Source organism: Chaetodon trifascialis, chromosome 13 (genome assembly GCF_039877785.1).
Source record: "Chaetodon trifascialis isolate fChaTrf1 chromosome 13, fChaTrf1.hap1, whole genome shotgun sequence".
Classification (NCBI taxonomy): Eukaryota; Metazoa; Chordata; class Actinopteri; order Chaetodontiformes; family Chaetodontidae; genus Chaetodon; species Chaetodon trifascialis.
The window spans coordinates 11,497,366-11,637,702 of NC_092068.1; the positions used below are offsets into that span (position 1 = coordinate 11,497,366).

At 42.1% G+C, this 140,337-nt stretch overlaps 11 protein-coding genes across 14 annotated transcripts in view; 4 read left to right on the forward strand and 7 right to left on the reverse strand.

Moving 5' to 3' along the window:
• Positions 1-228: 228 nt before the first annotated feature.
• On the reverse strand, positions 229-5,684 carry tbxtb (T-box transcription factor Tb). The gene is made up of 10 exons (XM_070977887.1): positions 5,387-5,684; positions 5,175-5,289; positions 3,823-5,080; positions 3,361-3,625; positions 3,035-3,169; positions 2,760-2,821; positions 2,598-2,659; positions 2,307-2,483; positions 1,832-1,964; positions 229-1,094 (listed from the first exon to the last, which is right to left on the reverse strand). Exons 3-10 carry the CDS (start codon positions 4,020-4,022, stop codon positions 824-826), a joined length of 1,305 nt encoding a protein of 434 aa, XP_070833988.1. The 5' UTR covers positions 4,023-5,080; positions 5,175-5,289; positions 5,387-5,684; the 3' UTR covers positions 229-823.
• A 59-nt stretch (positions 5,685-5,743) lies between these two features.
• Positions 5,744-17,079, reverse strand: LOC139341515 (uncharacterized). Its single transcript, XM_070978070.1, has 10 exons — positions 16,243-17,079; positions 14,363-14,470; positions 13,952-14,107; positions 11,838-11,918; positions 11,570-11,708; positions 11,373-11,484; positions 8,621-8,717; positions 6,271-6,342; positions 6,063-6,166; positions 5,744-5,870 (listed from the first exon to the last, which is right to left on the reverse strand). Exons 1-10 carry the CDS (start codon positions 16,369-16,371, stop codon positions 5,744-5,746), a joined length of 1,125 nt encoding a protein of 374 aa, XP_070834171.1. The 5' UTR covers positions 16,372-17,079.
• Positions 17,080-17,085: 6 nt separating this feature from the next.
• Positions 17,086-19,220, reverse strand: prr18 (proline rich 18). Its single transcript, XM_070977051.1, has one exon. The coding sequence runs from the start codon at positions 18,896-18,898 to the stop codon at positions 18,131-18,133; it is 768 nt and encodes a 255-aa protein (XP_070833152.1). The 5' UTR covers positions 18,899-19,220; the 3' UTR covers positions 17,086-18,130.
• Positions 19,221-20,020: 800 nt separating this feature from the next.
• On the reverse strand, positions 20,021-32,262 carry sft2d1 (SFT2 domain containing 1). The gene is made up of 8 exons (XM_070978134.1): positions 32,060-32,262; positions 31,271-31,357; positions 30,103-30,185; positions 27,694-27,775; positions 27,305-27,340; positions 27,144-27,202; positions 24,613-24,642; positions 20,021-22,092 (listed from the first exon to the last, which is right to left on the reverse strand). Exons 1-8 carry the CDS (start codon positions 32,123-32,125, stop codon positions 22,053-22,055), a joined length of 483 nt encoding a protein of 160 aa, XP_070834235.1. The 5' UTR covers positions 32,126-32,262; the 3' UTR covers positions 20,021-22,052.
• Positions 32,263-34,874: 2,612 nt separating this feature from the next.
• lhcgr (luteinizing hormone/choriogonadotropin receptor) lies at positions 34,875-40,311 on the forward strand. The gene is made up of 11 exons (XM_070977123.1): positions 34,875-35,047; positions 36,556-36,627; positions 36,978-37,052; positions 37,140-37,214; positions 37,445-37,519; positions 37,595-37,672; positions 37,777-37,845; positions 37,943-38,017; positions 38,327-38,512; positions 38,736-38,804; positions 39,090-40,311. Exons 1-11 carry the CDS (start codon positions 34,875-34,877, stop codon positions 40,309-40,311), a joined length of 2,169 nt encoding a protein of 722 aa, XP_070833224.1.
• Positions 40,312-41,041: 730 nt separating this feature from the next.
• Positions 41,042-56,107, forward strand: mertka (c-mer proto-oncogene tyrosine kinase a). Its single transcript, XM_070978238.1, has 19 exons — positions 41,042-41,267; positions 42,390-42,705; positions 42,787-42,887; positions 42,977-43,147; positions 47,167-47,253; positions 47,369-47,484; positions 47,564-47,753; positions 48,500-48,645; positions 50,917-51,052; positions 51,838-51,988; positions 52,552-52,640; positions 52,743-52,838; positions 53,172-53,252; positions 53,338-53,430; positions 53,539-53,657; positions 53,756-53,865; positions 53,960-54,119; positions 54,621-54,757; positions 55,307-56,107. The coding sequence occupies exons 1-19, from the start codon at positions 41,183-41,185 to the stop codon at positions 55,758-55,760; spliced, it is 2,838 nt and encodes a 945-aa protein (XP_070834339.1). The 5' UTR covers positions 41,042-41,182; the 3' UTR covers positions 55,761-56,107.
• A 1,498-nt stretch (positions 56,108-57,605) lies between these two features.
• Positions 57,606-67,218, forward strand: tmem87b (transmembrane protein 87B). Of its 3 annotated transcripts, none has more exons than XM_070977953.1 (19): positions 57,606-57,792; positions 58,672-58,732; positions 58,823-58,914; positions 59,008-59,142; positions 59,212-59,265; positions 59,364-59,541; positions 60,370-60,431; positions 60,648-60,831; positions 61,281-61,380; positions 61,488-61,581; positions 61,948-62,030; positions 63,116-63,213; positions 63,293-63,351; positions 63,452-63,555; positions 63,642-63,715; positions 63,829-63,899; positions 64,047-64,099; positions 64,203-64,233; positions 64,930-67,218. In XM_070977953.1, the coding sequence occupies exons 1-19, from the start codon at positions 57,637-57,639 to the stop codon at positions 64,969-64,971; spliced, it is 1,731 nt and encodes a 576-aa protein (XP_070834054.1). In that variant the 5' UTR covers positions 57,606-57,636; the 3' UTR covers positions 64,972-67,218. The 3 variants fall into 3 exon arrangements, with proteins under 3 accessions (XP_070834054.1, XP_070834055.1, XP_070834056.1); XM_070977954.1 differs by lacking the exon at positions 61,948-62,030 and adding an exon at positions 62,265-62,336 and having other exon boundaries at positions 63,105-63,213; positions 63,832-63,899; XM_070977955.1 differs by lacking the exon at positions 61,948-62,030 and adding an exon at positions 62,265-62,336 and having other exon boundaries at positions 57,622-57,792; positions 63,105-63,213.
• Positions 67,219-69,345: 2,127 nt separating this feature from the next.
• On the reverse strand, positions 69,346-79,990 carry LOC139341308 (fibulin-7). Its single transcript, XM_070977783.1, has 8 exons — positions 79,687-79,990; positions 78,247-78,409; positions 75,656-75,832; positions 73,558-73,683; positions 73,321-73,458; positions 72,544-72,681; positions 72,004-72,142; positions 69,346-70,556 (listed from the first exon to the last, which is right to left on the reverse strand). The coding sequence occupies exons 1-8, from the start codon at positions 79,762-79,764 to the stop codon at positions 70,184-70,186; spliced, it is 1,332 nt and encodes a 443-aa protein (XP_070833884.1). The 5' UTR covers positions 79,765-79,990; the 3' UTR covers positions 69,346-70,183.
• A 961-nt stretch (positions 79,991-80,951) lies between these two features.
• On the forward strand, positions 80,952-89,521 carry LOC139341600 (zinc finger CCCH domain-containing protein 6). Of its 2 annotated transcripts, none has more exons than XM_070978174.1 (12): positions 80,952-81,443; positions 83,399-83,618; positions 83,734-83,856; positions 83,945-84,185; positions 84,316-84,458; positions 84,635-84,763; positions 84,860-84,974; positions 85,093-85,202; positions 85,315-85,547; positions 85,644-86,059; positions 86,151-86,336; positions 86,582-89,521. In XM_070978174.1, exons 1-12 carry the CDS (start codon positions 81,358-81,360, stop codon positions 88,075-88,077), a joined length of 3,498 nt encoding a protein of 1,165 aa, XP_070834275.1. In that variant the 5' UTR covers positions 80,952-81,357; the 3' UTR covers positions 88,078-89,521. The 2 variants fall into 2 exon arrangements, with proteins under 2 accessions (XP_070834275.1, XP_070834276.1); XM_070978175.1 differs by having other exon boundaries at positions 81,011-81,155; positions 84,316-84,456; positions 84,633-84,763.
• Positions 89,522-90,838: 1,317 nt separating this feature from the next.
• Positions 90,839-93,101, reverse strand: LOC139341643 (uncharacterized). The gene is made up of 5 exons (XM_070978244.1): positions 92,065-93,101; positions 91,801-91,980; positions 91,545-91,717; positions 91,338-91,455; positions 90,839-91,189 (listed from the first exon to the last, which is right to left on the reverse strand). Exons 1-5 carry the CDS (start codon positions 92,935-92,937, stop codon positions 90,980-90,982), a joined length of 1,554 nt encoding a protein of 517 aa, XP_070834345.1. The 5' UTR covers positions 92,938-93,101; the 3' UTR covers positions 90,839-90,979.
• Positions 93,102-98,431: 5,330 nt separating this feature from the next.
• The window catches only part of itga9 (integrin, alpha 9), a 46,323-nt gene continuing 4,417 nt past the window's right edge, over positions 98,432-140,337 (reverse strand). The window contains exons 4-28 of the mRNA XM_070978289.1: positions 139,887-140,010; positions 138,015-138,082; positions 135,748-135,877; positions 135,584-135,669; positions 135,427-135,489; positions 134,838-134,975; positions 134,281-134,386; positions 132,744-132,838; positions 132,340-132,430; positions 131,978-132,023; positions 131,710-131,864; positions 129,739-129,899; positions 114,411-114,563; positions 113,102-113,178; positions 112,522-112,669; positions 108,863-108,949; positions 108,572-108,651; positions 108,350-108,433; positions 107,813-107,921; positions 107,590-107,697; positions 106,180-106,305; positions 105,883-106,002; positions 105,698-105,793; positions 102,614-102,733; positions 98,432-100,738 (exon numbers count right to left, since the gene is read on the reverse strand). Of these exons, the coding sequence (XP_070834390.1) occupies positions 100,640-100,738; positions 102,614-102,733; positions 105,698-105,793; positions 105,883-106,002; positions 106,180-106,305; positions 107,590-107,697; positions 107,813-107,921; positions 108,350-108,433; positions 108,572-108,651; positions 108,863-108,949; positions 112,522-112,669; positions 113,102-113,178; positions 114,411-114,563; positions 129,739-129,899; positions 131,710-131,864; positions 131,978-132,023; positions 132,340-132,430; positions 132,744-132,838; positions 134,281-134,386; positions 134,838-134,975; positions 135,427-135,489; positions 135,584-135,669; positions 135,748-135,877; positions 138,015-138,082; positions 139,887-140,010 (2,670 nt within the window). The 3' untranslated portion in view covers positions 98,432-100,639. The remainder of the gene's footprint in view (positions 100,739-102,613; positions 102,734-105,697; positions 105,794-105,882; positions 106,003-106,179; positions 106,306-107,589; positions 107,698-107,812; positions 107,922-108,349; positions 108,434-108,571; positions 108,652-108,862; positions 108,950-112,521; positions 112,670-113,101; positions 113,179-114,410; positions 114,564-129,738; positions 129,900-131,709; positions 131,865-131,977; positions 132,024-132,339; positions 132,431-132,743; positions 132,839-134,280; positions 134,387-134,837; positions 134,976-135,426; positions 135,490-135,583; positions 135,670-135,747; positions 135,878-138,014; positions 138,083-139,886; positions 140,011-140,337) is intronic.

Genomic DNA, 140,337 nt, shown 5'->3' on the forward strand with positions numbered 1-140,337 from the left:
TGTCCCATTTATCAGTGAATTAAATCATGTGCGGAAGCTTCAACTACATAGAAAATGAAAAGGACACACTGTGGCCAAGCTGGATGAATTTGGACAATTTGAACAACACAAAGAACAGTGTATTGTGCAATGAGCAACAGGAACTGAAGCATATTCAAGTTTTAAAGTCATGTAGACAGCCACAAAAACAGCCATTTGAGAGACATCAGCATGATGGGTTTTTTTTTTAATGGTATAAAGTTATGTATCATCTGCATAGCAGAGTATTGACATGAGATCCCCCTTTTCATTTCATTTTAAAAATAATCTGGAACATAATATTACAAATGATCTTGTACAAAAAGCCTCATTCGTCTATTTACATGGTGAACCTCAATTATTTTCTCATATAAACAATGTTTTAAATTATTCAACATTTTTCAAACATACATTTTTTTTCTTACTGCTGTGAATATCAGTTATGCTTAATATAAGCATGTTAAAATTGATTTTGGTTTAAAAAACATTAAAACACATGTTTTTGCTGCAATGCTGAATAAAAACACCTGATGAACTTAAAGGAAAACTCAACCAACAATAAGAATTTGTTGTTTTTGTAGTTAAAAACAACTAGACTTTTTGGAAATTCATTGAAACCAAAACACATTTTTAAAAGTTAACTCAAAGTCTCCCTTGCTTCTTATTAGCAGTGAATGTAAAGAGAAATATTGGATTGTGAAGATTTCTTTTTAGGGTCAATTCTTCCTTTAAATCATAGCTGATTAAACATCCCCAGAGGAGCATTTCATGGCCATCTCTCCACAATCTTGCAGCGATGCTTCAATCAGAGAGATGGGGGTGTCACAGGGGTCCAGGCTGAAGGTAACCGTCCGTGTGGAGAGGTGTCATACTGAGCTGCATCATGCACCTCTGTGGCTGTGCCGCTGTCATACATGGGAGAGCCAGAAGAGGGCACTGCAACTGAGTGAGACAAGTTGGGGTAGTGGCTGCTGGACCCTCGAAGGTACTGGGAGGACAGGCCGTTGTTCATCCCCCCGTTCTGGGACACGGGAGTCAGTGGCGAGTTACTCACAGACCACAGGCTGGTGTACTGACTGCACAGAAACATGGATACAAAACATCTTTCTCAACTCTTCTTGGGATGTTTTAGAGGTGTTATTCTTGCAGAAGTTCAGGGTGTTGAGTTTGTGAGATATATTAAGAAGATGCAGAGAATGTTGAGTCAATTTTAAGTGAAGTGAAAGACAAGATGGAAAAGTGAATTAAAGTGAGAATGTACAGGTGGAGAATTAAGCAGAAATACACAAACACTCATCACACAATGAGAAAAAAAAGAGAAAAAACTTTTGGGATGATGTGTTTTTTTGCTTAAGTTTTCCTAAATCAGTTTCTACTATTCCTTTAGCTTCAGAGATATAGTACATAGTCAATTTTTTGTTCTCATAGTGAAATTCTTTTCACACAAAGAGTACTGAAAGGTGTGCCAAGTATCCCTAAAACTTAAGCAGAAATAGATTTCTTACTCAACTCTGCTTGGAAAAGTATATGTATGTATGTATGTATGTATGTATGTATGTATGTATGTATGTATGTATGTATGTATGTATGTATGTAAAGCTCTTTTTTCCCCACCAACATCTGATATTTAACCATGCTTTATTTGATCTTTTGGATCATATGTTTGTATGTCTTTTCTTTTCTAACCATATGTACAGTTTGTCTGTTTAATTTATTCATTTTCTCTGTCTGGATCATCTTCTTTGTTTGTGGGTTGTACTGTTAATGTGCTGAGTTGATCCAATGGAAATAAATAAAGAGGAAGTACACAAACCTTGAGTTGGTACCAGAGGTGGAATTGTGGGTCATGGGCATCATGCTGGAGTGTGTTGGCATCTGTAGACTGGACCAGTTATCGTGGCTTGAGAGCATCGACAGACAGGCCGACGAGTTATCGGAGTAACTGACTATGACACAAACAAAGGCGTTGGGGTTTAGTTGGTACAAAGTTTAAAATATTTGTGAAAATCAAATTATGTATCATTACATCAGTTGTCTCTTTATGATTCAGGACTTCCTATTGCTCTGATATCAGTATGACAGTTAAAGGTGTGAATATTCCCCCCATGCATTCCTTGTCTGAAGCCCAACCATTTACAGCTCTGTGGCTCCACTCACACAAAAGCCAGAGGAATGCAAAACATTCAGCTCACAGCGACACTTGTTTGAGTTTCTTGTTAATAGTAGGGGAGGAGGTGGTGTCATTCCTGGATGTATGAAGGTAAAAGGTGGAGGAGGAGGACACTCACTGGGCGAGTTAGTCCGATGGGCGTAGGGACTGGTGTAGGGGGCAGTGCGATGGTTCCTCAGGGTGGAGTAACGCTCACAGCCGTGGGATGGCGAAAGGGAGAGGGGACCCCCAAACTGGCTGTGAGGGCTGGCAGGAGGGCAGAGTGAGCCTGTGGCTGGAATAAACCAACTGCCTACTGGCTCCGTAGAGGAGAGGGGACATGATGAAACCGTATGATTACCATATAGCTAACAAAATGTGAGATGAAACAGGTGAATACATGAAAAAAAGTAATACTTGTAATACTTACATTGAGAGTAAGTTGACTGCTGGTTTTCATTGGCATCATCTCTTATGTCTTTGGTATCACTTCTGAAAAAATTAAATGATTGATGAAATATTTGACTTAATGTTAAACTAACCTTTCACATGCCAATAAAATACTGTAAGTGAAAACAAGGTGTATTCCTACCTCTCCTTTGCATCTAGGAAGGCCTTCGCAAAAGGGTTGTACTTTATTTTAAGAGCAGTTACCTAAAATCCAAATATAGACAACACAAAATCATTAGGAATGTGATTTGCCACCAGTAAAAATCTTAAGAGATAAACAAAGCGCTGTGCGTAAATTCTGTGCATAAATTGCGCACACGTTTTAGACATATCAAAAACATTATTGGAACGTATTGTTATATTCAGTAATATCCGGTTATTACATGATTTTCACTTTAAAAATATGTAATTGCCAACCTCTTCGTTTTGGTATGCTGTCACTGCAATGAATTGCGTCTCTGGGAAAGAGTGGCTGGTGATCATCCTCCTCGGGCCTCCAACCCGCACTATATGGATGCGCGGTTCGTACTTGTGTAAGGAATTTAACATTATCTGAAAAACAGCAAATCAATACGACAATGGTCATTTCACGCCCCTGAGTTATATCAGTCACGTGTTTTTCATTTTGAAATGAAAGCATGAAAATTTGAAAAGAATAAATAAATAAATAATCACGTAAGAGACTGAACTGATTTTATTTAGACAAACCACAGAAAGCACAATATCGAACATCTTCTGCTTACCTGACCTCCTCCGTTGAGCTTATTGGTGAGTTTGACTTTACTAAAGGAGACGGGAGCTTTCATCCAGTGCGCCCCGAAGTTTGGAGAGTCCGGATGGATGTACACGCAGCTGGGAGTTTGAGGCTCAGGTTTGCCTCCGGGAACCCATTCCCCGTTCACATATTTCCACCTGTGGTTGTCCGCAGATACGAAGTCCAGCAGAAAGGAATACATGGCGTTCGGGTCCAAACCTGACACGTTCACTTTCAACACCGGAAACATACGCCTTGATAAAAAGACGGAACAAAAATAATTGCATCAATATTTGAAAGTGCTGTAATCTATCTATCTATCTATCTATCTATCTATCTATCTATCTATCTATCTATCTATCTATCTATCTATCTATCTATCTATCTATCTATCTATCTATCTATCTATCTATCTATCTATCTATCTATCTATCCAAATGCGCAAACTCACCTTCCATTCTTTGTAACTATCATTTCATTTATAAGATCCTTAAATTTTTGCCAAAGCTCGTTTTCATCCAGAGACACTTTCAGTTCTTTCTCCGTGGGGTCGCCCTTCTCGCTGCCGGCCTGCAGCTCACTTTCCACCGCACTGAGGAGGTGGTCCACCCGGTACTGACTGGCCTTCCCGGGACACTCGCCTGTGGCCATCCTGTCCAACAGCTCCAGGGCTGAACAGTAGTAATAACAAGTCTTATTTTAGGGGGGAAAAAATCTGCTCCTGATTCGCTTTCCTGTTCTTGTGTCTGCACAAAGACAGGCAGTTGTCTCAGGATGTCATGAACAGCTCTCAAATATATAGACATGAAGAGAAGCTGCATCTCGGGATGGGTGTTTGGAGCAGAGATGGTTGGCTCATCTCCTCTTTGATCTTTGCGGGCTGGTCACCCATTGGCTGGGAGCGGCCATATCACTGAGGTCCACAGGATGACAGCTTTTTGAATAAAGCAGTTTAACCTAGTTTATTACATCAACCTGTAAATACTGACACCTAGATCAAAGCTACACCTGCAGAAACCAAACCAGGCTGGGCTTGGTTGGTCCTCTGCCTCACATTTTCCTGCAGATTTTTCTCTGGTTTCCTGAACGTTTTATTGGAAATATTACCCAATCTTAAGGATCAAGAACTTTCCAAACATGCTTTAAATGTTGATACTTTTTTTCTTTTTTGGACTGGGACAAATTTGGTAAGTCAGTTGTGTGAGTTTAATAGTTTTTCAAGAAATCTTCAGTCCTGTGTTAGTGGGTTGACTCTGTGCCAACTGAGGGAATTACTTAAATCAATGACAACAAACAAGAAATTACACTGAAATGCAATAACCACATCCCTAATGTTATCAGACTTTAACAGCTATTGAAGAATCAGTTGGAAGAACACACTGCTGGCTGTAATTCTTCTTCATCATCACAAATCAATTCTTATAACAGTTTATTGTTATTATAGCATAACCCTTATTTCAGAAAACCTACACTTGTATAAGGACTTTCTACAACTAAAATAAACAATTGACAATAAAATGGCTGAATAATTACTAAAATATAATATAATGGTGACATGTAGAATGAGTATAAAAATATAAAAGCTGTTAATCAGTGTGACATGGACAAAACGCATGGTCGTAATATAAAGAGATGCTATGGTGGCGACATCTTCAGTGATCTGTGTTTTGTGTGTAGTTTCTCCACAGTTTTAAGCCACGGTCGATTATCTAAAGAGAAAACAGAAAATTATAAGATAAATTATAAAATAAAAAAAGAGTCCAATCTTTACAAAAATCAAACAAATCTGAGAACTAATCTGACCTCTACGTGCTTTTGTTGACACACATCCTCAATGGATAAGGGTTCAGGTGTTTTATGGCAGCACATTGTGTCCCGATCCAGAGTCTCAAAACATGGTCGGCTGCCAAGAAAACAGCTACACGTGCACAATGGCAAGTGACAATCAGACTTTTGCCTCCAACAAACAATAAAAGAAATAAAAAGACGAGTCATGCTTGCGTGCTTTCACTCACCTGGCTGGGGTCATTCTGCTCAGCTGTTGAGGACATGACGGTCGGCCATTCTGGACACTTCTTGGCTGTTTCGGACAGCAGAGTGGTGGCTGGTTGGTTTGGCTGGTTTTCACTTGCTTGGAGTCAATGACTGGAAGCAGCTTTGAAAGAGCAAGAATGGAAAAAAATCTCTGATAAACTGATAATTCAGTTGGTGAAACATGATTGATGTGAAATGATTTCCGTCTAAACATGTCGTGCAGCGGTGTCAGGCTCACAAATAACCACTGCATGCTGGTAATTTCATTTGGTGCGACCTGTTGCCATGGTGGCCTCCAAAGAAAAAAACAAACGTTAAAGGCAGATCATGTGTGACAGCTACGTGTTAGCTTCCATAGAGCTCTGCGGTGTTGTGTTGTGTTGTGGCTGGTTTGTGTTACTAACCAAGTCGTGGTCGCATCGCTCCTCCTGCCAGCACACTGAGTCTGACTCCCTGTCCAGCAGTCTGGACCAGAGTTCACAGCAAGCAGAGAAAAACAAACCTCACTCAGTTTGAAGAGCAGTTGAAAGACTCCATCATTGTGCTTCTGATCTCCTGTCTCCTCATTGGTACTAAAAAGAGAGTCTTAGCTTACAGGAAAAAGGTTAAATTATCCATGTGAGTGAAGCATTTCTCTTTGTTTTCTGATTTACTAACCTTTGGGAGAAAGCCATGTTGGCTAAACAAAGATCACGCATTTGTCTCAGCTGGCTCAAGTAAACCTCTGCTTTCCTGCTCTTCTCGGGAATCTCAGGGATAATCTGGTATGAGGAAAATGCAGCAAACATGAGCATCTCCCTCTGTTGTGCCGTGCTGGACTACCACACGCTGTGACTAAAAGAGCCAACAGTAATGGCTGACCCACCAAATCAGGCATCTTGCTCTGGAAGTTCCTCATAAAGTTGGGCTGCAGGGTTGCAAATGTGGGCACTTTCATCTGTGGGTGACACATATTACATTCATCTTTCATTTCCTTGTTCATCAATCATCTTGTAATTTAAAAAGAGACACCCCCTTGTATGTAAGCTGAGCTAACCATGAAGTAAAAGCCAGAGGTGTCACAGCCAGCGTCATTTCCCACAGTCTCAGTGTCCCATTTGGCGCCTCTCTCTCCTCCTCCAACACCCCACCCAGCGTTAAGTGTCACACTAGCCCACTTCCTGATGCGGGACTGCAGCTCTGTGAATTAATGTTATTGATCTCTGTGGCACTATATACTGAAGATCCCCCAGGCTGTTCTTCTCATCCTCATGCAGGTGCAACTGAAATAAACCTTAGAGAGTCTGTATTCACTTTGTTTTGCTCCTACTTAAACATTAAAGGACCAAGACGTTTTGCATGTTTTAACCCATTTACTACAAATCAGGCCACTGGTGGTTTCCATTTGACCCAACAGAGCATGAAAATTTACTTTAAGAGACACAAACTAGCCAAAGTTATGATGTTATTGTCAACATCTGCCTTAATTGCACTCATAATCCAGCATTATTGCATAATCATGTAATTTATAATATTAGATTGACTTAAAATCTAAACTTCTATTCTATTCAGCTTGGACTTCTTTCTGAAAAAACAGACTTGTGTATATATATTTATATTGCTATATTTTTTTTACTTCTTTAATACCTTATTTTTAATAGATGTGTCATGCACCAACTTCACCGAAACAAATTCCTTGTATGTGTAAAATTGTACTTGGCAAAAAAGTTCTCTCTGATTCTAATTCTGACAAGAAAGTACCTAACAGGTGCATATATGATACAACAAACTCGAAGTCTCTGCTTGTGTTTCTCATAATGAAATTCATGGAAGTCATGTGGAAACAATTTAACTGTCCTTTAAGTCATTCTCATGAGCTTGTCACAGCAATACAGTCGATAAAATAATTGAAAAACATGACAATATAATATTATTTGCACTTATTGGAATACTTATTGGAATGATATCGCAAGCGTTTTGGTCGTCTCCTGACTTCACCACTGTTCCCACCCATTTGTAGGTGCCTCACAAACACTCAAAGCCTGAGCCCTGCACTGACAGCCCAGGATGCCAGCAGGGATGACAGGCCTCTCCAGCGGCGGAGGATCGGAGATGTCAGCACAGAGTCACACTGAGTAATGCTCCTGCGTGCCTGCTGGCTTTGACCAGCCTCGTCTGAGCACTGTTTGCCTTCGCCTGCGCTCCTTCCACAAAGGCTCATTCTCTGTTTGCTCAGGCCCATTTTGACACAGAGGTGAGAGAAAAATGAGTCCTGCGTGCCTGTTCGTATATGCTCACCTCAGCACCTCAGCACAACCTCTACTCCAACATTGTCACTTTACCACTTTCTCTCCTGACCTCTGATATCACTGTAAAGATCTGAAACACTCTCCATGCCTTAATCGCCTCTTAATATTTTCTGCCTTCTTTAAGTCCAAGCTGCAATTATGTTGTGATGTGTTATCTAAACATTCAAAAGTACTGTTCTATGTCCATTAGATTATAATGGTCAGGTGAGAGGATGGACATCATTCTCCTATCTGTCCATTAAATGTGCTACAGCCAGAGGACGGTTAGCTTAGCTTAGCTTAGCTTAGCATAAAGACTGGAAACAAGGGGGCAAAGGTAGCCTTGCTCTTTATGAAGGTAACAACATAGGCCCACCAGCACTTCTAAAACTCTCAAATTAACACACATTATCACATAGTGTTCCAAAGTGTGAAAAGAACAATGTATTACTTTAGAGGAGTTTATGTGCTGCATGATTTCTCAGCTGGAAGGGGTGACTTTCTGTCACTGGAGCTGCTGCACAGCCAGACTCCCCATAACACTGATTTTTGAATGTATTAAATAAACAACTTGTAACGTGTTAATTAGTGAGCTGCAGAGGTGTTGGTACGTGTTACCTTTGGACATTAACAATGATAGGGAACTACTCTCAGCAAGAAAGCAAATAAACACATTTCACAAAATGCCAAACTATTCCTCTATCAGTATAAGTGTTTGATGTTATTCACACATATAAAGTTGAGGAACCGAAAGGAAAGCTAAGCTTGACACAAAGAGGATGAGAAAACATTATTAAACTAATACGTCTTGCTGCTGAGTATATTCTATCAGTGTGGTTTTGTGTGTGTTGGTTTGAGGAGGCAGTTGGGGTATCGCTGCTCCAGGTGTGTTTGCCTCTCACTGCTCTTGTTAAGTGGGATTACTGGCCCTGTGGGTTTGACACTAACCTTGGGAAACATTTGCTCAAATTCATCCTTCTCCTGGCTGCCACCGACAGTCAGCTCCTGCGATCTCTCCACTGAACCAGGCGCTTGCTCTAATAACCTACACACACACACACACACACACACACACACACACACACACACACGCATATAAAAAAGTCAATTTTTCAGCAAGAAGAACATAAGGTCATCACAGGAAATCATACTTTAATGGATAATGATTGAAGAACACATGTAAAAACATCTCTATCGTCTGGTCAGCTTGCTTGCTGCTGTGATGTGTGACCTGCACACAAAATGTCGGGTTGTTAATATATTGCTAATGGTGTGCTACTTCTCAAGAGTAGACATAGTGTGGTGCAGCTCACACCCAATAACACTGCGCACTCGGGTGACAACACACTTTGTCTGCTGGGTGCAAACTGGCTCCAGGGAGGACTCCTGAGCAAGGCAGCGTTTACTCACAGGACAGTGCAGCAGGTAACAGATCTATACAAACCCCCACGAGCTGCACAGAATGCAGGTGGAGGAATGAGGATGTGGACCTGTGCACTCATATACTGTATGTGCAATATTAGTGCTGACATGTTGACAGGTGACACTGTAGAAGCTTGATTGTGAAGAACTGTATCCTAAAAGAATAAGAGGCAACTAGATCAGCCCGGTCTTATGGACATTTTCCACTCACTGAAATCAATTTGAAGTAATAGACATGGTATGTTCCGGTCAATCTAATTTTGCAGACCTGTAATGCATACTTGCGAAATTCTGCACGCTGAAGAGACGATGACCAGATGGCCACAAAGATAGGAAATTACTGCCTCAACTGTCCAATAAATCATAGCAGCTAATAATAAAAATATAAATAGCCACAAACCAGGACAGATTGGATGAATTGGCTCATAACTTAAAAGCATAAGCGAGGACTTTGCCGACTCCGTATTTTGGCTTCAGCTCTAATTGCTTTTATTTAGGGTATTTCTTATGGATGTGGGGAATGTGCCTATGGCACAGCCGGGTTGGGGGTGCAGGAGGGCTGCTGTCTCGCCATGTTTGTCTGTGGAGTGGTGAGATTTCACACTGATACAGGACTTGTCAGCGCAAGCCTTCACCCGCCTTCTGACCAAGCTCCTACAGTCCCGAGCCAATGTGCTGCTTCACGGTGGCAGCCTCGTGCTAACATCATACATGCTCCTTCTAAAGAGAGTTCAGCTCTAATTAACAACAAGGCTGACAGTGGCCAACACTGTTCTGTTATACATTCACAACATGTGAACACAAAGGACACTGAGGGTGACGTGAGCAGGTGCAGGAAAGTGGATCTGAACAACATGCCTTAGAGAATATTGTTTTAGAGTAAAGAAACCATAGTTTAAGGTCATTTTATGAAATTTGCATTTGAAGATCAGATTGAAACCTTAAATTAATCGCCAGTTAGGTTTTATGATATGAAGAGACAATGGCAGAAAACCCTCACAATTAGAGAAAAAGAGAGGCTTTTAAGAGGTTTCTTATGCAGAATATACTTCAGTGTTTTAAGTGCTTTCAAGGCTAGACTTTTTGATCATTACCACTCACAAGATCTTCAACTAGAAAAGGCTAAATTATCTGAAGAGACTTTGCATGTAGTGAAACAGCTGAAGTTGAAAGGCGCTGAAAAAACAGTTAAAATGAATATGCTGAAAGGAGCTGAAGTGTCAGTTTAAGTGTAAGTGCTAAGTGAAGCTGAAGTGCCAGTTGAAGTGGAAGCGCTGAAAGGGGTAGAAATGTCAATAAGTGAAAAACCGAACGGGGAAGTAGAGTCAAGAACAACGTCAGTGGCACTTCAAGTGGAGAAACTGAAAAGCAATGTCAATGTGTCAGCTGAAGTGTAAGCAAATCTTCAATAAAGTTTCTTCAAAATAATGCATATGCAGTCAGGATGAGGATAATACTTGTACACATAGTGATAAGTGGAACCACAATACAACTCAAAGTCTAACAGGCTCTCAGATGAGCTCTGCCACTTTATGGTAAACAGAGTGCTGTTTGCGTGGCAGCCCATAAAGCTTTAAATGAGAAGAAACTCTGCAAACAGTTCAACATCTGCTCGCACTGCTGGCATGAAGTGACACCACCGGCCCAATTGCTATATCTCTTTTGTAGCGGACATAATTATGACATTTGTCCCGGGTGATGTTTGTCAGAGTCAAAGCGGCCGTCCGAGGAGGTGAGTTTCCACAGCAGGCGGGTCAGAGTGTGTTTGGTCATCTCACTTCTACGTGAGTAATCAGCTCTCTCCTCCAGCAGGGTCCATGCTAAACAAGTCTCCAGTGGAGTCAGTGTTTGTTCTTAAAGGCAGTGCAAACAGAGATCCAGAGTGCTCACAGTTTTAGACCAGAGGCCTCTGCAGCTGAGTACCACCTCTCTGCTCCCCCACCACCAACACCAACTGTAGCTTTGACACATAAACTCAGACTGAAAGGTCCTCAGATATACCGAATATACTGTAGTCTTGAATGTATTTGACAAACATTTGGTGCCAGGTGAAGATTTAATGCTGCTCTATGCTTTTGTTACCTTACCTCTTTCCAGTCTTTATGCTAAGCTAACCTGCTTCTGGTTGTGTAGACTTGAAAATATGAGAGTGACATCAATCTCCTCATCTAACTTTCAGCTATAAAGTTGCATGATGCAGGTTTTCTATTGCAAGACAAGACAAAGTGGTTGAGAAAATCTATAGCAAACTCAGACTTGTTAAAGTTTAAGTTTTGACCTGGAATGGGAAATGTGGTCCTTGTGTCCTCTACGTCGAGCAGTGCAGGGATGTTTTTCTGACATCTGGTACTGAGCCATCAAATCAGCTGCAGATCTGCTGCTTTCCAGCACTGTTCACATACATACAAAATCACATCTACAGTTTTCCCCTAATAGATGTAAACAGAAAGGTTTCATATCAAGCTGTAACTCAACTGCTTTTCCTGATGTCCTCCAGACTTTTATGCAGCTGTGATGGGTGACGGCTGTATTTGATGCACCTATGGAAGTCCTCTAAGTCATGGTGGGTTTTCAGATGTCCACACTGAGCTAACTGCTTCTGGAGGTCAAAGATCTCAGAACAGAGATAAAGTGACACTTTGATGAATGTGATCGTGATGGATGAAACATGTCAATGATGGCACAGATTAAAGTCAGGTGTTCTTCGGTGCAATCATACTTTTGGTGCTGAGACAAAACCTACCAGGTAATAGCTGGATTTGGGGAGGGACTTCAGGTATGAGTCATCGTGCTGCAGCTTAGAGAAGGCCAACTTCTTTTGTTTCTGAGAAAAGAAGAAAAGAGGCAGACAGACAGAGAGAGGGACAGAGACAGAGAGCTGTGGGAATAGGGAGTTTAAGTGAGCCCTCCTTGTTTCAGGGGCTGGGAAACAGAGCACACAGAACAAATAAGAAGTAAACACGCAGCCACAGGAAGCCATTAACTGCAGCAAGGACCAATTAGGCCCCAGCAGGTGTTCTTGCCTTTGCCTGCTTTGGTCCTGCCTCACCTCTGTCTCTGTGACAGAGCTTCTCGATCTGAGCTGAGGAAACAACGGGTAGTTTCATTTGCTCAGCAATTTGAAGCAAAGGATTCCTACTGGAGGGCCTCTAAAGTCCTTTATTGTCCTCTCTTTGTCCCCCCCACCAAGTGCAAGTCATTAGAGACGACAATTACATCCTCCTGAAGAAGCTCAGCTTTTACAGGAGGGGGGAGATAAGACAGGATCTCTCTCATGGTACACCCCCTCCATGCCGGCGCTCTCTAAAGCTTATTGGTCTTTTCACACCCGGTCAGAACAGAGACGAGACAGTCAAAATCAAAGTCAATCACAGCAGCTATGATGAAAGGAGGAGGAGAAACAGCAAGAGCAAATAAAAAAAAAAAAAAAGTGAGAGAATATATGGAAGAAAAAAAGGCCATTAAGCTGACCTGATCACTAAACACTGATGATATCTAAATACCACTGAATCCATAGCATTGACTTATTTTACTTTGAAAATCATCTGTCCGAAAATGTATTAATGATATGTTAGTGTTGTGTTCACAGCTTGTTTCTGTTGCACCCAAATGGCCATTAGTTGGTCTTTTCTGGATCTTAAACTCAAAGCAGATTTAACAGTCAGAGTGCTCAAATTGGATTAGAGATATTAAGACACCAAAATTCATGCTAAAAGATTTTAACCTCTGGGTTGCCATGGATAATCAGTTTTAATGCAATTGAAGTCAGTGATATTTAAGTTTCAACTCTGATTATTCAGCAGTGATTCAATTTCACGATTAAGTATGATAACATTTGAATTATTAGAAGGAACCAAAAACCCTTAGATTAACTGCTTCCATTAACGTTGCATATTATTTGTTTCAAGAGCAGTGTGTCAACATTTGAGTAAAGCAAGTTGAGCCACAGTGTTAGTCTGCTGTACACTGTGCAGGATTCAGTTGTTAACTGCAGTTCGTCATTGTTTTGAGGTGTTCACTTGAGGAGTAAAGGACAAAGTGAAGGTGTCACAGTACAAACAAGGAGACTTTGATTTGCAGGGTTGTGTATTTGAGCCCACACAAAATGTAGTGCAGAGAGAGGCAACAAAATACTGTTGAAAGATGAAGTTTTAACATTCATAGTTTACATCAAAACCTTTTCTGTTGTAGGTTTAACTGAAAATCTATATAAATATGATCATGTTACATCTAATACTGCCCCCCTGTGAAGGAAGGCCTGCAACTCACAACAGCATCAGGCTTGGTGTGGATATTAAGTCGAAAAGAATTTGCCTGTATAATAACAAATCTTTTTTTTTTTAATCTTTTTTTTACCAACACAAACAGGTCTAACAGAAGTGTCATGCCAATGTAACAGCAGTAGTTTAATTCAACCATAAATGAAGTAGACCACAGTTTATTCTGAGTGCACAACGTATGATCTCTATAACTTCATGTGTGAGGTTTGCCAATTCCCTATGTGAATTATCGGCAGCTCCTGAAAGTCTGTTAGCCCTCACTCAGGGGCTCAGATTGTTTTGGGTATTTTGTTGATTGTAAATTGATAATAATAAACAACCTAAATTGTAAAGCAGGCTCTCGCTCCTGTAGAGATGTAAATGTGTGACAACATTGTGCAGGCAACTGATAGAGCAAATTACTTGGAAAGAAGTCCAAATATATTGATATCATATAAGTAAAGAATATAACCTGCAATGAATTATATTACCACAATGAAAAAGTTCTTATCTTTCATTTAGAACCATTGGATGTGAATGTGATTATGATATTACATCACATTTATTTGGCTAACGTTGTGAAGATTTCATGATTTACCTGCTTGGTTTCACTCTCTGACCTTGCTCTGGCTGTCTCATTTCTCTGCTGTAGCAGTAACCTCTCTGAGTGGACCTTCGCTCTGAGCAGGACAAGGTAGTGGCGACAGAGAGCATCTCGCAGACGGTGCATGTTCCCATACACCTCTAGATGGCGCTGGAGGATAAACAGAAAATGAGGAACGCCTGCTGAAAGTGAGCTGAGAGGAAGCACCACCAGAGTGGAGGCAGAGAGCAGTGTTACAGTACTGGAGGTGATCAGAGTATTGATCAGTGATCAGAGAACAGTGGATTTTTCTTCCTAAGCTGTTCTCTCATTGCATTATTGTGCTTTCTCTGCTGATGAGTTGGAGCAGAACATGTCTTAGTGACGGTGTAAGTGTCTCATATCATTGGTAGAGTGTGTATCAACCTGCTCCAGCTGAGCCTGACTCCAGGCCTTGGCCTCTTGGTCTGGGTCAGGACTGCTGTCTTGCATTTCCTTCCTCCTGCAAGGCTTTGCTTTGACTTCATCCCCTGCCTATGAACAGCAAAAACCCAATTTAGATGCTGTGGGAGTGAATCAGTCAGCTTGCCCGAAGATTAAAAAAAGAATGCATTTTTGGTAATCCCTCTCGTCTGCCAAGAGCAACCTCCCACACAACAGCCTGACATTGTGTTCTTGCAATGCCCGGCTAAGAAAAAAGATACGCAGGAGGAATATGCCCACCTCCACCCCTACAAAGCCCTCACCTTAATTCCTGATCTGCAGCATGCCTCTAGAAAACAATTCTTTAAGGCTATGAACTACCCTAAGCATATCATTGGGCTGCTGTGTCCTTTTTTAAAATCCTGATGAAGAATGATACACAACAGATGTTGCAGGGGGACGTGTCAGACAGATTTCAACTGTCACATCTTGAGGCGGATGTTGGCTTGTCCCAGCAAATACAGGATGAAGAGGAGTGCAAAATTGTGGGGGATGCCAGCAAGAATAAATAGAAAGTGGGGGGTAACAGTATGCCAAAGCGCATTAAAAACATGGCCTCTATAAGCCTCAAATGAAGACTCAAAGATGCTCCAGTGTTTATGGGAAGCCTGTACTCTCTGATCTAAGTCTTCTCTCTGAGGCCACCCCACGTCAGGGAAATGCCTGGTTCTTAACAGGCTGCCAGTGACTGACCACATTACGAAAAGTTTATGGGCTGAGTCCGTTCAGGAAGTGTCTGCTTTGTCTTTTCTCACAAAAGCTGCTGGAAACACAGGATTTATCAGTTCCGTTGCCACAGTGACCATGTCACAGCGGAGCAGAGGGACCTGCAGCTCTTCCCTCTTGCTGCTGTGTGCAAAGTGTCAGTGATGGAGCGAAAGGCAGCAGTCCATCTGCGCTGCCTGCCACCGTGAATCAGTGGAGGATAATGCAGCCTGTCCTGCTGTACCACGTCACTGATCACGATACTGCGGTGAGGTGGACTGAAGCCTGCAGCCGTTTCATTTTATTTTTATCTGCTGATCCAAACGAGAGGCGAAGACGGGGCTGGCTCATTTGAGACTTTGCAGACAAAAATAGAAAAATAAAGACGTTAGATGCTGCAGGTGTAGACAGAAACAGTTTGTGGCAGAGGATGAAAAGAGAGACCCACTGCCTGGGGTGGAGTTAACAACTCCAAATGAGAAAGACCTTGAAGGGCAGTTTGGAGAAAGTGTTTCCACTTGTAACCAAGCCTACCGCCTCAACTGTTGCCAGCTCCTGCTTCTTTAAATTCTACTTTTTCCCTGTTGAATACAAGTATTTGAGCTGTTTCAGACATAATAATGCAGTCCTTGCCCCCAGGACAGACACAGGCATGAATAGCTCGGCCTCAGGCCTCAATCAGACAGCAATGAATACCAGAGAGAGGCACATAAACAAGGCCACAATTGAAATGACACAATAGAGGAGGATTACACAACTTTGGGTCACAGAGCCAGCAGATAATATCATCACAGGGGCCATGGCGAACTGAACGGGTCTTGGTACACACTGTACAAGTTCAGCCATGATCTCAGTCTGCAACATGCCACAATAACACCACTTTGTGACACTGAAGGGGAACATCTATTCTGGACAAGACGCTTTATTCCAGCAGCTTGTTTGTTCACAAACATGACATAGACAAGAACTCTGCAATGTCATGTGCTGTGGGACAATAACAACATGAACTATAGGTCACATTTGTTCATCCATTCCTAAATGAAATGGAATTCAGCACAATAACAGCAGAATAAAGATATGGAACGCTGCTGTGCTGGTGGGTGGGTTATTTAGAATACCTTTCTGACTGCAACAGGTAATGAGAGTGGATCCGAAATAGAGGGCAGAGCGATGGACTGATGAACGCCTTTGCTCTCAGATCTCATGTCAAATCCACTAGTGAGGAAACCTTGAGAGAAAACAGGCATGGGTCACTGAAAACAACAGTAATGTAGGAATCCACACTGCTGATGTGGACACAATGATATCGCACAATAAAGTTACCTGAGGATATATATAGAAGCCATGTTTCAGAAATATCTTACCAGTTGTTGGTGTGGGAGCTTTTCAAGCACGCTGTGATGTCTTAAATGTTTTACACTTCTCCGTCTAACTTTAGAGCGCCACACTCTGAGTAAAACTCTGGTTACCAAGCTACCGAGAACAATGGAGTTCACCCGGTCAGACTGTACACACAAATACATACATTTTGAAAGTGTCTGTGACCCTGCATGAAGATTTAATTTGTGTCTGAAGCTTGCATTTTCCTTCAAAGTTTCCCATAAATATCACAATGATCAGTACAGTAAGATGTACGCAATTTAAGTGAATGAGCAAAGAAGCCAAAAGAGTTTTTCTGGCTTCATTTCCTTTTCATGCTGTTGTTTGCTTTATTTGTTTTGCTGAAAACAGTCATATCCTGGTTTGTTTAAGTCCCTGACCAGCTCTCTCACCCTAAGCAGTAGTTCATTACCACTTATATAATAAAACCATGGCTCTTTGTAGCTCACCACATGAGTATGGGAATGTCAAGACTAAGCTCCTCTGACTGGGAATACCTTTGCTGCAGATCACATAGTTCTGGCATTTTGCATGGAAATATGTCACAGATTTAGTGCTAACACTGAACGTCTATCTTGTGTTTTTTGCTTGATATAAAATAGTGAAGCAGACTGGATGTAATTTCCTGAGGGGATCATGCACCTGGGCCCTCAGCACACTGGTCAACCCTACTTAACAGGAAATCTAAGAAGCTTAGAACACTAATGCCCAAATAGCCCCAGGTAGCTACAGTGGGAACAAAGAGCCTTTAAAATTCTGCCTGGGAACTGGCCAGAAGTGTAAAAGAAATCTGACAACTGCAAATTAGCATCATGTAACAGAATTACTGAAGACGCACAACACAAATCAGCTTTTAAGAGATTTAAAAAGGTCAGTGACACTTGCATAATTTAGAAAAAGAAACATTTTACTTCAAATGGCATGAAGTCATCAGCTGAGAAAACGTTTGACAGTACAAATATTTAGTAAATATTAAATACTGTACATCACTGATAAATCCCTACAAAGGATATAACCCTCTTATTAGAGGAAACATAAACAGTCCAGTTTGGTTCCAGCAGCAGGCGCATGTAAAGCCCTGTTGTTGACAGCTTATTGTTCTCCAGCACAAAGGAACGGTTTCGCGTCCCTTTACGCAAACCCCTCTGCCAATCCACAGGCGCCCCACTGAAAACAAATACCATGTGCAAAGGACAAGAATATTAAAGTGTTCAGTTCAAACAACAATAAAACATTAGTTAGGCCTAAAACTCGCGACGCATCGTCCCTGTGAACCTTAAGGACTGCTGGATGAGTCACAGGCTACAATAAAGCTTTGAATCTTATTTTTTGTTGAAAGTCAAATTTCTTCTTATTCCAATGCAATCTGCTCATCGATCTTTATTTTCTTGAAAATGTATGTTGTTGTTGTTTTTTTTTTGTTAGACATGTTGTAGTAAATAATCCGAAACGAACTGACATGCTTACACAGACAAGTGGATTTTCTCCCCCATCTGCAAGCGTTTCATTTACAAGACTCGAATTACAATGCCATTGCAGCAGGCCTTCACCGGTGCACACTCTTCATGAGTCACTCATCTCTGTTCTCAGTCTGCTATTAAAGATTAAGAAGTCAAAAGTCAGGTGTCAGCAGCCTTTAAGGTGCGGAAGTGCAGAAAGTTTGTCGACTTTTCCCAAAGCGGCGGCGTTTTCGACCCCTTTGAGCCACTCTTTACATTTCCTCACAACAGTCTCATCCACGTCTCCATCCTCTTCTTCATACTCCACGTCGTCGTACTTGTATTGATCATTCAAAAGAGATATTTTAACGATGGCGGTGATGTCCTGCTCGGCGCTCTCCGCTTTGGCGACAGGAGCGCACCCCTTGGATCCGCCGTGCGCTTTCTTGGATGGAAACACTCGCCTGTGCCGAAAGTCCGCGGAGGCGCAGCACTTTTGTTGCTTCGCCATCATCTGCTTTTCTAGATTCCGTTTTTGGATGACGAGAATGGCTTCAGGGGTGAGACTGAGGGTAAACTGAATCTCCTTCTTCCCTTCCTCCCTGCCATGGAGCTGTCTGGTGGAGTCCATGGAGCTGGAGCGCCTGACTCCTTCGGATGAGTCCTGAGGTTTGGGCACCGACAACCAGGAGCATTTCCCCTGGGTCTCCTGGCCGGCACTCGCCTTCTGAGATGGGCTTTTACTCTTCTCTTGCTGGGCTTTTCGCCCCAAGTTCCTTAAATTCGCCGATGTCCAAGAAATGGACTGCTTCTCTTTATCGGACCCCCCTTTCTCTCGGCCGGATTTGCTGGTGAGCTCAGTCTGAGGAGGCACTCCGTTGGTTTTCTTTTTCCCGAATAGTTCCCTGCCAGGAGAGGAGATCCGCTGGTGGAGGCTGATGGGCGGAAAAGGCATTTTAGCGGATGGAAGTGATCAGGATATAAAAACGTGCAAGTGTCCAAAGTGCAGATGAGGAAGCCCTGCGCAAAGCGACGAGCTGCGCTCTGCGGGCATTATCCAGAGAGGTGCAGAGAGGCTGTAGTGCACCTGTTGTCCACACTGACTGGAGTTCAACTGGTGCACAAGCGCTCACAGCCTGGACGCTTTATGATGGAGCCGGCAGGAAGGCGTGGTCAGGAGAAGCACCAAACAAAGCCACGAAAAAACTGTGGTGATGTCATTTCATCATTTCCAATAACTTCCTCAAGCGCTGAACCACATCCACCTCACATTCCCTTCGTCTTCTATCACAGCGCCTCTGCTGTCGTCCACTTCCTGGACCAAGTCACACACATATTGTCACATTGTTTAATAGATGATCACCCTGAAAATATTAATAATCTCTCGGAAACTGTGGTATAGACTGGATGGACCTATTTTGAAAGTGGCCACACAGGTGTGCTTTTCCTAAATCTGACTCATCTTTGGCCAATTACAAAGAATTCAAATGTAACTTTCAAGGGAAAAATTCATTTGAAATGAAGCACAACAAACTCAGCATCTTAGTCTACACACTTTTTTTTAAAACAAATATGTACTTAAAATTTAAACACATGGTAAAGAAAGCACTTAAACACTTGTCTTTTAATAGGGTGAGTGACTTGATTAAACAGCCTGTAAACATATTTGGACCAGAACAAGCTGAAAAACACACTTAATGTACACCTGAAAGTCACATTAGTCCGAGCACAGTGGATATGGTTATAAAACTATGGTTTGGTCCTTGGTGCTTAAAGATAACCCAGTCTGTCCTTGACCCGATGAAACATGTCACTGTCACAACGCAGTGTGATTTTACCCTTTCAGTCAGTCAATATAGTCTCAAATGTCAATTAACTGATGTACGTACATGGCCCATTGTTGTTCTTTCAGCCATGTAGGCCTATGAAAGACATCTGGGGGGGATACACAAATAGTCTACAGTATTGATTTCTCTTCCTTTCTGCTGTTATCTGCACTTTCAGCCAGACAGTTCCACAATTAATTCAATGTGATTTTGTTTCCTTCGGTGTAGAGTGTAAGAGGAAATCGATACTTGCTTGCAAATCTGTGGTTTATTTGATATTGCCTGTGAAATCAATTCGCCATCGAGTCATTCAACAGATTATTAGTCAGTTGCTCTGGTGATGAATTCTACAAGACATGGAATTTAAGTAAATGACCCTTTTAGAGATAATTTACATCATGGTGTATACATTACTTGCTTTATAACAGGAAATGATGAATGTGTTACATGAGGCCCAAGACATTCTGTGTTTAGATTTCTGTACACTAAAGCTGTTTCTGTAGCTGAATAATTTAATGAAATCCTGTAACAAAAGCAAAAAAAAACAAACAAAAAAACCACACTTGAGGCCAACAGTCCACTTACTCACCCATCCAATCACAAAACAGGCAATTAAATTACCCACGACAACACAGGCCAAGTTATTTACTCATTTTCAGAGGATGAGCTGAATCGTTAAGCTGAGGAGGAGGACGCACAGACTTGTTTAATTTCAGTGCTTGTTGTGGCGTGGGATCCCCTCTCCTCTCTGACATAACAATGGATTAGATGTAATGAAGAGGAAACAGTTGGGAGGACTGACAGATTGCTGGGTTCAGTGCTTCATCCTCAAACTTCTCCGTAATCCAAAAATGGCGGGCAAAGACAACTGATCACAAAAACAGCCACGCTCTCCTCATTCAACAGAATTATTTAGTCCTGAAGATTAATTGCTCAAGGATTTGCTGGGCCTCTGCCAAGTTAGTTGAACAAGTAGTACTGCGGGGAGATTTGGTCCATGCTAATCCACCACCACATTATACAAGCGTCTAATGAAACTATGTGGTGGCTGCAAAACAGGAAGTGCCGTTATTTAGTAGCATCAAGCAGAAAGAAAACCTGGAGGCATACTTGTTAAACGTTCAGCCAATCCTGCAGCTCATACATAGCAAACAGGGTGCACTGGGACTTTCTATACATGTCCATTGATGCCGCATTTAGATATAATAGCTTAAAAACATTATTTCATTTAATACAAAATCTTGGGAGAGATCCATGACTGGCTACCACTCCAAGGTCCTCCACAAAGAGGAAGAGGAAAAAAAACACCTCTTCATCAGGATAATGTGAACATCTGCACCACAGATGGGGGGATGGCTGAGGTTAGGCATCTTACAGAGGAGGTTGTCATGACAACCGCATCCTCAAAGGCTATGCCATCATGCCAGAGCAATATAGGGACCCTGATGCAAGCTATGCTGGGTTATTAGGTCACGTCAAAACTACAATGCTCAGAAAGGCGTAATTAACTGGGTCATTGTTGCATCTGGCAGGAAATCAAATCTAACACAGAGAAGCTATTTTAATGTAATTTGATGAGCTGTGGGGGGGCGGGGGGGGGCAGGTGTGTTCAAATGCACGTTGAGGACTAACAGACTAGACAGGAGATGCTTTTTTTTTAATCTCTTTAGCTGGAAAAACCTCATAAGAGCTGTGGATATCATGTATCCCAGTGCATCATCAGTGAAGCAGTGCCTCAATTTCCTAAGGGGAAATAATCATAAATAAACATGGAAGCATATCTGAGAGCCTCTTTATACATCAGTGCCTCATACACAGACAGAAAGCAGACAGGCGGTGTGTTTTAACAATGCTTGTATGTAAGAAGTCAGAACAACATTTAAAAATCCAGAAGAAAATGGAATCTCACGCAGTTTAAGGTGTAAATATGTAGGTTGGTCAATAATGTAAAGGCACTTGTGTTGTAAATAACAATGTATAGCAAAGTCAAAATCATTTCCCTGCATTTAAATGGTATAAAATCCTCTGAAAATATAAGAATATCTTTAAATATATTATGCATTAGAGGCACTCGTGTCTCTCACATCAAAAGCAAAAGAAAAGTGTTATAGTCTGATTATAGTTAGAGACCTTCAGCTAAACTTAAAAAGCCAGGATTCACAGTATGAAAAAGCCATCGTAAAAATCTGGAGATAAAGTGTACAAACAACACAGATGTATATTTTACATAGCCACTTTGCATTTTAGGACCAGTCTTCAAATGAAATTGTGGAGTAAGGAGTCCTAACTGAGACAGGTTGTGAAGCATTTCATCACAGCATCCCTGTAGAGAAAAAAAAACAAGAAGTGAAAAGGTGTAAGCCCGCACCACCAACAGTGAGATAAAGGAAAGAAAGCATTGATTTAAAATCATCCAGGAAGAAAATAAAGGCAGTCAAGGCAAAACTCTGTCATGTGTACAAAATTAAAAGCGACTTAAAAAAAAGCACTTCCATCCTTTGTTACGATGATTTGGGTGGGGCTCGTCATGAATAAATGAGTGTGTTTTGGCGGGGAAGCACCACACGTTCAGAGTGATGGGGGCTCCCTTTCTCCAGGTGCCCTGTGTTGAGGGATGATGCAATACGAGCGATCACCATGGTTACCACAGATCGCTCCTTTTTCCCCTCACGCCGCTTCCTCTTGCTGTCGGTGTGTTGCTATGCAGACTTCGCCTGCAGCCACAGTCGAATTTTGGTGGAGGAGGTGTGAAAGGCGTCAAGGTTAAAAGGAGAAGGGGGTATAATGAGCAGTCTGAGAGGGGGAGGGGAGGTCGGTGGGCAGACAGGAGACTTGCTCCTACAAACGCTGTGGTCGTCCCTCTGATGCATCAACAGAAAACGCTCCGAATCCTCACACTCTACCTCCCATACAGCCGGGGGCTTGTTTTTAATATTCACTTGAGGCTTGATGCTATTTTTGCTTCTCTAAAGCCCTCATGAAAAAATGATCAGTCTCAGACACTTCCCTCCATTTCTGATTAAATATTAGAGCAACAGTAGCCCCAAAGCACTGTGGGAAGTGCACATGCAGCAGGTTTTAGCACCCTGGTCTGCTGGCGTGAGAGGTTATAATAGGCAACAAGGTAAAATACATTAAAGGATCAAGTCCAGTGGCCATGTGGTGTTGTGGCTGGCCGGGTATCACGGTTTGTTTGACCACAGACAGGAATAGGAAGAGACTGCAGTCTAATGCGTTTTAATGTGTCACTCGGAGGAAGAGAGGTCTGTGATCAAAATATGCTGCCGCTCCGTGACAATAGAGGGCTAAATGATCAAATCGAAATTAAATGAAAAATGGATTAAAGTAAGAGGGGACAATGATGTTTTGACAAAAAATATCAAATGACAAAAGGAGTCACAAGTAAATATGTAATCACCAGGACTTTAAGAGCCCAAAAACTAGCTGTCAGATTTGCATTTCTCTATAGGAATTTGTTTTTTGGAGGGGAGGCACGGGAAAAGGTCTTTGTCTCAGCTTTGCATTGTTGTCAGCATTTGGGTTGGGGGAGGGGAAAGTCAGGGTGGCTACGGGACGTCTCTCAGCTGTCAGGATGGATTATAGGGTCGCCCAAATACACAAGGCACTTACTGCGGGGGCTGTATGGGGGCTCTAGACCTCACCAAATGAGACATAACCCTGTTTACAGCTGGACTGACAAAACAACATCACACTTCATGCTCGGCTTAGGAAAGCATTGAGGTGATGCACCATATGGACCAATTTGAGAAGCGAACATTTGAGTTTTACCGGAGCAGTTTTCCTTCATTTAAAAGTCTGTACTGTGGGGTTGACTGTCGCCAAAAGACTCATTTAGAAGAAAAACACCCTGGAACCCATTTCTTGCCCACCTGGAGGATGAGAAACTCACAGAGCTAACTTATCATGGGCCATGTTTAAGATCCAGTGCATCACATTCTTCAGCACTCAGGGCCACTTGTTGTCATCCAGACAGCGTTTACAGCCCTTTACTATTCATTTATTCTATTTTACTTGCATTTCTTTATTTTTTCAATCTGTTTTCTGGCACGTCTGATTTCACCTGTTGACTCTTTTTGTTGATTTGTCTCATTGTCTTATTAAAAGCTTTAGAATATATATTTAAAATATTCCGTACTATGATTCAAGGCTATTAGGCGCTATATTAATATATGCATTACTGTATTTACAAAGAAGACAAAGCAAGTAACCTGTGAGAAAGACCATTATGTGACTATGAGATTTTTATCTTCGTCTTTTACGGAGCACAGTCTAGATCTCATCATAATTCTACACTGGGCTTGAACGCTAAAGAGCTTAACATAAGCTCATCACAAGCTACATCAGGGGAGAAATATTTTGGTAAATCTGGCTAAAGGAGCATTATTCCACAAGAAATGATTTCATTTAGATATCATGGATAGGCTAACGCAAATAACGTCACGGGGGAAAGCACAGAGGAGTGTGAAACAACAAGCTGCCATTTGTTTGACACTGCACTAGTCGTGGGGGGGATTACAGCCATATGGTGGAGGCAAACAGTAGTTTGGGGTAAATAAAAACATGTTTTCATTGAAGGGTCACTCGTAGTATTCCCTATGGTTTGTTGTTTTGTAGTACAGTATCATTTGTAGACGGGCGCTATTGAGATATAAATAGTAGCTGAAAATGTATTTAATTTCCTTTGACTGCACCTGGTTTCTCAGGTGTGCTCTGACAGATAGACAAAATTTAGTAAGCATGCAAATGAATAGAACAATAATTCAGATGCACAATTTAAGGTCAATGCAGACAAACTGTAAATCGTATAAGCATTGTGTCTTACCTGGCAAATGGAATGTAAGAGATGCTATACCTGAAACAGAAAAACAAACAAAACACTCAGGATGACGAGAGATCTTTACTAAAACTGAAGATACAGTGTGCTTTAATGAGCCCTGTCTGCACATATGGGTTTGTAATGATGTGATGCCAAAGAGATTAAAAAAAATAAAAAACACCACAAGAAACACAGGTCGTGAAACACATTCAGTACTTACTAACAGCATAATAACGGCTTTCTGATGAGCAGCACACCAAAATGTAAAATATGTGTTCAGATGCTCCATCAAGGAGTAATCATTGGACTGAAGAGTGTCTGATGTCGCTCAGAAAGGGGATTAATCAAACATGACTGTGAATCTTTGCACGATTGACTCTGGACAGATTGGTAGCCAAACACCAAGTACAACCAAAACATGATACTTTGTGCTGGTAGTGATTACAGCTGAAGTTTAGCAAATTAAAAAAAAGTCCCTGATCAAACACCTAATATATTTAAAATATGTAAGGAATCTGCTACAGCAGCTGAATGATTAACTCCAGCCTGTGCAGGACCACATCTTAGTTGACCCCCAGTGAGCAGGAAACCCTTGTACTGTCCTCATTTTTCAAGGGAATGTCCTGAATGCCTTAACTAAAGACACACCCTAAGAGAGTAAGTTAAGTAAAAGCTATCAGAGCTGTTTTGCTATTAAACTTCCCACTGGCTGCTATACTCTACAGTGAGTCAGAGTCCATGTGCAGTGCTTCAGTATCATATGGTCACCTCACTGAAGTCAGCCCGAGGACTGGACTTTGCCCACTTTTCTGTGTGTGTGTGGGTCAGTGGCGAAGTCTTGTTACAGAACCACCTTCACACAGACGTCTGAGTGCCTGCGTGGGCATGCACTATGCCCCCCCAGTCTGTCGAGAATGAGCTCGCGATGCGTGACTCGTGGTTGCCACGGAGATGCCTCTGAGAACGCAGGCAGAGCGGAAGTGAATGTACTACATGTGGGTGCAAAAATGTAGTGAGGACACTGACGCAGCCCTGCTCAGCGGTGCACTGATACTGTCCGTTCCCTTCCTCCTGGGTTGATGGGGGTTTGCGTTTCCAAGCACTCTGACAGGCTTTTGTTACTGCTGTGCAAATATGTTCAAATTAATGAACATACAAGTGCTGACATGCCCATACACATCACTCACAGTTTTATTATTCACTGCTGTATTGGACCTCAACCCTGCTGACCTTATTATTATAGGGGCAATTACCACTGTCAGCTAGTCAGTTACCTGAAGGATTCAGAAAGACGTGTTTAAGACCGAATTTAAAATAACTAGGGCTGCGACACAGTCTAATGGTTTTACATTGAATCAATTCATTGTTACTACTAAATATCCATCCATTTCCCAAAGCCAGAAGGTGATGAAGAATCTGAAACCCAAATATATTCCACTTACAATGTTACACAACTGAGAAAAGCAGCACAGCCTCAGATGTTTGAGAAGCAGAAAAATGCAATCAGTGCTTAGAATATTTCTTCACAGTTGACTAAAGCTTTCACACTAAACAGAAAAAGGAAATTATGAGTGGAGACATAAGTCTAGTGAGGCAGCTGAACTGACAAAAAAACCCTTTGGATACAGCAATAAAATCCTGTGAATTAGTCTAATTGATTCCATACCTTATATACACTCAGTGGAAGACATTAAATTTGTTTCGTTCTTTATTTCACATCATTTAAAACAACTTATCAAACTAGCCAAGGAAGCAGGGGTGCCATGTATTCTCACTGGATCATTCACAGGTGACTTTACCTGCAGTCATGACCCATAAGACAGCTGGAAGAGACTCAGTCTTGTGTGTAAACAACACAGGTGGAAATACCTGTCTGTCTCTGTGTCACTAAGTAGTTCCACACTGATCCTGGCACCACCTCATCCTCTACAGGCCAAAAATACACTGAACTATAATGATGTCTGGCAACCTTCCTGCCAGTCTTCTTATAACATGACTGGCTCAACAAGCAGACTGCTCGGGGAAACTAGGGCAAGCCAATCTGATCAAAGTTTACTTACTGCATCATATGTGCATCTTCTGATCATTATGTGACCCTTGTTTGGTATGACATTTACTCTTAATAGTTAACAAGGCTTTAATCATCCTGGTGTGGTTGAATGTGCAGTGTGACAATGGTGGTGCAAGTTTAATTCAATTCAATATTCCTTTATTAGTCCCACGAGGGGAAATTCCAATATACAGCAGCATCAATAAAGTGTATAAAGTATTAGAACAAGTGCATGCATAAACATGCATTAACCATTTCTAGATTCAACTGGGCACGTGCCAACAGCAGTAAATCAGCTTAAAGCATCAGCACTGTGATTAACTCAACCCACGGTCATTTAATGCAAGCCGAAGCAGCTGGAGCAAAGTTCGGGACAGACGGCTCCATCCGAGTGGGTCTGACTGATGAGTAAATGAGTACTACGATACCACAAACCGCATACCATACTACAGTGGAGAGACGGCTCAGACTGTCAGCTCACACTTACCATGTCATTGCCAAAAACTGCAGAATACAGAAGATGATAGCCAGCCCTTTTTTATGCCACTGTAAAATAAAACACAAAGTGGTTATTCTGACAGGCTTAACTAAATAAATACAATAAAATAAAGGCATTTGTGGCCTTAAAATTAGGTATAATCTACTTACCCAAAACACTGCACACAGCGTTAAGATGAGGCAGAGCTGGTGGAAGAAGAAAGGAATGGTTTTCTACTTGTATGCCTTTTTTTAGTTCTTCATAGGAATTATTATATTCTATCCAAAAAAAAAAGGCACTCAATCTTCCAACAGAAAACAGCTGAAATGTGTTAAGATAAGTGACTTTATCTGCAATCCTTTAACATAACAAGGTGAGGAAGACTGGACCTTTAATTGAACATGGCCTTCTAATCCAAAGTCAGAGAGCTACACACCTTATACACCCTTGAGAGTTGATGAACGCCGATACAATGTAAGTGATAAAACATGTATTATATATCCAGTGAAGCATCTGGCTCAATATAAGGTCCAAAATAAGAGTAAAACCCAATATTTACCAGCATCACAATGGTGGCTATCAGTCTTGTTGGTTCAAACATGCGCTTCAGCTGTTTCAGAGGTCCCATGAGGAAGCAGGTGCTTTAAAAGAACCAAAAAGAAACAGATAAGTTACACATCAGTAAAAAGGTACATCGACCTGTTGTTTAAATTGTTAAACCATAAGCATTCATTACTGTGGTGTATTTTCATTGCTCTGTCCAGAAGTGCAGCCAAGGCCATTCAGCTTCTTTTATTTAGCACAGTGGACGCTGTGCTAATGCTAATTACCAATGTTCGACCATGTACTAAAAATAGTTTTTTTTTAGGTTTTTTTTTAGTAACACTTTTGAAAATGATGAGCTGTAAAAATGTCATCTGAGTGGCTATGACACAGTAGTAGTATATGCAATACTTTGGATCTAAAATGAATATTCAAAATCTAAACTTTACAGTCTCAGTGGATTTCAGACGAGTCTTGAAATCTACACACAAACAAATCTCCTCTGAGTGTTGCCACAATTATGTGACCACAATTAACAACACTACATGCTGCAATTAATAGCAGGTAAATATTTCATGCCCAACACTATGATGACACATTCAAAACCTCCTACATGATGCATGCGTGACGTCAGTAAATGTAACAAGACAAAGGCTTTCCCCGCTGACGAGGCACGCAGCTCTGGGCTCGGAGGAGCTGAGTGGGTAGAGGGAGTCTGTGTAGCGTCACATCTGTTAGATGAGACACGAGAGTAGAGTGTGTTGACGCAGGCTTGTTCTACTGGTCTGCTGAGATGGACGGATGCTTTTTATCAGCTGCTCAAAATGACAGACACACTAATGTCTCATGATGTCCACGCACGCACTGCTACCGCTGATTAGCAAGAAGGATGACAGCAGTGTTAATGCTATTACCGATGGGCTACTAACGCTGTATTAATTAATGTCTAGAGAATCTGTCTAGAAATGTTACTTTGATTAAAAAGTGAAAGTCGTCAGCTAAAGTTTGATTTAAAGATAGATTCTCATTCTGGTTACAACACAAAAACGACAAGAAAAGACACCCAAGACAAGCCTGCTGTGATACAAATACATGCCAAAGGAAATTTATCATGATTGTCGATGACTGTAATTTATTTTGACATAACCTTCCACTATAGTGGGTGAAATGAATCAACCAATGGCCTGTGTGTAATCCTCTTGGAGTCAAAGGCATATAAAAAATGAAAACTGGTTTAAGATCCCTAGAATATGACACTCTTGGTTTGGATCGGTAACCTGGGCTATGAAAGCAGAAGATGACCCAGTTTCTTGACGCATCTAAACCTTCTTGATATATGATACCTGAAACAGAGACTGCCCTGTCTGAAGAAAAAAAAGACACCCCTCATCAATGGTTCACTGTCTGTCAAAGAAGTCAAAGGCATCATGAGTATATTAAGACCGGGGATTATCGAGATTAAATAATCCATAATATGTAAAGTCCAGTAGGCTGCTGATGTCCAGTGAAGATAAAAATCTAATCTTACTTAACTGTTACATAAAGATATTCAGAACTATAACATGAATTTGTGTATATTACCAGTGTGAGCGGTACTGTAATGACAGATTGTACATATGGCAACATGTCACTGGGAAGGAATTGATCTCGTATACTTCTATACAGAGGAGGCATATTTACTCAATACTCTCCCACAGAAAACAGGCTGGCAAATAGTGATATGATTAATGTCGAGTCTACTCTGAGCAAGAGACAAACAGCAGATGTTCTCCTTGCACTGACCATTGCCTCTTTATCCTTAACCATATCTTTCCCACGTTTACACAATATTCTATAAAGCAGCAGGGCTGCAGAATCAATTGCAAAATAATCACAATTAAATTAAGATAAATAGGTGCAATATTGACTCTACTGCAATCAGAGTGTTTGCTCTTATGCGTCAAATTGTGTAATCCCTACTCACAGGCAAACCTGCCTAACCAATTTTTTTAATGCATGCAGTGATTAACCATCTCTGCTGCCCAAGGCTTAAACTGCAGGTTTCTTTTCATGAAGCACACTTTGTGTTTAGCTTTACTAAGTACACTGTGATTGTAAAGGCAGTTTCCTGTTCATTCAAACTGCAGAAACAGTAAATACATCTAAATATACTAATGCTAATTTGTTTAAATAATGGAAATTGTCCTTTTCGCTATAATCCAGTAGTCTGGAACAGAACCAGTAGTCACCACTGTTTATTATCAAGCTTAGAGGCAAACCTTAGAGAAATACGTACCTGTGCCAAGGCTGAGTGTGTGGCAACCATCCAGGCAAAGTTATTACAGAGTGTATGAGCCTGACGTTTCATCATTTGTTGTATTCCTGGCACTGTGCCATACTAGATACTCTCTGATCTGCCAAATCGTTACGAACAGAAGAGTCTCACCTGGCGAGAGCAGCGACATTCCCAAGTGTGTAGAAGACGGCAAAAAGCTTGATTCCGTTTGGAAGGAAGAGCAGTGCTGAACCCTGTTAGGACAGCAACACAGTCTCTGTCAGGTACACAGAATAGCGTCACAATGCTTTAATTTAGGTGTAAAAGACAAAATAATCATTTTAGCGAGTAGCTAAATGAATCCTGGATTGTAATAGGATTGAAGGCTGACATGTAATGTTATTTCTTTCATGGGGAAAAAAAACCCCAAGGAAAACAAGGAATTCTGTGGACCGTCCTGTAGTTTCACTGAAACATAATGGGCTCCCCCTGGTGCCTAAACAAGACAGCTTATATAAGAATCACTGTCTCATGCTATTACAATCTATGTATACGTTCACAACGTGGATCACCTTCAGTGAGAAAGACTAGTGACACAGTCTGAGTGTCAACACAGTATGCTCTTCACCATGTTTGTGGGGGGCCGACATGAAGACAACACACTTATGAATGAAGCTGTTGCAGCTTAAAGCAATAAAGATGAGGCAGCAAATAACATTTCATTGATGCACTGTTATTTATTGGGGGCTGTAAGGACAACCAAAATAAGCCGACGGTAAGAGCTGTATCTCATAAAAGGAGCAGACTCTGAACATTACTTATTTCTACGGAAAAGAAGTGTTGGGACCCCTATGCGTTAGAGATGAATGGTAAATGAGTTTTAAAAGTATGAATGCAGGACAAAGATGAAGTGTGTGTTGACAGATGCACAGAGATCTCTGTGAGTGTTAACCACCCAGGCCTGCACTTCTTTGTCAGGGTGAATCATCACTGTGCAGTGGCCTGTGTGCTGCCTGTTACAAGACTTCCTGTTATTAGAACTGTAAACGACACACTACAAACTGAAGCTTTCAGCTCTTTTTCCTGACACAAGTGACTTTATCTGTTAATTAAGTATGTGTCACTTTCTTCTGCAAGTGCAGGAAAAAATGGGGATTTGTTTTTGAGGCATTGCTGCTGACCCATGTCAACAATGTGAGAGTTTTATAAACCAAACAACTCAAGAAAAGCTAACTGCAGCACTATTAACAGTGTTGTGTACACTCTGCCTTCTCTGCATTCCTCAAGTCAGACAGAACATAAAAGCTGCCTGTTCGACACAAAAGGCAGAGAAACTCACGAGAATTGAACACAGGATGCCTCCAGCAAAGCATATGATGAACCATTTCACCCTGGTGCTGTAGCTGAGAGAGGTGGCATCAAGGACCTGGTGAGAACAATGGGAGGATGTCACAAGGCAGTCTTAATGACCTGACAGAGTCACAGGCTGGAGCCATGCAAATAACACCCAGCGACAGTTTTATCTTACAACACAAACACACAGCACAGGTTTAAGTTAAAGACACAGAACTTAGGCATAAGAACCAATACAACCACAATGCAAAGAGGAATCTGCAGTAGAAATGCAGGTATACAACCACGGGAGAGTCTGGTGTGCCAGAGCGAAACTTTAACTTTGCAACAGATTTAAAGGTACAACCACGTAATATAGAAACACAGGGTTTAAGTCAGCATCTTACCTCGTTTCCTCCTCATCGCGAACGCGTGTAAAAAGTGTAAATAAACAAGCAAATACAGTTTATTGAATGCTGGCAAAAGAACACGACTGGCAGCTTTAAACGGGAATAAAACAGAGCGAACAGAAACATGACAGTCTAACTGTTTTGCTAACGTCAATGGCTAACGTTAACTGACATGTTGACCAACAGCTGCTAACCGCCGAAACTGTGAGAAAATAAAAACACATTAATGAGATTAATCACAAGTTTATGAACAGTAACGTCGAGTCACCGCCAGGAAATGAAAGTATCCCAGTTGTACTTCTTAAAGTACATTTTATCCATTTACATGTTAGCATTAGCATTAGCAAGTGTACACTATCATACAGTAACGTTAGCTAGCTAGCTACCTGTGCAGTGAGACCCAACTCTTCATTTTCCTCTTGGCCGCTTAACACACGACGAAGCTTGTCCATCGCAAGAGGCTAGCAGGCAAAAAGTTCAGAAAAAGCTAAAGTCTGAATTTCTATATTTCTAACTATACGTAGGTCCGCTGTTTATGTCTACAAGTTCTGAACGCAGTACTGCCAAGTTTAACTTCCTGAACGATACTATCGGCGAGTGCTGACTCAGAATCGGTTTGTTTACAGCCAGTGTTGGGCTTATTCGCCGGGAGGCGTTTCAATAACGGACCGCAGATCAGCTTGTAAAGGCAACTTCGCCATGCCCACTTCGTCGCACTTTGTTGCCTTTCTGTGCTGTCGGAAATTCCACAATTCAATGCGTGCTAACGAAACAAAAGTGTATCGGCAATGTGTTATGGCATTTTGGGCGTGACTGCCTGTTGTCGAATTGCGTTATATTTAATTCAAAGAAAGAGTTGGTGAAATGATTGGACACAAGTAAATCGCCACACACTGATTAAAAGAATACATAAAAATAAATATATACATATTTTACGAGAACTCCTCAGAAACTTGAACAGGCAAATAAGTATATCTATATTAGTGGTCAGAAAATCGCCAGTCAATGACCAGTGGTCATTGTTTGTTTTGACCTATTCACCCGTTTCACATACTTCTACATTACTCTTAACTATTTTCAAATATGCGATATAAATTCTGATCACTGTATCATGCGCTCTGCTGTTGATTTTATGCTACTTTGTCGCCACCTAGTGGAGACTTAGCGACAGGGCAGGAAATGGTAGCAGGATGTCCTTCTTGAAATGACTGCTTGGAAGTTTGCTTGCTTATCTTGTGCAGAGGGCGTTTTGACTAATTCCGTGCATAACTTAAGTAGTGGTCAACCCATACAAATGGCAGTGGATGTGAAACACAATTGTTGTAATGTATTTTTAAGGTTAAAAAAAGTTGAACATCTGACAAAATGTTCAGTAAATGAATTCATGTATTTAAAGTTTTTGCAAACATGGATTGAACAATTCCTCAAACACTTTGTATATTAACTGTATGGCATGTGATGTGTTTCCTGTTGGAAATGACACATGTTAAATGTTTTGTTTTTACCTGAGGTTTTCACCATCCTGGTGGCTCAAGTGCCACATTTTCAATTTCACAATAGAATATAGTCTTTCAGCATTACATGCAATAAAACATTTTGTGTACCAAGGCTACACAAAGTTGCCTGGCTGTTATCAAGAACATAACTGGCACCAAACGAGATACAGTTATGGGAGTGTTTAAACTTTGGGTCACACTGTCCTCCTGAGGGACATAGTCATTGACTTGGCTTTTTATGTGTAAGCCAGCAGAAATTGTAATCATCCTTAAGGATGATTAAGGATGATTACAATTTTCATCCTTAAGGATGATTACAATTTCTGCTGGCTTACACATAAAAAGCCACATAATTTACAGGCAGAAGACTTAGCAAACATAATGAAAGGAATGGGTGGCACTGAAGACACAAAGACTCATTCTGACAGTCCTCCAGTTTGCTGAGTATTTGCAGACATACAGAAGAGTAGATCAAAACTATTAAGCATCATATTACATCTGCTGCAGTTTACAGTAAATGTGAAACATTACCTGTAAATATAAGCAAAATGGAAAACTTCCATTCTCAGACACAGCAGAGAGATAATCCGTCTCACTCTTCTAATGGATATAGTGTAAACATCCTAGAGACTGGAGTCACCTTATCTGTCACCTCTGGAGCTGTACACTATGGTAAGGTTTCTTATAAACATTGTACATGAGATAGAATAGTAACCAGTGCTCATGAGAAGAGGAAGCTGAAATCTAAATATTGAAGTAAGTCAAGGAACACATTAAGGCCTTCGTATTTCAAGAGATAACAGCAATACTGTGAAACACCAGCATGCATGGCACATGCAAATATTATGGCTTTGGTTAATGTATTTAGTCTTAATATAACATTTAAATCTCAAGCTGCCAATTGGGGATGATTTTCTAGATCTCTAATATGCACAGGCTGTCAGGACCACAGCTCAATCCTTCTGCATACTGATTGGCATATGAGAGGATCCCTTGTGTGAATGAAGGGTCCTTAAAAACCACGAAAAACCGGTTTGTTTATCAGAAAATTGAAGTTCCTCCTTTGTACCTGTTGAAGAGCCCTTGGGCAAGACACTGCCATCCTATGACCATGTTGTATTGGTGGTCAGACCAGCACCTTACATGTTAGCTCGCTGCTGTAGGAGTGAATGGATGAATGAGAAACACATTATGAAGCGCCTTGGATGAAAGAACTTTATAAATGCAGTAATTTACATTTACTAGCTCATTGGTCCCTCATTTTATTTAAAAAAAAAACAAACAAACAAACGAACAAAAAAAAAAACATGAATCATGCATGTAAAGGCGAATTGTCCCTTTAAGGTACCAATGGACTAACTGTAACTCTGTGATTTAAGACTGATTTAATAGGACTTTCCTTACTGTAAATGAGCAAGTCATAAAAAAAACAAACTACTGATTACTGCGACTGACTTCAGGTGTAACTGGCTGCTTTTCACTTTGTTGTGAAGAAAACACAGAGCTCAGCCGACTCTTTGCGACACACGAGCCACTTGATGAGCCATTGAGTATCAGGTGGCTGGGATCTCTCTCCGCATCGGTCAGGGCAACTCAAATCTGCTGAAGTCGTTGCAAAGGAGACTTTAGGGGAAGGGCAAATTATCTAAATGCGCAGCACTCAGCAGACATCTCGGCTTCTGTGCGTTTTCCAGACAGCATAACAATGTGGACGTCGCTACCAGAGTTCTGGTTCCTGTCCGTTTTAGTCTTGTACGGATGCAAGTGCGCTTCGGGTTTCGCCTGTCCGAGGATCTGCCGCTGTTCGTCCAACACAATCAGATGCAACAATGTGACACAGGGGTCAGCGCTCATGATGGACCACAGAGATAAAAGACTGTAAGTTCATACTGCTGAGATCGATTTATGAATCTGATAAAGACTGCAGGTGAGCGTGCATGATGTGATACATTTACGATGAAAGTACTTGGACTGATAGCTGATTGTCCTCTTCTGTTTGTTAATTTATTTGGCACTATAATTATCACAGATGCAATTAATTTTTATCTGTTTTTTTATGCCACCAACTTCTTACCAAGACAGTTCCGTGCGTATTTACGCACGGAGCGGGGATCCGCCTGAAACGCACTCGCTTGGTCACATGTTATGTTTTTGAATTTAAGAGATTGCAGGGCTGCAGGGTTGCAGTGATTTGAGTCAAAGCACACTGCCATACATTGGTCTCCTTTAACACGCACTAACTGTACTCGGTTAATTTGTTGGAACCTTCTCCAAGCATTTCCAAGTTTAAAGAAAGATGTCTGGCACCGTGTTGGCGCATTAATACTTCACTATAATATGTCAGTTATATGTCACTTTTAATGAAAATTGTTTGGCCAATGTACTGCTAGCCTTAATATAATCCTTTATTGATCCCCCAGAGGGGAAATTGTACTTACTTTTCAGTTTCATACCCAAACACCTCATTGTAAGTTTGTATTAATTTGTGTGAAGGACATCAGCTTGTGCTTAATGTTTATATAGACTGTGTCATGCTTTACCTCATTCATCAAAAGTACAGCACAGTGCATCCCACTCTATTGCTGGAAAACAGAGGGCCCTGCATGTGTGCAACTTAATTGCCTGTGAAGAAAATGTCAAGTTGATCTCACGCGGTCAAGCACACGGTGCATGCTCTCAATCTTTGGCGTTTCTGGGCGTTGGAGCTCAGTTTTAGAGGTCAACACACCAACACAAGCCTTGAAGGTGGAGAATCTTGACCTCGCCTCTGGTAAATCACAGAACCTTGGGTCTTTCCTGATAAGTGTCCACGAAGGTCAACACCTTCATGCATGTACCAAATGACAACAACACTGCCATGCACACACACACACACACACACACACACACACACACACACACACACACACACACACACACACACACACACACACACACACACACACACACACAGAATACACACCCGGACTTTGTGTTTTGTCAAATGATGGAATTAACAGTATTTTTAGGTATTTCTATTTGTTTATCATAACTAAATGTGTAACAGTTGGAGTCAGGAGCTGATGATTGTTTGGAGGAAAAATGTCTTGTATGCTTCACAGCCGTTGTGAATCACAGTGTGAAACCACATCTTACTGTGTGTATCCATGACAAGACATATTATCAGTGTGACTGCATAGGTTGGAAGTCATAAAGTTTATTTCAAAGTGAATATAGGGAGATTTGCTGACAAAGACGATGTTTCTGTATTGACACATACAGTGACTGTGGTTTCTGTATTTAAACCCTGTGGGATACTTACCTTTTTGGCACGGCGTGTTAGAATCTGTCTTTGATTATCAGATATTCTGAAATGATATATGCCTCTCCACATTCTTTTTTTCCAGGTTTCTCTATCACCTGCCTTTGCACACTATTTCAAGCCATTCTTTTGAGGGTTTGAAAGGAGTCCAGAGGATGTAGGTATCATCTCACCTCCACTGACTAACTGACTTCAATAACCTGACATTTTGTCATATAATGGAAACCAAAGCTTGTTGTCTCAAATGTTTTACAGTTTTCAGTTTGTGCTTGTCTTCCTGTAGGAGTCCCAAATCAACTAACCCTAGATTATCATGTTTTATCCATAACTTTGTATTGTTTATTTGTGATTAAACCTCATTCATAAATCTAAAAGCTTAGCAAAGCTTAGGTTCCAGGGCATGACTCCTTCACAGAAAAAGTCATGAACTTAACAGTGTTACATCTTACATCAAAAGCCCATCTTATTTGGATGAATTCAGTTGTTTTGTTTCTGCTCTGTGCTCAGTGAGATTGCTCAGAGTGTGGCCCTGGAAACCATTGAGACATTGGCATTTAATAACCTGCGTCACCTCTCTGAAATGTAAGTCGTTTCTATCATTATTTGAATCCATAAAAAGGTTATTGTAACGCAGTAGAGTTTCAGCTGATGTTTCATATTGCTTTGTAGCTCAATCCAGAACACAAGGAGTCTGATGCACATTGGCAGAAGGACATTTAACAACCTTCCCAAACTACATTATCTGTGAGAGACCTCAAAATATACAATCTGATATTTAATATTTGTGCACATGTATATTTGTATTAATTGTTAAGATTTAAAGGTGCATATTAGACAGAACTCTGTTTATTTTCTAATCCCATATTCTTTTTCACCGCCTTAAACACTGCTAAGGTGCAATTAAGTTTACGTTTGGTTTACATTAAAAGTCACACAACACATCACAGATGACATGTTTTCCTTTGCATTAACAGGAGCATCTCAAATACCGGGATAACGTTTTTTCCTGACATTACATCCATCAGTTCTCTCGAATCAGAGTTTATCTTGTAAGTACAAAATTAATGACCAATAAAAACAAAAAGCACATCACCATAAACACATGACTTGTCGTGCTATTGCAGGGATATCTGTGACAACCTCTATCTACTGGAAATACCTCCAAATGCTTTCATCGGAATGACCAAAGAATATGTTATAATGTAAGTGATGAATTGCCTTTCAGCTGTCAATTATATGGAAATAAATGTCAGTCAGATAGATACTAATGTCTCTCCTTTAATCAGAACAATCATGCTGATTACAGGAACTTGTACAACAACGGCATCAGAGAAATACACGACCATGCCTTCAACGGGACAAAGATCGATAAGCTGTACTTTCCCACATTTCCTTTTTCTGACTGTAAGTTGAGTTTCTTCTTCTCACAGCTGTGAGCTTTTGCTTCATTTCTTTACTACATCCGTTTTCAGGGTATTGAAGAATAATCGAAACCTCAGAGTGATCCACAGAGATGCTTTCAAAGGAGCCACAGGCCCTGGAGTTTTGTAAGTGGTGTTTTTAAACTTCCACTTAAACTTTATTTGCTTAGATTTATTGGGGAGAGGAGGATGGAGGGGGATGTTCCTCAAACTGACTGTCGAAGCTGGAGCTTTTTAAATCAGCTTGAATTCTGATGCTTTATACATTTAGTAGCTTTTCTTTCCATCACTGAGAGAAGCTGCCTCTCATATACTTCTAAGACGTGTGATATTCTAATATGGTTGTATTTTACGGCCGCAAAAGTATGCAGCTCGGCTGAGTGACTGACTGAAGGCTAGCTGGAGTGTTTTTTTGCTGTCTGTGTTATTTCACAGGGATGTCTCCGCGACAGCTCTCGCAAAGTTGCCGCCCCACGGACTGGGGTCAGTTCTGGTGTTGTTAGCTCAGTCAGCATACGCCTTGAAGAGTCTGCCTCCTCTGCAGGGACTGCAGAGCCTACGAGAGGCACATCTCACCTACAACAGTCACTGCTGTGCTCTGCTGAGCTGGAACACCCACAGGTGACTAACAGTGTGCATTTTACACGTTAAACAAGGAGAGATTTGGTCATGGATTGTCTCAGTAAGCTCTGCTCCAATGACGTTCCAGTTATCACTCTCTACTCCCCTGGTGAAGCACACCCAAAGCAGAATCTTATGCAGAGAACTTTCTAACTTGCTTATCACAGTATAAATAAGCAATGATGGTGATGCATTTACATGATTTCCGTTTTTTTTTTTCCAGGGACTCTCCCATTAATCCTGCATGGAATAATAACTCTACGTATTGTGATGATGGTGGTCTGTCAACAAGGTCAAACATTTTTATGTTTTCCTGCTTTTGTAAGGCTTAAATCAAACTCTGTGCAGCTTTGGTAGTTACTGAAATGTTTTATTGGCAGCACCAAAATTGCCATCTTTCGATTTTAAATGACACCAATCTGTTAGTCATGTTGTTTAAGCCTTGAGTGCTTACAAAAAAGCAAGATTAGGTTTGACTTAAGTTTACTTTGCAGAGGTCTGTTTAACTGCTCTTACTAATTCTTATTCTGAGTTTAAGGTGAACTAACCAGAACAATTTCCTCCCTTTTGAAAACAGGGTTCAGCATGTGATCGGAGGATCAGCAGATACGGCTCTAGTCATGAATATGCCATTTTTTTCAGACAGCAATCTGTTAGTGGAGGATGAAGGCTTTGGAGACGTGCATTTCCACTATCCAGAACTGGACTTCTGTCAGACTCCACCAACTTTGGTTTGCACACCTGAAGCAGATGCATTCAATCCCTGTGAGGACATTGCAGGTTTCAGTTTTCTCAGAGTGGCCATTTGGTTTATCAGCATACTGGCCATCACAGGTAACCTGACGGTGCTCGTGGTCTCCTTCACTAGCCGCAACAAGCTGACGGTGCCTCGCTTCCTCATGTGCCACCTGGCTTTTGCAGACCTCTGCATTGGGATCTACCTCCTGATGATAGCCACAGTAGACTTGCGCACGCACGGTCACTACAGTCAGCACGCTATTGAATGGCAGACAGGGCCTGGCTGTAGTGCTGCAGGCTTCCTGTCTGTGTTTGGTGGGGAGCTGTCAATATACACGCTTTCCACCATCACCCTGGAACGCTGGCACACCATAACCAATGCTCTGCAGATAGAGCGCCAACTGGTGCTCACACAGGCAGCGAGCATAATGGCGGCTGGGTGGCTCATCTGTCTGGGGATAGGGATTCTGCCCCTGGTTGGTGTGAGCAGTTACGCCAAAGTCAGCATGTGCTTACCTATGGACATAGAGACCGGGCTGGCTCAGGCATTCATCATCATGATCCTGCTCTTCAATGTGGGCGCCTTCGCTGTTGTGTGTATTTGTTATGTGCTGATCTATCTGGCTGTAAGGAACCCCAAGGTTCCCAGAAGAAGCGCTGACACCAAGATTGCAAAGCGCATGGCAGTGCTCATCTTCACAGATTTCCTCTGCATGGCTCCCATCTCCTTCTTTGCCATCTCTGCTGCATTCAAGGTTCCCCTCATCACAGTTACCAACTCCAAGATTCTGCTGGTCCTCTTCTTCCCCATCAATTCTTGTGCCAATCCCTTCCTTTACGCCATCTTCACCAAGGTGTTCAGAAAGGACGCACATCAGCTCATGAGTGCCATGGGCTGCTGTAAAAGCAAGGCCAGTGTTTATCGCATGAAAGCCTACTGCTGCGAAAATTCAATCAAGAGCAACTTGGTAGCCAGTAATAAAGGATCAGGCACAGGTGTGAGGCTGGCTGCAATGTCAGGACAGAGTTGTCACCTGAAAGAGGAAGAGGAAATCACCTGAATGATGCAAAACTCTTCTAGGCTGTTAATAGGACAACAAAAAGAAAACAAGGAGAAAAACTCATACTGGATTTGGAAGAAATCATAAAAAACAGCTACTAAATGGACCTCATGGTTAGATTGAGTGATCGCTTTCATCATAATTCATCTCCAAATGGTTGTTTCATTAGCAGTTGCAATGTAAACCGAGCCATACTCTGCCTCTGTCCATTCATATCAACTCAGCAATTAATGTATGTCAAATAAATTGTTTTATTCTGAGGTTGGCTGTGAGTGAGCTTGTCTGAGTTACCTATAGGCATGATTCATATAGTTGACCACGTGGTGGAGTAGTTGGGAGGACAATTTAACTTCACCAGCAGGAGTTCTGTGTTTTTTCTCAGGCTTTTTGAGCTTGTGTAACTGAAAATAAATCACCTGCTGGTCTATATGTTGTTAGACTAATTGCACAGTATGTTTGTAATAATATAATAAGGATATGTTAGTAAAATAATAATAAGAAGAATAAGAATAATCTGTCTAAAAAAAGGAAAAAATAAACTAGGATTCTATCAAAAATCCCATCAGTTCGTTGAGGGTCTGCAGCTGCATTCCTCTGTGGTTTCTGTCCTGCTGTGCGGTTGTCGGTATGTCAGTGCGTCCCTGGCCCGCCTTCATGGGATCCCTCCTGTGACGTCGGGACAAACTTTTTTTTTTTTTCCCTCAATCTGATCTCGGGTCAACAACTCTTCACACAAACCGAGCTGGAGCCATTCTAGCGGATGATGTCGGTCCCTGCCTGGAGCTTAAGTGTCCGCTTAGAGTAGAAACGTGGACGTTTCCAGACCGTTTTTGCGCGACAAAAAGACGCAGTGAAGCGCTCGGACTCGGTCATGGCAAAGAGGTCAGATCCAGGCTGGTTTGGAGTCTTTCTTTCCACGACGACTATAGCCATTATTGTGGGGAGCCCGATCAGCGGTGAGTTGTCTGTTTAGGTGAAGGTTTACTAACTTCATGACTCCCAAAGTGGGATCTCAAGCTGAACTCGATCCACAGCAGTAGCAGCTCTCTACTCTGCATGACAGACTGCAGCTGGGATAGATTTAAATACTCGTTTAAATAGCTGTATATGCGCTGGAAAGATGAAAGGAGTTCTTCATAGATTCACAGAAAGTCACCCATCCTAAAAACAAACAAACAAACAAACAAACAAACAAACAAACAAACAAACAAACAAACAAACCAAAAAGAAATGCTGAATGAGTCTCATTGCACTAAACGTGGAGCCTTTCTCTTGCTTCTTTTTATAGTCATAAAATGTGCCTTACTCGGTTGTGGGCTGGAGTGGTGACAGTAAAGAATATTTCAAAAACCCATCTGGTAAAGAGCCATAGCAGATGACAACATGCAGTGGATGAACTGTTTTTGTTTTGTCGCCTTATTTCACTATTCCTGTCTTTTTACAAAAATGTTCAGATTCAGAAAGTTGAATCAAAGCTGATTTATACCTAAATGATCAGCTGATTAATCATCAGTCAGTCAGTCAGTCAGTCAGTCAATTAACTGCCAACTGTTTTAATAATGTATTCAGCATTTGAATCATGTCTTTTTTAGCACAAAATTAAAATATTCATTAGTTCCAGTCTCTCAAATGGCCAGACTTGTTGCTTTTCTCGGTTTTATATCATTTAAATCAGAATATTATTGAGGTTTGAGCTGCAGAAGTGAAGTGAAGCAGTTTGAAGACATCAGCCTGGGCTCTGAATGACTGTCATTTTTCACTATTTTCTATAAGGATTGTAATGATAATGATGATTATAAGGTCTCTAAAAAATAAATAGATGCATTGGTTGTGAAAGTAACTGTGACACACTGATGGTCTTTGAATGCTGCATCATGGATGTAAACACATCCCTGGTTCTGTCACTTTCCCCTGGATATCAGATCTCTGATGTTCATCATCTCAGACCTCAGCTGCCAAGAAAGAACGCTCTTGAAAGCTCAACATGATTAAACACATTCCTCCAGAACTCATAGTGTTTGCTGCTGGTGTTACATCAGTCAGTGTAAGATAAATCAAACATCTCCCTCTGCAAACAGCTCAGCATTCAAGGAGCCGGTTCCACCGTCCCACCAGGGCCTCTGAGCCTCTGGTGATACCGGGCCGCGTTTCAAGGGTTTATCTCAGCCCGGATCAGCTCAGGCGGCTGCACTTCAAGCCCACCATAGGTGCCATCCAGCTGTCAGAGGGCCATGAGGCGAAATTCAACTGCTCCATCGACATCCCTGACGCCAGGCTGGAGCCCACCATCATGTGGGTCAAGAACGGCCAGGACCTGGCTGGAAACATACAGGTGGTGATCAACGAGCTCCAGACCACCACCGATGGGGTCACCACTCTCCTCTCCACTGTCAGGTATGTAACACATGAAGGTGAAAAAGAATTTGACGGGCTGATTACAGAGATTGACAAATGTCCTCATGTCCTGTATCACAGCATTAATCAAGTGCAGCGATCAGATGCTGGGGAGTATCGCTGCAGGCTGACCGTCAGCACCAGAATGGTCGAGTCTCAGCCAGTCATCATCGAGGTGGAAGGTGAGTGTCAGCGTGGTGCTTGCATTGGCAGCTTCTTTGGCCGTCCATGTTTTTCGTGACACTATCTCATAACTTTGATTGTTCTGTAGGTCTACCAACGTTTATCCATCAACCAGAGGACAGTAACGTAACAAGAAACACACCTTTTATGCTTACATGTGAGGCCGTCGGGCCTCCAGACCCTGTTCAGATCCGCTGGCTTCGTGATGGATTACCTGACAGTGACTATCACGACTCTCCCAGCATCTTCTCTGTTTCAGGTGAGACACTGAGCACACTGCCTGGTTTTCTTTATCTATCTTTCTCTCACATACGGAGAACACGCGTGTTCACAGTCATCTACTTAGTAACTGCGATACTCCTTCCCTCTATTTGTTGCCCTTTCCTCTTGAGGTGGTGAAATAATCTAAAGAGAAGTGTAATTTCTCACCACTCTCCAATGAATGACCGGAATATGACTCACCATAAGCCTGAATGACACCTTGAATCAGACAGAAAGAAGCTGAAGATGTGCTTTGAGGTTTATCACACTGACGTGAGATTCATACTTTGTTCCTTTGTCAGTCTGTGATGTGTTCGAGGAGCTGCAGAAGCCATTTTCTTTGGTAGAAAGTCTATCTTTGTTTAATTAAAAAGCACTCTTGAAAAGTTGCTTTTGATGAAGCTCTATTTGTGGTTTTATTTTTTCTGAATGAGCAAAGTAAATAGAACTAAAAGAACTTTTGGCTTGTATAAAAAGTTGTAGAAGTCATTTACTGGAAGCCCCATACAAGCTATGGCTTATTAAACCAGTTCATTTATCGGTGAACTTCCTCTTGTGGTTGAACATGGAAACATTCATCAGCAAAGATAAAAGGACAGATAATGGTGACAGAATGTGCAGTGGGTCTCACTCGGCTTGCATCACTTTCTAGGTGGTTTCTATTCTGCCTCGTCTCTGCTGCCTCAGCGTCTGTACTCTGCTTACTGAGATTTATCGCCCCGGTCAGTGTCACTGGGGCCCCCTGCTGTACCACTAAATGGTTAACAGCGGTCATTTACGCACGGTCAGTGCTTTTTGTAACACTGCTCTGCTAGCTGTGTACTGAAGACAATGTGATGTGAAAAAAACTGAACAATGGAGATGCAACACTTGCTGTAAGCCTGAATAAAGCAATAGTTGACATTTTCACTAATGTACTTCACCTTCTTGCCAGGAGTCAGATTAGCAGATTGATACCGCTCTCATGCCTCTATGTCAAATATGTGTGTATGAGCCAGCAGCTGGTTAGCTTAGCTTAGCATGAAGCCTGCGGAAAAGCTAGCCTGGCTCTGTTCAAATGTAACAAAACTGGGACTAGGATGACACCAGGAAGTTACGAGTCAGAGCCAAGAAATAGTTTGGCATGTAACCATCCGTGAAATGCAGATTTTTGTTTTTGCTCTTGTTGTTTTTGTTAAACAAATAACATGCTAATTAGTGACCTTTAAAGATGCTGCTGAATGGATTTTCTTTACCTTTGAACACAGTTAGGCAAACCTGTCACCCCCCCCCCCCCCCCCCCCCGAGTGGTTACAATTGTCTCATCTAACTTTCTATGAAGCAAGCAAGCACATCGCCCCTTTAAAATAGAGTTCTAAATAATGATTATTTTCATTGTTTGTTCCATAAAACATAAAACATCAGAAAATAAATCATTAACATCAAAGTAAAGTTGATTATTTTTCACAAATATACTATAGTAGTATAGTATAAAGGTCAAGACTAGCTGCAAGAATATCAGTTCAGTTTCTTCAAACGTGGACTCTCCCTTTATGGCCTGAGCCACCCTCCTCTTGAAAGCAAACATTTGTTATTAGAAGCATCAACTTTCTGCTCTGTGTGCTCTAACCCTTCATTTTCAGCTCGCCACAGGCTAAGCACTCCCGCTGTAGCCAGCGAGTGGTGATCCTGCCCGAAGCTGAGGGGTTAAAGGTTCAGAGCTGTGCTTTGGTCCAGCATGTGCAAGGGCCTGGGCTCTAAGGGGATGGGGGGCAGCACAGGGAGCCTGTTCGGGGGTTGGCTCCACGGACAAAGACCTCATTCACAGGACGGCCCACTACCCAGCAGGGAGGGGCTGGACACAGTGGCTGGCAGGCTACCAGAGCTCTGCGCAGGACCAAATATTGGCACAACAAAACAGTGTAAACCCACTCTTCTGCACCTCATGCATACTATGAGTCTGTGGCCTTTTTTTCCACTAAAGCTTAGAGCTTATGATATTGTCACAGCTCTTGTTATGTGGAGTGGTGAAAGGTCATCTTTTGCATGCGCGTTTCATTCATGTTGCTTGAACTCATGGTAATATATCTTGTTATGGAGGTGGAAAAGTTGACATGGATTTCATGTCTTATCCACATGTCATTATTGAATCTGTCTCAGGACAGCAGCATGAGGCCAGCTTTATTATTGGAAGGTGGACACAGATTTGGCACTTCAGCTTTGAAAACAAACACACAAAAACTGATAATCCAAACGTGATACACAGTAAAAAAGAGTGAAAAGTCTTTGGCTTAGTTGTGACATGAGAGAGAAGTTCAGCTATATTTACCGCCTGAATATAAAAATGGAGAAATAACATAGACATCTCAGGCAGCTCGGTAAGCTGGAATGCTTCCCTCTATAATTTCATATGTGTCCATCTGAGTGGCTAACCCGCCTATTTTTTCTACAGTGTTGTTGCTTTTTGTTTTCATTTACTTGCCAAGTATGGTGAAAGCAGAAATGTAACTGACTGAACTTTGTTCATTTCCTTTTTCCAAAAAAGTGTACACTTAAAAATACTGTGTGTTTAATGAGCTTGAGAATTCAGGATCAAGTAGTTGTGTCTTTGACCTTAAACTGATCCAATGTAAGTTTTGAAGCAAAGGATCAATTTATGAAACGACCCCTGCAGCATAACCCCCTTCTCTGTTCTCATATATGACGGTATATACAGATTTTGGAAACACTCATTGTTTATCTAAATGCTGCCAAGGTCATCCACACAGATGCTCCCACACTGCTCTGACACCCCTCTTGAAGCTCTGTCAGAAGTGAACTTTTTTAAAATCTATACTTAAACAGGATTGGATCGTACTCATCATCATGTATGTGTGGAGAGCAGAAAGGTGGGCTATGCTGCAGGTGTAGTTGGGAAAGTTTTTGTGGAGTCATTTTAGCATGATCATAGCCACAAAGAGCAAACAAAACTTCTGCATAGCAGCAATGTGTCAACCCAACAGGAGCTGAAGTTTTAAGACACAAGAGATTTTGGGAATAACACTTTAAGGTAAAGCTGTCAATGGTGTTGAGACATTTACTAACTTGTTTTTTTTTCCCGTTGGCCATTTGTGCTACGGTAAATTTATATTAGAATGACCGGTTTCATTTGGGACGACAGTCAAACCCGTTCAGTGCACACTGTGCCCCAACCATCTGTTTGCCCTGCAGTTTGAAATGAGGCATGCTGTAATTACGTTTGCACAGCTTGGCTGGAAATGTGCTGATGTATTTGCACATTTCTCTCAGAGCCTAAACTGTATTTTTGGGCAGTTTTGATTGATGTGATCCAGAGATTATTTTAGATGTTTTCTTGGCGCAAATTTAATGCGTGATTGAGTGATTCAATCCAACTTATTTTCAGTAAGGTTCTATCTTTGTGCAAACAAAAGTACTGTTTGCTCCCGGGGTTTGTGTGAAAAGCACTCCGGTGCTCCCGAGCAGAGGAAGGCAAACTTAAGAGGTCATGATAATTTGCAGAATGTAAACAAAACACCCCAAGTTTAGTTCCAGTCATCTCTCACAGGCTGCTCTGTGATTAGTTTTGTGGAAAGGTTTCCGAGATAGAGGCACTGGAAAACAGAGCACAAAAGGGACATTATTTAGCAGCTGTCCCAGTCCCATTCTAACCGGGCAGATCTGTGGCTGTTGAGAGACAGGAATTGTGCATCCAGGAAAAGAGACCCTGCAAAAGGATTGTTACCATAGTACATCACACTGGAGAGGCTCAATTTGAGGCACTGCTGTGTGAACTTTTGAGGTATAATGCAGGAGTGAGTCTTCCCCAAATGAGTTTTTTGGTACCAGTTTCAGTCTTGCTTTTCCGTTGAGGCTAACGTGGCACTTTTTCACCAGATTCACCTTTGACATAGACAGATATCAGTGAATTTGTCCAAACATAGAGCCTCTTTTTCCTATCTTGACCTTCATGATTGGTTATTTTGAATTTATACAGCGATGAAAGTTTCTACATTATCTTCTCCACTGCGTCAATTGCAGGTGTGGACAAGTACACTCAGTTCAGCTGTGAAGCCTACAACACGAAGGGTGTCACCACCTCCAGAGAAGCGAATATCAACATCAAAGGTAAAACTGGGTCTTCTGGGAGCTGTTAGACATTCCAAGAGGTTTTCACACTCTGCACGCTGTCTGTATGCCTCTATGTGAGAGAGTTAATAAGGGTTTTTATGGTGTTTTGCAGTCCTTCCCAGCCCTGTGTCTAATGTTACTGTGATGGAGAGGCAGCCCAATAAGTTGTTGTTGAGCTGGACCCCTGGACATGATGGTTTCTCTCCACTAACTCAGTGTCACATTAGGGTAAGCCCCACATCTGCACAAACAGCGCTGCTGCTGAATGTCCTCACATTGATCCTCACACGTTCCCTGTGCGTCTAAGGTCAAAGAAGTCAGTCGGAGGAAAGGGGAGGTGATGAACACCCGCTTCGTCAACGTCACAGTGCCGCCTTTCCAGCATGAAGTCCCCGGGCTGCAGGCCATGACGTGGTACAACATGAGCGTTTCCTGCAGCAACGAGGTGGGAGCCTCTCCTGTCACCATGTGGATCCAGAGCAACACCACAGAGGGAGGTGTGTGTGTGAACAGTTTGCAGGCTGAATACTGTTTGCAGCTGATGATACACCAGCAGATTTGCAGTGCAGTTGCAGCAGATACATGGGAAAAAGATCCCAAATCTAATCCTCCCCAGCATATACATATGTTTCTGGCTGTTTGAATTCTGAAGGCTGTATTTGCCTTAAACACCACCTTGTGTATTTACTTACGACAAGTTATGCTCTTGCCTTCCTCGCATCATAGCAGATTCCTGTTTATGTTTCAGGGACGTTGCACTATGTAATTAGCCTACTAATTTCCCATCCAAAACATGCTCAGTGTATAAGCCTCCTTGCATTGGCATCATGTAATAACTGGAATTTACGGAAGTTGCACAACTACTTGCTCTGCTGTGCTCTGCTCGTGGCAAGTCCCCCTCACAAAAATGTCATATCCACTAAATCTCTGTTATTTTCCTGAAGGGTCACATAGGAAATAGGAGTGTTCTCACTGAGAAAACACAAAGTGCTCACTGGGTGGGGCTGCTTTCAATTTCCTTCCTAAAGTCACCGCAGGGGATATTTTAGTTGAAAGATTTCGAGTGTGCCAGGAAGTGACCACATACCTAACTGTAATCAAAGATTTCAATGGAGGAGCAGTCTTACTTTCTTTTTTCCATTTTTTTTTTAGAGGTTGGTAGTTATACAAAGTCTCTTGATTTAGTTACCAATCTTGATGATGTCTTACTCCTCGTGTTTTCCATTTCTTGTCACTTTCACAGTGCCATCAGTTTATCCCCGAAATGTCACTGTCCAGCTGAACGAGTCGTGGCTGGTGATCAGTTGGAAACCTCCCCCAGATGATAAGATAAATGGCATCCTGCGTGGCTACGATGTTATTGTCAGGCATGACAACCAAGTGACCAAGGTGAGCTTGTTGGCAACACAGTAATGACAGATTTGTCCGTCTTTTCATAAATGATCTTTTTTTTTCCGTGTTCACAATAACTTAGATTATTAAGAAAATATCAATTACAAGATTGTTCTAAAGTTAGGAGCAACTTGTGTCCTATAGAAGACATAGCACACATACAAAATGATTGTGTTACGGCAATAGGTAGAGGGTAACCATATTCATAGTTCCCAAAATGTTTTTCTTATAGATATTTTCATGTACACATACATAAATGCATGAATTTATGTAATTTCTTGTAATAATAATGTAATTTATTTAGTAATCTAAACTTATACACATGTGCAGAAGATGTACAAACAGTACTATTAGAGTAGTTCAATTCCAGTTAATTCCAGTCAAACTGTTATTAGTTGTAATTTTACTACAACTAGCACCACACAGAATAGCCTTTGTGTGCATTATTAGGATCTTTTAAATCCCTTCTTAAACAAACTTTTCCATGAATATTTAATATGTTTCTGGGATTTTTCTTCTGGTCGCTTTACATTAGTTTAACTTGTGTTTTATGTTCCCTTTGTTGTTTTTATTTGTTTGTATTTTTATCTGCTTTTTCGCTGTTAAACGCTTGGTTGCCCGGTTAAGAAAAGTGCTTATTATTAGGTGCATTATTATTACATGTATGTCCACTACAGACATTGAAGCATAATCATGCCTACACTTCCAAACATACAGTACATATTTTCCCTTATATACACTGTAAATTGTATATTACGTAATATGAACAGTAGTTCATATAGCTCATACTGGTGTGTTTGAGCCTATGTTTTTTTTTGAGCACTTCTCATAACAATGATTAATGTATGACAAATGTGAAAAGAGTCTTGCATATTGGGAATGTGTGATCCTCCCTTTGTCCTGGCAGCTGAACCAGAGGTCAGCTTCCCCATTATCTATGAACAGCAGTTTCTCCACTCCTCTCAAGAATTAACAAGGCTGGGAAAGTCATTTATGACAAGTGTCTTTTCTTACATACACTCTCAGAAATAGCACAGTTTAATTTAACAACAACCTCTTTTATACACATCAAATGTGCATCATTCCATGATGCTGTTTATGCATCATGAAGCTTCTCTTCCTGCGTTAGTGCTCTCTAGTACAATAGTGTGTTTCCTCTCCTTCCTGTCAATGTCATAGTTAAAGGAAGCTGACGGTGTGAAAGCTGGTATTCAGTGTTTTTCTGGCTTCAGCATGTGGCCTTGAGTCATCACAGTGAATGGAATATGGATACAATGGGATGTGTACCATAGGCCCAAATATTCTTATGAATCGTCCAGTCAGTTGGTGATGTCATTATGCATACAAGGCTTTGTGAGACTGCAGTGACTGGAAATGTGCTCAAAGGCAACTTGTTTAATCCTCAGACTCACCTGTCCCTATAAAACTGCCTTGTTGCAAAGTAATTCAAATAAACCAATTATCTTCATTTTAGGGGAGTCAGTTGTTACTATTACTCGCTACAATTTTTAATGTTTTATGGTCAAAGTTGTGCCATCATCGTCTTTTGAATCTGAGGTTGATTCAAGTTTGTTTAGGATTTGCTGTTGTCAGAACATTTAACCACATGCTGCCCTCTGTTTGGTGCCACAGACATCATAGACCGTTAATCATGGGTTCAGCATTCCCAGTCCGTCTGTCAGCACATTGGCAAAGCAGGAACCCCAGATGCTACGGTGTGGCATTGTGAAATACAGGGCTATGTCTGTCACATGTTCCCTCCCTTTGCAGCACATGAGTTTATCCTGAAAGTTAGTCTCCTTCCCTTTTTTTGAAGAGAGTTTCATTATATACGATAATCCTCAGTATAGAGTTCTGTGGGATTTTCCAAAAAAGGTTTCATACTCTAAATGACTGACTGAAAACAGCTTTAAGGGACTTTTTAATTGTGTTTCTTGTTTGTTGTTGGTGCATTAACTGGAAATGAGAGAAAAGGAGAAGGGACACAGTGAGAGAAAGGACCTGACATGCAGTAAACTTAAGATGGATTTGTGATGTTGCACAAATGTACATGTTCCTTAGCATGCCTTTCCACCAGAATGTCCCCAAAGATTATCACTTTTCATGGATTTGAAAATCTGCTTCTCTTAAAGTTTAATGACTTAACTTACTGTATCAATGAACATTGTTTAGCCTGTAACCTATATGACTCAAACAGGTTGAACTTTCGCTCCACAAAGACAATAATCTAATTCTGACACATTTAAATGTTGTTGTGTGTTATTTCAGATCCACAGAAACTCAACCATGGCCTTTGTAGAACTGCAGGAATTCAACTCAACCTACAGTGTGGAGGTGGCTGCATGCACACAGGCAGGCAGCGGCATGGTCAGTCCGCGAGTCTGGCTCTTTGTGCCGGAGAACAGTAAGCTGCTCTATTGATTTATCTCCTTATCTGGGAACGCTAAAATCTGGCCAACATTGTTCAGCTAATGTATTGTGTCATACTAGAATAACATTACTGCCCTGCGATTCGATACAGCACCGTTCAAGGCTGTCTTCAGTATTTTTAGTTACAGTAGTGGTGCTGGGCTATGTCAATCAGCCAGTCAACTACTTGAGTCCAGACTGAAAGCTAAACAACTGTTTAATGGATTGTCATGAAATTTTGTACAGACATGCATGGTCATCCAAGGATGAGGCATACTGACTCTCTCAAAATTTCAACTTGTCCAGTACTATGGTTTATGACCAACCACCAGCAAAACGAATGGCATTCCCCTCAGCCTTAGGTCTACTTTGTTTTTAATGTTAATTAGCAAGTGTCAACATACAAAGCTAAACTAAGATGGGAACATGGCAAACAATGAAATTTTGGTATTGCCACAGTAAGCATGTTAACAAGCTGATTTTAGCATTTAGCTCAAAGCAACACTGTGCTGCAGTGCACCCTTGCAGAGTTGCTAGCATGGCTGTAGACTCTTGTTTAAACAGTCTTGTTTAAGATAAGCTGACCGCGCCTTGATTCAGCAGGATTATATTTGACATTGTCAAAAAGACGGTTTGGAAACAAGTCAGTTCTTTTCATAGAGGAGACAACTTGCCTATGAATGTATTTTTTACGACATGAGCTGACATACCATTGCTGAACATCCCATTGTTGTTTTTTTAAATTTTGATCGTTGTCATCATTTCTTCTTCCTATCTCAGAATTAGTCGTGTCTCCATCGTCCAGTCCTGACACCGGTGTTCCAGATTCTCTCTATGTTGTGCTGGGCGTGGTGTGTGGCTTCTGTCTTCTGATGCTTATCCTGTCGGGGGCTATCTGTGTTCACAACAGGACCTATGACTCTTGGTTTGGGTATGCCAAATGATAATTTAATTACCACCCTCATTCCAAATTGGATTGTCTTATCTTTCAAAATTGCTACCAATCACTGTGTTTGTGACTCATTTGTCTGCATGGTTCATCTGCACATTGACTTAAAAACATAAAGGATGTTGATGCTGTAGCTCATTTTCTATTGGCACCTGGGGTTGTAAACTGTCTCCAGTGGTGCACTGTAGCAGGACTTGAAAAACTGTAGACTTCCGGTCTCTGTTAATAAACTACCTTTGCTTCCTCTTAATCACCACTCTCAGCACCTGAGGCCAATAATAAGTGTGCAGCTGGAAAGATGGATGCAAACCAGCTGTTAATTCTCTGGAATTCATTATTATGAAGTCTGTGACTCACTCTTGCCACTCAGGATACGGATAGGAGTGTGTCACAGGCTGCAGCTCAGATAGGAAAACAACATATGACAACTCAGAGGACTTCCTCGCTGTGACCGCTTCTCCAGTCTGTGTGCGTACAATCACAAAGCTGTAATGACGTCAGTGAGCGCTCCCCGTCCTTTTTTTCCCCCCTGTCTCCCCCTGCAGGCGGATGCTTGGAGGTGGAGAAAAGCTTCAGACGATCGTACAGTACAAGCCCCAAAGATCCTACAATCGATCAGCCATAGGAGTCACACGTACGTTCTTGAATATTACTGTGGGAAATAAACATGCATGTAAACATTTATGTTGTCCTGCTAAAGGCTGTGTGCATTAATGTGAGTGGGTCCTATCTGCAGTTGGGAACCTTGGTATTAGTGATGAACTCCAGGCCAAACTTCAGGACGTGATGATCACAAGGAATTTGCTCTCCATAGGGAAGGTTCTTGGAGAGGGTGAGTGAACAGTTTCACATTTTGGAAATGTGTAAGCATTGGAAACATTCATATCCACATGATTATAGAACCATGATTCCAAAAAAGTCTGGACGCTGTGTAAAAAAATAAAAATGTGTTTCACAAAGTGGTGAACCTTGCCCCATCCTTGTGAACAACTGAGCCTTTCAGGGATATAAATATATTGCTTCTGTACTGTTTTCAACTGAATATATATCAAAAAGGATTAACAAGTTATCACATTCTGTTTTATTCATGTTTTACTAGTTTGTATCTAGATCAGTAATCCTGTTAAATGTGTGAGGTATTTATGATTTGGTTTCATTCAATCAGGTGAATTTGGCTCCGTGGTGGAGGGACATTTAAGACAACCAGATGGAAGATCAGAAAAAGTTGCTGTGAAGACAATGAAATGTGAGCTTTCTGTAACTAAAAGACATCTTTTGATCATCTCCAAACTGCAAAGCAAGTAGAAGATGACTTTCCTCTCTTTCCTCAGTGGACAGCTTCTCTCAACGGGAGATTGAAGAGTTCCTGAATGAGGCGGCCTGCATGAAAGATTTCAACCATCCTAATGTCATCAGGCTGCTTGGTAGGGGAGATGTGTCACCTCTTTAAAGTCTTGTACTGATCTCTTCCCTGGTTCATTTTCATTTGCACAAGCTTACATGGCCTGTGTGTGCTGACTTGTCCTCATTAGGTGTGTGCTTGGAGGTAGACTCAGGACACTTTGCCAAGCCTATGGTCATCCTGCCATTCATGAAATATGGAGATCTACACAGTTTCCTGCTGCGCTCACGCCTGGGGGAGAGTCCATTGGTAAGATCTCAGCCAAACACTCATATATATGCTATTATTAGACTAAAAGATATGAACTTCGAACTGTTATCATGCTGTGTGTTTGTTTTTCTCTGCAGTTCTTGCCCACTCAGACACTCCTGAAGTTCATGGTTGACATTGCTTTGGGTATGGAGTATCTCAGTGGTCGTAACTTTCTGCATCGTGACCTGGCGGCTCGCAATTGCATGTACGTTGCAAATACAAGCAGTTTTCATCGTCATTTAGATTAATGGAGGTTTATCTGATTTGATTTTCCTGATTTTTTTTTTTTTTTTTTGCAGGCTGCGTGATGACATGACAGTGTGTGTTGCAGACTTTGGGTTATCTAAGAAGATCTACAGTGGAGATTATTACAGGCAGGGCAGAATAGCCAAAATGCCTGTGAAATGGATTGCAGTGGAGAGTCTGGCAGACAGAGTCTTTACTGTAAAGAGTGACGTGGTAAATACCTCCATCTGCTTCTGCCTTTTCTGCACTGTCAGTCTTTGGTCCAAAAGTACACTGCGTCTCTTCCTGAATTTCACAACCATTTTTCTTGAGATTGACACAGAGCACTCAGTTACTCAGCGTTCCTCTTGAGAATAGTCTAAAGGTTTTGTTTTGACAGTCTTTGTCGCCTCATTCATTGGTGTGTGGTAATATTGAAAATGTTTTGACCTTCGTCAATTTTCCCTGGTTTTGCAATTTTAGGACTCTAAAAATCCAATTTCCTGAAGTGTCAGACAAAAAACAAATGCCATCGTTTGTGATGTTGGCAAAAAGGCAAAATTCATGAAGCTGAATGGGGAAAAGATGTGTGCATTCTCCTGTACTGTAACATAAAAATGAAAGGGTTAATCTATGGTGTTTTTAGATAGCAGAGAATAGGACAGTTTATGGTGTGCAGTGCAAGCTTTTCAAATGAAGAACTCTCATCTGAAGTCAATATTCTTTGTCATGCAGTGGGCATTTGGTGTGACCATGTGGGAGATTGCAACACGAGGCATGACGCCATACCCAGGCATCCAGAACCACGAAATTTATGACTACCTTCTTGAAGGACATAGACTGAAGCAGCCAGCAGACTGTTTGGATGAACTGTGAGTGCTGTCTGTCTCTTCTTCACACAAATGTTGAAGTGGGTTTGGAGACCATATCAGACTCAAGATAGACTATAAAAGTAGAACATATTCTAATATGCAAACTTAATACTGTATAGTAACAATTTTAAAAACATGATGTTAGCTTTTCACTTTCAAAACCCCTAAGGTGTCACTATACAGCCCTCTGAAATATAGCCATCCCTTTTTCCTGAGTGTTGCAGCAAACCTTACTGCATACTACACTTTAAACTTGAGCACCAAAAAGTTGTTTGCATTAGAAGTACTTTTGAGCAGATTACACTATATTTCAGTTCTCCTTATTTTGGCTCACATCCAGTCCAGCCAATAACATAAGACTTAAAAAAATGTTAAAACTGGACTGTTTTTCTCACCACAGCCATCTGCAGCGAAATTAGAAACTGAATCTACAACTTGCAAATGTGTTTTTGGCAGTGTCTCCAGTTGTGTCTGCATCTTATAACCAAACTGCTATACAAAAGAAAGACATTATTAAATGAGTAATTTCCTTTATTTACATGTGTCTAGGTATGAAATCATGTACAGTTGTTGGAGGGCCGATCCGCTGGACAGACCCGTTTTTTTCCAACTGCGAGAAATGTTGGAAAAGCTCACAGAAAAGCTTCCAGAGTCTTTCAGCAAGGACGATATTATCTATATTAACACCAGCTTTCCTGAAGAGGACCCCGACGGAGAAGCGCTTCCTGAAAATTGTCCTGTGTTCACCTCGTCACCATCCTGCAGCCACCAGGCAGCAGAACATTCAGTAGTTACTGCGGACATTCATGGGAGCCTGGAGGCTGACGAAGATGGGGACGATGATCGTTATGTGGTGGTGATCAACTCTGATTTCTCCCTGAGATCTCCTGCCGTGGACACTCCTCTTTTGTCAAGCGATGCTTTAAGTCAAGCGAATGGAGACATGGTCACAGATGTGACAGCTGTGGATCACAGCTCGAGTGACACTTCTTTCCTGCTGTAATGTTCGGTACCAGCAGATCCAAACTGTTGTAAAACTGTCTCCAACTGGTAAAACTGGCTCATCAGTACTAAACGTTATGCCTCATTGCACTGGGAGCACCTGGACATTTCCTGATGTGGACTTTCTGTAATATTCTTATAGAAGCAGTTTATGCTTTACATGCCAGCCTACATGTCAGTGTTAGGAATGTTGCCTATGTGTGTCAGCGTCAAACATGTCCATGCAAATGCTCCATAAGCTTAAGATACACTGAACTGTGAAATTGTTTACTGTATTGAATTTTGTGTTGCGATGTAAATATAGAAATGCACAGAAAATTTATAAAGTGATCCTATAAACTTGACCTCTATGGGCCTCAAACAGTTAATGAAATGAAAATGTGATGTGAAAAATTTCGAGGGGAAATATCTCTTTGGTGAAACTGATAACAACTCAGAGATCTGAAACAGGAAAGAGGCCACAAGTGAAAAACGCTGTGAACCAGTAGAGTCATCTTTAACAAATCTGCAAAGTAACCTGTAACTATAGCTGCCAAATACATGTAGTGGAGTAAAGGGCACAACAAAGTAGCATAGAATGAAAATACTCAAAGAAAGTACCTCAAAATTGTACTTAAATTACCTTTAAACAGGGAAGGCCATTGACAGCAAGCTCTCTGTTGCAATGATGCCCTGCTAAGACATATAAAATACATCTAAAAATTACAATTCATGTAAAACAATTCAACTAAATGACACCATATATAAAGCAATACATCAAAAGTTTCCTCCGCTCCTTCACACACTTTGGATGTAGCATCCTGTCACTGATGGAGCTCCTCAGTGCAGTGAGTGTGTTTTGGAGGGGGTGGGAGTCATTGACTGTCATGGACTGTCATGGAGGACAGCTTGGCTGTCATCCTCTTCTCCCTCACCACCTCCACCAGTTCCAGAGGGCATCCGAGGACAGAGCTGGCCTTCCTAACGAGTTTGTCCAGCCTCTCCCTGTCAGCTGCTGTGATGCTGCTCCCCCAGCAGACTACACCGTAGAAAATGGCAGAGGCCACAACACAGTCATAGGAGGTCTTCAGGAGTGCCCCTCGCACCCCAAAAGACCTCAGCCTCCCGAGCAGATAGATTCTGCTCTTTCCTTTTTTTAAAAGTGCAGTGGTGTTATGAGTCCAGTCCAGTTTGTTGTTCAGATGAACACCCAGGTACTTATAAGATGTCACCATCTCAATGGATTTATAGTAAAGAAGACATGGGAGATACTCAGGGGGCTTGACAAGAAGTGCTTTATAGATAAACAGTATTTAAGCACAGTACTGAGTAAATGTACTTAGTTACTGAACTAAAAACTTGGACTTTACTTTAAATATATTTAGGAGAGAAAAACTGCCCCAAAATTGGAACATTCAAATAAATACCAGTACCTTGAAAACTGCTTTTGTACAGTCTTCAGTTAAAGGAATCAAAGTGGGTCAAGGTCACTGCAGAAGTTTAATTGATAAGGGAAAGATAAGGAGCAGCTACTTCACTCACCAAAATAAAAACCAGTCCAACCTCAGACCAGAACAGGTGTGACTGTTCTAGTTTTTCCAGGATGGCGAAAGAATGGCCCGCCTTACACTGCCTCTAATTGGCTAGTAATCATTGCCTTCGTTGTTGGATTGGTTACAGTTAGGCACGAGGACGTAAGGTTTATGAGTGAGGAGTGATGATTAGCTAGGATTGGGGTAGGAATATCAGTGTAAGCCAGTCAGAGGCAGAGTAGGGAGCGGCAAGCCTTCGCTACCCAAGGAAATAAAAAATATTACTTTACAGGTAACGTCACACAGACGCTCTGTCTTAGCTGTTGCGTTCAGGGCGCCTCCTACAGGGGAGCGTTCAAGACCGCAATGAACATGGCCGCTGCAAACAGGATGAGGACGTGGAGCTGTCCGACAAGAGGGATTTTCTATCCATGGGCAGTCCTATTTGTAATTTTACTTAGTACCATAAATGTGGCTGTTGCAGCACCGGAAACAGGGCTTTGGAAAATCACAGTTGTAAATGTGAGTATCTTACTGGAAATACTAAACCTGCTGGATAACTGCAGTAGCAGCTAGCTAACATTAGCTACATTAGCCCTGTTATGCGCGTTCGCTGTCAGCTGTGAGTGTGATGACAGACGAGTTACCTGTCCTGCGTAAATGGTATCGCGTTAACCGGTCTTTACCGCCACTTGCTATCCTGAGCAGATTTAAATAAAGTGGGCCAACTGAAAGAGCAGAGTATGTCGTTAGCTAGTCAGCACTTAGCCTTGTAAAGAGAGGTTGATTTTCTTTAAGGTTAGCCATTGGCTAACTAGCTGGTTTCACCCTGAGACAGTTGTCCAAAGAGTCTTTGCTAGTGAGCACCCAAATATAGATATTTGTCTAACCGTACGATTATGTCTTGACCAAGACTTGAGAGTTCAAATCCCAGTCTGAACTAAACTTATCACTAAAAACATCATAAAATTTGAGTTGCAGCCAAGGAGCCTCGTGTTTATTAGTGTTAAGGCACATTCCCCAGACTTGATCCAAAGAGGACTTGCCTTAATCAATAATTTAAGTATTCAGAAGCTTCAAGTTCCCTCCGTTGTTGTCTCTGACTCTAGATCCAGTTGCAGTGTTAGGTGTGCTGAGGGTCACCAGCCTGTCACTGAACTCGTACCGACAGACACATTCACAGCCACGTTTATGATTCACCTGATTCACAGGTCTTTTCCCTATTCACGATCACAGAAAGAGTCCAGGTTGAGTGGGTTTGAACCCAGGACAGTATTAACAACGGTGTCCCTCTCCCGCCTAAATGATTAATCAGTTCACCTAACTTATTATATATTAATTGATAAGAAAAGTAATCCTTGGTTCCACTCTATCTCATAAACTTTATTTGCTAAACCACAGACATCAAGACCACTGCTGTTAAGGAAATCCATGTATAAAGACACTGACATTGAATTGAAAGGTAAGACATGGAATATGTGCTCCTGACCTATCTTAAAACTCGTGCCCATGTTTGTCCCTTGTGCTCATCATCACTTATGTCTTCTTTTAGTTGTGTCTTTTGGCTGTCCTGAGAAGGTGGCCTTCACTATTCAGTGGTATTTAAAATACTATCCGTGTCACAATGAATTCAACAATATTGAAGTAAGTACATGAGTCCATACGCACAATCTGACAGTCCTTCTCTGTCTAGGCTTGATTGTACATGAATGCTGAATTGTGAGTTATTGTCTGTAGGAAATGTATGACAGAACACCTCTGAGTCGTGGGGAGAGCCTGGATCCAAATCCCCTCGGACAAGGAGAGTACATCGAACACCAACACGGGCCTTTAACATGTGACAATGGAAAGCGCTCCTTTCCAATGCTCAAAGTAGGTGACACACTTGGCATCGTGGCATTCATTGTCTCTCGACATCCAGTAACTCTCCATATTTTTCAGAAAGCCAAGGCAGACCCACGTCCAGTCAGTCCACCTATTAAGGGTGAAATTATGGTAAGAAAACAGAAAAAAGTGCTTTCAAGGAACACAATCTGTCTCAATTCAGTGTTTTTTGAAGTGATAAACACTGTATTTTGTTTGTAATATTGCAGGAAGTAAAGGACACCAGATGGCTCACTGAGGAGTATGACGACAGCAGTAGCAGCAGCATGAGGAACGGCAGTTTAAATATCAAAGACAATGTCATCGCCACCACGTGGAAGGATGGGCCTTACCTGCTGGTTGTTAAGTTTGTGACCAGTCAACAGGATGTCAGCTGGAATTTAACCGGTGAGATTTTACATGATGAACAACTAATGGACTGTGTGACTGGCTTAGAGCAACACTATCACCCCGTATTATTTCACTCAACATGGACATGCTGTTGAAAGCATTGATTGATCGAAAAGTCGGCCAGAATGGTGCATTAATGTGTGGAAATGACTTCCCTAATCTGAAGCTGCCTCATAATTGCGAAACTTCCTGCAGCCGACAGTGAAGTGTCAATTTTCAAAACCAAGAGAAACATTTATCAGTGACTGTTTGCATGCACACCAATTTTCCACTGTTATTACGAATTTTACGATGTTCCAGATTTCATGTGGGTCATGTAAACACCGCATTCTGTTTGGATGTTCCGAACGTAGCATTTTCCAATTAAGACATGTGGGATGTGCTGATATTATTTGGATTTTAGGAACATTCTTTGGATGTGTATACTTTATGCCCTGCCTTGCCAACAGTTTGGAAGGCTGTGGTCAAGGTGTGTGCACAAAACAATAGCCCACATTTAAGGTTTAAAGGAGAAACACAGCTACCTTTAAACATTATGAAAGACTTGAATATCAGCAGGTTTTGGGATCGGTGCAAATATCACAACTCCAACTGTTTCAAGAAGGTGGTTCAATGAATGAGAAAGGGAAGCTGTGTTCGTTTATGGGAATATGCACGGCTGCATGTAAATTAAAACATTAGCAGGAAATACATTTTCATTTGCCATGTATGCAGAATAGTTGGAATATTTTTTGGTATAAGGGCATAAAAGGGAATATTTTGGGCAAGTAAATGTAATCAATGTGTTTGCTTCACTCGTCTCATGTCTGCATTTTGTTTTTCCAGTTCATGTGGTGATGAAAGGCAGCCATGGCTACATTTCTATCACAGAATGGCCTCTCATGATTGTAAGTAGATGAGTTAAGGAATCAGTTTTTCTGAATTATGTCAGAACCATTAATCACCCATTTCTAAAATAAATGCCTTCGAGCCTCATTATATTCAAGTGACCTGATTAAGCAATAGTAGATGTTTTTGGATGACCCGTCCTCATGTCTCTAGTTAATGAAGAGAAACTGCTTTCATATGCGTTTATACACTAATCCCTCACTCTGGCTTCACAGTTCTACATGGTGATGTGCATAGTGTACATCCTGTACGCCCTGCTGTGGTTCATCTGGGCATCGTGCTACTGGAAGGATCTGCTGAGGATCCAGTTCTGGATAGCAGGCGTCATATTCCTGGGGATGGTGGAGAAGGCTGTTTTCTGTGCGGAATATGAAAACACCAACGCTGTTGGCTCTGCTTGTGAGTGTCTACAGATCAGTCACAAAATACCTTTTACCTTTTTCACGTGTTTGCTTTGACTGTGGTCAGAGGTATTATGTTTTCAGATGGTCCGTCCGTCTGCATTGTCGTCACCACAGGCTCATTTGTTTTGCTGATGTTGAGCCTTAGGTGATTGTCGTTGCAGCATGTGATGAAGCTCTCTATCAGTCCTTTGTACTCCTCTGTAAAGATAATCCCTAAGTGAAGACAGCTTGTTTCTCACTGGAATCATACATGTCAATATAGTTATAACTAAAGTTATAACCAAAAAAGACACCTAATAGCTTTTATTAAGTCCCTTCAAAGTCCTCAGTACATGCATTATATGAGTCTGACCAGACGTGGATGTAAAAGTAACTTTACTGGTTTGCTGAGTTGTACAACCACAAGGTGGTAATTCTAGTTCTTCCTGTTGCTGCTGCCTTTAGCTCCAGGTCTGTTGATTTTCGCCGAGCTGGTCTCTGCCCTCAAGAGGACTTTGGCTCGATTGCTCGTCATCATCGTCAGCCTTGGCTATGGCATTGTAAAGTATGTCAGCATTTATCTGCACACACAATCACACAGCTACTTTATTGTTTGTTGTAAAAACCCAAATGATTGTGCAAACAAAATCACGTGATCCACTTCCGTTTTAGGCCTCGACTGGGGACAGTAATGCACAGAGTTGTGGGGCTCGGCATCCTCTACTTTGCCTTTGCTAGCATTGAAGGTGTTCTGAGGATTACTGGGGTGAGTTATGTTCTATGATTTATTTATTTATTTCTATTGAGATTGGATGTTAAATTGTAATTGAAATTGACAAATAGTCATAAAATCCTCAAGATACTGACAATGAGTTGAATCAGAGGAAAGTGATTAATTACGATTATTCAATGGTCAAAAGTGAGTTTGAATAAGATTCTGATGATCAGTGACTTGGACTCATTGTTTCACCTCTGATGTCTGTTTATAACCTGACATGAAAGATAATCAAGAGTTAACTATTAAAGCTGCACGGTTTGTTTTCACATTGTGTTTTGAAGTAAAACTGACATCACTGTTTGTGCACTGTTTGTGTGTGCATTTTCTTGATTTGTTGGGTGGGCAAAAATCAAGGGTCGAGACAATGGCCCTGTGCTCATTACAGAGATTGTTCTGGCTGTGTGTGACTCCTGCGCCATCTGGTTCATATCCTTCCAGTGTATACCCGAACCACCAATCACAAAGTGGACAAACCTGTTAATTAATGGAGTGTTTTTAAGTCGTCTTTCCTCGTGGGTTGAATGATTTGGTATTTTCTTCTCTGCTCTTTGGTGAACGGTTCTATATTTTACTGCCGATGCTGCCTTTTCATTTCCCATCCTATCTGTGATTTTTCCACATCTCTCTTGCCTTCCTCGTGTCCTGTGGTCCTGCTCTGTCCTCCCTTCTAGGCGAAAGACTCTGACTTGGCCCTGCTGGCCAGCATTCCCCTGGCTCTGCTTGACTCCTCTCTGTGCTGGTGGATATCCTTTTGTGCACTTAAAACCTATCCCTGTGTGGTTCCCTTCTGCCCTTCACCTCCTTCCCATGAGCCCAGATTAGACCAGGAGAGCTTTATCTGCAGCTGTCTTATTCCTTACCCACATGATTAGCAGTATAAGAGCAGTTAAACTGCAAATTGGTGGGTTGACGGTTTAACTGCTCTTAACATCCTCCATCACCACTGCTTCTTTTCTTGCACAGTCAATCCCAATCAACATTTTTAAGAAGTTCCTTTTAACAGACAGTAACCTCAAACAGAACCATGAACACGCACAGATGGATAGCCATCTGCCTCGACCGGTTGGCGAGAGAGAGCGAGAAATAAGACTATGAACAATAATAATAGTGTATCATAGTATATATTCGTATATTTTTCGAATATGTATTTAATAACAGTAGAGATATGACTCATCATAATGACAGTTGCCGTGGCTGTCATGCAGGAATACAATAGTAGGTGCAACCATGATCCACAATCTACGCGCCATCATGATCCATGGGAACCTGCGAGACGATAAAGCACGAGGACTCAGGGGAAGAAGCCAGCTTAGTAACGTGCATTAATGGGACATAGTTGGACATAGTTGGTAGTGTGCGCCTAATTAGTTGGATTGTATAAGACTGTGTGATTGCGAAGAAATAAGGCACAACATGGACATTAACTACAGTATCACACGTAGCGGTAATAAGGCCCCATTGATGAATATGTACAGTTTCTGTGGAACATGTTTACCTTGACTGCCACTAACATCTTTGTCAGCCTGGCACAAACCATCAAGACTCTGAAGCTGAGGAGGAACCCCGTCAAGTTGTCTCTCTACAGACACTTTACGAACACGTTAATATTTGCTGTCGTCGGTAAGTGGCACAACTTTACTTTCAGTTTGCACACAGTGGAGTGAGTTTGTGTCTCAAATCTCGCCCTTTGCTCCCTCAGCTTCCATCATTTTCATAGGCTGGACAGCGAAGAAGTTCAGGCTAGCAGATTGCCAGTCTGTGAGTATCATTTGGCATATTCATATTTGTAGTAGTGTAGTAGTAAAAAATATTTTTAGTTGGCATTTTATTGATAATCACACCTGTTTTTGTGTGAAAGGATTGGATTGAGCTGTGGGTGGAAGACGCTTTCTGGAGGTTTTTGTTCTCTGTCATTCTGCTCGTCATCATGTTTTTGTGGAGACCATCTGCAAACAACCAAAGGCGAGTAGTACGTTAGGACTGTTGAATTCACCAACACGTTTTTCTTTCACTTATTGGTATTTGAACCACTTCATTTATACCCACAGGTATGCTTTCACGCCTCTCATTGACGACTCTGACGATGAGGAGATTGAGGAGTTCATCGCCTCTTCAAACATTGGTACAGTAACATCATGGGAGTCTTACTTTCACCTGTAACATTGCAGAAATTCAGCGTCTAGTATTCTTGTAATATTTATTTTTCTTCCCTGTGTGTGTTTTTTCTCTTCACAGCAGATGGCATAAAGTTGAGGGCATCGAAAAGTGAGGCAAATGGCACAGTGAAGCCCGCTGAAACAAACCCAGTCAGTAACACAGCTGCACACCTCGTTTGAATAATATTGTATTCTATAATTAGCTGTCCAAGTTTTGGAAATGCTGCTGTACAGGTTTCACATAGTTCAGCAGATGGCAGCATTTACTTTTTTCATCTTGTTTTTCTGCTTGTCCAGGATGAGGACTTGAAGTGGGTGGAGGATAACATTCCTAGCTCTCTCACTGATGTGTAAGCATCCCATCACATTTGTATTTATTACTCCAGCAAGGTGTTTTCAAATAAGACGCGTGATTCTAACAGAGTCTGTCTTTGGTCCTGTTTGTCGCTGCAGAGCTCTACCAGTCCTGCTGGACTCAGATGAGGTATGTGTCACTTTCTAATCTTCAAAACAGAATTCACACAAAATTATTTTTCTAACCAGAGACGGTCAGTCTAGATATGTGGAGATGAGCAACTTTCAAAAACACTAAAAGAAATGCCTTCGGTACCTACATTGAAATGAAATGAATACATGTGCTCTGCCAGAATCCTGACAGCTTGACAGGCTGTCAGACTTGATTGACAAAATGTCTTTGTGTCTCTCTGGCATCAGCTGTTTTTGCTTGGGAGATGCAGCTGTAGTCATAGTCTTGATCAGCATGATATCATAAATGTAGCCATGTGCATTGAAGTGCACTTAAAGCCCCTTTTGCAAGAGTCACCTTTTCAAAATAAGTCAGCCGGAGATCAACTTCTAGAGGTAAAATCTGCCACTGACAGCTGTCATTTCAGACTGTAAAATGACAAACGCAGGTTAGAAATGAGAAGCCTGCTTCTGACCCATTGTTTTAGTGATCACAAAGAATTTCGAATGGTGAAGTTGACACTGTTAACGTTGTGAACTGCTGTGTAAAAATTGAAAGTTTGACAGATTTATCTAAGGGTGGGCTGTTCTCTCCAGCCTGAGTAAGAACAGGCAATAATATTGATTTTCAGGGGGATTTCTGTCTGAAAGCGAACATTATAACTTGATGCTCCATATAAAAATGTATTGTTCATATTTGCATATTCTTTCCCAGGAAATCATGACGACCAGATATGAGATGTCAAAGCTGGAGTGAGGCAAAGCCTTTGCAGCCATCAGCTGACATGAAGGGAGGACATAGAAGCTGTCCCTGACTCTGTAGGAGGGTTTTCTCCAGGATTTCCAGTCAGGTGGTGGTGGTGGTGGTAATGGAGGAGTGCCATTTAGCTTTTCAGGGGATTTCCCTGTTCGGTTGCTACTATGCAGGGTGGAGCAGGCTGCAATTTAGGGGGATCTCTGCTCATGTCCTCATCTGCTCAAGAGCAAAGGACTCTGCCAGAGGAAAACTGTCTTTTCACTGACCAACTGGTTCACTTTTTCCAAAGAGAATGTTTCATTTATATTAAGTGCTGTATTTATTTCTGTTATGTTCGTGTGAATTTATTTTAGCGGAGAGTTAAAGGTCCAGTGTGTTGGATTTAGTGACATTTTGCAGTAAGGTTGCAGATTGCAGCCAGATGAAAACCCCTCTCCTCACCCCTCCCTGACCAAGTGTGCAGGAGAACCTACCGTGGCCACGAAAGGCCCTCTCTAAAGCTGGTGTTTGGTCTTATCAGGGTTACTGTAAACATCCTAAGGTGATGTAAATACAATGATTCTTATATTGAGGTGATGATACACTCCTGAAAACATACTTATGAATATTAGATTGGGTTTTTGTCGTATTCTGCCAGTAGATCCCTCTAAATCTGACACACTGGTCCTTTAAGAACACTGGGCCTCATGCGTGAACATACTCTCAAATATACATTAAGAGTCTTTTAGAGGGTTTCTAGACATTATTGCCTGGTTTCAATAAAATAAGATGCTTATTTATCATGGGGAAAAATAATTAAAAGTACTCAGCTTTCAGTAATTAACATCAAAAAATGATTTATCTAAGCTGGTGTTTGCACCAGAAGAGAGTGAGAATTTGACTTCAATGTGTTATTGATTCAATTCAAACAGGATCTCTATAAATAAATACATTATTGTGAAGTTCCCAAAAGTTATGGAGTACAGTAAACATTTCCATGTGACTGTGTCTGAGGTACGCTCTTTTTGTTGCCCAAGACAAGAAAACTTAGAAAACTCCAACGCAGTGATGCCGAGTAGAACATTTGCACTTTGAAGGTCGAAGCTGTGCCTGCATGTTCTTCTTGTATGAGGCCTAATCCGTTCAGGTAATTGAGAACAACATGTACGAAAGTGTCATTCACGTCTCACGTTGAAGCCACCCGGCATCCCCAGTATTGGTGTGTGAATGAGGTCGAGAGGGACGAAGCACAAACAGGTGAATTTGTACAATTGAAATTTGCGTGTATCTGGGGTCAATAGTGTAGAATTGGGGTTTTCTGTCATGTCTTGAATCTACTGTACATGTGTGTCTTCTGAAATGAGGAGCAATATACTGTATGTTTGTTAATATGGAGATCATTATTTATTTGTGTTTCAAGTGTACTTATAAGTTGTTGAAATGTATGAGTGTGTTCACCCGTGTTTACTCTTTGGTGTGTTTACAATGTGTGCTTCCATGTGTTTTTGTAATGCATCGGGCCCTGAACAATCTCACAATGTACTAGGCTTACAGCAACCTGCGGCTTGTTTCTTATTCCCATTTTTGCCTTCTGTGCTGATGAAATCGTTGTATTGGATTCACAGAGACCTTAATATCATCCATGTTCATCCAAGAAGTCTTAATACATTTAGATTTTATTTTGGAAATGGCTGGCCTGGTGTGTTCGTCAGTGTCGTGTTAGAGTCGGGGCACTGTTATTGTCTTCATGTATGTTGTCTTGAGTAAATGTAACAGCAGGACTTGTAATCTTATCTGTCTGGGCCATCCCATATTATGACGCATTAGATGCAGTATGTGGTTAGCACGAGCACACGCTGATCACTTTGGTTCATAATGTCACTGCTCCTTTTGTTTTTGGGTTGGAAGCCTGGAATAATCGTGCTTATGATGGCAAGCTGTCCTTTTGTTATATAAAACTGCAGACACCTGCAGTGGACCTCGATTACTTGTACAGATGGGTTTTTGGCTGATTCCAGTTATTTCATAATTCCGCAGGTGAAAAGGTCTCTGCAGAGAATGAGTCTTTTTCCTTTTTTTTTTTTTTTTTTTGTCTTTCAGGGGTGTCAAAGAACCAGGCTTGAACTTTTCATACCAGCAGTTTTCTTCTCTCTTCCTTCTCAGGAAGTCTGCACACCCAGATTAAAGAACGAATCGAATACAAGAGATTGTTTCCTGATCGACGATTTTCAGTATTCGTTTGTTAATAAAAATGCATATTTGACTAAGGATGTGATTTTGCGACATCACTCAAAACCTGTTTCTTTTTAAAGCTGGTTTTCGAACGTCAGATTCAAGAGGAAATAGAAGAAACTGTTGAATGAATGGGCGATTGTGAGGAAAATTATGATGAACGATAATGAAACACAGAGACTGAAGCATTGAGAGGCTGAATGAAGCCCTGTTGCCGAGTTTTCTCTCAAGCCATCAGCCTTTAATAGGCTTGTTACTAAGAGGGCTGAAACAACATAAAATACACAAACAGCCCAATATCTTGACATTCAAGTTGTTTTATGGAGACCAAACTTATTAAACCTTTGAAATTAATGGTACACCTTTATACCAGGTGTTCGGGCTAAAACACAAGTATCAGAGACCCCCACATTAAAGAAGACAGTTTCAGCTTAAAATATCTGAGTGTTACATCTGAGCAACCTGCAACATAATTCATTCAATTTTTTTATGACCCATCACACATGAATGTTCTGTCTGAGCTGATAATAAGAGTGCATCAAGCAGTATAATATATGGATAAAGCATGCCATTATTATGGCCTGAAATGGCAGATTATAGGCCACTTCAAAGCCAGAGCCAAAAGCAAAGGGACACGCAGCCTGCTTTCCTATACTCTCACATATTTGTGGAGTTCCTCCAAACATTTATCCCACATGAAAGATGATCCACAGGCGACCTCTCCCCCCTCCTGGATAATAAAAGTAGAACAGAATTCCTCCACAGTGTCTTTCATTGTGGACTAACCCACCAGCAACATGCCTCTTTTCTGTTTTCATGGAGATCCACAGATTTAAGGTGTTTCGACTGAGTGACTTATGGTTCTGTGCTTAAATAGGTAAAGTTAAGAGACGTTGTAGGAGGACACTGTGTGTACTGGAATTTCAAGAATTTATGATGTGGAGATTGTTTCCTCTGTTTTGGGGAAAAGGTGCATGTGCTTTTTATAGGTGGCTTGTGACCAGGAGCTTTATAGACCCAACCACAAAATAATAATGCACTCTCGTCCTGCAGTAACAAAGCAGATTACTGAAGCTCAAAGCACAACTTTATGCTCTTTTTTAGTCAGTGTTGCTGAGTTTTTACTTGTCCCGTTTTGGTACTGTGGGTTTCCTGTATTTTGCCGAATGTCATGATTTCTGAGATTTGTCCAATTGCCACAATTTTGCTATTTTTGTGCCCATTTCAGCCAGAAGCTCAGCAGTGACAGTTAAGGCACAGGGAACTTGCATCAGTAAAGTGGAACCGTGATCACAGACATTTCCTTACCACCATTACAAGACATTTACTTTAAGTTTCACAAACACAGTATAAGCTTCCTCATATTGGTATTCACTGCAGGCCACTGCATCTTTGTGTGTCTACTGTATATGTCACTACTATTATGGTTACTCAGCAAATGGCCCGTGTTATGAGGCTCAGCACTCTCCAGTTGTCTCTGGTGATATCCTTCCTCCTCGGAATGGATGAAACATGTGAACATCAAACAGCTGGAGGAGCGTGAAACAAAGGCTGCCATGTGAGCGCTCCTGGTACGCTTACTGAAGGAAGTGACGCCTGCCATTAAAAGGCACACTGTCATTTTCAGAGCAGTGTGTTCCGTCAGGGCTTGTTTTTTGATTCTTGCCATCCACCCCTCCTCCTCCTGGAAGCATGCAGCTCTTCTGGCTCCTTTTATTGCAATGTAAACCCCTGGATGGAGACGTGAAGGAAGTTAAGAGAACACATGTGGTGAACATTAGCCTCTTCTTTCTCTGACAAATAGACACACAGAGAGATGTTTTTGAAAACGTGACAGCTAAACCTACTGTTCCTCGTATTCAAGTCAAATAGAAATACCGCGATTCTTGTTTCTGAGACATGAAAAACACTGCTTTGACTTGTATTGTCTTTGAACTGCTGCCCCAGGGGTCATCTTATAAAACACATTCTTTCTTTCCAACTTTTCATCCATTCGGTCAGATAAGTTTTTACAGCCATCCAGCGTTCATTTATCACCTGTGCCATGGTTTAAATTTCGCTCATTAAAATTCACTCATAATGGATGTAGAATGAAAACAAGCACTGCCACAGGGACATTTAATACCACACTGTTCAGCATCAAGCAAGGTAGCTCTAACAAATACTGAAATGTTGGACTGACTTTATTTCAGTTATGTAAAGACAATTAAAATTCCAGATAAATTGTGTAGTGCATTGGCAAGCTTGCCAAATCATCCATGATTTAGAATACAATGAGGCTATTTCTGGGTAACATACAGAATATGAGTAATAGAGGAAAAATGCCCAGGTACAGTACTGCATCTACTGTTAAAAACAACTCCCTTAGTATAATGAATGGTGCCCTAAACAGGGCGAGCTAGTACAAAAACCCCAAAACAAATATACAGTATATGATGGAAGATAAACATGTGGCATACAGTATGTTACAATGTAGAAACCAGCAATAATACTTCCAATAAATTAGAGCCATGGGAGCACTAATGTCTTATAGGGATTTATCATCAATAAAGCGAAGGCAGTGCATCAGCCCCGGGGCCTGACCCTGAGCTACACAGACATGATCTATGATGGACATAATAATAGAAACACAAAGCAACAGCAATGACAAAAGCAGGTGTCTGTCCCTCCCAACCCATTCATTATGCTTTTGTTTAGCTAGTTTTCATGCATTCAAACACTCTCAGTCAAACATCATCAGTCAAAGCATACCGACACTGTTTAAAGAAGCATCTATGATGTTTTCTGCCATATATTGTTACTCATAATATAACTGTTACATATCGGCTCGTCACTCTGTCACTCTTTTGGTAATTTGGCCACTGAACGAATGCTGGCCTCAGCTCAGACAAATGACCTGGGGATGAAGAAACAGTATGAGTAAACTCAGTGCCCATCACACACTCTTCCTTGTTCCTCTTCGCCTTTCTGTCTCTAGTCTTCCTCCTTTGCGAGCTCACTCTCAGAAGTTGTAAGGTGAAACCAGAACGTGGACCCTGGCCACATGCTTGGCCTGAAAGGTGCGGTCGCTGTACTCGGACATGTCCACATCAACGCTGATCTCCTGCGGCCCACGCAGCTGCTGGACCAGTATCAGCTCACCGGTCTGTCTGTCTGAGCGTTGCATGACGAAGATGCCTCGGGAGTTTCCACCCACTATGCCGAAGCGCAGGCTGTCCGGCCCGGTGCGCCCTGGGGCGGCGGCGGTCGCCATGCGGAACAGCGTGGCAGGCGTCTGCGGGTTGGAGGGCAGAGACAGGTAGTGGAAGGACACGGTCTTAGGAGCCAGGTGGCAGGAGCGGCTGTCCATGGGGCAGGGGTTTCTCTCACACTGGCTGCAGGAAAGAAATGCAGCAAATACCTATTAGGCAACGCAAAATGTGTGCTGAACATTTCTCACGTAATGTGGTCATTTTGTCATTTTTTCTGAGATCTCCCAGACGCTGTCTCGCCATCATCTGAAATTTGTTTTAATTTCCTGCAGCTGTGAGTAGCTATTTCCTTTTAGCGCTGCATTGTGGGACAGACCAAAAATAAAGTGGAATTGCACACTGACGATTAAACCCATACTTAATTCAGCCACTTCACGGTGAATGCATTACAAACTCAGACCCTGCTTAGCATGAGCATGTACGATGAAACAGGGACATTGCTACTGTCTCATTCGATTTGCCGCTCTCTCCCTTGTTACAAGTGTTTTCACAAACATTAATTCATCCCCTTTGCTGGCAGTGGAGCACAAGTTTACCACGTTGATGGTTCAGTAGCAGCAGACAGAGCTTTGCTTCATACTCTTAAATGAGGCAGCTTGCTGGTGACTGGCAAATGGAGAGATGGGAGTTGTAACGTCTCCAAACATTTGGCCAGGACATAGATGTTCTACATGGCTTTAAATTTAAAAAAAAAGGTCACATAGTGAAGTTCTGCTGAGTATGCAGGCTCTTCGTCAGGAATGATTTGCTTCATGGTGACATAGCTATAACCACAACTCTTATTTTTTATTGTCATCACTTGCATTGGTTATGATATCATTGAAATGATGCAATTAAGTCTGATGGGAAAAAGAATCTCGACCAGCCAGATGATCACGCAAATCAGCGATTCTGCCAGATTATCTTGTATGAAGGTAAAACTTAAAGTAAGTGCACCCAGCAAATGATAGTCTCTCACTGCATGCGACTACAGCAAGTACAGCAGGTCAAAGTTGAACCAGGATGCTTGTTGGCAAACTGTGATGGATGTTTATGGCAGCTTCAGTCATGGCTTCATCTGCAGCCTGCTCTGCCCAAGAAGTTTGATTAACTTGGTTGTTAGTGATATTGCTGCCTTGCCAGATCTCAGCAGTTGTCATGGCGAGTGTAATGTTGTTTCCACCAATAGCAATGATGGCCAAAACCACCAAAATACTTTCCAAGATTTCTGAAACCTGAGTTTCTCTTGAAGTATTTTAGGTTACCTTGCTCAAGTGCACCTATTCAATGATAGACCTTTCTTAATGCAGATGCATGTATTTTGACCTCTTATTGTGCATTCTGAGTCACTGGCATGGATTGTTGGCACACCTGAACACAGCAATTGTCAGTTTAAATGGTGCTTTTCTTGCTATTACAGGTCAAAATATCTGCCAGGAGCCCATTAGTGCCTCACGGTTGGGTCTGACTTTGTGTACAGATGGCCATTTGAAAGTTGATGACCATTTCCTACTGAAACGTGGAGGACGTGATCCCGGTTTGTGTTCTTCTACAGCTTTTCACTGACAAACGTTGGGGTGTATCCACTTACAAGGGAGATGTCTTGACATAGCTGATGTTGCCATGAGAACGGGGGCACTCTGGGTTGACACACTGAAAGCCTCCCCCTGTGTTGATACAAGTTGTCCCGCGGCTACAGTTGTGCTGCTGGCTTAAACACTCGTCCACATCTGGAAGACAAAACAGCGAAGGTATGTATGAATGAGAATCGGGAAGAGAGACTTGCCAGACAGACTCCCTGCTTCCTGGTTACCACAGGGCGAGCAGGGGGTGCTGTGCTGTGATTGTTTATTTGGTTTTTTTGTAGTTTAGTCTCCCGCAAACGCCTCATGTCCTAAAGAAGCCTTCTGCCGGGAAAGGGTGAGGTCATTCATTCCGCTGGCAAGCATCGTCAACTTCAGGGGTGTAAATGAAAGTGGGCTGACAGACACCTCTGCAGAGAGTGAACGCTCCGCTGTTAAAGGCGCCCCGTCTTTCTAAATCACAGGTATTACTCTCTGGAGCTGCAGCCAGATCGACAGCCAGGGCCCCGTGAATGAGGCTTTGTCCTCTGCTCCCTCTTGTCACTCACCCTCACAGCTCCGCCCGTCTGGGAGCAACTTGTAGCCTTTGGGGCAAGAGCAGTGGTACGAGCCTGGGACGTTCACACACTCATGGATGCACAGCTTCCCTCCTTGGTCCAGCCGGTACACTTCACACTCATTTACATCTGTGGCGAAACAGAAAAGGAAATGGATGTACGTGCCTGCTTTAAACATGCGTCACATAACCAGGCCAGGGCACTGTGCATATAAGAGTAGCTATGAGGGAGGAGATAGGGACATAGGTAATGATATACCTCATACACACTGTTTAGTTTACAACACACTGAGGAACCAAGGAATGTTGTGTCTTTCTCTCAGGCTGTTGTCAGTATTTAGGTGCCTTAGTATTGCCCTTTGAGAAACCTGGACATCAACACAGTTGGAGCAGCTGCATGAAAACTCCCATTTCAAAATGTTACTCAACAAACTACACCTTAAAACCAATTGGACTGTGACCTAAACGGATGCTAATCAGATTGTGACCTCCCGAGAGGATTATCTTGTTTGTCACAGACTGGCTCCACACATTACTCTCATTTGTAACCATATTAATCACTAGAGCAGCAAAAGATCCAGGTATTCGGGGATCTTTCCAGCAGTAAAGCCTCTATAACATCTGCTATTTGCCCTGCTGAGGTGTCGTTGAGCGGGGCGCCAGCTCGAGGGAACTGCTCTGTAGCTGACCTTGCTTCTCTGTGAGGAGGAGCAGCAAAAGGAGAATTTCCCCGCAGGGATCAATTAAGTAGCACATAATTACAGCTCACCCTGACAGATGCTGTTGTCAGAGGTGCCACTCATGTGAAAGCCCGCATCGCAGCTGCAGTGCTGGGCTCGGTTCACTTGGGCACAGCGAGGTCTCCGGCTGAATGCTGGATCATTCATAACACTCCACTCAGGTGGCGCTGCATTCGGGGAGAAAATATCAAAGCTGAAGATCTGTGCTGGACACAATGTTAACATGCACATGAGTAGATTTCAGACGTTCCTTTCGTGGTGCTGACCTGTCTGGGTTTGGTGCTGGCAGTGAGAGCCACTCCAGTTCTGGGGGCAGGTGCATTTGTACTGGTTAACACCTTCTACACAGGTGCCTCCATTCTGACAGGGATTACTTGCACACTCACTTATATCTGTGGGAAAAAAGGAGAATGATCCCTATCGTTAACTTGTTGAAAAACACCACAGCAAAATCATCTGCAGCCCCGTTCATCAAACAGCATAAGCGATGGTAAAGACTGGGTCCTGTTTGAAATGGTGGTTTCACTAAAAAGAAAGAGTATGACACACACGGAAGTCCTTTTATCACCCATCAATAGACTCCCTTTACCATCTGTAAGGCCATTTACCATCCATCCACTGAGGGGCAATGAGTGTCCACCCACTTTGATAACTGATACTTAAGACTGAGAAACTGCCTGGTACTGTCATTATGGGCACAGCATGTCAGCTGTGAGTCAGTGATGCCCTTTTATTTGTTCCATTTCTGGAAAAGTAATACTTATCTTGACGAAATTTAATGGAGGCTATCATTAAAGTGTAATTCAATAAAATCCATCTGCATCTTCAAAGTTAAAAGTGCAACTTGTTGGTCTCTATGTTTTACTCATATCTTCCTGCGTAGCTATGTGAAACACATCAGAATAAAGGCACATTTGAAGGCTTTTCCACTCAGCAAAGCCAACAGTTGTGAAGTATCTTGTTCAACGCCTTCTTAACAAGTTCCCATAAAACAATTCTCAGTTACAGAAATTCTACTCAAGTGTTTCTATGGCCTCCACCTGGACATGTGCAGACTGGTATTACTGTAAATGCCTCTCACTGTGAGTAGATGTACAGTAGGGTCAGGAATGGCCAATACTGAAATGCAAAAAGGAGCTTGGTAAAATACTACTGAATTCATACTGATATGTATATAGTTGAGATTCATTCAGTCACCCACTAATATTAAGTCTTATTTGTAACTTAAAGCTCATCAAACCGCGGCTGAGAAGATGCTTAACCTGTGTAAAATGATCTGACACTCTAACACGGCTCTAAAATGTGTTCTGCCTGCCAAAGTTCGGACACAAGTGGACAAACAGCCTTATGATCTTTGTTGGTGTGGTGAGCTCTGAGAGTTGTGCAGATGTTCAAATCATGAAGCAGCTTCTGCTCTTTGAGCTCCAGCGCTGAGGCCACAGTATAGGCTACTGGATGACAACCAGTCCCTTTAATGTTTATTTGGCTTCCCCAGGGGCCACCACAGGGTCATAACATGAAAAGGCCCACTTCTCTCTGCTAGATATTTTTAAACTCTTCCTAACTTTAAGGTTTTCACACTCAGTCAATACTGCTTTTTAAGCATGACTAAATTTAGACCTCTTGCGCTGCGCTGAAAAACATGAACAGGGATAATACTGTGCAGAGTCAAGCCTTCTCATGTTGTTCTAGCTGTGAATGTCAATAAACGTATGCGCATGCCACTTGGAATTTTTGGAAGAGAGCCACCAGTGCAGTCTGAAGGAACTATCAATAGCATGCTTTGCATACTTCTGTGCTATCAGACCATGGTGTGGGTATAATGTCTGGACCTAACCCCGTCCAGTGGGACTGCAGTCAAAGAACCAGGGAAACATGAGCAAGAGACCGGGGCTTTATCTTACAGTAGCTAAACCACTGCTGGAGGGAAGGCACCCCACAGTGGAATGCAGTACAGGTGTTTTTCTGTGTTCAGAGACATTTAATGCCATTTTAACGAGGGCTTCATTCAGTACGCTGTGGAGATCCAGCCACTCCAAAGAATGGCTCTTTTCTTTGTTTGTTATCTGTGTACGTGCGAGGAACTCAGTTTGGCCTCTGGGGCTGCTGTCCCTTTCAGCCCGGCATTCAGACTCTGCTGAGCCAAGGTTGCCTTAAATGGGTGTGGAGATTTTTGCTCAGCAGTGAATACTGCACAGACAAACATTGCACCAAATCTTATATAGGCAGTACTGGATGCATGTTTGCATGTGGAGAAAGTCATGGGGGTGAAAAGCTCCTAATCCTGTGATGAAAACATACCGTAGCTGAAGTGAAACTGCAGTCCTCACCTGAATCAAACAGAACACTTGGTCAAAGGCTCACCTTTACAGAGGGCACTGACGCCGGTCCAAGTGCCATTGTCCCGGCAGACACGTGTGGCAGAACCAACGAGATGGTAACCTTGGGAACAAGTGAAATGGACCTCATGTCCAGCAAAGTACTTTGAGCCAAACTTGGTTCCATGAGCGGGGGCTTCCAGAGAGGGGCAGGTGGTGGGAGCTGTGGGAGAGAGAAAGAGAGCACGAGAGAGAGGCTGGTCACATGTGGAGTAAGCCTCCCGACATCCTCTGGCATTCTCTGCCTGGGGATATACACGTGTCACTGGGCAGTGCGGAGCCTTCGTGGGAAAGGACGGTTCAAATGCCTCATTTACAGTCAACCAGCACAGGACCGGCCATTTTCATTCGTCAGAACTTCACCAGCAGCCAAATGTTTTGCTACGCAGCATGGTCTGGAAAGTTTAACGCTTGCATAATGTATAACATAATTACATTACACAACATTATGAATGGATTACATTGTGATCTTTCATGAGAATCGTATGTTTCATCCAGCTCGAATTATGAGAAAATGTTTCCATTCTTTCAACCACAAATGTAGACTGCTGTAAGATACTGTCAGTCTCTCATGGCCAGACCTCCATCAAGTCCAGCTCAGGTTTGTATAATGAGAGCCCACTGTACCTTTTTCTGACCAACTTTTTGTAAGTTTGAGCTTGATGCCACAAGGAGCTAACTGTGCGTAATATGGTTTTTGCATGTATTGTATAAAGGGAAACCTATACTTCAGAGTAGACTAACTATGTTTAATTCTACTATAATAATTAAATCATTAAACTATATCTCAATAAAATGTATGTGGACTGTTGGATCTTCATTCTGATTTAAGCAGGTGGTGCTGTAATTTCACTTTCTTCTCTTCATTTTGTTGAGCCTTTATTGCTGTAAATGTAAAATATCAGCTTTGTCCTGTCTTGCCAAGTACTCTCCACAGAGTTATGGACTGCACTGGTCCATCACTAACAAATTGGCCTTAGTGTCTGCTGCCAAACAACACAATTCCACAGATCCACTTCCCTGTCAAGTACCCAGCTCTGTAACCGAGATGGCCCTGCACTGCAGTATGAATATATAATCCCATAATGGAAGAAGCCATATCTGGCTCTCTGGTTAACGAAATACTGTTTGAAGATCAACTTCAAACAATTGAATGTTCCCTAAAATGTTGTAAATTAAATACGCTGGAATCTGAACTGAAAGATTATTCAGTGACTTATTGAACAAAGCCTCAGCCACATCATGCATGTATGTGAAACTTCATACAGTGTGGATTGTAAATCAAATTAATACTCATTCAGGAAGCGTTTTCACCAAAAATATGTCCAAAGGATCACGGAGTAAATGACTTCCAATTTTACAGCCAACCATATGCTGTGTGTTTACATGATCAGTGGAGCAAATGCAGACACGTCTTCTGTATTTTTGGCAGTCTCTCATCAGATGTATTGATTTTACAGCAAGCACATAAAAAAAATGCTTATTTAGTACGACTATAAAGTCTATTTAATATAGTTACTCACCATAAAGTAATATCAGGATGACATCCACCAGACTATCTTTAAATCAACATAATCAATTGTTTTAAATGGGAAACTTGAGGACTTCTACCACAGCCACAACAATTGCATAAATATGGAATAAATATCTTCAAATATGTAACACACTTGTCCTAATACACCACTCAATGATTTCTTCAAAATCTGTGTCAGTTGTTTAAGATTTCTTCCAAAATTATCTGAACCAAATGGTCAAAGAGCAGAGAATGGTAGAGTATATGTAAATAAAAATCATGCCTCTGTGACACCACACATTGACTGATTTATTTACTTCAGCAATTAGATGCATGTTTATGATAATTACATCCTACCAAATGCCATGATCCAGTCTTATTGTAAAATGGCAGATAGAACAGAATGTAATCATTTCTTGCTCAATACAAACATGTGCAGACGTCAAACAGCCAGAATAAGCTCAAAACACCTGTTTCTGTGAGTGTGTGTGTGTGTGTGTGTGTGTGTGCGTGGCTTTTAAGTTATATAATTTCTTTATGTAAATGAATACAATTTTGTAATTTAGTTATTATTAAGTAAATTTTAGATTAATTAAAATACTACTACTAATAATAACAATTATAATTATGGTGGGTAACTTAATTCTGACAGTAAAAAGTTTGATCTATCATCATCTACTGTGTAGGAGAACAAGTTGATGAAGATGATGGTAGAGGACAAAAGACCTTTTTCACAGAAGAGATGTTGGCATGTTACAGAGAGAAAAGAAATAATAATGAATGAATGATGACTGAATTCCATTCAGCTCCTTCAGTTTCAGGCTTCTTGTATTGTTCCCAGTGGCTCACTGTCACACTGGCATGGCTTACTGGGACACTTGAATAGAACGGAGCCATTGTTAATATTACTAGCAAAGCCTGCGCTTTACTACAATGACAAATGTGAATGTCTGCCGTGAAAAAGGGAGTGTGAAGATGAAAATGATGATGACTGTGATGACGGACATGAAAGCTAGGGCGGTGTTAGAGCTGGTGTAGTGCGCCGTTACCTGTTCAGTACTCACCAGCTGACTGGTCTGCTTGAGGCAGCTTGGAGACGGAGTTCTGAAGCGTTGCCAGCTTTGACTTCATGATCCTGAGGCCCTCTGTAAACCGCATCTCCTGGCCTTTCAGAAACTTCTCCATTTGACGAAGGACCCCCACCACCTGGTGCTTATCCATGCACGTCTGTGAATAGAGCACGAGCACCATGAGCAGAATTAAGAGTTATAAAAGAGTCTTGGCGAAACATTTCGCCGTGCGATGACTTTCCAACCAGAAAACGAGCACAGGAATAAAGGTTAGCTCAGTTTAACGCTCATAAAATATAAAACATGAGCGGTGAACAAACATTAATGTGCAGCTGTGGAACATGATGTAACTGAAACTAAATCCATCTTATTGGTGGGCATATGGTTGTTACGGTTACAAAGTGTTTTCATTGATATCAAATTACATTATGTAACACTGACAAGACCTATTAGTGAGATGGGAGACATTTTACTGTACTTGTATGGTACACTAACTCACCATGGTTTCTTTCACTTGCTTTCCTCTATTTTCCATTAGACCTCATTGCACTCTCATGTGAGATATCCTGGGCATACCATCTCTCTTCTTCCCTCCCTCACCCCTTTTGTCTTACTACCACAACTCCAGTGGCAGACACAGCTGGACAAAAGCTGTCTGGCAGATGTCAGAGGGACCTAAGTCCAAAATGCTGTTCCTCTGTATATTTTGCATGGCGGTAGGACGGCACATGCTCATTGGATAAACCTGAATGGGCAGACTCAAAAATAGCATGGGTGCCACTAGCAGTTACTTGAGGGGGAAAGCTTGTCAAGCCGTTACAAGGTTCCTCAGGGAAAAGTGCCTCTAATCCTTTCAGGAGGGTTTATTAATCACATGCTCGTTGGAACAGTTTCTCTGTGCAGCATACCTTGGATTCCTGCACTGGCATTTGGTGGGCTTTGTACAATAACAAGCTTCAATACATTTAAATTCATTGTGCATATGGTTTGGACCTGTGCAGTAGTTAGGCAGTGTTGTGCTCCCTTTACCTGCCCCAGGCAAAGGGGAAATGCCACCAGCTGAAAAGACATGAGAGGACTCATATCCGGATGCTACAATGATTTTTATTAATATTATTATTTATTGCAGAAAGTATCAATATCTCCAGTGGAAACTGTTGACTGCTGTGATCACAAACCTGGTAAAACTGAAAATGACACAAAAGCCTAATATATAATACAAGATAGATGAAATGGTGAAAATAATTAGATTATTTGTTAGGGTGACTTTTTCCATGAAATGTATATGAATATTTCTAGAATAGGCCCGTTTGGTCACATGTTGAGGTTTCATATAGCTGCACACTTTATTGAGCCAGTTCGTCCAGGCAGCAGATCCTCTTGGACAATCAAGCCGTTGTTGCATTAAACTAATCTAAAGTAAACTGTTCTTACCTGAACGGCAGCATGACCACTGTGGACGGCTGTCAAACAGAGCAAAAGCAAACACCTGCGTTGGAAAGACAGAGCCATCTCTGAAAGTCCAGTGACAATGAAGTAATACTGCTCGTTCTCGTTTAGAAGCCTTCTTTCTTTTTCTTTTTCTTTTTTTTTTATGGTGCTTCGAAAAAATCCAAAAAACAGTGATCTCTTGTGAAATTTCGTCCCCTGGTTTCAAGAGTTTGGATGATGATCATCAGTCATCAGGTGTCTGAGGCAGAGACGCGCTCCCGTCTCTTCAGATGCACTCGGAAAGTTTAGCTTCCAAGCTCTGCACGCCACCTAGGTTTCCTGCAGCAGGGATCCCTCCCACTGAGGCACTCCCCAACATTTACACGTTTTTTTCTCTTAACATCTCTGTGGCAGAAAAGGAAATTTTACAAAATAGTGAAAGTCAGATATCTGACAAGTTGCACGAGTATAATATTATTAGTATGTTAGTTATGCTTGTTACCACGGTCATTAAAAGTCAAAATAATTCTTTATTTTTCTTCCAAACTCAAATGAATGCATTGATCATCCTCAGTTTATTATGATGTTCATTACGAAACAGGTTGCTAACCGCACGTGATCTCTGATTGACTGAGTCGCCTAAACGCACCTGGAGTGACCAAGGTGGCTGTAATAACAATAGCCACATAGCTCATTTGTTAAGAACACATTTTTTTGTCGAGTATAAAGAAAAACAGTTAAAGCTTATTTTTAGCCTATCGACTTCACATATTTCATTCTACCGGACGTGTATTATGTTTATTAGGTCGACGTTACCGTTGTACAAGCAAAATATGAAGGTCTTTTCGGGTTTGGTTTGTAGAGTCAGAGCTACACCTGGTGGTCAACGACAGGACTGCACAACATTTAACGAGCGCGTCAAGTCAAGCTCGTGCAAAGGTCGTGCGTGTTAGTGTTCGCGCGCGGGAGTAAAAAAAAACAAGGAAATGAATGCGCAGGTTCTACAGGAAAGCGATAAAGATAATCTGCCCCAGCTGTTTGCCTGATATAATACCACGAACTCGGTTCGTTATAGCGGCGTAATACACAAAGTTATGAATTAAAACATTAACAAAGGGCAAAATTGAGCGTCGGAGACCCTTCGTTGTTGCAGATGTTGAAATTAACTGACAATGCTTTGAGCCAATAAAAATCGCAGCTCTCTGTGTCCCTGCGCCTTCTGGCCAATAGCTGATGAGTATTTGTCATATTCAAGTTAGATAGATCCCGCTAGGACTATATATACGTGGAGGAATACGCGATCTAGGAATGTGCTGCAGACCTCAGAAGCCATTTTGAGATGATGTCCCTGTTGAGAAAGCCTATGAAGATGCTGAAATCAACGAACATGGTTACATTTCTGTCTGTTTCTCCCTCCGTCTCCTCTATTTCACCATGGCAGCTGTCAACCGACGGGACATTAGCAAAGCGGGGTATCAAGCTGTGCTCACAGAGTTAAAACGTCATTGATATGAAAGAGGAGAGTGTCTGTTTACTGTCTCTGTCGAGACATGTAACACCGTGAGTTTTTTCCAGTCTGAAATCTTCCAGCATCTCTCACAACCCAACGTCTCCTTGAGTGACTGAGTGAATTCACTCTTTTACCGGAGAGAAGGGAGGCAGATCCGTTTTCCAATGGCTTCTGTGAGCCTTGTTTCCAGTCCCCCAGCCCCTGTTCTTGACAAAAACATGACAGACTCTGAGCTTGCAGGGGATGAAAGGTCGAGTAACATTCTTATGCAATTCTTAATACGCTCATCTGTGCGTTTCAGTGCTGTGGGTCTACATGCTTGTGTTACTGTTTTTGTTTTTTTAACCATGAATTGCAGAGTTTAGAGTCCACGGTTTCCCCCTCCTCAAAAAGTCTTTGCATGCCTCTTTGGTGCAGTTGAGTAGCGCTGTCCCAATAGCTTAGATTTCCCATCACCGTGTCGATGAGACTCATTCATGATCATTTCCATGCAAGATAGCGGACCTCATCGTCTGTGTTGTTGTGGTACTGGGACGGATTCACGGCTTCATTGTTGCCATCTGCAGGAGGCTATGCAAATGATGTAAATGTGCCACGCCCATCCTCGTCCTGGACTCCCCCTAGCGGACACCTGGCAGTACTGCTGAGACAGGGTTCACGCAGGGTTGAGATGATGGGCTTCTGCTGGTTTTAGGCCATGTCAGTGTCCTTGCCGTTGGTCTCTGGTCCTAACAGGGCTGCCAGACCATGTGAAGAAGGAGAGACAAGAATTTGCTGGTGTCAAACCAAAGATTTCACCAGGTGATTTTACGGTCTGACACAGCAAAGAAGATGTAAGAGGTGTTGTAGTGTTTGGCTGGAACAAAAGTTGGTGTCGCGTCAGCTGTTGAACGTGTGTCTGTCCTTGTCTCAGATCGTCCATGTCTCACTCAGGGCATCTGTTTGCCCTCTTACATGGATGCTTTAAGTTCTTAAAAAGGGTCAGAAAAGACATGCAGAAGCCAACAGGGACTCCATGTTTGATTGTAAGTGCTAAATAGAGAGATTGTGATTTTATTGCACTTGTATTACTGTAATGATGGTATCATTGGAAAATCCATTTTTCTATATGTATTGAGTCATTATGGTGGGATGTTTGTGTACCATCCTTTTAAACTGTATTCTAACAGTGATGCTAGTATTAAGTATTTCCTTGTATTTGTTTTCACTCTTCAGTTAGATATGTGATCATGGACACATGAAAACAGGGAAGACTAGTTTTGTGCTAGTTTTCTCTTATCACATGCAACAAGTTGGGGTCTCTGCTGCTGTAACTGGACTAAAAGTTGAGTTTTGGTACAGTATTGTGGTGCCTTGAGATGTGGATGGTGTCATGTTGAAGCATGATATGCACTGGTGTCAGAAGAAGAGGTATCTCGTCCCTGTGGAGACAGACAGGGATCAGTGGATGGACATTCTCATTTCACGGTGTCTTCGTTTCATGCTCCTACCTGCACTTTGTTTTTAAAGCAGTTGACGTTACATGTTACGATCAGAATAATAACACTGATACTAATGTATATCATACCTTTATATGAAATGATTTCCCATGGACAGTTCTACTTTTTGCATGAAATGTCCTTAAGCATTAATTTCAGTGTATTCCAGGTCCATCAATTGACATAACATTTTGTATTCTTGTAATTATTCCTTTGGAGAGTTCCTACACGCGTACTCAGGCCATTCAGCCTGATACTGTAGCTTTTGTTGAAATTCAATCAAAACATTCGGCACCTTGCTGATTAAATAAGAATAATTTGTTTTTACTTTACAGCGGACCTTTGTCATAAAGATTTTGACTTGGCAACATGTGTGTTGAATGATACATAGTATTACATTATGAAGTCACGGAATAAATCTGAGGTTTCCATAGATTTTACTCAATTTGAGGTTGAATTTCATTCACTTTCCATACAACAGCTACACAGTGGTTCACAGGAAATCAGAACTTAGCCTTGAGTTATTGACAGGATGTTTTTAGTGCAGAGGTTTTGAGTGTATTGGAAAACTCTGAGGTGAGGTTTACTACTTTGCTCCAAACGAGGGGAAAAGTTCCGGATTATCTGCTCATGATGTGAAAACATTTTGATTTTGTGTAAGACAAAACATACAGGACACAAACCCTTGCAGTTATACTCACTGCACTGACTGTTTTCCTGTTTTTAGAGAGGATGGCGAACTGGAAGATGGAGAAATAGATGACGAAGGGATTGGAATTGAAGAGGAGAACAAAGAGGCTGCAGAGGCGAATGACGACAAAGAGAAAGAGAAGGAAAAAGAAAAAGCTAAAGAGAAAGAAGAAAAGACTCACAGGCACTCCAGGAAGAGATACAAAAAGACCAGAGAGAAGAGGAGGTCTAAGAGGAGGAGGCGGGACAGACAGAAAGTAGGATGCACTCATACTTGTTATTTCAACTTATATATCTCACTGCTGCTGCAGTTAAAGCGTGTGTGTGAACTCATTCCATATTCAATGTTTCTCCTTCGTACCCTCTCCTCAGCACCACTCCCCCTCCAGCAGCTCCAGCTCTGACAGTTATGACTCCGACTACGACCGAGTAGAAAGACCCAAAAACCGGAAGAGCCAGGGATCTAGCCGCGAGTCCGACGGCCAGTCATCTCAGGTGAGCTCATCGCTGCTGCCATGCTGTCGCTGTATATTCACTTAAGCATTGGTGTGTGACAGTTTGTCTTTGACTGTTGACTTGACAGCATGGACGAGATTCAAAGGGAGGCCATGGCAAGTCTCCGCCGCACAAGAGCAGTGATTTTGACAAATACAGCGACTACAGTGATGACAAGTATGACTACGACGAAGAGGAGGATGATTACGAAGATGACATGTCCGAGTATCCGCAGGCAAAAGATTCGACTTCCCAGAGTCTGGGAAAGGGACGCCATGCTAAAGACCATATGAAGAGAGGAAACATGAGGGGGATGAAACAACAGCAGTGTACGAACCCTTGTCTTTTCAGATCATGTCTGTAAAAGATAAAAGGTTTTGTGTTTTATGTGATAATGTAATGGTATGCATCAGTAAGGATACACAGAGTTTGATCACTTCTTCTAAAATGTGTTTTCAGTTGGGCAGAGGGGAAGAGGCAGAGGGAGTGGACCAGGGAGAGGACGTGGGATGCTCAACAAGAACAAGAAGCTGAAGGGCAAACCCTGGGGAGGACGTGGACGAGGCCGAGGAGGAGACCAGGGTATGGAAGACATGGCGCCTGTAAGTATGCCCCTGGTAATTCAGCCAGATGTATTAGTATTAATTAACAATCCTGATTTTAAAAAAGGTGGGACGCTGTGTACAACATCAATAGAATGGGATAACTTGCTAATCCTTTTGGCATGCACTGAACATTAACAAGTTAGAAAAAGACAAAACTTTCCTTTGTTTCACAGGAAGGAAAAAATTCCTCCGGTTTCCAGAAGAAACGGCCAATCATGAGCAAGGAGTTTATCAACCAGCACACGGTTGAACACAATGGTCGATACATCTGCAAGTATTTCCTGGAAGGTCGATGCATCAAGGTATCGTAGCACTAATGCTATTTTGCTTGTTTTAACAATGTAATGACAATTTACTCTGAAATGTTTGAATGATAATAGAATATTTTCTTCATGCAGGGGGAACAGTGCAAGTTTGAACATGAGCTCGTCGTACCAGATAAGAAAAAGGAGCTTTGTAAATTTTACCTCCAAGGATACTGCAGCAAAGGAGATAACTGCATTTACATGCACAATATCCTTTGCTTATCATGACAGCTGTTTTTAATTACATTGGTATAATTGTGTGGTATAATTAACTGAAATTTCATTACACCCTTTAATTAGTCCCGTTCCTTAACCTGTGATTGCACATGAATACCCGTGCAAGTTCTTTCACACAGGAGCCAAATGTTATCAAGGAGACAACTGCAAATTCTCCCATGAGACTTTGACTGATGTGACCAAAGAACTGCTTGAAAAGGTGAAGTGAGAAGAAAAAGTGCTTTTTTGATTTTTAACGCCTCTATGCCAAGAGAGTGTCAGCTCTAACGGTCAACAATTATCTTGTTTCCTCTTGCTGGCTAATTTGTTAGATCATTAACACTGAAGAGGAGAACGCCCGTGAGGACGAGTTGGAGCTGGAGGATCTGAGAAAGCAGGGAATCGCCCCACTTCCAAAGCCTCCTCCTGGGGTGGGGTTGCTGCCCACTCCTGGTCAGAGTAGTCCCACAGATGGAGCCGCTGGCCAGGCTGGGAAGAAGATCCCCTCCCTGTTTGAAATCAAGGTTCAACCGACTGTAAACTTGGCACAAAAAATTGGTCTGAGGTAACCACGATGATCTGTAATCAAATGAAAAAATGTAATCAAATTCTCCGGAGTGTTTGGAGCTCACTGAGTCTGCTTGTGCACATTATTTTTCAGCGGCTCCAACTTCTCCCAGAATCAAGGTGAAGGCGCCACTCAGTTCAGTGGAGGCCCAGAGGACCCGCAGAGTGGAGGTATGGTGCCTTCAGGCCCTGCTGCTCCTCCTATACCTCCCCCTGGATCACCTGTTCCCATGGGTCACCCTACTGGGCCACCCATGCCACAGAGCCCACCCGGACAACACCCACCACACGGATTTCCAATGCAGCCACCAATCCCCCCTGGTCAGCCCCCACCCTTCCATGGAAACCGACATAATATCAACCCTCAGATGAGTATGCAGAGGCCTCCGTTCCCTCCTATACCTGATCTCCAGATGCTGCAAAGCCTCTTCCCTTTTCCATCGATGGGTCAGAACCCAGTAGAGTTCTTCAGCAGCTTCCTCCGAAACCAGGCCATGGGTCAACAAGGAGGTCAGTGTTATATTCTTATGGTTATCCAATAGGTTAATTACTTCATAACTGTTACTGAAATGGCATCTTTGTTTTATTTTCAATCTGGTAGACCCTAGCTTGGCCTTCATACAGAACCTCCAGCAGCAGATGGGTGCAGAGTCACAGTTGCAGTCTTTACCACCAGCAGTACAGAAAGCCATCTTTTTACATCTGACACAACAGCAACAACAAGAGTCACATGCACAGGGGAATGAGCCACAGAAAGCAGAGGGCCAGGATGATAATGCAAACAGAGGTAAGTCCCAGGGGCAAGAAGCAGGTTTGCTGAACTAATTAAGATAAAAAGCACAACTCCTTCAGAAATGGAGCACAGGCTGAAGTAACAAGACCTGTATTACCCAGGAAAATTATCCAAATACATCAGTAAACCTGCTTTTTGAAACGAGGCCCAGAGGAGACACGGTGTTGATACACGGATAATTCACGAACATGCTCTGAGAGAACAAACATTTAAATATAATATAATCTTTTTTTTGGCAGATGAAACTACAAACTGGTACTCCAGTGACGAGGAGGATGGGAGCTGTGTTTCCTCCATCCTTAAAACTCTGAAGAAGCAGAGTGAGATGCAGCAGTCTCAGTCCAAGCCCACCCAGGCTGCCCCAGTGGCTCCAGCACTGGGTGACCCTCGGCTTGTGAAGGAGAGGGCCCCACCCAGTGACCCTCGTGTGAAGACAGACCCTCGACAGCGACCCCCAGATATGAAAAAGGAGTCGGATGGAGCTACAGACCCACGGCTCTCCAGAGACCCCAGGAAGATGAGACCAATGGAGCCGAGTTCTTATCGCCAGCAGAGTCACCCTGGTCCTCAGAAGCCTTCCGCAGGAGATGAGGATGATGAAGGAGAGCGGGAGCTCAGGGACAAAGCTGTTCTCATCCCTCTAGAAGCTGGCCCTGGTGTGCTGCTGCGGGACCCTCGTTGCCAGCTAAAGCAGTTTAGCCATATCCGGGTGGACATCTTGCTCCAGCGGCCAGCCTTTGCTCAGACAGTGGTGTGGGCCCCTGAGGACCTCATCCCTTCCCTGGTTCCCAAGCAGGAACACTCCATCAACCTGCCTCTTCCACCCCTAATCGCAGATGCTCAGATGAACAGAACAAACCTGCCTGACCACCCCCCCATCATCAGCCCTCCGCCGACTGACCCCAGACTGGCTGCTGCACGCTTGAAGGAACGTATGAGTCGATTGTCCTCTGGATCTCTAGAGTCTCGATCCTCCACTGAAAGACCTGCAGATCCGCGTCAGCAGAAGTCTCTGGACCCCAGACTCAAGCGTGCAGGGAGTCTGGACTCCAAGCTCCTGGGTCAGAAAGAACCCTCCTCTGGAGGAGGTGTTGTGGACCCCAGGCTACAGAAGGCCAGTGCTAGCTCCGCTCCTCATACTGCTCGAGCCAAGCCAGAGCCGGAGAAGCTGCCTCCATATGCCCCCCGCCTGGCATCCTCTGGAGGAGGGCTAGAAAGTCCCACTACGATCCTTGGGGGCATCAGTCTGTATGATCCTCGTAATCAAACCGAGCAGGCTCAGAGGGAGCAAGCAGAGCCTCCTAAAAAGGCAGGGATCCTCAAACACCCAGATAAGAAAGACAATACTCCGCCACCGTCACTCTCTCCAATCCAACAAAGTAGCTCTATCGAAGACACTAAAAGCACAGACGTGGCTTCAGATCAGCCTCAACCTTCCAGTTCTCCCATAGTGCCTCCGGCCTCACCTGTCAAACCTCCCGCAGTTCATAATCTCCCCATCCAGGCACTGGCCGGGCTGATCCGACCCCAGTACACTGACCCCAGGCAGGCCAAACTAGGAGGACAGGGCAGTACAGGAGTACAAGAGGAGGCAGAAGAAAAGAAGGAGAAGGGGCAAGAGGAGGCCGTGGAGGAAGAACCAAAACAGGACGATCCAGAGGAGGAGGCAGATGACAGGACACTTAAAGATGTGTTCAAGACCTTCGATCCCACTGCTTCCCCTTTCTGTCAGTAAACACTATTAGCCTTTATTTAGTGTTACACGAACCTATTTATTTCTGTATATAAACGATCTTGTATAGAAACCAATACTATCTAGTGCACTATACATTTGTCAGTATGGAGATGATGCTCGATATGTGCACAGACACAGTGTATAGTTCCTTTCAACATAATCATATTAATGCTGAAATGTGTGTTTCGGAAGCGTGTCAAGGTCTTTTATCATCGTGTAATTTACATGTATGTTTTAAACAATCAGAAAGAGAGCAGGCAGCACGCTCTGTAGAACAGATCATTCACTCTACACGCAGAGATACGATGAAGTCGATCAAGCCACACTTGTTGGAATTCCCTCGAGAACTTTTGTATTATTTATTTCACTTTTATATTATGAGATTTTTATGTTTGTGCTCACTTTTATGAGATTTTTTTCACAAGGAGTCAACAGATGCTTTCAGGAACATTTACATTTTTTTTACCACATACCCTGATCTGAGTTTGTGACTTGTCATCCTCTGATACGATTAGGTCAGATTGTTAAAAACAGAATCTCTTTTTACCGCACGTTTCTCAGACAGGCACATTCGGGCTACACTGGCTGATGTTGAGGTACAGACGTTTGTGTAGCAATGTTAGATTGTTGTTGCCTTTCACAGCGTTGTGTTTTTAGATTACAGTCTCTACAATCAAGCCAGCTTGCTGAAATATTTATGCAGTATGAGACAGCTCCCTGTTTAGTTGAGAAGACGTGTGATTTTACAATATTACAGTTCAATTTCTACATTGTACTTTGACTTTTTTCATGAAGTGGCCTCAGTGTTTGAGAATATAACGTTACTGCTGTAGGCTTTTGTAACAACATATTGATGACAGTGAGTGGAGTTGATTAATATTGGCTACTTAATTTGATTTGTCGATGTCGTTCCACAAAACACTCACTGCTAACAAGCTTGTACATAGCAGGTCTTTCACTTGTTTTCATCAGAATAAGAAAGAAAGAAAGAAGGTGTACTATACAGAAAGAGAGATGCAGATATATATGATACAAATATGACCTTTATGAGTATGTTTAGTATTGAGTTTTGTTGGAGTTGACTGCCGATGAATTTAAATGGGGTTATGTGTGCTATAAAGAGCGAATGTTGTCGGTTTCAGGTGGCATCATGCGAGGCAGTTTGTATTATTTGACAGTTGTCGGTCTGCTAAGATGAGCTATCCATTTTTGACTGAAACTAAGCTATGTGCTTTTTTATTGCTTTCATAAGTCACATTGTAAATGCCTATTTTGTATCATGTGTACAGTCTGGTTTTGAGTGTTTTAATGAATTATGCTCCCCCCCTTGTCAATATAGTGGTTATTGTTGTAATAATACTGTATGACATTTTAACAACACATATTCCCATCACATCTCAGTGATTTTGTTATGAATATCTGAAATAAAGAGATGAAACATAAAGGTGTTTTGTTTCAGAATCCCACATCAAGTTGCATTTTTTTTTTCAGGTCTAGTGTTATATCCAGTGGTGGAAAGTAACTCATTACATTTGCTCATGTCGTAAGTATTTACATTTTATGCTACTTTATACTTCTACTCCATTACATTTCAGAGGCATTTTGTTCTTTTTACCTCACTACATTTGTTTGACAGTGATAGTCACTATTTACTTTTGAGATTATTACTTTTGTTTACAGAAAATGGAGAAGCTTATAAAATACAACATATCTGGTTGAGGGCCCTTGTCACACTCAGATATCTATGAGTTGTTTGCAGTTGATTAGATTAGATTAGATTAGATTAGATTAGATTAGATTAGATTAGATAGATTGAATTTTATTAAACCCTTGAGGGAAATTGGAGTTCCAGCAGCTCAAAGCAATACAGATAAAGGGTAATGAAATATAATGAAATACAATAGAAATAAAGAAAAATATGAGCTATACAATATATACAATGATGAAGTGAAAAGTTTTACCAAAGATGTGTTATGCTTCAGCAGGATTTGGACTCAATAGCGGACACACAAACAGGGAGTAAGAGTAAAATAAGAATTTATTGAATGAGCAAAGAGTGGAGACTCCAGGTACACAGGAAACTCGTAGCTGGTAAGTCCTGAGAACAGCAGGTGAGGCACGAGGTGAGAGACATGCTGGAGCGCACAGAGCTCAGGTGGTGTGAGTATTTGCATTGAGGGCAAGTGGTGGTGGAGGCACAGGTGAAGCTGGAGATCAGGTGAAGGTGAACTCACGGATCAAAAAGGGAAAAAGACACAGGGGAATCTTTCACATGAGAAAACAAAAACTACATCTTTACTAATACTCATAGGTAGCACTGATAATGGCCAATAATACCACTAAGCAGCAGAAACAATCTGGCAATGAGTCTTTGCAGTGCACAGCCTTTATGCTGTGCTTGATTGTGATGAGTCCCAGCTGTGTTGGAGCTCCCAGCCACCTGGAGAACCATGCCCAGCCTCTGCCAAAAAAGGAAACGCAGGAAACAAAGCACACCCACACCTCTCCACAGTACACAAGAAAACCTTATCCAAACCAAAACAGTATGGTTTCATCTGAATCACTCTTTGAGACCCACAGAGGTAAATTTATTCAGTATTTCACAAAATGGAAAGATAAAGTCATTGATCAATGACTAGATCAAGGTACTTTTACTTTTGATAAATGTAATATGTTTGCACTTTTACTTTCACTTGCAATAGAGTGGCTTTACATTGTTCTGGTGGTACTTTTACTGAATACCACCACTGATTATATCGAATTTCTGCTTCATTTGCTGAAGTGTCCTTGAGGATGACAGTGTGAATTCTCCCTCCAAAGGTAAGGTGGATTTCACATTATTATTATATCAAATAGAAAGCAAAAAATGTGATCTGTCTTCTCATTTCTTGTGACACAAATACTACTTGTGTTTTGAGGGGGTAGAGGTCACATTGACCGGTGGAGCAAGACTGGGTGCTACAGGGTGGGATGAGGTCTTCCTCAAACCCAGCTCATCAGTCTCTGGGTTGCTGGTCTGTTGGGCTCGATGGATCTCCAGCTTCCTCCTCCACTGGAAACACAAGGCTGTAGCCTCTGCACCATCTGAGTTCGGCTCGGGCTGCCTCAAACCCTGGAGTAAGAGAGAAATTATACAGTTTCAATGGCTCAGGAGACAATTCTCACATAACGTGACATAACAGATAAGCTTCATATGATCAGTCTATCTGTAGTAGCATAAATCATTACAGATTTAGTTAGATTTCTGATGTCAGATTTACTGTCATGCAGGCTGTCTCTGCAGCATGGACCCCACGCAGGACTGTGTGAAGTAGATTTTGTGCATTCTTCACCAGGATCTCGTCAGATGATTTGCACCCAGGTGTGACAGCATTGACACTAAGTAAAGATACAGCAAAGAAAAAACACATCTCATTACCTTTCTTTCTTTCATTTTATAGCTTAGATTGCAGCCTAAGTCTTCTGACCTGGAGATGATGTTGAGCTGGTTGGTGATGGTGAGAATCTGCTCAACTATGAGGGAGAGTTCAACCGTACACTGTTTATCCAGGCAGTGGTTGGTAATAACTCTGATAAAGTGAGTTACTGACTGGCAGTTTGAGATCACATCTTTGGCTGCACTGACAAATGCCTCTTTATTCTGGAACAAAAGAAATCATTGTGAGCAAGAGTGCCTGCAAATACCAAGATCAAGGTAATATAGTGCCCTCCGATGGTCATTACCGGTATTGGGCCTTTCTTCTTAAGGTACTGAGTCATATAACATATTGTGTCAGCGATCTTCCTGGTCACCTGGACAATTCTGTTGTCCTTGGGATCCCAGCTGTCACTTTCTTGCTTTAAAAAAAGGGACGTGTCAGTCAGGCCAGAAGCTTCTTTGAATGCGCCAGACCAGAAACCATCCTTTAGAGAAAAATAGAGAAATTATTTATTGTGGCACACAGGAATCACTGAGCTGTAAAGTCTTGTTAATCACGAGATACCTACATCTTTTTCCATATTTCCATATTTGGCCACAGCTGCAATGTTCATATTTTGTTCTGCAACATTTTCTATATTGCCTCTCTGCCAAGATATCCCTGCTGTGTCAGAGGGAAATTCTGCTTCTTTGACTTTAGGTGGGATTGTGGACAACATGTCTGTGATATCCTCAGGTGTTCTGCCCAGTAGACCAGCCCTGATGTGCTCTTTAGCCTCCTGGTGAATCCCATCTTGCTTCTTGAGCTCCTCCACCACGTAGTGAGCCTTGGCTGACCAGGACTGTATCTGCACATCCAGACTGAGTGTGTCACAAATGTAGTGAGTCTCCACCATGAGCCTCGCCCGACTGATTATATCTGAGATCTGAAAAGACAGGTGGTCATTGATAGACCTCAAATTAGAGCGGACACGTGGGTCACGGATATAGTTTAAGGAGTCCTCAACTCTTTTGGTGGCAAGTTTTACACCTTCAAAAAGTGTTTGTGCTGCATTTTCAAATTTCTGCTCTGCATCCTCTGCGTTGTTCTCTTTAAATTGTTTAGCAGCTAAATAGGCAATGCTGACAATTCTTTGAAGTGTGCTGTCATAATCCTTATTTGCTTTGCTTAAATGACCAGAAAGCATTTTAATTTTGATCAAAAGATGTCGCTGAAAGAATTCTGACTTTGCAAGTTGCATCACACTTGGTGTTATTTCAAGCTCTTCTTCAGCTTTAAGATAGGCTTCAGTCAGTGTTTTTAGTTCATCCCGGTATCCTGTTAACTGTTTTGATTTGTAAGCATTTTTGCAATTGAGGCCAGTCAACCTCGCTGCCTCTTGGATTCGAAGTGAGCTCTCAGACAGCGCTGATAGCTGTTTCTGAGGGCCCAGATGGTTCATTGCAGTTGACGTTCCCAAAATCTTGTCAAGAGAATTTAGCAAAATCTGAATAGACAGGCCCCAAAGGATGCAAAGTCCCTCTAGTTGGTCAACCTGTCCTTCCAATGATGAAGAGAACTCTACCAGATACCTTGTGTTGTTCTGGGCCTTGTTCAGCTTGCTGTGTAAAATGCTGAATGTTTCTTGACTGTCTCCTTGTGACTTTGTTAAATCAGTTGATGTCAAGAGCTGGACTACATCAGCACATAAAGTCACCACTTCATTTAGTTGCTGTCTGACAGCAGCTGCCATGTCTGGCAGATTTCCTCGCAGCTCAGTGTAAACAGCATGATACCAGGTTCCAGCCACCGGCAATAAAACCTTTCTGGTGTTGTTAATCAGGTCAGAAAACTGTGTGCTGTGTTTGAAGATGCCCTCTGTGCTCATCGCTGAGCTCATCGCCGTCTCTTGAGCTGTCTGGACAAGCAGCGGAGTCAGTGACACCAGCTCTGCTCTGAAACTTTCCAACGTCTGACCATCAACCGCATCAACAATGGCCAATGCTTCCTTTGCAGCTTGAGTGTAACAGTTTGACAACTCAAGAACACCGGTGCAGGCCTGGTTGAGAGCTGTCACATCTTTCCCTTTAGTCACAGCTACAACTTCATACAGGAGGGGTAAAAGGTCAAATTCAAGAGGTTCATGGATCAGTCTGGGCTCATCGGAGACAGCTGGCATCTTTAAATCATCGCTGTCATATTTATGAGTCAGTTCTGCATCTATGGTTTCCTCATCTGAGTGCTCTTCTGCATGTTCAGATTGCAAATCCCTCTCCATGACCCCCAAAATAGGAGAATCAGAGCCTCTTCTCATATTATCCAGGTTGAGTTCACAGATGTCTTTGACTGGTAACCATGACTGTGAGATTTCAGGCTGACGTGCCCCCTCTCGGAGCGGGCTCAGGAGGTGTGGGTGCTGCTGGCCGTCCAGCCCCTGCCTGAGCACTTTAAAATGCTGAACAGCCATGGCAACATTATCTGAAAAAGCAGTATATACCTCCACATTTAGTCTGGAACCTGAAAGCATATCTCTGACTGACTCGCCCACGTTGGTTTGTGATGACTGAACCTGTTTCAGCAGGACCAGGAGGCCATTCCTATAGATGGGGTTATCACTTCTGTCCAAGTACCTCCTCACTGACTGAATCACCAGCTTCATGTGACAAATCAGGTTTGTTGCATGTTCATTAAACATTTTATAGCTTTGTTCTCTATACGCTGTGTCACATCCATGTCGGTCATTGATCATCTCATTAATAGCAACACTGGTGAGCTCTCTGACATCCATTACGTCACTGAGAGCATCCTGAAGCTGACTCGTCTCCTCCTCCCATTTTTGACACACCTCATGAAGCTTTTGAACAGTTTGCATTGAATTATCTGCTAGCTCCAGTGAAAGAGGTGCGATCCGAGCTCTAAGTCTTGTAAGGCCTGCTCGTGAGTTCTCCACATTCTCCAAACTCTTTGCATCAACAGCCACAGCTGAGATAAAATTAGCCATTTGGATTACTCTATCAGTGGAAGATATGAAATCCTCAACTAGCGGTTGAATAAAGTTCAAATCCATCTTTGTAGAAGAATGTGCAACCAGGACCTGTCTTGTCACACTCAAAAGTTCCTCAACTGTTGAAGAAGCTGTAAGAAATGTGTCCAAGACTTGATACAGAACAGTGGTCATCAAAGTTTTGTCAAGCATTTGTATTTGCTGCACCAACAAAGTGCAGGTTTTCTCAAGGCTCTGCGCAGAACCATCCGGGTCCTCTGAGGACTTTAAAATCCTTTTTATGTCCGACCAGAACTGCAGGATGTGACGACAATGTCCCACAACTCTTTGCTGAAACTCTCTTCGAGAAGAATTTGCCACAATCATACAGTGAAATACAAGATCTCTTACCAGGCTGTCAAAACCACAGCCTTGGATTGAGGATGTTGAGGAAATACTCAGTAGTTGGAACAGGCTGTTCCTCCTCTCTGTGTAATACCCACCAGGACCCAGTGATCCACAAAGGCATTCACTTTTCAGGGTTATAATAATATCTCCCACTGTGCCCTGCACCTTGTCCAGAATGTATGTCTTGGCCGCCTGTGCCTGCTCACTTGTAGGGTGTTTGATGGTTGTGCACATGGCCGTGTGCAGCATGGAGATACATCTTCTCAGGGTCTCCAAGGAATCAAGAAGCTGTTTTGTTTGTTTGGGATCCTGTAAGGAGTTTGCTCTCTCCACTGTCAGACTGTTGAGGAGGAGCAGAGCCTGAGAAAACACCTGGAAAGATTTGAGCAGAGATTTGATGTCTGAGGAAGAGCCAAGCTCAGAAAGGCACTCCAAAACACGATCGGCAGCAGCTACAACTCTCCTTATAGTAGCATCGTCATCCACAATCAGAACCTAAGAGCAGAGAGACAAATAAGATGACTAGATACTGAAGCTGAACAATATCTTTTGCTTTGCTCAACAACTGAAATGTGGTAAAAACATTCATGGTCTGAAGAGGATGAAGCCTACTGAGATGAAGCCTACTGACTCTGATCATCCTGACTTTTCCTCTTTTACCACAGTGAGGTTTTTCTTAGTGAAACTGTACAGCTTTTTGATGGAATCTGGTTCAGACATACAGTACATGGCTATGAACTGTAAAGATTGCAGCAAGATCAGTTAAAATTTGGCTTTGACCAGCACTTCAGCTAACAGCAAAATGTTGCCAAAACTACTGACATTGCCTGATTAGCAAAAATTTGAGTGCTAACATGCTGATGATTAGCAGGTATGAGGTTAACCATGTTCTAGTTCGACATGTTAGCATATGAGCATGCTAATGTTAGCGTTTAGCTACCAATGTGCCTAATAGTCTCACGCGGAGCTGCTTGTATGGCTGTGGATTCTTAGTTTCGTTCATATTTGCACATGGTGAGTGTATTCTTGTGTACAAATGATAAATATGATCTACTCATGCAATATTGTCACTGATCAAATGTGATGACCAGATATAAAATCTACAATAGAAATGAAAGCTAGGTTTGTATGCATATACTGTAAGTCAAAAAAAAAAAAAAAAAAGTTCTTCATTGTGGTGAGCAGGTAGGCTACTGCATATATGAAGTAACTTGTTTTGCAGAAAGAGTCCATAATATTATGACCATAGCAATTATGGGTGAAGACAAAAGTCAATGTGGCAATCTCTTCCCATAATCTTGGACAATGATGGGAAGAAATGCTATTATGCCTGCTTTGTTCTCACTGTAACAGCTATTGTTTCCAGAAAATGTTGAAACTCAAATTACACAAATTGCTGTATTCAAATCTGATACTCTAGTGTGCTGAAATAGTTTTGGCAGATTCAGGCAGCATTTCCCACAACCAAAGAGAAGAAAGAAGAGTTCGTCACGCACCATGTGATGTTATACCCCTGCAGAGTTATAAACAGTTATGACAGTGTCAGTAACAAAGTAGACTTTTGTACCCTTTTTCCAATTTACAAGCTGTGGCTGATGTAATCCCCTTTCAAAAATTACTGCATGCTAGCATGACATGACAGATATCAGTTACTAACATTGGATTCATTGTCCTCACTGATAAGGTAAATTTAACCTGGTATTTATAACAACATCTCTGTTAAGTTTTAAAAGTATAATATCTACATTGAATGTATATTTAGTAACTTTGTAGAAGAGGAAAACCATACTTTACTTTGACTACTCCCAGGAAGACGCTCTGTGTGGCAGTGATGAGTTCCTCTCTGTGCTCAGTCAAACTGGGCTGGATGTTGAGTTTCTGGGCTGCCAGCAGCACATGTTGTCCAGACATGGTGACTGACTCCAACAGGGACAACATCTCCATGTGCAAAACTTCATCGTCTGTCTCACGTATGTGCCTGGAAGTAAAGCACCTGGTGTTTATCTGATAATATATCACACTTCAGTCTCTCATATAAACTATAAGAGGCCACGTGTTGTTCATGCCTGCAGCCTCGTGCATGAAAGCTCCGGTCTTAACCTCAGTAAGCTCCACACTGTACATACCTGGAGGCCACTGCTGCCATGTTCTCAGTAGCTGCAGCCACAGCCTGGGCTGCAGCCTCCAGCTGGCTGAAGTGTTCAGGTTCATCGGTGCTGTCACACAGCAGCACCAAGTGGCATAAATGACTTGCAATTGGTGCAACCACCTGCTCCACCACAGCAGTCCTGATCAACCCATGATCCAGTGAAGCGGACATAGTTGGCAGAGCGATTCTCTGTGGTCAAAAGAAAACGAGCAGGTCCATCTGTTGTGGTGCGCCGGCTGTATTCAGTGTGGTAACTGTATTAATAATTCATTGCACTCTACAGAGGAGCTTGTGCTTTGTTTCATAGCGACTGGGGTCACCTGACCAAACACACAACCTCACCAGCTTTAAAGATTAATCAGCATTTCTTTCTGCTTCTGCATACTTATGCAAATTGCAAATGCATATGCAAATCTGCTGCAGCACTGCTCCTGCAAGGGGAATATGATGCAACTAAAGAGTATTCACATTTTCAATGAATCTATCACTTATTATTTTGATTTTAGTTAGTAGGTTAGAAGGTTTAACAAAAATTGGATATTAAAGCTTTGCCAATTAAAACTTTTTATCCTGAAATATTGCTACAACACGACCTGTCATTGAGAAGTCAATACCATTGTTGTGACATGGTTGAACTTTAAAGAGATGGTTTGGCATGTGCTCAGGGAAATGAACTGGACCTTACAAAACATGAGGGGTAAAGTACATAGAAATGGGCAAACATTACAGACATTGTATTTTAATAAAGCTACACTGCCTGTGATCACAGTTCATTATAAGAATGCATAACATCATTGTTATTATCCAATCATATTTGAGCAGTGTCCCACATTTGTTTGAGGTGTGAGCAGTATTTCCAGGTCAATTGGGACAATTTTCTGAACATGTTTCATGAGCATAAAATAATATAATACAAAGCATTCCTACGATATTATACATTTGAATTTGATAATAGACTTAATGCATGCAATACAAAACACAATTGTGTTTTTTTTAATTAGATTGATGGTTGTGTAATTTATATTAAAAAGTTCTAGGGTAAAAAGTATGTAAAAAAATGTTGTGTAAAAAGCACTAACGATCCGTGTCCTACTTAAACAGACAAGCTGTCCAACTACTCCTTAAAAACCTGATTGGGTTTTAAGAGTCTACTACATTAAAATAGTAATCACTTCAAGAGCCCAATGTGGCACCGTGCTACTTCTTAGGGAACTTAAACTGAAAGACCTTAAGAGTTTTCCAAGAATTGAATATATAGACTTTTTTTTTTTTTTTTTTACATTATTGAGTATCATCTGTACATTTACTGCAAAGCTGCCAGCAGAGAGCACCACACACCATCAGAATAATAAGTGAACCAATGACCACACAGGACTCATAATGACAAAAACAGCATACGGAGCCATGAAATGTCACTCAATTTATCAACAGATAAATATACAGCTCAGACATCTTTAAACATCAAACATACAGCACACTATAATGGAAATGATATTCAGTGACAGTAGTATACTCAGAACAAAACCCCAAATAACGGTGTGATTAACGGTGAAAACGAACATACAAACAAAATATAACCATCACAGTTAAAATTTACCAAAATGTCAAGTGTCGGTTTCTCTGCATGCACCGTTTTAACAGATGCAGAGGAAGACGTGAATGTGTACAGTATATGCCGTCATGCCAGTGGAATTAAATGGTAAAATAAAGTGTTTGGATCAAGACAAGATTCCAACAGCACAAGCAATCATAGTGAGCCATAAAGTGTCTTTGCACTGAAGTCTTACAGAAAAATGTGAAACATTAAAATATAGTTTTTGTTCTTTGGCATTGCACATTTAAATCTGGCTCTGGTCTACTCCAAAAGTCATGAGACTGCAGGGTTTCATCCTAACATACTGCATATCTTTTTTTATATAAAAAATTAATTATCACCCATAAATTCTTCTAAACTGACATCAAAACAATTTTTTTTCATGTTATTTTGAGCTCTTCAAATGTATAAAACGGCTATATTCTTACTTCTCTGGGAACATTTAATATAAAATTCATTGCGTTCCGCAAATTTTCGTTCACAATCAAGCCCAGCTTCAAAAAGAACGTGTGGGGTAAAAATTTGGGTACAGAGGAGCTGTGAAGTGGCAGATTTTTAGGACGCTGACATTCCTCTATGTTGACTTAAAATAAACTTTTCCCAGAAGCCCCAAAGAGCTCGTTTATGTGTAGTGATTGAGTGCAGCACATTCCCACCTATTTTTAGGGCATTACTCATTCCACGGCCCCTATAAATGACTGTAGGTGGACTCCCATTGCAGACTTTCATCTGGCCGTGGAGAATAATGTGTCTCATATTTCACACTAAAACCCAATGCCTAATAACATAATAGTAAAATTAAATATGGGCTGCTTAGGTGAAGCCTGGAAAGATTTTGGAAATAAATCATGATCAGATCTTATGTCATGATACAGAGTGAATGATTTCCTACAATATTCCAGTGAGAATTTACAATGTAATCAACTACGATATCTTCATTTGAGCCAGGAAGATTTTGGGGGTCCATCTAAAAAGTTAGCTGCATACCTGAGCAATAGCTTCGAGGAAAAGCGGCTTCAGATTATTAATTTGTTCTTCTATGCATCGCACTTCTGAGGCATTTGTCAATTCAAAGCACTGCAGAGAGTAAAGAACTTTAAATTTGACAAAATCATCCACTTTTATCACCTGCAAACAACTCAGTTAAAAGCCCTAACAAATGGAATGCTTAAAGAGTCACGAAGCTTGAAATGTAACTGGCGGCTTTTATGGTCCTAATGACCTCCATGAGCACTTTTATTGGGCCTCCACTGCCTCTGAGACACTAGCAGATGACATGAGGACTTTTAATCATTGTGTGTGCGGGTCTAAAACACAGAAACTCTGGTCGATTATCTGTGGGAGGGAGGGGCAGTCAGATGTGTAAAACAGATATTCATAAGCCAGAAATACTAAAGAAAAGATACAATCTTTCACTCCCAGGAAGAACTGAATATACAAACGACTCCAATCATATACTATACAGGACAAATCTTTGGCATTAAAGTAAAGCTATGGAGCCAAGGCATTCATTCTTATCAAACATCAGTGCTTTTAGGAAAACATACTGCAGATACAGTATGTTTATAATGGCCTTCAAAACCCCAACTCTACTCGAAGCCCAGTTTTACGCAATATGGCTTAAAGTGTATGTATAAAAATAAATTTGCTATGTAACACAGCCCTGAGGGTTTTGTTGTCCACCAGTATTCATGCCGTCTCCACATCCCCATACGGATGTGGGTCTCCATCAACAGCTCCGCTCAGCTGGCTGGGAGTTACCTCCTTTGAGATTAGCTGAATTCCACAGCAAGTGTCCTCTGGCAAGCCACACTGTCACCTCAGAAGCCTGTTTCCTGGACCCCCACCCACAAAAAACTATCAAGTCTCCAAAAAATATGGAGAATATTCTTCTCTTCCACATATGGAAGACTGAAGGGCCTGGTGCCACTTGGGCGGCTAGGCAGTGAGACCCCGTGCTATTGGATCCTACCCGACCCAATCCCTAATCTCATTGGCTCTTCTGGGACCCCCTGACTCCACTGCAAGTCTCAGTGGTTCTTTTCCATCCAGTCCCAGCTTTCATCACTGTCCTTCCTGTTCTTTTCAGCCTCGATGATCTCTCTGTAGCGCCGACGGAAGAATCCCATCTGTCAAAGAAAGAGAGGAACAAACAGTTGAGTGGTTAGTGAGGTGCATCTGTGGTCAGATCAGACTCCAGGAGTGAAACACCTGTGGTTTTGCATGTTTGAGTTCATTAACTGCAACTCATACATACTTACATTACTGCTCAATGTTTTCCAGAGATTTTTAGGGTAGATTTTCCTCTCTCGAGGCGGTCATTTTCTCAAACAAGGCTACTTGAGATAGGTAATGCACAGCTGTGACCTTTGGCCGGCTAGCTGTTTCCCCTGTTTCCAGTCTGTGTGCTAAGCTAAGCTAACACTCTGCTGATTGTAGCTTTATATTCACTGAGCATCAATGTCTTTCCCAAAATGTCGATCTAGTCCCTGAAGTAACAACACATTGCAGTACACAAATCCAAAACATGTTTTGATGATAATTTGGTGATTATTTAAAAACCATGTTGTCATTACATAGTTACTGTCGGGGTACTTACAAGTTAGCATTAGTTAGTATTCAACTGTAAAATGTCCTGGTTGTAAAAAAAATACATTTATTATCCTATCCTGTTAAAAATATAGTCTCTGATCCTGTATTTCATTAGATTTTCCAACTTTTTGATATCAATATCATTTTAAAGAGAGCACTATATTGTGTTACAAGTCTGAAGGAAATATATACATTTTTAGACTGTAATATAATGTAGCTAGAAGGGACTGGTGTAAAAACCTACTTGTTGTTGGGTTCAGGGGTGCTCTGACACCTAAGACTTACGAGATTCTGTTGCAGACCACCAACATTTTTAATGTAAAAAAGAAAAAAAAAGTACTTAACATAACAATATTTTCTTACTTGTCCTCTGGATTTGATTTTACATAGCTTGTAAAAGTGATGTGACCTTAAGGTCACTGTAATGGATATATCTTTAAGGCACAAATATTGGAAATTGAGATTTCTCCCGCAGTGAAGCAAATGGAAAACAATGGATGTCTGGCCAATCAGAAATCAATTTGAAACATCATGGCATGCTTTGAAAAACTGGGCCTCAGTAATGTAAAACATACACAATTTGAGGTTGATAGGCATAGCCACCAGCATGGATGGAAGCAAATCAAGCATTTCCCCTGTACTAAGGTGTTGTTTCTTTAGGAATCTAATATTGTATGCTGATTTACATTTAACTGACCTATAACATGCATTTACCAAGTGTAATGTAAGTGAAATATGAGAGGATTGGGGATAACAGTAGATTCTTGGTGTGAATCTAAACAAAGCCATGATGCCGCTCTCCCTACGACTCCATTCATTTATCTGCGTTTGACTACTTAAGTTTATTGATACAGACTAGAACTCTCCTCAGGCATTTCCTGAAAAGAGCAATACAGGACATGTGCTGCTCTTGTAAGTGGGGTTTATTTTGGCAAGATCCAAAGACCTGGGGATCGGGGGGGGGATGTATCCCAGGACCAACATTCCAAAGTTTAGTTGTGGTATTCCCGGTGGAAAAAGAAGCAGTGAAACAGAAAAGGAGTTTTGTGCTCACAGGGCCTCTGGACATCAGTGTAATTACCATTTCCTTTTTAGATGCGTCTTTCATGTGAGTGGTATGGTGTGAATTATTGTCCGGTCTGTGATTTGTCCTTTCCATGGCTGTTTAAGGCCGAAAGCAAGCTCTCACCCCCACCTCTTCCCCTACCTCCAGCTGTCTCTGTACAACTGGATACTGTGCTGTCGTCTGACCAGAGTCAGGCACAGGGCCTCAGGCTGCGACACACAAGTTTGTGATAACTCCCTCTTGCTTACTGTTGCAGCTTCAGCAAAATATTGTGAGAAAAACAAGCAGTTTCATGACTAATGCTGTAAGCTCCAAAAAAAAAATCAGTGTGTGCTGATGTGTTTACCTTCCAGAGAAGCACAGCTAACAGCAAAAAGATGAGGATTCCCACCAGCAGACTGATGGCAATGATCCAGCCGACTACGTAACCCCTCGGCTCCTGACTGTGGAGAGCCTCGAACACCAGCTGAAACACACCAACACTTCAGTCAGTCAGTGAGTCACACTGAAATACATCACACACGGGCAAAGACACAAAGAGTACTCATTAAGTCATGTGCTGACAATGATGCAATGTAGTGCAACAAGACACGTCTTATTTCAGCCTGCTTTAGTGATTCGAGAGGAGCTACATGTAGAGCTAAACACAGCGTGAAACATGACACTAATTGGATTTATTTCATAGAGAACACATTCAATCAATGAATCATACAAACAAGAAACACAAAAAGCAGTCGAAATCACTGTTGATTTAAAATCAAGGACAGGACAGGATGGTTACAGTGTCCCTTGCCCCACATGCAACAAGTAGCCGGCAGCACAAATTCTAAACAGCTTTTTGTGCTGCAACACACACTTTTATTCACATAAGTCTTACTTCTTGCTTTTCTAGCTATGCTATGCATGGATGCTATTGGACTTTATCTAAATTGGCCCATTTGTATTTTGATTTATGACAAAGTACCTATAAAACTAATGACATTCATACTTAGCAGATGTTAGCATGCTAACACCTATGTGGTGAACATGCCAAACATTGTAACCACTGAACATCAGCATGCTAGCATTGTCATCATGTTAGCATGCTGATGTTAGTTTTAGCTGTCAGCACCACTCTGTCTATGCACAGTCTGACAGAGCTTAGTCTTCAACATTGCCTCCAACAGGACGGTGGCTTTCATGTTTATTATCACTGGTATGAATAACATCATAAAACTAGTAATAAAGCTTGATCATCACGGCTTCATAACACACCACTCTTTACATGTTGGTGTGTTTATAGCTAACAAATATTCATCTTATTAGGTCAGTGCAATTCAAACTAATATATCACCCACTCCCTTTTTCAATTTCAGGCCTCATGCCTTGAAACTGATTCCTTGAAGGCCTCAAGGCTAATTCTGAGTTATCTCGTCTGTTACGGGAGGCTTGGCAACTCCTAAAAAATAGCCTGGTTTCACAATAAATATGACCATTTAGGTTGTTTCCCATGACACAAGTGAACGCTGACCTACTGGTTAATCCGTCACTGACAGCAAACCTTGTTCACTTAACCCAATGCACACTGTAACGCTTAACTGCAATGGATGGAAGCAGTATCCAGTGACAAATGCTGTATTTATTGTAATTAAGTAACCACTATCATTGTAAACCACTTTCTATCACCAGTGCTTTGATTTTTGTTTAATTTTGTAATAATTACCACTCATTTTGTATGTGACGGGCTCCCATTCTGCTTTTAAACAGTTCTTTTGAAGCTGTTTGATACGTCCATACATGAGTCATTTCCAACAAAATTGCTTTGACTGCTCAAATTGGTTTTCACTGAATTAGCGGTGCTTTGACTGTTTGAGTGAAATATTGCATTACTCCGCACAACATCTTAGCATGATTTATTGTCAGCATTCAAGCCTTAGATGGAAAACTACACATTCTGGGATCATGAAATAGTCGGCTTTATTTACTCATGATCTTAAACAAAGGCAAATAACTATAAATAAATGTGTAATCCCAAATGTCAGATAATCCTGCATAATTTGTTGCTGCAAACAACAATTTCAGAGCTGACGGTGGAATTTCACTGCTTCAATGTGCAGTGCTGCATGGGCTTTGAACACAAATGCGGCATGAGACGCCAACTGTGAGCCAAGACTCAACCAGTGGACAAGTGAAGATTAATCTCTGCTGAATAGTTTCCCACATTAACACCTCCCCTGTACTCTGAGCCCTGGAATCTAGCTGTTGTTATGCATGCCAAGGCACTTGCGTGTATAGAAAGTTGAAAGCTTTACTGGTTGATGCTCTCTGACTCTGACTTTCCCGATTTAACTTGTGCAATCAATTCATTCTGGGAATGTGTGATTGAATGTGAAGTTCATTCAACTCAGCTCTGTGATGCTAAGTTCGTAACTTGCGTACTTACAACAGAATGCTATTGATTTATGTCAGTTTGTTTACATGCCACGGGGGATAAAAACTGAGCTGCGCTAGCTGTAAGCAATGCAACCAGGGACCACAAATTATACTTTGCAGTGTGTACTCTAGGAGGAGTCATCCTGAGGGAAAAGGTAACTGTGTTCACTAAAACCTAGGGGAGTAATAGTGACTGGAATGAGCGCACACACTAAGTGCTGAAAGAGCAGCACGGTATGGACACATTCATGGCGGGTGTGAATTTTCCAAGCACAACTGAAGCTTAGGGTCAGCAGGGCGGCAGTCCGGTCAGCACCCTAATCACTTGAGAGATCCCACTGCTAGCATGCTGGGTGCTCAATATAATAATCACATCTGATCTGCTGGGCCATTCAATCACTCAGCAAACAACAGTGGGGGGAGGGTCTGTCCTTGAGCACAGCTGAGGACCCCCAAAAAAAGTACCACCATACAGTATATCCACAGTCCCCAGCTGTTCCCTGGTCGTCATGATTGTCATGACGGACCGTGGATCTAAAGATAAAAATATGTATGCTCATTGATAGATTTTTCCCAGCAGAGCAACCAACTGAGCCCCCTATCCTTTAACCAGAATGCACGGACTCAAGCCTCAATTAGGATCCGCTAGAGCTTTAAAGGGTTATTTCATCCAAATGTTAAATGCTCCACTTTCTTCACCAGCTAGCTGCTAACTTTGCCTGTCTGTTGCAGCAGGTTAAATGGGAGAACTGTGCCTGGAAAGGAGCTTGATGTGAGCCAGAGTGAACTAAAGTTGTGGGTCGTTAAAAAGCAAAAAATCTGCTGAAAAAGGCTAAATTGCTAAACGGAGATCTGATAAAAAAAGAGGTGGTAATTCTTTGGTTTGTCATTACAAGCTTTTTAACAGCTTTGTGATGTTCAGAGCAGTCTTGTGTGCTGTAATTGACCTTTTTTAGGTACCCAAATTATTGGAATCAGTGTAGGTGGATGGCGTTTTCACAGCTCATGATGTACTCACAGAGATGTCCTCTGGCAGGCCCTTTGGTACCTCCACTGTTCTGTCATTTACTTGCACGCTACCTCGTGTCACAAACTGGATCACAGAGGAACTATCCTGTGGGTTAAGAAAGGGTGGATTATTGTTACTATTACAATCACAATAAACCTGGACTAAATCTATAAAGCCTGTGACATGTTTCTTACCCTCTTTAGGATTTCAGTATTGAGTAGAAGTTTTATATCTATGCTCAAAGCCTCCTCTTTCAATTGTGGACCCAGACTGCAGGAGATGGTCATACACGCTCTTCCAGGCCGGTCACAGTCCTTTAAAAAAACAGAGAGAGGAAGAAGCGAAGAGTCAGGAAAGAGCAGGAGAAAGTGTGTGGGAGAGAGAGGCGTGATAAACAGATGTTGTACCGACTAAAAAAACAAAAAACAAGCAGAATCCTCCCAGGGGGTGACAGTCAGTGACCTCAAAGTGCTTGAGGGCAGCATATTTACCAAGACTTTGCGTCCTGATTTGGTGAAGAAGGCAAATATGGAGTGGAAGATGCTCTCTCTGTCCTGGGGGATGGTGCATGGTGTCGGGTTCCTGTGAGGGGTGCAGTTCCCTCGCCCGTCGGCCACCTGCATCAGGACAGTGGTGGAGAAATGTTATTTTGACTGAGACTTCAACTAATATCGCATCCAGTGAACATAAATGAAAACATAAGAATAACATGGAGCAGATGTTGCGAAGATAAGTTTGGATTTGGGTTTGACTGCGAAAATGTAGACACAAGCACTTGTGTCACCTAAACTGGCCCAATCCCACCATTGTTGAGTCTCCAGGGCTCACAGGAAGTTCCTCTCTAAAAGATGCTGGTACCCCTCCCAGACAGATTTCCCATAAGGAGTGATTTAGAGGTGTCTGGTTTACTGCCCACCCCCGAGGGAGCACTTCCCCTTTCCCCTCTCCTCGGCCCAACCTGGAACTCAGGAGGTGGAAATATCCTCTGGCCTTCCTCATTGTGTGCTCTGCTGCCACCCAGCATGTCTGAGCTTTTATTGCCGCGCTTTCTCATGTCCTGTGTTCCTGCTGCCACTGCTGGCATGAAGATTCATAGGCTGCGCTAACTTTAACATAGTGAAATCCCTCACAAGAAGGGAAATTTCACAGTAAATAACGAAGGCTGAGGGATTTTGTGTGGAAAAACTAGAACAGCAACACTCAGAAACTCGTATGTCATGTATGAAAAAATGAAGGTCTGTATAAAATGTCAAAAAATCTGGCGATAAAATATAAGTGTGCAACTGTCTGGTGTGCCAAAGGCTAGACGCAATGTTAACAGTATCTATGATGTGTGGGTCCAGGCTGGGATGGTACTGAGCAGTAGCCAGCTCTGCAGGTGTCCCATTCCTGTTTCGTGCAAGCTGTCTGATCCCCTGAAAGTGATTCCAGATGGGCTCAAGGAGGGTGGGATTCAGTCAACCCCGTCTACCCATTCACAGTAAATACAATTAACAGCTTGAGCCCCCCCACATTCTACCTATATGAAAGGAGCAATGCAAAGGTTAAGAAAACAGTTAAACCCAGTGGGAGAATTGTGTTTCTTAACCTAAATGCAAAATGTTGTGAAACAAAATGGTCGGCTAGTTTCAGTAGCAACGTCAACACTTTCGCTCAGATTTTCATTGACCCAGCGGTGCAACACACTAAGCAAATTGCCCATGCCACGACCAAAAGCAGCTTTCTGTCCATAAAAATGTCCTCTGAGGTGCACACAAGTAACTGTGCCATGAAGAGAAGCAAGACCGACAGGCGCTGGTTGGATAAATGAGCTAAAAATGTGGCTGCCTGCAGGTGAATAAACTAATAAATAATGATTTGGGTTAGATAAATAATGTAGATAGACTGCTGTTGGCATCCACCTGTGTTTCAATGATGTGGAACATGTCAGCTCCGTTGCCAGCCAGCCGGTTGGGTATCCTGATGTCCACAGTGGAGCCAGGGAGCCTGCTGGGCCCCTTATTTATGGCCTGGAACCACATCAGACGGAGACGGGGAAAGATGGAGACAAAGGAAAATAGAAGTGAATATATAGAGAAACATGCATAAATACTGAAAATCCAAAATACTCTGAGCTAGCGGTACCTGGAAAGTGAGATTGAGAGGCTGAAAGTTGCACTCCATGTCTTCCAACTGGACGAAACGCGAGGCATCGATGGAGTTTCCATACACAAAGGAGCTCGGTGTCACCACACTGTAGCCACAGCCATCAGGAGAGGAGGAGAAGATGATGCATTCATTTATTTAAATGCACACAGCTTCAAAAAAAATCCCTGTCTTCAGTCATATTATTAGCTGGACAGCAAAGTTTTTCTCAGCAGTTGAGACAAGAGTCAGATGTCTCCAGCTTTGCTCTGAAGCCTCCCTTCACATTAAAGACACACAGCAGCCTTATCAGATGCCAGAGTTCTGGTGGATTTGGGCTGTTTTACATCTCTCTGTGAAGCACAGCTATGATAAACCCTTCAGAGATAAGACTTTTCAAGTTGACATGTTCCACACTGACAAAAGCATTCCTTCTCTTCCTGACAGCCAACAGATGAGCAACCAGGTCAAGTCTCCGTTTGAGGCATATACCAGTAACTACGCTGTTATGGGTGTTCATGAGAGTCTTGTTCTTACCCAGTAATAGTCGTGTCAGTCTCATGAACCAGAGGGATGGACAGATCTAAACTGTTGTCAGAGAGTTTGTGCTCTGGATTGGCGCTACAACAGATAAGGAGAAATAAAGTTAATAAGTTATTTTGTAAATCAATTCTGGATTCAATTCCCATGAAAACTTTGTGGATGATTCAGCATTTTTAATGAGAAATTAAAAAAAAAAAAAAAAAAAACATTACTCACCTTTTTGCTTGAACTAAGAACTGCAGTGTGTCATTTTCCCCCGAGAGCTGACTTGTGTCAAAAATAACTGCAAAATGATACTGGAGAGAAAAAGACAGAATAAACCTGAGTGTCGCTGACTGTTTTGCATGTGATACAGTATGACTGATGTGTTTTCCATGCAAAAACAGTCAGCAATAGGCCTCTACAACCCAGTGCACTGTGTTTTACTGAGAACATAACAGTATGCAATAAAACGCATGCAGCTTTGACATTGTGCATTTACAGTAGTTCAGTCTCGGTAGGACTTACCTTAGTCTGTGCTCTCATGAAGGGAAATCCCACGCTGCATTTGAGGAAGTCCAAATCAACAAGCCCACAGGAAATGCCCTTCTCTTCCTGCAAAAAGACAGATAGACAGAGAGTAAGAGGAGGAGACAAAGACAGACAGGCTGGAGACAGAGTGGGTGACGCTCATGGAGACACAGAGAGGAAGACGTAGTAGACAAGACGCAGACTGTGAGAGGGAACAATCAGTTGTGATAAGTTACCAAAAAGAGTCCACGTTTTGGACATATCATAGATAATGTAATCTATATATGCATGAGAAAGAGCAAGAGCATAGCCTTTAAAAACACACACAGACACACACCTGCCAACATTTACAGTGAGATCAAAGTGTTTTGTTAGAAACAGACCTCTGTATGGAAAAGAATAGCTTCTCATATTTTACTGAAGCTCTAAATTATGTTAAACGGAGAATGTACAAAGCAGTGATGGCACACACACATCTTAGCGGGTGGGTAATTGGACAACCTCCAGGCTGTGTGTTTGGAAGCTTGTCTAAACAATATGGAGCTTCACCGGCTGCGCTGTGTAAACACTCTGGCCTTGACCTGACGAGGAGTAAGAATTCTTTTAGCGAGGGTTCACTGTGAGGCTGTCGGCTGAGCTCGTGTCCTGAAAGCATGAAAGAGGTCAGAGATTCTTTAGCGATTAAAAAAAAGGAAAAGAGACAGACTAGCGCTCCTGGAACATGCAACAGGGGGCTTAATGTAAGCTATACAAAACGGTCCAGTTTGGACCTGCGTTTGGACCTGTGTTTATAACAGGCTTCCAAAAGTGATGAAGAAAAGAGGTGTGAAGGTTGTCTCTGCTGACATATTTAAAGGTACAGTATCATCAACACTCCCATTCCCCTTATTCAGCAGATTCCCTGTGTAAGTCCAGGGTGTGGCTGTGCCCTCCATCTTCATTAAGTCAGCTTAAATAAGCAGTGCTGCCCTTTGCATGAGACTACAGCAGGCCCTGTGAGGGGGGGGGGGGGACCCCAGCACAACTGGCAATGATGGAATTTCCTCTATTTCCTGTATTCCTCCATGCTGCTGTGCAAACACCGCCTGTCCCACGGGGCTGGGCAGGATTGGGGAAGTCAGCCTGTTTACCCATCATCCACCTGGCAGCCCTTGAGAGAGAGCAGAGCACTCAGACATATGGCGAGCTGTGCCTCCATGGGGGGAAGAGCGACAAAAGTCTGTTTGTTCAGCACTTCTTCACTTTCTGTCTCTTGCTTACTTTCTCTTGTCTTTCTCTGTCAGGAACAAATACATGCTGGGATTTTCACAAATGGCAGGTCCATTAAATATCACCGGGACTGTTTACCTTACTTCAGAGTCAGATGAAGCATCTCATGGATTAGTACGTCAGTGTGGATGACAACACACAGGAGGCTCATTTTCTGCATGTTCTGCGTGTCTCTTTATTTCGCCATTTCTACATTTGACTTTACTTCGCTTTACCTTTTCAAAGTGAGTGTCACTACTTTCAACACAGATATGAAGATGGAGATCTACCTTTGGGCTTCTTAGATTTGAGGCTCTGCTGAAATTCACAGCTTCACACATTTCTGAGTTGAATTGCCAATTTCTGGGTTTTTTACCATGATGCTCATTTGTTCCATCTGATAAATCACCAGAAATGTGTAGAGGAAGAAGTATTCAGATCCTTCATTTAAGTAAAAGTGGTGATTTACATGTATGAGTTGTTATATCGTGACATACTGTATATCATCATTGGATGAACAAACATAAATATGATGAGACTGATTTCAAATATCACTGCAGCATTAATGTGAAAGCAGTATTTTAATATTGTACCTGGCTGAGGGGAAGCAAGCTCTTCATATGTTTCTGCGTCGTTTAATCTAACAAATCATAAATTAGAGGCAGATAAGGTTCGTGTGTACAATCTTAACCTGAAAAATAACTAGTAACTAGAGCTTTCAGATGAAGAAGTATAAACCATTGCCAGAAGACTAATGGCGCAAAACATCTGGCAGGGCACTGCACTGGCCTTTTAGGAAAAAAAAACCAAGAGATAAAAAAAGAAAACACAGAAGCTGGTGCAGCAGTCTCTGAGTCCCACGGGGCGAAGGCAGTACTCCTGAAACCAACTCACCTCAACAGCCCTCTGACAGCTTGTGTTGCAAGAACAACAGACAGATAACACACCCCACTCGCACTAAATATGAGGGGAGTACAAGTTCAGGCTTCACTCACTGGAAAAAAGCCTCAGGGGAGGATTGGGAGCTGACCTCAACTTTGGAAAAAGGGTCACACCATCACCTCGGACTTCTCCAGTAGTAATTAGAAGTGTTTCAAGGAGCATATGGCAGTAAATCTGCTCGGTGGCCTCTCTGTCATCTCTTCATACTGTTCACTTCCTGTTCCCTTTGTGCAGCAGGCCACCCTGACTTATCAGGCTCCTGAACAAAAAGAGGCTCTGTGGCTGCTGGTAACCTGATACTTAATTACTTCATTGAATTAGCTATGAAACTCAAACCGAAACACTGTTTTTCTAATATCTGCCTGCAGCATCTAAATTCAATTTAGATGGGGGGGGGGGGGGGGGGGGTTAAATCATGTCACAGATTGTGCATTTTACAGAGATGATCCCTATCTATCACGGGTGCAAAACCCAGCTGGAGGATAAACATGATGTTCATTATGAAAGGGAAAGCCTTCATGATGGATGCTGTCCCCTCGAGCAACCGAAAAGCTGAAGCGAACCTGGGCAGGCTCGTATGAGAGCACTCCGCCTGACGTGGCGACTTTACTCAGCTGTGAGCCGACCTGCTGGCCTCTTTGCAACAAGTGAGCAAACAGACGTGAGCAGAGGCAGAGGTGGCCGCTGTGAAATCCATCCGCATGCAGCGTGGTCTCGAGAAAAGTCTCTCAGGTTTAATGTGGGATGGCAGTGGGTAGATATTTGTTTAACAGTGACAGAAATCGTTTTCTGTTAGAGGTCAGAGAGTGCGAGGCCTGACCAATATCTCCTCGAAGGTCATTTATAAAGCTGTACATGCCTGTATTTACCCGAATATATATGGCCCTATTTCATCTTGCATGAGGGAGTTTTCGGACATGAGCAATATGAATTGAACGGTACATTAGTCAAACTTGTGGGAATAGGAAGTGTGTGTGTTCTGATTTGATCTCGTGCATAGAGCTCACATGTTGTTAACATGGTGCTTTTGCCTTGAATGAGTCAGAGAAGCATACGACAGGTCGGCCAGAGGAGCTGACCTATGAGAGGAGACAGCTGCTGCTGCTGCTGCTCTCCTGCTCTTCATGCTTTTATCTGCAGGGCTGCATACACGGCTCAGGCAAAGCTTTAAGTTGATATGTCTGTTTTTCTGTGTGCTCCACTGTTTAGACTGCGCTCTGGACATTTAATCAGTCTTTTAAAATAAACTGTCTTTTAGAAACTGCAGTTGAAGACTGATGGTATTCAGCTGGAATGTACATATGTGCTACATATGTATGTGTAATGTGGCTGTCGGTATCATTTCAGTGATTCACTTGTGCTTTATCCACATCTTTTCAACTAAACAATCAAATACGTTTGAGAAGTAAACATGCGCACTCAAGTAAATAAACAGTAGATACTTCACAGTGATGAGAGGGACAGACCTTCTGCCAGAAGTTGATGTAGAAAACTTCTCTGGAGAAGTTGAAGTAGATGTTGGTGTCGTAAGCGTCGTCCCCAGCGTTGGAGATGGTCAGGTTTAAAGACACGTTCTTCACTCCCCCGAGGGCCAAATGGGGTTTGCTATGCAGCCTGACGGGAACATGAAGTTAACAATGCATTTCAGAGAGTAAATAAAGTTTAGGATGAGCAGTCAGCAGAGGTTTATATCAACAAGGAATCTAAGCTTTGTTTTATTTTGAAATTTTGACTGGAAGCAAACAAAAGAGGAGTGGCCTTAAAAACAGAGTATTTGCTTGTTTTTGGAGTAAAACAAAGAATGTACAAGATGACTACTTCCTACCAAAGCAGGCATATACTCTCAGTAAATGTACAGAGAGCAAAAGATGCACAACAAAAAGAGAGGGAACTCCCTTTGTATGGAAAAACATATGGATATCCTCCAAGCATACGTCATGGTTCCACTACCCACACCCACATGGCCTATGACTTCAGCCTGCTTCCACAGTGCTGACGAAACAGCAAAGACAGACTGCATCTGAACTGTGAAGTTTTGTTTTTTACCCAGAGAGCAGCAGTTTCCCATGGAGCCTCAGGTCTGCAGCACAGTCGTCCGACAGGCAGTTCTTCTCAAACCAAGTCTGAAGAGGAAACAGTAAAGTACACAGTTCATATGACCTCATGCTGTCAGTGCACTGAAAACACCAGCTCTGTGTTCAGACTAGGGGGCAGTGTTGTGTTGTTGTTGGAGCTATCCAGTAGATATTTCTTTATCCAGAAAGGCCACTCTATCTGATCTCTCTTTTAATCAGTCAGAGGATGGCCCTTGGTTTAAGGCTAAATAATGAAAGGAAACATAAGTCGAGCGGTGAGGCTTGATGTAACGTCGATGAGCTTTGGATGAACGGACCCTGTAGGTGCTGAAAGGTGCAAATCCCTCCGTTTTTCAAGAAGTGCAGACGATGGGGAAACACATGTGGGGCAGGTTAGAGGTGGTTGCAAAGAAAATAAATGAATCAGTCTTTTTGGATTCCACTCAAGAAAAGCTAACACAGACAATAATAAGATGGTAACCAACACCAAATCATTATAACCTCAACTTGAGCTGTTTCCTTCGTTCCTCCTGCGGTCTGAGGGATGACACGACTTTGTTCTGTGTAATCGTTTGAGGAGATGGCCTAGATCAGAATCTGAATTAGCTGACAATGTTAAGTTAGAGGGATTTCCTGTCCTCATCTGTTGCAGCGCACCTGAACCGCAGCATTATACCATCAAAGTGCAGGATGATACTGGATATGAATGATTTATGAGCAGAAATGAAAAATGAGCTTGAAAGTGGCTTGAATTTCAGAATATTCAGTATATTCAGTATCTTGTGTTGGAAAATTCAAACAAATGTGTGAGAAATCCTCAGTGATGCTCATTGTCTTACACAGAACGATAAATTATGAAATTCATTTTCAGTGATAATAGCTTTGATCATCCATTATATGTCGTGGTCCAGGAAAACAAAAGTCCAATACAATCATTTAATTAGAGAATACACACAAATATACACCAGAAATGGTTAAAATACGTTTACATTAATAAGTCCTCTAATGGTTTACTTGTATCTTAAATCCAACTACTGACAACAATTCTCCCTGTAAATAAGATACCAGATTTTATCAACGTTTGCAGATGAAGAGGAATATGATATACTGTGGATTTTCACTATTCTCCATTTTTTGTCACAATATTAAGCTGTTTTTTCTGGTAATTAATCTTCCTGCCCAAAATCTCTGAGAAGTCCTCAAACCTTTGACACGTCAACTTAAGAGGATTTCTACTCTCATATATTTCAAAACCACACGATTTTCTCAGAGTGTTTTACCTCATTCCTCACGGCGATCTTGTTTCCTTTCCTCCATCGCAGCACTGGAGTGAGTGCGGGCAGGTCTCGCTCCTGGTGGCCTGTCACCACATGCTTCCCGAGGCTGTACGCCACCTCGAACGTGATGGCTGTGAACACATCCTTCACGTCTTTCTGCAGAGAGCACAAACAACCATGCTATAGCAGAGAATTTGTCCCACCATATCCACAAGTTAGATGTTAATACTCCCTGTAACCTTGAAGAAATAACTGTCATGTAACAGCCTGGGTGATTATGGCAATTTAACATCTTTCTCCAATTGACGCCTGGCGCAAAGACTGATTGCACAGCAGATTATCAGAGAGATCATACTGTTTGAATATGATGTTTTCACTGTAATCACTGCGCCAAAGATCCACAGGGTTGAACGCAGATGTAAGGATACTGACGAACCGCACAAACCGATCCAATCTGGTTTAAATGGATGCGTGAAACAAGTCTCTCATCAATTGCTGTTTATTATTTGTCGTTTTGCTGAAAGTAATAAAATCGGGGCCACCACTAAGTTCTCAGCAAAGCGAACACATGGATGTTTTTTTTTTTTTTAACCTGCTGGCACTGCCTCTGAGAGATATCTTTGCGTTTCTGGCGGCTCCATCTAAGACCACAGAAGAAGTGTTTGATTTGGCATCAGGTTTGGAAATAATGCAGACAGAATGAAAACAGAGGGCTAAATGTGATCAAATCCCATATCTTCATTAGATGACAGCGCTGAAAGACATACATGGGAAAAGCAGATACTGATGTGCTTGGCCTTCTAAACGCCACAACAAAACACACACAAGCTTCATAGCGACCTGTGTCCCTTTGCTCAACTGCTGTCTACCAACATGGAGCCAAACCCAGAACATAAACACAAAGGGCTTCCCTGTGTTTTCCGGCGGTCACTTAGGCCACTCGTTCTTTCGCACTTTCTCTCTCTTTTGTCCGTTATCGTCGCATTTTCCAGCGTCCACCCACCCATCCTCTTTCCTCAGGCCGGCACAGAGCCAGTCTGGGCTTTGAACACATGAGGCATTACCAGTGGAAGACCCACCCAAGCCATCAACAGTGAGAGAGTTACAACAGGAAGGAGTGAATGTTAGTGCAGGACATGAATAGACAAAAACAGAAGGGGCTCATTTGGGAAACGGTGCTGCACATGCAGATAAAGACACGGCCTTGCTGATAGCATCAGTTTTTAGGGATTTTCTGTCATTTGGTTAAAAGTAGGGCTGTAAATCACTTTTATTTCCACTCTCAATTCATCTGCCTATTATTTCTTAATCACTCAATTCCCCTTTTCATTTCTAAATATTTCTGAGAGCCCAAGCTGCCATATCCAGCCTTAAACAATCAACCAATAAAAAATAGTAGCAGAAAAGAGTTCTATCAATAAACCAATTGATGAATCAACTGTTTCAGCTCTATTTGAAACTGACAACAATGATTGGCCATAACCACATCAGAACTGCTCAAGAAAAAGGCTGAATGACACAGAGACAAGAGGCTGACCTCACATCCATCACCTACAGACTTATAGAGACAGTGTTGTTCCAGTAGTATGTCGGCTCAGCTGGGAGGCAACGTCACACAATGTTGTAGTCAGTGGTGGAGGTATATGATGTGAGGCACTGACAAAGCCCCCAGCCTCAGTAGCCATTAAAGCAGAACGCCTTAAATGGCCCTTGTCCGCTTGGCCTCTGAGTGAACTGATCCCCTGGGAGTCGACTGCTCGGGTCTCCAGCCCCAAACTCCCACCGCTTATCTCACATTTTAACAAGCCACAGGAGAACATAAGAGAGACTTGATGACTTGAAATGAAATGTTGTGTTTTTGCACAATCTCATGCCTAAAGACTGACTTTTATGCACAAGTAAATAAGGCATTTTTCCATTGAAGCAGTTTGCTGTTTTGATAGAGCATCTATTATTGTGCACATACAGGATCACTTTCTTGAAACATAGGACTACAGATGGCTAACTAACTGGAGAGCTCCCAAAACTCACAGCAAGCTCATATTAGAAGTGCCAGAGGCCGTTCGGTAACACTTGGCCTAAGCTTTTATTATCCCTTGATCAATGCTGCCAATTGCCCAACCCAAGTCCACGCCCCTGGCCCACTCACCTACTCCCTCCTGATCCTGCTTTTGATTCCTGTATTTATGGAACAGAGGAGTTCCTGAGCTCCAGCTGAGAAGGACAACGGCTAGTGTTAACTGCCTAGTACCTATGATTTTATGGAAAGGAACACAACAACTGTTCCTTACAGGCTGGTGAAGTTCACAGGAGAAAGCTTGCGACAGACCCTTCTCCACTCAAAGGCTTCTACTGTGTTAATCCTCCTTCAAACGTAGAGGCCGCAGGGTGGGCCCCTGATATCAGATCAGATCAGCACTTCTGGGATTTATGTTATTTAAAGGCCAGTACAATGAAAGTGGACAAACGAAACAGCAGGTTTAGATTAGCTATCAGTTATGAACGGATTAAAGTGACAGTCAATGGCATTTGAAAGAAGAAATAAACCATTCTTCTGCTTCTGAATGAAGACTTGAACTCATGAGCCGTAAAATGCACACTAGCTCATTTTAATACAGTCAGGGGTTTTGCTGCTACTGCCTCATTTGGTCTGGTATGACCAGTATAGCTTATGTTGGCCAACTTTTATAAGTGACGTTACTGAGTTTGCTGACTTTATTACTATTACTAGGACTCTACTGATGGCAACTGACTTGAGAAGACCCTGAAAAACAAATGACTATTAAGTGCTATCCTGTAATTACCACTTGTGGCCATGGTCACACTTTAAAACAGATAATTATTACTTTTACAGTATGTGATTATACCATATTTTAAAATCTTCTCATGACATAAGCTTTTTTTGTTTGTTTTTGTTTTTTGTGTGGTTTCAGACCTCTGAATGACCATGAACATAACTTATTCAGAGATTCAAATAGGTCTGACACTGTGGTCATTGATGGCTTCTTCCACTGTCTGCAGAATCAGTCGGCCAATCAGAGCTAACAAGGTGCATGCCATCATCCTACATAGCTAGTAACCTATTTCTGTCTGTTTTGACACTTCCTCTGGGGGGGTGCCAAAGTCAGAAACTTTGAAATCTTACACAAAGTGGCTTTAAACAAGATGAGGGATTTATTTTACAGTATCCTTCGAGAGGGAAACACTGCAAATAAAAAAGGTAAATTTCCTGCATGGTCACTTAAACGTGGTCTGAACCCTCTCATCATCCCACGGACAAAATTACTTATTATTGGTTCCATTCACACTGCAGATTCCAGCAAACTCAGCGGGAAGCAACCGTTATCCAGCCATTTCCACTGTACTTTGGAAACTGTAAATTACCAACAGTGGGACAAAAAATCTGCGTGTTACAGCAGTTGCAATCTTTTATGACACACTTGATACAAACTCTTTGTCCCTATATGCATTTTCATGTAGCTAAGTCACAGGATGGAGGACAGCTTGTCACTCTGCATGTTTTGAGAGAAAACAACTGGGAATCAAACCTTCGCCTACAACTCAACCATTCTCCTCGGAACAAGGTTTCTGCCAATACACTATCTCATTATTTATGTTCACACCCAGGACCCATTTATTTGTCACGACAGAATATAACTCCCACCTTACCATCCATTCTTTCCTCTCATTTGCCTTTGTGCTGCCTGTACGACTCTTTTCTAAACAGCCATACTTTATGATTGCATGTTTCTAGGAACATAAACACTGCTACTGTATACATTAATCTGACTTAGCTGAACATATTTTATAGATTTTTCTCTGAACTCTAGTTGAGCCGTACATAAGCTTGTGTTGCAAGCTCTGATTCCCACATGTTAATTTGATCAACAACATGGCAACGCACCAAGCTGCCCCTTCATCACAGAGCAGCTCCACCACGGTGGGTGCGGGGAGGATGACGTCAGGCTGCAAACGGCTCTGATCGTCAGTTTTAAAGGTCCAACGCTTGGCTGAAATACACATGAGCTCCTCTCTCAGCCAAACCATTCCTTCAAAAGCATATGGCTTAAGCTGGTTATGGGAAGTCTTTATTAACTCATGAGGGAAGCGCGCATACAGCACTCCTTTTTAGGACAATGGATGTTTGGATGACTTGCAGGTTGAGGCCATTTCACTCAAGGACTAAATGCCAGAGAATCTTAGATTAAATGGAAAAAAGCTTTTTAGTTAAGTGATGAATGGATTTGGCCTGTCGAAGGTTAGGGTTATGTGTGTATAACAGAACGCAAGGAGACAAGTTGAAAGTATTTACAGTAATGTCTGCAGCATACGGCAGACATGCACTTAAGCAGCTTATCTGAGTTTGTACTTGAAAAACGTGTCGAGGTGAGACAATTATTGACGTTTGTAGTGTGTATCTCTCCTCCAGACTGACTACAGGTCAAACTGTAGCAGCTGCTTGAATAGGTTAGCAGATGTTGAGGAGCTGAGAATGACAAACTGTGTAGGAGTAGGAAAGAGTGTCGTCCAACTGTTTCAGAAAACTTTCAGGAGTCAAAGTCAAATTTGAACAGTTTCATTCTGTCTGTGAAAATAATCCTGCTCTTCTAATTCTTCTTGGTCACGTGTGTCATGCAGAAAGGTTAGGAGTCTGTACTCTGCTTTATCGTCAACAGAAAAGATCACACATCTATTAACAAATCCCTTATATTTAACAGAATTATTTTTGGTTTGATCTTCTCTTATTTGATTTATCTGCCATGAACTTCATCCATATCGAACAACCATCTTTTACATCCTGTTAAATTCCCCCAAGGAGCAGCTCCTCATTTCAGAGTGCTGCTGCCAGTGATGGGATTTTTTTTTGTTTTTAATCTGAAAACCTTTCTTCAAGTACATTGTCAAGGACCTCTTAGTGAGAATGAGTACAGCTGCCTCTGAAGATGGTGATTTTTTCTGTTACAGTATCTTCTTCATGTGCTCTTCCTCTTGCTGTTTTGTTGCTTTAACTGTGTCCTGATTACTCAGTTCCCGCACCCACCAGTGTGCCCTCACTGGCTTGTCATTTCAAAGAGGTGTTTTTCTGCCTCTGGTCATTTTAACTGAAGTAATTTACATTTCTTTTTGTTGTGTTTCTGGTGTTATTTTAGTATTCTTTGAACATTTGGGGGCAACAACACTGACAAGAACAAGGAGGCTCAACACTGACATGTTATCACCTTATTGCAAATGTGATGGCAAATAGTTGCTTATTGACACATTCAGCAGACTCAGAACAACATTATCATTCATTTGGAGTCATGTTTCTGGTCCTATTTTGGTCTTCCGAGAGAAATTTAGCAGCTCTTTAGCAAATGTTCCACTATGTTCACAAGCGAGCTACTGACTTACTGTCTACTGATTGGTCCTGGGCAGCTGGTCTATCAGTTTTTACACAGAAAACAGCTGCTTGAAACAACACAGATGAGACGGGAGTGCACCAAAACAGTGAAGCTGTGGGCTGTAACATCAAAATAATGAGCTGAAAGATGCTAAAATAATAGCAAACCTGCAGAGAAGGGTGATAATTATCTGTGGGTTCATCTCTACGAGAGACAAGCTTCACATTACATAGTTATCTGATCAATTGTTGATATAATAATAGTGCAACTTTAACCCACAATGACAATTTTCTGTGAGCACAACACTGATGTATCATCATCTTTTAAGTTGATATGGTGAACTTGTTGTTATCCAGCAGTTTAGGGGCAACATTAGCTTTAATTTGAGGTTGTGTTTCTGGTCACATGATGAATGAGGGTCCAGTATTCACTGTCTTTTAGCTCTGTTTTTGGTTACTACCAACTCCTGAGGGAAACATCTTGCTCTTCAGCAGCTAAATGCTCTACTGTGTTCACCAGCTAGTCGCTGACTGTGTTGGTGTGCTGTCTGAAGCTGAGCAGGACACTGAAACAATGAGCTGAAAGTCACTATAAAGCTCTGTAAAGCTGAGGAGAGCTGCTTGTTTGAAACAGTGACATGAGTCAGGAACTAACCATGTTCTTAATATCCTGTCTTGTTAAAGAACTTGGGTTTTAATACCTTCAGTCTGTCCAAAACCAAATCATTCTTAGTAATCTGAAAATGCCAGACTACCAGTCATACAAAATGTATGCCGTGCGCCTTTGAAAACTGTTCCCATTCAACATTTCAACATGAGCCATGCTTACTTCAACCAATGGAAACTATTTGAGCCTGTCTGATGTTCATAGTAGAGGCAGTGATTCTCAGATGTGTGTCCAGTTTCAGGCACCAACCTGATAAATCACACACCGTAACTGCACAACCTGTTGTGCATCAAAACACACTGAGTCCAGGAACAAATCAAACTTCCAAAGCACTTCAAAAGAGGGAACAGACGGGTTCAGAGTTCATCGTACATTGTGCCTAGCACAAAAAGCAAACATGTTATTCTTACTGAGAGCTACACAGGGAATATTTCTGCTTATTAAGCTAATTTAGTAAGAAATGAATGCAAATGAGTGGAATTACATGGCAAACAGTGCTTTCAGTAAACAGTGGAGTAGATTTGCATACAAATAACCTTTTGCACAGAAATCGAAAAACCCTTCTGACTGACCTTTTACTGGTCACTTTGACACATGCATAAGACAGAAAAATGAGGACAGGAGTGTATTTTCACATCAGAATTGTTGGTACAATGAAAGTCTGTCATGTGACCGTGGAGTCTCTCTAACTCTCATCCCATTCCCCCCATTCCCCTTTCATTCCCATTTTAAATCATTAGTATCTTGTGTTTCCACTTCAATTGTGATTTATGTCCAGTTTGAGAGGGTCATTGCTTTTGCCTCATCAGAACAGTCCTTAATTAAGAATTCCCTTTAATTTCAACCCTTCCTTGACCTTTTCATCCCTAAAAAATGCATAGAGCATGAGAGAAAAATAACCATTTTCAAAGACAGAACACTGAATCCTCAAATTTTGGGCTGCTGTTTCCATGAAAGCATAAATCAAGCAAATCCTAACCTTTAGCAGGACTGAGTGCTGCTAGATACGGTGGTGTGTCCTAATGTCTCCCATGAGCAAACACATATTTCCGCCGAGCTGAAAACAGAGAAGCACCATCACTTAACCGACAGGAAACGTAAACCATCTGTACTGTCACGCGTGAATAACAAACACCAATAAATACCGCGTTGTTCTTAACACAACATGCACACGGGAACCCGTATTTGCAGAAATGCATGCATGATATTCAAAATCCTTGTTTCACGCACCAACTTTTCTGTGAAACACACCTCTTTGCCTCAGATTTTGAGTAAAACGACTCACCTCAATAAAGATCCCGAGGGTGCAGATAAGGAAATATAATACATCTCATACGCTTTCGAGAATCCAAGCCTATTGAATTTATTGCTTTTTAAAACAACATTCAGGTAAACACAAATTACAGGAAACTTTTATGGTCTCGCATGCATCATGAAGAAGGCATTCAACATTTGACCCTTGGACAGTTAAAACCACAGCTGGGATTTATAAAGGAGGAGAGAAAGGTGCCTCACTTCCCCAGTGGAAATTAGCAGATGGAAGAGGTTTACTGCTCAAACATACCGAATTCATCAGTGTGTTATTTTTACTACATTCTATCAACAACAACTTGATTTAATGCCAGTGCTAACTATAGCTGCATTCGTGTAATATCTAGATCTGAAATCCAGCCAGCCACCTATAAATACACAGATGTGTTCCCTCATATCTCAGTTCCTCCTCACTCAGCTGCTACATTGTGATATTCTCAACACAACTATTTTTAGTATCACAACTACATCACATTTGAGAGCATTACAAAGCTTTACACGCTTGTAACGACCCAAAAGCTGTAAAGCTGAGCTCTGCAAATTCAACAGCCACAGGGGCAGAACTGAAGGGAAATTAGGCTAGAAGGCCCTGTGTCATAGCCTCTTCATTCCCCAAATTCTTGACCCAGGGCTTCCGTCACCGTCACGTCTATCTACCCTCAACCCCTCATTGATCTCTTCTCTAACCTGAGTGACGAGTATGGAGTCACCACAGGGACACATGCACGGCTCTCCTACAAAACAAAACAAACGTAGTGCTGTAAAAAAAAAAAAAAAAGGGAAGAATCCAGATGAAGTCCTTTTAAGGAAGCAGTTTGGGGTCTTGAGAGCTGGAAATCTAATAGAAACAAGCTGGCTTTAGTCACCACTTAAGTCTGAGTATATTTGCAATAATGGGAAAAATACTCATACTACTACTGATGATGAAAAAGAAGGATGCCTCCAGCCAACTGAGATAAAAGCTGTGTTCACATCACTCCCTTGTTCACTGTTGCTAATATCGTAAACAATCAACAGTTGACTTATTGGCCACTTAAGATTCATCATTATTTAGTAGCTTCATTGACTGGCCTGCTGTCACATAACAGTAATTTACACATCTATCAAATGCAAAGCACTGCATTGTGTGCCTTCTAACAAAAAGTGATGGCCACTACTTGTACTTGAGCTGCATGCATTTCACAATGATTACAGACACTCTTATAAAATGGCAGGCAGGTAAATATAGAGCAATAGGCGACACATTTTAGGCGTTTCACTGGGTTTTACATCATCTATCTGAAAGCATCAGAATTCTACTTTTGTTGCCATTACAAAGAACAACAAGCATCTGAAGACTTCCTGTCAATGAGTGATTAACTTTCTCCAACGTCCTGAAAGACCGTCTTTGTACATAAACAGGAAGCTCGTTATCTGTACTCTTATGCGATTAATTGCAGAAGCACATTTTCCAGAAGAATTAACATTACTTTATGAAGTTCCCAGCTACTGATTTTTGCACCATGGTGCGACCGTTTAAGTAATATTACATTGTAATGACATGCATTCACTGAGAATTACCAGCTCAATCTCTGATAGATAAGATACCAGCAACTCAAAATGTGTAGTTTCGCAAATGGAGTATGGTGTGTTTGTGTGTGTGTGCGTGTGTGTGCGTGTGTGCTTGAGTCTGTTCCATCCTGGTGACAGAGGAGGTCTCCAGATGCTTCCTGCAGCTGAGTTTAGTCACTGTGCACAAAATCTGGGGCACTTTTACTTTACTGTTATTGTTGGAGCCATTGTTTTTCGATAAAGCTCAGATAAAACTGCAGCATGCAAACGCAAATTTGTCCAATTCACCTGATGAGGGCAGGTTACCATCTCTGCCAGACGTAAACAAAGCCTTGTTGTTGTTGTATGTACTTGTTTCACTTCCCTTGTGGCGGATCTTACCTGCTTAGACAGGAAGCAGAGTTTGATGTTGACGCCACCACATCAAGAATATACACTAATATTAACAAACGGGTCAAGCAGTGGGAAATGACAACAGGGTCACTGTCAGGTTCTTCAGGAAGCGTCATGGAGATGCCAAGTGATGAAGTAATCACAGCCATTTGTCTTATCCTGTGTGTTGAAGCAAAGGCCCCATCACAGGCAGCGCTTATGACATTCAACACGCACACACATTCGTGCTGAACAGCCATACACATACATGTTTCCTCTGCAGTGGATGTGGGAAACATGGCAAGAGAAACTCTTTCATTGTGGTCTGACTTGGCCACCCATTACGTTGCCTTGCGGTGGCATCATGTGGCAGTAATGCGGCCAAAAGACTGCGGAAACATTTTGCCCGGCATGCATAGCTGCCAAAATCAACAAATCATCGAATCTGCTCAACCTTTGCTCGGCCTTGATATGAGTAACAACGATGGATTTACTATGGCAACAACACAGAGCAGGTCTAATGAGCAGCCATACCAAAAATAATACCTCACTTATATCTTCAGTGCACATGCACGGGAGGAACTTCGTGAGAAATTTGACTTGTTTGACTGAAACAAACGTCTGCTGGCTGCGCACTCCCAAAACAAGACTGGAGAAGAACTGTCTAACGTTCACTCTGGCACGACCATGTAGGGAAATCCTGACCAAAACATTACCCGGAGCTAAAATTAACCTGAATAGCTCTTCTTTAGTATCCAGTAAATCCTCTTAATACTAAGACAAAGCATTCAGCTTATTTATATGACACCATTTGATTTATTATCGCAGAGCACAATGTGTGTGTGTATTATATATTAATTTTTTTTCATTATGTGCCTTATTAATAGGTGGTTGACTGGCTGCTATGTGTAATAGAAGACAGCTGGACCTGATTAACTTCCTGCTATATACTTTCTTTGTATCAGCCCTCTTGGCCTGAGGTAAATGAAACCGGGGGAACAGCATCAAGGGAATTGCACATTTCTGTAGAACTGCAAAGAGGAAAACAAAGCAGGCAGTGTGGCGGCAGCCCGGCTCTGGGTTTCCACGTGCCAGACAGTGTTGAGGCTCTGGTACTTTGTCTTATGGGAGATTGTTGGGGATGCAGTGGCAGGAACTCCTGCCTTGCCATACTCTCCTGGGTTTCCTGTTTGTCTGTGGAGAGCAGACTGAGGTCAAACAGTGAGTGGAAATGATTTTTCATATTTGTTTTGACTTCTTTAGTGGATTTCACTACATAACACGGTAAAAATACTGTCAGAAAAGTGGAGGACACTCAGTTGTTTGCGGTTTTGCAGAGTCATGCAAAAGAAGCTGAGAAGCTGCAACTGGTGAATTTGTGCCATTTTTGCTTATTGTATATATTATTATTGTAATCGACTCAAAATAAGTGCATTCAACTATGTGGATACAACCAAATAATTGCAGGAATCACATAAAACGTCATCAGAAATGCTAATCTACATATAGAATAGGAGAATACGAGCTAGAGAAAAAGTATTTTTTTTAACCACATCTATGGGTCAATATGCACTCTGATCAGATGAGTTTTCAGTCTGTGAAGGAAGACTGCAGTCCTGATGTCAATAGGGAGCTCGTTGCACCACTGTGGAGCCTAGACAGCGATACTATGGATTATTTTGGCCTTACCATTTGGCTAGTGCTTAATTCCAGATTTCAATCATTTGTGGACACTGACAGCATGTTATATGTCATTACTGCATACAGGTATTATTTGTTTCAGTAGAGCTGACCTGAGAAGATGCACAAGAACACAGACCTCCAGTAACATGGATTCATTCCCTAATGTTAAACCTGCAATTTATGCTTCTTGTCTTCCAGACTTTGTTTTGTAAGAAAATATAACACATAAAAGATGGATCTGTCCGCCACATATAGCCACATTAGATACGAATGAGGTACAGTATGATGCTAACAAGCACAGGCAGGTTAAAACATAAACTCCTAAAGATGCCACGAACCTTCTGTAACTTCACATACCATCATCATCACTCCTGTTGAATCTTATGCATGGTAATGCTGAAATCCAACATGTCTCTAGTTTTTCCATTCAGTCATAGGAGACTGGCGATGGCCTCAGTGTACTTAGCTTTGACAGATCGATGTTCACCCTGCAGATGACCCAACAACAGCAGGAGTCATCAGAATGAAGTTTGTTAGACCTTTAAATACTCCAGTGGTGCCAAGCAAATGTTAGGAGGACATGAAATATAGGGCACATACTCAGTGGAATATAGGCCAAAGAAAAAGGGGGGGGGGGGGGGGGGTGAGCAGGATACTTTACGAGCTAAATTAAACAGACAACTGTTACAGGCAGGGCTTTAACTGCTTATTTTAGCTCCTCCTTGGAGACTGAGACGCATCTACAGAGCTACACAATAACACTCATGACCACAAATGGAACTGGCTCTTGGCATGATTTCAAGGCTCAGGTGCAATGGGACTGCTGGAGTAAAAACATGCATACGACGACAGATAAACTGGCAAGGATGTAAACACGCCGCGAGATGTGATCACAGAAAAAGTGCAGAACATCAATCAAAGGAATATTTAAAAGGTGTTTGCGAAGTCAAGCAATAAATCAAAGCCAAGTAAGCAGTAAAAGCGAGCGTACAACCAAACAGCACTTAGCACAATGAATAATGAATGCTTTACAGTAAGACATTTGTGACAGCGTGATGTTGACATTACACCTGTTGCACTTTAGATAGATGGACACCGATGTTCTCTACTCAACATATAGTGTGCATACAAAGATTAGCAAAGTACAGAACGTGATCTGAATACTTTAGTCATTTAATTTCTCTTTGATTGTTCTGTTTTTAGCCAGGCTATCTCTTTGGCTGTATGGCTGGCAATACCCATCTGTCAATCCACCACTTTGGTCCAGACTCAAATATGTCAACAAATACACGATGGATTGCCCTGAACAGACAATCATGGTTCACAGATGATGTATCCTGATGATTGTATCCCCTGACTTTTCCTCTGGCGCCAACATGAGGTTGACAGCATGTTAACATATCATACATTTAGCTCAAAGCATTGCTGTGCCTAAATACAGCCAGTATAGGGCCGCTAGCATGGCTGCGGAGGAAAAGTATGTCTTCATGGCTGCCCAGCTACTATAGTGTGCTATCATACCCACCCTACATAAGATGAGCAGCATCCAGTTGTCTGTCCTTGACGCCACAGAAATTAACTTTAATTGCTGAGACATCCAGTTGGACATGAATGATATTCAAAACCTTCAAGCTATTTCACTACAACAGCAATTTGAGAAACTACCATACCACAGAAGGATAACATGCCAGTTGTACAAAATTACTTAATACAACACATCAAGCTGAAGAATTTCTGGATGGTGGTTCTCGCATGAAATGAGTCATTGCCAGCTCACCCACAGCACCTCTGATCATCTGAACTCTAATCACGCTTCAGTCGTCACTGCTAGGAACTGTTTTCCATTCTGAAATGTGAGGTACAACTGAAGTAAAAGCCTGCACGGAGTTTATTTAGCTAAAAATAACCAAACAAAGACCATCTGGAGTGCTGGTATGCTGTTCGTCGATGCCAATGAAAACATGTTTAAAGTGATCAACATGAAAGACTTACATAATTTCAGAAGGAATTATTCTTGAAAAAAACTTAGAGATTGAACCATTAGCTTCTGTACTCTGCGCTCCCTGAACCACTCCTGCTTTGCCCTTGTGTTCTCAACACTTCATGATTTACTCAGTGGCCCTCCAGCTTTTTACTTGATTTCAGATGGTGAAAATTGAGCATGTCTATTCCAGCCCTGTTGCTTCATGTATATTATGTAGAGCAAATACAACTTTAACAGCGCCTTATTAAGTTTGGCTGTTAGTTGAGGTCCTTTAAAAGTGTTTATATAATTTCCAAAGTCAACAAATGGGGTCGACAGATGGTCAGCAGAGTTACAAACGTGAGAGTGGCTCAGAATAGCTCATGGCCTCCTTCCACCGGCCCTCACGCATCAGGGCTTGAGCAATCAACCCTGACGTGAGGGTTTTCCATCAGCAGCGCCAGCACGCAGTTCCAGTTGACACACCAACGGCCCAGCACCCTGCTGTGACGCTAGCCTCAGTCCTGTGTTTTCACTGTATGTTTTAGCTGAGAGAAAGGTGGAGCGGGGGTGCACAATCCCTTGAGGATGCAGTCGGGCAACCAGCTGGTTTCCATTAGCATACCTCTTCTGAGGAAAGGGAGGATTGGCGCATGTGGGCAGACACATGAGGAAGATAAATGAAGCGATTGGTCAAGCAGACTAGACCCCCTTCCAGAGCGAAGCCAGATCACGACTGATTATGGTGATTCTTTAGCTCTTCTCTTAAGTTTAGGACAAACACATGGTGTATGATAATAAAGACTCATGGCAGACAGTTATCATGATAGGTCATAATCCTTGTCCCCTTTACTTTTCAGACATATCTAAGGGCACTCACTCTGTAAACAGTTTGCTAAGGTTGTAATTTGGGTGCCACACCTTTACCGTCCTGTGTGGTTCTTAAGTTTTTGGTATCTCTGGTGGAGCAGGTGGAATTTCTGGCAACATATAGTGAAAAAATAATAATCCACACAACTAGAGTGCAACCTGCAGCACTTCACACCCCAGCCAAGCAAATCCTCCTCGTGAAAGATCTGCATTAAGTCACCCAAAAATAAAGAAGTATTTAATGAGTATCCGGTCTTTATGCTAAGCTAAGCAAACTGCCTCCTGGCTCCAGCTTCATTATGAACAGACATGAGTGTGGTATCCATCTTCTCATCTTACTCTCGGCATGACATCAAATGCGTCCATTTACCAAAAGAACTATTCCTTCAACAACATCAAGTTCCTCAACTAACCAACAGAGATGCAAAATGATTCTCGTCCCTGAAGTTACATCTTACCTGATGGGTGGCACTTAAAGTGTGTTTATCTCACAGCTAGAGAGACGCCACAGATATGTGGCAGCTACGAGCTACAACTGAGTGATAATTCACTCGCCCACACACAAACCTAAACCAAAAGATGTTTGGTATTAGTGTAGAAATCTCAGGAAAACTCCCTCCTCTTAAAGTTCTGTGTCTTGAAAGTGAGACAAATTACATTTGAAATGTTAGATTCTTCTATCCTGACTTACTGAAGCGCTGGAAAAACACGTGCCAGACTTCACTGATAACTGTGATGTGTGCTGTGATGAATAAAGGAGCTTATTGCTACATCTGCTCTGTGTGATATACACTCATTATAGTCTGAATGGTTGAAGGAAGAGAGGCAGGCGTGGTAATGACAGGCGTCCTCAGTTGGCAGCTCAGCCTCCCACAGTGAAAGCGCCTGGAGAGCACAGTTAAGAATGCCAGTGAAATTTACAGGCCTGCACTGGGCCTCTGCATTAGAGGTGGTGAAACATGGATGGTGCCCTCAGGACGAGGACCCTCACTGTGGCTACACGGTGAAATCACAGAGGAATACAATAGAGGGACTATGCAGTGACAAAGGAGACCCTGTTTCCTGTTTCTGTCAGTTTCTGCAGGCACACACTTGAGCAGCATGGTTTCATGAACCATCAAGTGCCTGACTGTTACCTTTAACCTAACACAGCAGGGTGACACAAAGAGCTTCCCAGCAGATGCCTGCTGAACCGTAGCCTTCCGCTGGAGCAGCCACTGCTCTTACACCACTATGAGATATGTGATGGCCCTTACTTTATTTGACACTTTAATTTTTGTGTTGTTTTCATCTGTTCTGTTCATCTGTTCATATTTTCAGTGACAAATGTACGCACTATGATGCTCCAACCAAAAACTACATAAATAGATAAGTAAGAAAAACACAGCACATAAGCAAATAACTCATATCAAATGTCAACACTGCAGGGTGAGAGCGGTCCGGGTCATGGGAAAGACCAACTGAGGACATGAGCAGCTCATGGACAATGCAACACAAACACAGCCAGCACTAGAACCAGAATATCTGCTCTTACCTTAACGTAGGCAGTGTAGCGCTGGCACTCCTCCCTGTTGATGTCCAGGTTGACCTGCTGGCTCATCTGGCTGATCTGAGATCCGCTCTGAGTGAAGTAGACCCGCGACGGCTGGCTCTTCTGTCGCTTATCCACATCAGCTGTCAAGTTATACAGCAACTCTGAGAAGAGACAGAAATACTGTTACACAGAACATCAACTGTTCGTGCTGGTTCTTTGAGCAAAGATAATCTTGAGAAACACTTCAAGTATGCAGGGTTTGGCTTCCTGCTAGCTGCCATCAAAACATGGTAGAAAGTAAATTATCTCTTATTGCAGGAAAATGAATGTGAGTCAGAGGGAAGATGGGAACGTGTTTGACATTTCTTGGTCAGATCATCTGATATTACTTTAACTTAACAAGAGCTCTTTGTTCTGTGTTGTGTAATGAAAATGGTGCTAATTTTAGTAGACTTTAAGGTCCAGTGTGTAGGGTTTAGGGGGATCTTTTGGCAGAAATACAATATAATGTTTGTAAGTATGTTTTTGTTGGTATACAATCAGCTGAAAATAAGAATTGTTGTTTTTTGGTTGTCTTAGAATGAGCTCTTTACATCCACAGAGGGAGCAGATCCTCCTCCATGAAGTCTGCCATGTTTCTACAGTGGCCCAGAGCAGACAAACCAAATACTGGCACTAGAGAGAGTCATGTTTTTCGTGGTTTTAACAGCCACCATATGCTCTCCTATGCTTGGAAGGGGAGCATGAGGTGAGGGGTATTCAGTTGGTTGCAGTCTTGTTGCCTTTAATGGAATGTGCCCATAGGTTTGCTACTGTGATGAACACTGGCTTTGAACAGTCATCAATGTAGATCAAATTCTGAACTTCATAATCTCATCTACAAGCCAGCCAAGACATGAAGAAGAACTATAAAGTTATAAAGCTATTTTATTAATGTCAGCTCATTCTGGAATGAACTTAAACATAAACACAGCCTTTTTGTGCTCATATTTTTCATAGCTTAAGGTGAGCAGACAAAAAAGGAAATTAATTTTCCAGCTGGTGAGACAGAACGAGTATTGCTATGAAAGAAAACATTTCAATTACAACATTCCCGTTGGTTCCACCCCTGGCTTTAGTGACACTGAAACACTGAACAACTTCAAATCTATTTTGTATTGAGAAATCATAAGCATGAAGACAAACATTACCAACATTTCCGGGAAAACCATACATGGGCCTCTGGCCATTTAAAATCCAGTCCTCTGAATGAATCAGCCTCAGTCTGTCATAATTGCTTAAAGACTGTGTCATACTGGTAAAACAGTGGGAAGGATGGCAAACACACCCCAGTTGGAGCAAAGCCTAACTGTTTCCCCCCATCCAACAGAGGGAACGCCATGAGCTCACTCCAGAGGAGGCAAAGGAGGGTTTCATTATGGGAGTCACCAAACACATGGTGCTGCACTTTCCATGGTGTTCGCCAGACGGCTAAACAGAGAGGCTTTATTTCTGTGAGCCAGGATGTAGTCATTATGTAACGACAGGGCTCCTGCTCCCCTGGGGGGGCTGTGAATGACCACACCCTAACACTGGAACAGGACTGCACCTCAGCACTCAACAGGCACCGCACCCAAGAGCCTGTTAGCAAAGGCTGAAGGGTAAACCATCGGCCAAATGCGCTGACACTCAGCCACAGGCCAAAGGCTAACTGCACTGAGCATCTTCAAGTATAGGGAGAATTGCTCAGCATCATCATGTTTACAAATGGCCAGAAGTTCAAAAAGTATGAATTTCACTTCTTCACAACACAAAATGACCATAATATATTGCATCTGCAGGGGTTGGATTACAGATGCACCAGTGACAAATAAAATTGTGAATTATTATTATTTAGTTTTTAGGGTCTGTGAAAGTAATATCAGTCACATGTAGTGGATCTTTCAGAGTGATATGACAGCTGAAGTTTCTCTTGTCAGGATTTGTCCTCACCTATCTGTCCGGGCAGCTGTCTTCCTCGGAAGCGCATGCAGATGGTGACGTTGAAGCAGTTTAGATTCTGGTGGCCCTCATGGCACTGCGGCACAGAGATGTTGATGGAGACGGGCAGGAAGATGGAGACATCCACCGTAATGACAGGTCGGGTTCTACAACCACACAAACCGACACAGGAACAGAGTGTGGGAGAGACTGAACATTAAAATGGCTCGGAGGTAGAAAAACATAGTGCAGCGTCATAGAGAATGATCTGGTTCCTCACCTCAGCAGCACCACACTGTCTGCCATGAAAGCCCCAACAGTAACATCTGCAAAAAATATAAAAGATTGATCTTCAAGAGGTATGACATCACTACAACATCTGCTGACAGCACTCTTTACACCTGCAGAACCAGAACAATGCACAGAGGTCTTTCACTGTCATGCTGGCTAATTCTGAATGTCAGCTGTGGAATGCAGTAAACAAGATGCCTCTATCACGAGTCTTTGCATTGCTGTTGCAAAAGAATGAGTGAAAAAACATGAGGGTGAAAAAACAAATATTTAATCATCAGATCCTTTCCTTTTCTTCTGATGTGCTTAGGACAACCTTTCTAGCCTCCATCTAGTGTGGTGTGACAGTACCTGTGTAACCGTTGCCGTCCATGTCCACATTGCCAGAGATTGACTGGCCAAACATCTGCAGACCAGGGTTTACACTGCGCCCAGACAGTTTCTGTAACAGATGATACCAGGCTTCAAATAACACATATGAGCAACCATGGAAGAAAAGAGCACACCGTATCATTTGTTTGTGCTTTGGTTTGTTTTTCAGAGAATAATGGTGTACAAAACAAATAAACCATTTGGTAGCTTAGCATTAAGACTGTAAACAGCTAGCAGGCTCCTCCATAGTTCATAAATACACCTTCATGATATATTTTGTTTGTTTCAACTGTACACAAGTGTAAAAAACTATAGCTTTTCAGTACATTTCCCACAACATCTAACATTTCTTACAGCTGTCTGACTGTAGGAAGAGCTCTTACCATGGAGTATTTGCTGATGATTCCTGTGGCATCTCCATGGTAGATATAAACCGCTCCGGCATAGTCATCCTCTTTAGGTGCTCCTATGGCTACATCTGAGCAGACATTAGAGGAGAAAAGGTGTTTCTGGTAAAAGCTGACATAGAAATGAATGAGTACATAAATGACTGTGTGTTTATGAATGTATACAAAAGCTTTCATTAACCTGTTTGCTTTCAGCTGGCCAGTGCCTGGGAAACAAGCTGTTACAGTAAGACTCTTAATAGACAATTAAGTGTTGTTAGTGGTCATAAAAACTTGTGTGACCTCTGAGAGAGTGGAAACAAGACTATAAAGTGCTGGCGAGAGCACTGAAACAACGTCTCCTTATCCCATTTCCACAGCAAGTCCATATATAAACTTTCTTTTTATAAACCCAAACACTTCCATGACATGAGGTGCAGCATACCAACTGAAATGCTAAAAAGAAGGCACTCTTTTGTGCAATGCCACACAATATAAGAGTAGGCTGAAAAAAAGTAATTTGGTAGTGAAACCAAATGTGTATTAGGATTTCTACAGTAGTTCTTTCAAATTAAATGGTAGCAGTCTAGTTGTAAATAACAGACTGTCAGTCAGCGAGCAAGTCTGGCTCTTTCGACACAGCGAGAGTGACGAGTTACAAGATGAGTTATACTTCCCAGCTGCCATCCCTCTTCACGCACACACACACACACAGAATGTGCCAGGCTGCAAGCCTTGAGGCGAATCTCACATGGAGATGAAACCAGGGGAGCTTCCAGGCTGGAGTGTGAGGTGGACGCCAAGTCGAGCCCTCAGAGCCAAGCCACGCGAATGCTCAGGAAAACAGACAGTGTAAATGTATGTCTGTGTGTGTGTGTCTGTCTCTCTGTGTTTCTAATTAATAATTGTTTGCATCTGGATGACGCGAGGGTGAGAAAGGGCAATATTCTCTTAAGATCACCTTCGCCGCAGGGTAATCAAAACAAAATGTCTGTGAAGATGAGGGGTTTTATTGCACCTACTGAGCGTCTCAACCAGCCTACACAACAATGTCATCCTAACAGCACTGAATACTATTGTAAAGTAGCTGTGATTGCCTGGATTATAGACTCATAGACCACTGGAGGGCAGCTAAATGACTTGTACATATAAAACACGACCCCCATCTGAGTTCTGACCTCTCACCAGTGGCTCCAGCGGCTTACATGCCCAGAGAAAGTTTAGTGGTGAAAGGACGATATCAGCAGGTGTTCATTTTGGTGGATTCAAAGACTCTACTTTGAACTGCTACTACTGTAAAACACAGCTGATTTGTGTTTAATGGACTAAAGCGTGTTAAACTCCCGGTGTGGTCCATTAAGTCTGTGGTTCCCTTTTTGTCCTTTGACCACTTAAACTAGGCAACCATGAAAATGGACAAGCAGTCCTAAATGTGCAAAGAACATCTACAGTTCAAACTTCCTCTGCTGATGAAGACCATGTGAGTCAAAGAGCAAGCAAGCACAGAGGTTGAGTGGACGCTGCCCTGACTGACCTTGATATCCGTCGTCATCTACGTCTCCAATGGCAGTGATGCATTCTCCGAAGTGTGCATTGAAAGCATTGTCTCCACTCAAAACGGCTTCCTCCTCCATCACCCCCTGAAAACAGCAGCAGGAAAGATCACAGTTTATACAGTGAACTGGCAGAAGACAAACGAAGATCCTCCAGTTCGCTGCTGCAGTGAAATTTTTTCTCAGATAAAATTCTTTGGCAACAACTGCAGCTGCTTGGCTTTTATCCAAAAGATTTAACAACCAAACAGTCAACTTCCTCACAAAATAACTCATAAATACAAAATGTACAAACAGAGGCTTTAGTCTTGGTTGATTACATGATCTCACAATGCTGCGCTGTTTTACTCTGCTATCATGACAACAAACATGGGCAGAAACAAATCAAACATGAGCAGAGGGAAAAATCGACACTGCAGACAATAATAACAGCACAGAAATGTGCATATGTGTAGTTCAAAGGCACTGGACAAACTGTGGTAAAATAAATCTGCAAGTGACGGTATCACGTTCCCACTGATCCACGGATCCCACTCACATTGCCCTTGCTGAGGTACACAGACACCTGGCCCTCATCCCGGAGCTGGCTGTGCATGGGTGCCCCCACCAGCAGGTCCGACAGGCCGTCCTGGTTCAGATCAACTGCACACAATGAGGAGCCAAAGTAAGAGCCCATCTGGAACCAAGCCGAGCCACAGAGCAATGGGTCAGATCACAGACACTTCTTCTTCAGTTCATACGATTCACATACGATTCACACTCTGACTGATTCATTTCCCCTTCAGTATCAGTATGGATATATTTACACAGCTTATGTCTTCAAGCTACCCTGACTTCCTGTCATTTATTCTGAATGGAAAGCATTAGCTACCTCCCTGGCTGTGGTTTCTGGCAAGTGGGATTATTCTTTAAATCGCTGTCTAAACACTGAGCCGAGACATCAACAGTGCAGTTCTGACAACAAAGCAATTAGAGTAGCGTGTGTGCAATGCACGGCAAGAATCAACATCCAAGAGGAAGATTAGCTTCAAAAGAAAACTGCTGTGCTGTTCTTAATGAAAAAAATGCAAAAGCCTCAATGCAAAATATGTGCTGCATCATGATGAAGACCACGTCCGAGCTCATACCATTTTCCCTGAGGCTTGAAAACTCTTCACCAAAGACACGCCGTCGATTTTGAAAATGTAAACCTGTGCAGGAGAAAAACAAATCACTGTAGCACGCAACGCAAGAGGAGGAGTGCCAGTCAACAGCTGGAAACGAGACAAAAGATGAAGAGCCTACTTTTCCGCTGCCGCTGTGCTGAGGCGCCCCTGCAGCCACGTCGATTACATTAGGAGAGGAGAAGTGTCCAGCGGTCACGGCATAGCCTGGAGACACAGATAAAAATCAGCTGGAGCTCCTTCTATATGCTGATATATAATCCACCCTCACTGAAAGGCTCTCACCAAGGTAGCTGTATCTGTGGGAGTCGACGTTTTCTTTGTTTGGGCTGTAGAAGGAGTCCGAAGTCAGGTTGTACACCTTGATCGTCCCGGTCCAGTAGTACGACCCAGGCGCCCCCATCACCACCAGCTCCTGAGGATGAAACCCCCCCCCACACATTCATTCAGATGACTGTGATTTTGACTCACCTTCTATCTACACTGCAACAGCACGCTGAAGGAAATGGAAAAAAAAGGGAAAACGCTGCTGGGGGAGCGTCTGGTTAACCAATGGCCACAGACTGGTTTGTGCTATCTGCTCTTAACCGCGCAGCCAGATGGCATGCCGGCTGAAGCTGCCTCCTTTGAAGCGATGAGGAATTCAGAGCGCGGGCAAAAGTGACAGCTGTAAAATGAGTTGTTCACAGCTTTTTGTTGTGATGCTCTGGGGCTATTGAAGGGCCAGAGCACCACAATTAAGATGCTTTGTTTCGACCACTCTTAAAGTGCTCTATGGTTGCTCAGCACTTTCACTCTCTGTCACGGGACACCACTGAGAGTTCAAACAACATGAGCGACACAGTGAGGACCTTACTCAGCAGTATATAACCCCTGTGCTGTGGTGTCAAACATCTGGGCACCATGGTTCAGACAGGGATAAGGTCTAACAGTTGGACATCTTTTCTTTAAATTCCTTGCATTCTTTCAAAGGGGTGCTTGTTCAAATGCTTTACCGGATCAACACTGACATCCTCAGTCTGTTAAGGTGCCATGGTTTTGTCTTTGCTTTTGAAACAGTAGGTTCATTGTGGAACAGTATCAGAATCTTTTCTTCCCTGAAGTCAAAAGTTTCAATTTCAATTTTCATGTTTCACATGATTTTGACTGCACCCTCTCAAGCTGCAGTAAAACCTCCACTCCTGTACAGTTGTCTCCAGCTTCCTGTAAATATTGAGTTTTTCTCACTGGGGTTTACATAGTAAAATAATGAAACTAAACCCAACTTAACATCACTTAACATCGTCATACGCTGCTATGAGCCTTCATAACAACCGTGAACAGACTTTCAAGGGCTCTTTGACTCTGCATCCGAACACACATATCAAAGAATCTGTGGTGAAATGTTCAACAAGTTAGCAGACAGATCATGTGGAATGATCCCAGTTTAGTATCTGTGACAGGAAAATCAATGTTAAAAGCAAAACAACATGTGTGATACGTCTGCATGCTCGTCACACTCTATCATGCATGCGTTTTTGTAAATGTAGAGTTTAAGAAAAGCAGCACATTTCTCACACTGGAGAACCAGAGACTGATGAGAGTTTCTGCAGAAAGCTAAAATAATGTTATTTAGCATAGGTTAAAAAAAAGGAAAACATTTCACCCTGAGGACACAGCTGTGCTTCGAGGACACGTTTTAAGTCACTTACAGTCTACTGTACTTCACTGTATGTCCCAAATTGAGCGTGACTGCAATATGAGACTTGAAAAGGAGCTTTGCAGCACACGGGGAACATCAGGAAAGAATTACATTGCTAATGTATAGAAAGCAAAATGTCAAAACTGATCAAATATACATTTTCAAATGTAAACGTAGCCCTCATATGTACTTTTTTAACTCTTTTCTTTTGCTCAGATGCGTTTTTACGTTAAATCTGTTTGATTCTCCTCACGCCCCTTCCGCCTCATCTTTCTACAGACAGACAAACATGCGGGAGCCCGAAAGGTATTTGTAAGACACTAAAAGGTGCAACCAACCAAGGATAATGTCATGTGTTCCTAAGGAAATTAGTATTTCCTTAAATGCTTTATCTTGTGAAACCACACCAGGTCAAGTGACCACTGCAGCCTTTCCTACACTATCTGCCTGTGGAGACATAAGCTTACTGCTATCAGCAGTTAGTCAGCAGAGCTTCGATACAATACTCATGTATATCTGACTGTAGAATTCAGATTTTCCACATCATTTGACATCTTAAACAACTTTGGGAGAGAAATCCCCCTCTGCCACATGTTTAACCACTCTCCTAACTATCACTATAATACCAGAGGCTCTAAGTCAGCAAACAGTGAAAAAAGGGTCTTTGAAACATTAGGCATGTGGCAATGTTAATGGTAATCATGCTTTCAAGTGAGAAAATGAGTCACCTAAACAGAGAAAAGAGACTGGTAAAGCTCTATGAGTGTCCAGGCAGCAGAAGTCTGATGACGACGAACAACTATCTCTATGCTAGACTAACAGAATGAGAGTATTACATGGATTAAGAGGACGAACAAGCACTGTTACTGACCTCCATAAAAACTCCCGCTATCCCAGCTTGGCACGAGCCGTGCTCTTCCCCGTATTTCTGCTTATAGTCTGTAAGAAAAAACAAACCACAAATTATTTCACTGTGTGCTTGAGCCAGCATTTACTGGAGTTTTTCCTGCATTCCATATGGAGCTAGTCAAAGTCCCAGTTCCATCCCGGAGGAATCTGGGGGCAGAAAGCAGACTGGGAGAAGGGGTGCAACACCACATTTAACAAGAGGACCGCTTACTTGTCGGGGGGGACACAGTGCTCTCAGATTACAAAAATATTGAGCTTGGATCTGCGCAAAATGCACTGTAAATATGGTCCCATGCAAAGTCTGTCTGGCTTCTCAACAACTGTTGGCAACAAGAGTTACGGAAGGAAGTGAAATCCTGACCTGGGAGCACAATTAAGGTGGAAAACAGCTTTTGATAAATAGCTCTGAGTCACATATCAAAACACATACAGAACGCATTTGCATGAGTCAGCTTCAAATATTATAGTACATTATTTTTCAAAAGGAGCTGGATTTTTAGTGTTGCAGAGGGTGTTAAATGGAAAACAAGCTGCGGCCCAAAATGGATTTGATTTACTACATCATAACAAGTAAGTCAATCTGTCCTTCAAAGCACCTGATTCTGGATCATATCAAGCCAAAGCTGGTGTGATCACACCTTTGAGAAAATGCTTTTCTTTTGCAAAAAGGTGCAAAGGGAAACTCTCCATCTCCACTGGACAAATGCTCATGTATTCAGGTTAACAATCTGTGTCCTTCAGTGGTAGGAGCTGGCTCTTGCCAATGTACTCGTGTTGAACTGAGGGAGAGATATCACACTTCAAGACTCTCCTGCTACTGGTCTTGAGTGCCAAAACACCAATCAGAGGCTAGAAGCAGATGTGGGGCTTTGCACCGATGGTGCTGGCTTCAGAGCTCACATGGAATGATAAAATATAACCACAAAGGAGGCTAAACAGACCAAACCAGTGGGTCCAAACCTGGTGGTCTGGACCTCTCGAGGGGATAAATCTGATCGGATCATAAGATGATTAAATGAAACAAAGGCTAGTCTGCTGCTATGCTCACAGCTCCGTGTGACTGTACTAACATGCTGATGTTTAGCAGGTCTGATGTCCACCATCTTCAGGATCCAATAAGCGTCATCAGAACTGCTTGTGGGATGTTTGAAAAACTTTGGAAAACCTCCACCCCAAACACATTTATGATGTTGGATGTCTGTAACTTTCTGACATTCACACCCACTTTGTGTCGTGATTGGTCAGCTGTGTGGAGGAAGTACGATAAGATGGGTTTGAACCTCTCTGCCAGCTCTCTCTGTTTACACTATTTCTGTCACGTACGAGTACAGCACTCTGATTCCAGGTGAGAATGTGAAATATATTATCCACTTAGCACTTGTTTAGCATGTTAGCGTTTTTTAATTTGTACTAAAACCAAAGTACAATGGAAGTTGCTTTGACCTAGTGATGAGGTTCAATGACAAGACGCGGGATCAGGAAAGTCTTTGGTGGTGGGCAGACCAACACTGCAATCCCGAGAGCCAAATGATGCTAATGTTTTCTGCGTTTTCTCTAATTTCTTCCTTTTTCTCATCTCTATCTTTAGACCTTAAAAAATGCTGCTCATAACTCCACACTAAATCTATAACCTGAGTCTTTGCTTGTTTTTTAGGGATTTAAGAGGCAAACAGGCTGGGAGCCAGCGGACTAAACCAACAAGACCTCTCACCCCAGCAACGCGTTTGATCTTTTCTAGCATCATTCAATGGGAGAAGTTCATATGAGTTGAAATGAAGGAAAAATGCTCATTAAATCTGTGCCGTGCTTGTCCACCATGGTGCCTGCGCTGTACCTTCATAACAAGGGATGAGCGGTTTGGTCCTGCCCTGCAGGGTGGGAGGAATGATGGAACAGTATCCATGAGGAAGGATGTGCTCCGAGTCGTAGTAGACGTTTTTCCAGCGGTGGGCACAAGCCTGCAAGAGAAAAACAGGAACGGAAAACAAGTTCAGACACGTGTTCATTCTGTAAACACCAACACTTCAGAGTGGAGGCAGGCGCTCCTCGACCACACTGATAGTTTAATCCTCGTCCTCGCAGGGCTGGAGTCAGCGCGTCTCTGTGGCTGTCAAATGATCGTCAATGAGAGGGGGGATTAAAGCCCATCCATTACTCTGACCATAACAGCCATGGTCTGTGGTGTGAATATCTCAGCTGCAGCTTGAGAACTGCGTTTCCTAAGCGGCAGTTAATGTGCAGCGAGGAAATTTTTGCAGTAACATTTGTCTTTTAAAAGTTTTAAT

What these genes read in the sequence shown, in the direction of transcription:
- tbxtb (XM_070977887.1), bottom strand. Translation starts at nt 4,022, where the DNA reads ATGGCCACAGGCGAGTGTCCCGGGAAGGCCAGTCAGTACCGGGTGGAC. An exon ending in CAGCATACCAAAACGAAGAG is followed by an intron (nt 2,822 to 3,034) that starts GTTGGCAATTAC and finishes TTTGGATTTTAG; the next exon opens with GTAACTGCTCTTAAAATAAA. An exon ending in CCATCGGACTAACTCGCCCA is followed by an intron (nt 1,965 to 2,306) that starts GTGAGTGTCCTC and finishes TTTGTGTCATAG; the next exon opens with TCAGTTACTCCGATAACTCG.
- LOC139341308 (XM_070977783.1), bottom strand. Translation starts at nt 79,764, where the DNA reads ATGGCTCTGTCTTTCCAACGCAGGTGTTTGCTTTTGCTCTGTTTGACA. An exon ending in GTGGTCATGCTGCCGTTCAG is followed by an intron (nt 78,410 to 79,686) that starts GTAAGAACAGTT and finishes CTCTATTCACAG; the next exon opens with ACGTGCATGGATAAGCACCA. An exon ending in TGACAACAGCATCTGTCAGG is followed by an intron (nt 72,682 to 73,320) that starts GTGAGCTGTAAT and finishes GTTTCGCCACAG; the next exon opens with ATGTAAATGAGTGTGAAGTG.
- tmem87b (XM_070977953.1), top strand. Translation starts at nt 57,637, where the DNA reads ATGAACATGGCCGCTGCAAACAGGATGAGGACGTGGAGCTGTCCGACA. An exon ending in GTGTTCTGAGGATTACTGGG is followed by an intron (nt 61,582 to 61,947) that starts GTGAGTTATGTT and finishes GCAAAAATCAAG; the next exon opens with GGTCGAGACAATGGCCCTGT. An exon ending in AGCCCGCTGAAACAAACCCA is followed by an intron (nt 63,900 to 64,046) that starts GTCAGTAACACA and finishes CTGCTTGTCCAG; the next exon opens with GATGAGGACTTGAAGTGGGT.
- mertka (XM_070978238.1), top strand. Translation starts at nt 41,183, where the DNA reads ATGGCAAAGAGGTCAGATCCAGGCTGGTTTGGAGTCTTTCTTTCCACG. An exon ending in TAACTCAGTGTCACATTAGG is followed by an intron (nt 47,485 to 47,563) that starts GTAAGCCCCACA and finishes TGTGCGTCTAAG; the next exon opens with GTCAAAGAAGTCAGTCGGAG. An exon ending in TTACTGTAAAGAGTGACGTG is followed by an intron (nt 54,120 to 54,620) that starts GTAAATACCTCC and finishes TTTGTCATGCAG; the next exon opens with TGGGCATTTGGTGTGACCAT.
- prr18 (XM_070977051.1), bottom strand. Translation starts at nt 18,898, where the DNA reads ATGCCTTTTCCGCCCATCAGCCTCCACCAGCGGATCTCCTCTCCTGGC.
- lhcgr (XM_070977123.1), top strand. Translation starts at nt 34,875, where the DNA reads ATGTGGACGTCGCTACCAGAGTTCTGGTTCCTGTCCGTTTTAGTCTTG. An exon ending in CTGCGTCACCTCTCTGAAAT is followed by an intron (nt 37,053 to 37,139) that starts GTAAGTCGTTTC and finishes ATTGCTTTGTAG; the next exon opens with CTCAATCCAGAACACAAGGA. An exon ending in GGGACAAAGATCGATAAGCT is followed by an intron (nt 37,846 to 37,942) that starts GTACTTTCCCAC and finishes ATCCGTTTTCAG; the next exon opens with GGTATTGAAGAATAATCGAA.
- LOC139341600 (XM_070978174.1), top strand. Translation starts at nt 81,358, where the DNA reads ATGGCTTCTGTGAGCCTTGTTTCCAGTCCCCCAGCCCCTGTTCTTGAC. An exon ending in TAACTGCATTTACATGCACA is followed by an intron (nt 84,975 to 85,092) that starts ATATCCTTTGCT and finishes CTGTGATTGCAC; the next exon opens with ATGAATACCCGTGCAAGTTC. An exon ending in CCAAAGAACTGCTTGAAAAG is followed by an intron (nt 85,203 to 85,314) that starts GTGAAGTGAGAA and finishes CTAATTTGTTAG; the next exon opens with ATCATTAACACTGAAGAGGA.
- LOC139341515 (XM_070978070.1), bottom strand. Translation starts at nt 16,371, where the DNA reads ATGCCTGTTTTCTCTCAAGGTTTCCTCACTAGTGGATTTGACATGAGA. An exon ending in GTCAGGCTCAGCTGGAGCAG is followed by an intron (nt 14,108 to 14,362) that starts GTTGATACACAC and finishes TTTATCCTCCAG; the next exon opens with CGCCATCTAGAGGTGTATGG. An exon ending in CAGAGAGTGAAACCAAGCAG is followed by an intron (nt 11,919 to 13,951) that starts GTAAATCATGAA and finishes TTCTTTTCTCAG; the next exon opens with AAACAAAAGAAGTTGGCCTT.
- sft2d1 (XM_070978134.1), bottom strand. Translation starts at nt 32,125, where the DNA reads ATGGACAAGCTTCGTCGTGTGTTAAGCGGCCAAGAGGAAAATGAAGAG. An exon ending in CGCTGTGTGCAGTGTTTTGG is followed by an intron (nt 27,203 to 27,304) that starts GTAAGTAGATTA and finishes TTTATTTTACAG; the next exon opens with TGGCATAAAAAAGGGCTGGC. An exon ending in CAGTTTTTGGCAATGACATG is followed by an intron (nt 24,643 to 27,143) that starts GTAAGTGTGAGC and finishes TTTCTGTTTCAG; the next exon opens with GTATAGCATCTCTTACATTC.
- LOC139341643 (XM_070978244.1), bottom strand. Translation starts at nt 92,937, where the DNA reads ATGAACCATCTGGGCCCTCAGAAACAGCTATCAGCGCTGTCTGAGAGC. An exon ending in ATGGAAATATGGAAAAAGAT is followed by an intron (nt 91,981 to 92,064) that starts GTAGGTATCTCG and finishes TTTTCTCTAAAG; the next exon opens with GATGGTTTCTGGTCTGGCGC. An exon ending in CAGCTCAACATCATCTCCAG is followed by an intron (nt 91,456 to 91,544) that starts GTCAGAAGACTT and finishes ATCTTTACTTAG; the next exon opens with TGTCAATGCTGTCACACCTG.